Here is a 121896-nt window from a genome sequence, read left to right as displayed (position 1 = left end):
CCCAGGGTTGTTTCAGGATCAAAAGTGTTAATATTTGTAAAGCAAAAACTTGCTTCTTTCTGTTCTTTTCTCTCCATTAAAAAAAAAAAGGATGCCTCCATTACCCTCTTTTATTTGGCTACCCAATCCCCATCCACTCCACCCATACTGGAAACAAGAAAAACAAAGCCTGCGAACAGATATGAGGAATCATGTAAAACAAATTTCCACGTTGGCTGGTGACCTCTTTATTTTACAATTTAGGAAACTGAGGCAGCAAAGGTGACACAACAAGTCAGTGCCAGAGGACATTGAGGAGATTGCTGTTTAGATGCGAGTTGGACCCTCTGAGGTCTGAGGGATTTTATAATTCCTTGCTCCGCTTTGCCTAAACCCCTTTCCCATTTGGGGCCTCAGTTTCCCTCTGTAAAATGCTGCTGAGGAGAGATGAGCAGATCCCCAGGCTCGCTCTCTGGGACTCGGGTACAACGGAATATTTGCTGGCTTTACCGGAGGAAAGACTTTCTATGAGGTGGGGGGCCTTTGAGGGTTAGGGGCTGGGGTGGGGGGGGGAGTGGGCGGGTTGCAGTGATGGCCCGTGGCCGGCAGGAGGCGGCGTCGCACCGCTCCCGGGCCCCGGCCCAGCCCCAGCCCCAGCCCCAGCCCAGCCCAGCCCAGCCCACCGTAGCTCAGCCCTCCCCCGCGCGCGCTCGCTAGCTCCCTGGTTCCGTGCCTCCGCCCGCCCCGGACAATAACACCGCTCCTTCTCCTCCCCTCCCTCCCCTTCTCTCCGGCTGCGATGCCTCGGAGCCTCCGCCTGCCCCCGCCCCCGCGCCCCGCAGCCCGGACCAGCCCCGCGCCCCTGCGCTAGCCAGAGGGGAGTGAGGGCGCAGCGGGCGCGGGGGGCATCCCAGCCGCTAGGATCTCGGCTCTGGCTCCTCCCCGCCGCCCTCCACCTGGGCCCGGCCACCGCCCCCGCCCCGGGGGCCCAGCCCGCAGCCCCCGAGGCTGCTCCCCCTTCGCCCCACCCTCCCCCAGCCCCTCCCTGGCCGCTGCTGCCTCCTCCTCCTCCCCCTCCTCCTGCCAGCCTCAGACGCCCGGACTGCGGGAACCATGGAGTGAGTAGCCAGGGTCTGGGGGTGCTGGGGATCTGAAGGTCCGAAGGCTGGAGGATCTGGGCTTTGGGGGTCCAGGGCCTGGAGTGTCTTGGGGCGGGGGGTGGTGGTCCGAGGATCCGGTAGCCAGAGGTCTGCAACCAGGAGATCGGGCGCTTTGGGGCAGAGGGTCCAGGAACGAGGGGTCGGTCTGCAGTCTGAAGCTCCGGGCATGGGGGCCCCTCACTCTCACTCTCTCTCCCTCGGTGGTGAAAGGGCCTGCTATAATAACCTGTGTCTGCTTCTTGGGGCTGAGGCTGTCAGTGGCTAGCCCCACCCCTCGTCGGCTGCCCCCACTGAACCCCTGGGGCGGGGGGGATGAGGGCCTTCCAGAGCTTGGGCTGGAAGGCTTCCTGCAGGTGGTGGTGGGCCTGCCCTCGCGGTTACAGCCCTTGCTCCCGCCTATGCTCCTGGAAGATGCTGCTTAAAGGTGGGGAAAGGGATGGAGGGAGCTAGACTCTACTCTGGGCTACATCCTCCTTAATACTCAAGGGCAGGCCCTGTGGCCCGCCCGCCCCCCCCCCCCCCCCATCCCCCACCAGGCACAGGTGCTCTGAAAGACAGAGAAGCTAGACTGGCTGGTCTTTAGTGGCTCTTGGGGAAGGGGAGGCTTGGAGCTTTTGCAGTCTTAGGCCTTTAAAGCCATGATTTCTCACCACCACCCCCCTTTCTCAATCCCATCCTCATCCCCATCCCCATCCCCATCTCCAAATCCATCCTCATCCTTCCCCATTAAGCCATGGTCTTACTCCTCCCCATCCTTCCTGCTGGAGACTTGCTCCCTTCCTGAAAGCTCCCACCATAGAGTCAGGAGCCCCTCTCCCTTTTTCCTGCCTCACCAAAGTGCCACAGGCTAACACCTCCTCCCCTTCTTGGCCACCTACCCTGAGCCCTCCCCTAGCCCGGATTCCTCTCTGGAGTAAATGCTTGTTAATTCATGGCCAACCTCTTCCCCATCCTTCCTCATGGAGTGATGGCCACCTCCTCATCCCTGCTAAATAGAACTGTTGGCTAACTCCCTCCCTCATGCTTTTACTTAGAGCCGTGGGCTAATCCCTTCCTACTCTCCAACCCTCCCCACCCCAATCCCATTCTGTCAGTCAGCAGGAAGTGCCTACTATGTGCCAGGCACAGTGCTGAGTGTTGGGGAGTCAGAGAAAGACAAAAACACGGACCCTTCCCTCAGGGAGCTCCCATTCTAATGGGGGAAGACAACAAAAATAAGCATGTCCATACAAAATATATGGAGTGGGGGGCAGGGGGGTGTCAGGTCAGCTCCAAAGGAAGGCACTGGGGGAAGGAGTGGGAGACTGGCAAAAGTTCTCTTGTGGAAGGTGAGATTTGAATTGAGAGCTTGAGGGGTCCCTCAGGCTGGTTAGTGCAACTTTCACATTTTACAGAGAAAGAAACTGAGTCTGAGAGAAGTTCTGGCCTTTTCCCCGTAATGGGTTAGTTCTCTTTCCTTGGCTCCCTGCCTTAGTATTTTTCCAGTTTGGGGGGTGGGGAGAGTGGGTAGCCCTCCCCCCTATGAAGCCCCAGTGGAAAGGCTTGCTCTTGAGCTGGGGCATTACCCTGCTCAAGTGCCCCTGGATGGCTCTAGGAACTTTTAGCCCGAGGTGTGTGGTGCCTTGAGCTTCAAGGTTTTAAAAAGGTGCTTTGAGATCTCTGGTTAAACCATATTCCCATTCCCAGCAAACCTAAATTTGTGAGAGTGATGAGAGTAAAGTCCAGAAGTATGGGTTCTGCCTTGCCCTGCCCTTGAATTTTCCTGTGATCCTTTTCCAATTGGGGCCTCAGTTTCCCTCTTTGTAAAATGAGCTGGTTTATCTCCAAATTCTTTCCAGATCTGAATCAGTGATTCTAGGAGCCTCCCTCCTCTAGTCCTCTCACCCCATGACTGAGGAGGCCCCACCCTTGGCTTGGCCTGAAACTTGGCCCCTTTTGCTTTAGAAACTCCTGACAAGCAGACAAAGCCCTATCCCAGAGGGAACCCAGCCCTGAGTCTTGGGGCCCTGGAGGGAGAGAGCAGCCCAACCCAGTCTCTTCTCTTCCTCCCTTGTTTACCTCGGGGCTTGCTGCAAAAGTCAGCCAGCGGTCCCAATGTATGGCTGAGCTGAGACCTATAGAGAATTTGTTATAGAGCCCCTCTACACCCAGTCCCCAGCCCTTGGCTGGGATACAAATTTAATTCAGTATTTACCAAGTGACTGTATTTACATGCCAGCTGATGAGGTACAGATGCAGTCCCAACCCTGCCTGCTGGGAGCTTAGAGTCTAATAAGGGGGATTCCAAATGCACACAAGTTAAAATTGTAGTAGGGACAAAAGAGCCAGACAAAGAACCCCTGGGAAATTTGAAGAGGGGAGAATGCTTTCTGATGGAGGGCAGGCAGGGTGGCATCAGAGAAGCCTTCAAGGAGGAGGTGGCAGGTGGCATCTGAGCTGGGCATTGAAGGAAGAGAAAGATTTCAACAGGTGAAAAAAGGGGAGGGAGGATATTCCAAGCAAGGGGTCTGGATTTACCTGATTGAACAGAAACACCAGGGTAAAATGAAATCTGGGAGGCATCTGGTTTAGCCAGAACTTCACGTGTGAAGGAAAGCAATATATATATATATATATATATATTTTTTTTTAAAGGCCAGACAGGTAGATTGCTGGGGGAGTTTGAAGGGCGTTTACTGCTGTGCTGAGCAGTTTGGGTTTTGGCCTGGAAGCACTAGGGAGCCCTCGAAGATTTTGGTGTAAGATAATTGACATGCTCTAGGGAAGGGTATTTTGGTACTGGGTAAAGGATGGACTTGGAGAAGAGAGAGGCCAGCAAAGCTCCATTAAAAACCTAATTCTTTTTTTTTTGTTTGTTTCTTTGTTTTTTAGTGAGGCAATTGGGGTTAAGTGATTTGCCCAGGGTCACACAGCTAGTAAGTGTCAAGGGTCTGAGGCCGGATTTGAACTCAGGTACTCCTGAATCCAGGGCTGGTGCTTTAACCACTGCACCATCTAGCTGCCCCTAAAAACCTAATTCTTGTACATAGGGGACTCACCTTCCAGGGATGATGAGCCCATTTCAAGAAGGTGGGGATCACTACTGGCCAAGTTGCAGGGAATGTCGGGGTAGGGACCCTGGAAGGCTTCTTTGGGAGCATGACATTGGAGCAGAGTCTGGAGAATTCAGCTGGCAGAGGTGGGAGGAATATTGGGCATTTATTATAGGAGATAGAAACTCAGAAATGGGAACAGCTGGAGAGATGGGCTGGAGCTGTTCATTCATTCATTCATTCATTCATTCATTCATTCATTCATTCATTCATTCATTCATTCATTCAAGCATGCATTCATTCAAGCACAGCTCTGAGCATTTCCCATGACATGGAGCCCAAACGAAAACACTTCAGGATCCCATGGAGAAGCTAGCTCAGTAGTGCCAGGGGCACTATGGCTAGTTATTATTTGGGGAATTTGTAATAACATACTGATAATATTCATAATCCTATGGAAAGATATGGATAATATACTGATATCCATAATCTTATGGAAAGCATTTTGTAAACTTTAAAGTAAAATATGAAATATGTGGAAACATATTCAGAAATAGGTGAATATAAAAGCCAGTGTGGCCGAGTGGAATCTGAACTGACCTGGGGCCAAGAAGATGGGTGATCAAGTCCTGTCCCTGATATATACTGACTGGCTCTGTGACCCAAGGGGAGACCCTGAACCTCTCCATGCTTTGGATTGCTCTCCCTACAAGGTGCTAAACTTGCATTGTTAGAGGGTATTCCCTCTTCTGGGAGATCCTGTACCAATGAAATCCCAAGGCCAGTTTCTACCCCTCTATTCCTAAAGCTTTATATAAAGTTTAGCTATTTTATCTTTGGATGCTTTATACATCAATGAGCAAGCATTTATTGAGCATTTACTGTGTTAGGCACTAGGCATGCAAAAATAAAAGTGAAGAGCACCAGCCCTGGATTCAGGAGGATCTGAGTTCAAATCTGGCCTCAGACACTTTACACTTACTAGCTGTGTGACCCTAGGCAAGTCACTTAACCCCAATTGCCTCACCAAAAAAATAAAAAAAGTGAAACAGTTCCTGCCATGAATGGGCTTACATTCTAAAGGGTAGGTAACCATAGACATATAGGTACAAAGTAACCAAGGCTGGGGGAACCATTATGGACGGGGAATCGAATCGGGAAACTTGGGTTTTAAAATCTTTCCCTGACTTCCTTTGTAACACTGGGCAAGCCACCTGACCTTTTTGAGGGTCAGTTTTGTCACCTATAAAACAGGAATGTTTAGTCTTTAGGAAACAGTTGCTCCGCGTGCCCCCTCTCAATTCCAGTCCATTTTTGCCTTTCTTTGTATCATCAGTACTTAGCTCAGTTCTTGTCACATAATAGGCCCTTAATAAATGCTTGTTAACTTGCTTGGCTTCTTGGAACCCCTTAGCTCCCTTCAAGGTTTAACTTTTGCCACCTCCTACAAGAAGCCTTTTCTACACCCTGCAATTTATTAATGCCTCTGCTCTACATTCCACTGCTGTGAGTTCATTTTTTCTCCCTATCTACCTATATTTGCTTATCTGTGACCCATCCTAACAGTATGTAAGTTCCTTGAAGGCTGGTAGGATTTCACTCTTGTCTTTGTATGCTAAGCTCCTAGCACAGTGCCTGGCAAACTGTTGTTGCTTAAAATCTCTGATTGGTAGAGTGGAAGAGAGAGGAGTTGGGAGGGAAGTTGATTGGCTGTCTTCCCCTACCTGAAGTGAAAAAGGAATAATTAGTAACAGCCTTTTGAGTATGACTGTGTGTGTGTGTGTGTGTGTGTGTGTGTGTGTAGGTAGAACTAGGAATAATGTAGGGAGAGGTTACCAGGGGACAAGATTTTAGTCTGAAATAAGGAAGAACTTCTCTACACACTTATCTTGCAATGTTGTGTATTAAGAGTTATCTCTGTTGTCTTATCTTTCTACTAGACCTGCTTCTGGAGGACAGGGACTGTTTTTCTGTAATCTCATCCTGAGCTTTAACTTTTACTGAACTGCATAGAATCAAGGCAAATGAAAGCTTAAAAATCATCTGTCCAACCCAGGGATGCTGGGCTCTAGGAAAAGCCCTTTGAAGGCAGGGACTGTTTGGGTTTTTTTTTTTTTGTCTTTGTAATCCCTGTAATAACGTTAGCATTTAAATAGTTTTACAGAGCGCTTTATACACATTATCTCCTTTAATCTGGGGGAGGAAGGTACTATTGTTACCTCTATTTTACAGATGAAGAAACTGGGGCTACTGATTTGCTCAGGGCAACCCAGCTAGTGAGTCTGAGGTAATATCAGAACTCAGACCTTCCTGATTTCATGTCCAGTACTCTATTTACTGTGCCACCTAGCTGCCCATTTGTTGTATACTATCAGTTTTGTGTCCTATCCCATTTGGGGTTCCCTTGGCAAAGATACTAGAGTGGTTTGCCTTTTCTCCAGCTCATTTTACAGATGAAGAAACTGAGGCAAAGAGGGTTAAGTGACTTGTCCAGGGTCACATAGCTAGTAAGTGTCTGTGGCCATATCTGAACTCAGGAAAGTGAGTCTTATGACTTCAGGCCCGGCACTCTATCCACTGTGGCACCTTGATGTCCATTTGGAGCATAGCATCAGTAGTAGATGTTTAATCCGTACTTTTTCTGTTGTTGTTGTTGTTTTGTTTTGTTTTGGGGTTTTTTTTTTGTGGGGCAAATGGGGGTTAAGTGACTTGCCCAGGGTCACACAGCCAGTAAGTGTCAAGTGTCTGAGGCTGGATTTGAACTCAGGAACTCCTGAATCCAGGGCCCATGCTTTATCCACTGTGCCACCTAGCCGCCCCCTGTATTTTTTTTAATAAATAAAAGAGACTGGGGAAGATAGTAGCAGCTTCAGGTGGCTACCCCCAGGAGGCAGACACATGGGCCATAGAGAGGAACCTTGAGTCAAAGGGAACTCTGAGTTGTAGAATTTAGTGACCTCCTGTCAGGGAAGCTGCTCTGATCAGTCCAAGTCCACGTGCTAATTAATGAGATGCCGGATTGGAGAGAGTATGTATGTCCCCTCAGAAGTAAAAATACAAGGTGATTTGGAAAGGGATGGAAAAAGTCCCGGCATCTGAGGGCATCTGGAGCCAGGTTTCCTGTAGGTTGAGGTGTTTGAACCGAGTTTTGAAGGAAGTTTGGGGTTCTGAGAGTCCTGGGTGAGGAGAGAGTGCATATTCCAGGTATGGAAGACTGCTCATGCAGGGAGCTGGGAGCCGGAGGCTGCCCTCCTGTACAGAAATAGCAAAAAGACTGGTTTAGTGAAGGCCAGTTAATGTGTAACAGTCTGGGAAGGTCAGTGGGAGCCAGGGCATGGTAGGCTTTGAACACCAGACAGGGGAGTTCACATTTCACCTCAGAGGCAGGAGAGAGCTACAGAGCTTTTTGGGCAGGGGGTGATGGGGGCAGAGCTGTGCTTTGGGAGCATTGCTTATGGGGCTGTGCAGGGGAACAACTGGAGAGAGGGGTTGGAGACTGTAGGATTGGGAGGTGACTGCCATAGGCAGGCCAGGAGGTCCTGAGCTAGGATGGTGGCTGCTCGAGTGGAGAGAAGGGGGCATAGAATAGATCAGTCTGTGTCCCATTGGCCTGCCCCATAAGCACCTACTATGTGCCAGACATTGGGGCATACATAGCTAAATAAGATCCTACTGTGTGCCAGGCACTAGGCATACATAGCCAAAAAAAAGTAAAACAGTTCTTGCCTTCAGAGAATGTATGACAGCTTTAAGTGGCAGCATAGTGGGGAGGACAAAGTACATTCCTTGGTGGCAGGAAGTCTTGGGTTTAAATTTTATCTTCGACACTTACTAGATGGGCCTGGAGTCAGGTAGACCTGAGTTTAAATCCAGCCTCAGACACTTAATAGCTGTGTATCTCTGGGTAAGTCATTTAACCTTTATTTGCCTCAGTTTCCTCATCTATAAAGTGGAGATAATATTAGAACCTACCTTCCAGGGTAGCACTTAGCACAGTACCTTGGCATATAGTAAGCACTATATAAATGTTAGCTATTATTACTTAACTTCTGTTTGCCTCGATTTCCTTATATGTAAAACAGAGATATTAGAACCTACCTCCCAGGATTGTTGTGAAAAATCAAATGAGATCGTAACCATGAAGTGCTTAGCACAATGCCTGGCATTTAGCAAGTGCTATATAAATGTTAGCTATTATGGCTGCTACTGTTATTTACTGTGTGACCCTGGTCCAGTCACTTTCCCTCTCTGGGCCTCAGAGGTTCCTCATCTGTCAAAGGAGGAGGTTGGACCAGATGACCTCCGAGGCTCCTTACTATTAGATCTCAGACTCTGTGGTCCAGGGCCATACCAAATTTTCTCTCATCCCCTCCAGCATTAATTTTCTGTGATTTTATGTATTTCAAATTTTTTTTTTTAGTGAGGCAATTGGGGTTAAGTGACTTGCCCAGGGTCACACAGCTAGTAAGTGTTAAATGTCTGAGACCAGATTTGAACTCAGGTCCTCCTGACTCCAGGGCCAGTGCTCTATCCACTGCCACCACCTAGCTTCCCCTGATTTTATGTATTTCAATCAGCATTAAGATTCCTCAGGAACTCTTCTTCCTACCATCCCTCCTGCTTATCACAAGGCTAGTAGAAATAAGATGACACAGATAATTATGATACACAACATTACATAATAAATACATTGCTGAAGTTCAAAATGCTATGTGAGGTGCTAGGGGGAGGTTATTCAAGGTCCTGGAGAAAGTTATTATTTAAGCAGCAATCATGGAAGGCTTCCTGGTGGAGGTGACATTGGCCCATGATTTTAACAGCCAGGTTAGAGAGGGAAAAAAGGCTTTCTAAAGCACAGGAAACAGTTTGAGTAAAGGCTGAGAAGGACACAATGAAAAGAGTGGTGGAGAAAAATATGGGATAAGATTAGAAAGAAATTTTCAGTTATGTCTGACTCTGACCCCATTTGGGGTTTTCTTGGCAGAGATACTAGAGTTGGTTTAACCATTTCCTTCTCCAGCTCATTTGACAGATGAGGAAACTGAGGCAAACAGGGTGAAGTGACTTGCCCCCCGGGGGGTGGGGGGTGTCTCACATCTAGGAAGTGTCTGAAGCCGGATTTGAACTCAGAAAATGAGTCTTCTGACTTTAGGGCCCAGTGCTCTAGGCACTATGATACCACCTAGCTGCCCCATGGAAAAAAATATAGGGTGATCATCCTAACAGCTGACACTGATAGAGTGTTTTGAGATTTGTAAAGTACTTCCCCCACATCATCTATTTGGGGTCTTAGAACAAGTCAGATAGTCCACCAACTGTCTTATTTTACAGATGAAGAAGAAACTGAAGTGCAAGAAAGTAAGTTGATCTGTCTAAGGTTGCATATGTAGTAAGTGATAGGGTACTTTCCCCCCCTGGACCAAAGTACATTTACAGGAAGATGTCTCCAGGCTAATGATTGGTTGTAGAAGACCTTGAATGACAGGCAGTAGAGTTTATTTTTTGTTTTTTTTTGTTTTTGGTTGGCCAATGAGGGTTAAGTGACTTGCCCAAGGTCACACAGCTAGTAAGTGTCAAGTGTCTGAAGCCGGCTTTGAACTCAGGTCCTCCTGACTCCAGGGCCCGTGCTCTGGTGCTCTATCCACTGAGCCACCTAGCTGCCCCCTGGCAGTAGAGTTTAAATTGGCCTCCCGAGGCAACTGGGAGCCCTTAAAGATTCTGGAGGCAAAAAGACTGGATCTTTATTAGGTGATTCCTACGTTGCCCAGGTCCTGGACTGTGGAAAAATGAGGAGGAAGACACAGGACAGAGTGCCTGACATACAGTAGGGGCTTAATTAATGTTTATTGACTGAAGGACTGAGGTTCTAACCTGAGATAAATAGGACCATCCATCCAGGGCTGGAAAGAGCCTCACAGGCCATTAAGTCCAGCTCATTTTACCTGTGACTTAGACAAGTTCCTAGTCAGTAAGCATTGTAGGCGGGATATGAACCCACATCCTCTGGCTTCAGAAGCAGTGTGCTCTTTTCTCTGTACCAAGCTCTGTGACCTTGGACAGAACCTTTCCCTTTGGGTCTATTTCCTCACCTGTAATTAATTATCCAGTTGGGGTGGCTAGGTGGTGCTGTGGTGGCGCAGAATGTCAGCCTGGAGTCCAGAAGACTCCTTCCTGAGCTCAAATCCAGCCTCAGACACTTACTGGCTGTGTGATCCTGGTCAAGTCACTTCACCCTGTTTGCCTCAGTTTCCTCATCTGTCTGAAGAGCTGGAGAAGGAAATGGCTCCAGTATCTTTGTCAAGAAAACCCCAAATGGGGTCACGAAAAGTCAGACATGACTGAAAACAACCAAACACCACCAATTATCCAATTATAGGCTTTGGGCTGGGAGGCTCGGTGAGATGAAGGGTGGGGATTATTCTGGCTTCACTGTAGATGAATTTGGGCAAATCCCTGCCCCTTTCTGGGCCTTAAAAAGTTTCCTCGGGGCTTGTTTCTTCCAGGAAATCTTCCTAGAACTTATCCAGAGCCCCTGGCTCAGGGGCAGGGATAAACTTCAATTCTCCAAGCCTCTTGCTTTTGGGTCTTGTCTGCTAAATTAGTGTCTGGTGAATGAAATAGAGACCCCACCCCACCAGCCGTAGACCCTGCCCACTCCCAAGTCAAGACCATCTCCATCTGAACCTGGATTTAAATTCTGGCTCTACTAAGTAGGTATCAGGTGAACGATTGTCCCTTTCTGGGCCTTGGTTTCCAAGAGGGTTGAATAGCCCAGGCTTGGCCCCTCTGACAGTGAATCTGGTGAAGCCTTATGCACCTCTTCTCTGTTTTTTGTTTTTGTGGGGCAATGGGGGTTAAGAGACTTGCCCAGGGTCACACAGCTAGTAAGTGTCAAGTGTCTGAGGCCAGATTTGTACTCAGGTCCTCCTGAATCCAGGGCTGGTGCTTTAACCACTGCACCATCTAGCTGCCCCCTTCTCTGTTTTTAAGTACAGAAAATAAAATACCTAAGGTTACAAAAGAAACCAGTTAAATTGAAGCAGTCCACAGCCTCTGGGCTGCTAAGCCCTCCTCGGCTGAGGGCCTCCTAAGGTTTCAGGCCTTCCACAGCCATTAGTTCCCAACCCATATCAGGGCCACCAAAGGGAAATCCTTCTTGGAGGAAGTTCTCTGTAACAGTGGGAGTGGGCCACCTCCTCTTCTCTGGTTAGGGCTTTGGGCTCCTCAGCCTAGTGCAGGGCTCCTTTCTAGCAGACACCCCCTGCCCCATCCTGGCCTCCTTGGTCAGGTCTATCCCAGGTCCAGGCAGCTGTTTCCTCTCAATAATTAACATAGGAATGTGTCCAGATCCCCCCCCCCCTTCCCCCGTGCCCAGAGTCCTTTCCCCTCCTCTGCAGTGGTGGCCTCCCTAAGTGAGAGGGTGGCTCAGGGCCCGGCAGTCTCCAGTGAGGGGGGCTGGTCTGAGCCAGACCAACTCCTAGCTTAGTCTGGTCTGCTAGCCAGAAGAGCCCCTTCCCAGCCCCACCCACCCCCACCCAGTTTAGTGACCTTGGGCAAATTACACAACCTTTCTGGGCTGTTGTCTACTTGGAATCAGTGAGCCTGGCCCTCCCTCCGGGAGATTCCAGGGACTTGGGCAAAAATAATAGGATCAGAGAGATTTAAGAGCCTGAAGAGACCTTCAGAGTCAACAGTGTTTATCATCACCTACAATGTGCTAAGTGCTGGCCATAGAAAGGTAAAAACAACTCCCAATCAATCTAATGTGGGAAGATCACATACAGACAGGGACCTTAGAGATGATCTGCTGCAAGCCCCTCCTTTTACAGATGAGGAGATTCTTCACTAAAGACTAAGCTGGGTCTTCAGTGTGGTGGGATGAGCTGGAGTCATTCATTCATTCATTCATTCAATCATTCATTCATTCAGTCATTCAATAAACATTTATCAGGCTCCGCCCTCTGGCTAAGACCATGGGGAGCGGCCCAGGGTGCCCATCCCTGCCCCTTGGGACCCATCCTGCTAAGTTCTAGGGAGACTTCTCGGAGGAAGGTGAGCTTTGAAGAAATTGAGGCTCGCTCAGCTTGCAACAGGGACTTGGCCCCAAGTTCACCAGCCTTTTAGCCAAGACTCTGAGCCTCCTAGTCCAGGGTGGGTGGATTCAGGCCAGGGAGCTGATGGAGTGGCCTGAGTGGGGAGTGTAGCCTGCTGGGAGAAGAGGTTCTCCTCCACCTCCTTGGCTTTCTCTTTGCTGGGGGGGAGGGGACGTGGGCGGGGCTGGGTGGAGGCTGGGGGAGCAGCTGTGGGGCGGGTCCTGAGGCTAACCCATCCCCCCACCTTCTCTGTGGGCTGCTCCCTCTCCCCCACGCCTGGGTAATCGCCGTTGCCATGGTAATGGTGGTGTTGCCAGGGCACCCGCCTCCCAGTGGGGCCCCCGGATAAATCACTGATCAGCAGCTTCCCTGGGGATGGGCAGGGTGGAGAGCTGGGGGGCCTGGCAGGCTCTGAGGCTGGGGGTTGGAGTCTTGGGGGCAGACCTCTCTATGCCTGGCTGACTGGACTTCGGAGGCCTGGCCAGCTCTGAAGTTGTGGGCTAGATCCTGGGGCCCTGGCTGAACCCCAGCTTTGAGGCCATCATAAAGGCAGGAGCCCCTCACCTGGGGGCCTTTGCCTGGCCCACAGTCCCCACTTGCTCTAGTTCTGAGCTTAGCCATCAGCTTTTCTCAGCTTCTCGCTGCTCCTGCCAGTCTCTTTTACTTGACCCGTCACTGAGCAGCTAAGCCGAGAAACAGCTCATCCCTCCAAAGGAGTGTCTACTTGAAAGTCTGGTGAGGCCTGACCTTCTGGGGCGGTGGCTTCTCCAATCAGGGCAGGCTCAGCCCCTAAACAGCATCCTCCCTCCGGAGGCCTTGTTACATACACTTCTAGACTCAGAACTATAGAGCTGGGGGACCCATAGAACACAGGTCAGAGCTGGGAGGGCCCTTAGAACATGGAATGTCAGAGCTGGGAGGGCCCTTGGAACACAGTTTGTCAGAGCTACGAGGACCCTTAGAACAGAGAATGTCAGAGCTGGGAGGCCCTTTGGAACACAGGATGTCAGAGCTAGGAGGACCCTTAGAACCCAGAATGTCAAAGCTGAGAGGACCCTTAGGACACAGAATTTCAGAACTAGAGGTAGGGGTGACTTAGAACACTTAGAGAACAGAGAATGAAACATCTGGGAGGGGCCCTCAGTAAATAGACCATCAGATCTGGGTGGACCCTTAGAACCCTAGGGTGTGGGAGCTCAGAGGGCCCTTAGAACATGTAATGTCAGAGGCTTTTGACAGCATCTAGTCTAACCACATTTTTCACTGTCAGAACATCTCCCCTCACTTCCTTGGGGCTCCTCCTGACAGAGAACCTAGACCACTAAGGTAGATAATTGCTGCTGCTCATATTTCTAGCTCCTTCTGGCTTCAGGGGATTTGACTCACCCAAGGTCAAACATTAATTAAGTTAGGGGCAGAATCAAGATTGGAATCCAGGCCCCCTGGCTCCCAAGCTCGGATAGTTTCTGTGTCTGGGGCTTAGGTGTGGGGCACATAGTACTCATTCCCTTGCTGGTGACTCAGTGGATGGCTCTTGGTGACTCTGCTGGCCAGTTGGTGCCCCAGAGTTGACTGAGAGAAATTTGGGATAAAGTGGCATGGGGCTTCCCACTGGAGAGTACCAGTGGGTCAAAACAGGCGCCAAGAGTCCCTGGTATCTAGGCAGCTTTGGGCACTGACTGTCGAAGCAGCTAGGTTGGGTAGTGGTAGATAAAGTGCTGAACCTGGAATCTGGAAGACCCGAGTTTTAAAAAAATCTGGCCTCAGACACTAGCTGTGTGACCCTGGGGAAGTCACTTTACCTCTGCCTTAGTATTCTCAACTATAAAATGGGGTTAATAATAGCACCTCCCTCACAGGGTTGTTTTGAGGATCAAATGAAATGATATGTATAAGGTAGTTTAGCAAAGTGCTGGACATATAAGTGTTTTCCCTTATTCCCTTCACTGTTAGAACATCTCCCCTCACTTCCTTGGGGCTCCTCCTGACAGAGAACTTAGACCACTAAGGTAGATAATTGCTGCTGCTCATATTTCTAGCTCCTTCTGGTTTCAGGTTTTCTGCTCTGTTTTCCTTTCCGTGAAAGGGGCAGAGAATTTGGAGGATGCTTAAACAGGGCCGGCCAACTAGTCAGCTTCTAACTGTGTCCTTGGCCTTGTTGGGGGCATATGGGGAGACATAGTTATATTTACTTAGTTTAGCCAGGACAGGTTTCTGGTGTTTAAATAGGAACTTTTATTTGGAAATTGAAAGCTGTCAAAATACAGGACAGCGTTTGTAGGTTTCTGATGGGTGAGCAAATTGTTCAGAGATCTGGGGTTCAGAGGATTTGGGGATCATAGATTTAGAGCTGAGGGACCTTGACATGTCCTCTAACCTCCTCGATGGTCCTGGCTTTGCTTCTGATTTGATGCATGACTTTGAGCAAACCATTTCCCCTTTGTTTCCCACTTTTTAAAACAAGGGAGGTTGCATTTATTTGCTTTTTAAGGCCTTTATGAGGCCTTTAAAAAAAAGGCATTTATAAGGCCCTTCTGTGTCAAATGGGAATGATAATCTTTTTTTTTTTTTTTTGGTGAGGCAGTTGGGGTTAAGTGACTTGCCCAGGGTCACAAAGCTAGTAAGTGTCAAGTGTCTGAGGCTGGATTTGAACTCAGGTCCTCCTGACTCCAGGGCCAGTGCTCTGTCCACTGTACCACCTAGCTGCCCGAGGGAATGATAATCCTTGTGATATTCCCCACCCCACAGGATTAGTTGTTTGTGGGAACTGTTCTTTGCCAACTGGAAAGCAGGGTGTAAAAACTGGGGGCTTCAGGTTCCCAGCCTGGGCCTCTCCAGATTTAGGGGCCCCTGCCGGAGGCAAAAGAAGGGCAGATCACATGATCCAGGGCATCGGGTCCAAACGTCTCACTTTACAGTTGAGGAAATTGACCCACAGAAGAGAAGGGACTTGTCCAAGGTCATCATCATCCCATCATGTTTGGAGTAAAGCCAGAGACTGTAAAATGAGGAAGTTGGGTCAGATGACACCTTCCAGCTCTAAACAGATGATCCTGTGAAACCTAGACTTTCTGACACCCAGGTGTTGACCCCATGCCCTCTGACCCGGAATACTGCATTTTTCTCTTTTTTGGATTTACCACACTTAATCTAGAGTTCTCTTGTTCTAAGCAAAGGACTATCCCAGTGCTTTCTCCTCTCTGTCCCCTACCTGACTCCAGAGAGGTGCAAATTTAGGGCCAGATCTCTTCTTTGGAAGAGAAGCAATTGATAACCTCAGCCCCGGCTGTAATTTCAGCTCCAAGGGCACCAGGGGCAGGGAAAGGTGGGAGGTGGTGGTGATCATTCTGCTATGGGCTGGGGGGCAGGAATCAGGTGGTAGGGTAGTCCTGTCCTCTGTGCTGAGCTGGGCCCTAGGACGGGCTGTTTGGCCAGGATAGCCAGGAACCAGACACAACATGGGGAGGATTAGGGTCCCTGGCTCCTAACCAGAATCTCCCATCCCAACCACTCAGCATTTCCCCTGCTCATCAGAAAGGCCCTCCTGGGTGTGTTGCTGTTCTAAGCAGTCCTGGGCTTATTGGGGATTTGTGTCCGAGGATCTCAAAGCACTTCGCAGACAGAGGAATGCACCAGCTGGGGTGACTCGGTTCTATTTTATTGTGGGAAACAGAAGTATACCCCCCACCACCACTTATGTCAAACTTGGCTTAATAGCTGATGCTCCACGATCCTGTCCTAGGGACAAGAGGAAGGCTTATTGTGGGGAGGGAGGGTATTGGTAAAGACTGGAAATTCCTGCCAAAGCAATCTTGGACACCTTCCTGGAGGAGGTGGCATTTGAAGGGGGAAAGGGAAGCAAGTTGAGGGGGCAGCAGAGAAGAGAGGTCACCATGGGGAACCTGGCCTTTTTCTGCTGAGTGACAGGGACACCCTGGTCTGAAGGGAGGAGAGAGGACTCCTGCCTTTAGGGAGCCTCCCCTTTGGGAGAGGGTCACAGTCATGTCTTCAAGGAGTCCACTCAAGCCTGTCTATGACTTCATTCTACTTTCTTGTTTGTTTTTTTAACAGAGTTTCTGTAGAGACCACCTTCCAACAGGAAAGGCTGCAGGCCATTGCGGTGAGTGCCCTGATATCATTCCCTCTAATCCTATAAAGGCTTTAGTGAAGCTGGATTAAGCTTTTTTTTTGGGGGGGGGGTGTCACTGTGTCACTTGTGACCATAGTCATTTAATTTCCCTGGGCCTCAGTTTCCCCATCTGTAAAATGGGAGGAGGGGGTTTCAAATTGATGACCTCTAAGGTCCTTCTCTATCTATGATCCTTTAATTCTTTCTACTTCCCCCAGCCTCAGTTTTCTCATCTATGAAATGGGTTTTGACTTAATGGCCTGTGATGACCCTTCCAGCTCACCATTTAGGATCCCAAGATCCTTTGACTTCCCTGGGCCTTACTTACTTTTCTGTAAAATGTTGGATCTCCTCAAGGCCAACCCCTAGGGCTGGTGATGAGTTTCTCTCCGCATTTGGCTTCTAAGCTGATTCTTGGACAACAAATGACATGATCAGTTATTACCTGGTCCATACCCGAAGCCTTTCCAGCCTGGGGACAACCTGCCAGAGCTCTGGCTCCATTGGCAGAGGCCTCAGCAACGCAGGGTCACCTCTACACCACAGTGACGCATTGGCGGAGAGCTTCAGTGTTGCAATTATAGAGATAATTCAGTATTTTTCAGGATATCCGTGATTAAAGTTAATTAATAGTAATGAATCCTGTATTCATATACTGCTTTGCATTTTAGAAAACTTCCTCACGCATGGCCCCATTTAATCGCAGTGACACAAGACGTGGGTTGGCACAGTCGATAGCTGGCTAGCTTTGAGATCAGGAAGGGAGGGTTCAGGGCCTGTCCATGCCATATATCCAGGCTGTGTGACCCTGTAAAGTTCAGGCAAGCACTCTGAAACTATCAGTTGCAGAGAATGTGCATCCCTGTGTTAAGTGGGAGTTTTTATACTTGGAAATTTCCTATATGGATGAAATCACTGATGCATTTTTTAAAAAGGGCCCTTTCTATTTTTTAGTGAGGCAGTTGGGGTTAAGTGACTTGCCCAGGGTCACACAGCTAGTAAGTGTTAAGTGTCTGAGGCTGGATTTGAACTCAGGTCCTCCTGACTCCAGGGCCGGTGCTCTATCCACTGCGCCACCCAGCCGCCCCTAAAAAGGGCCCTTTCAATAGTTGGACAATGATTGTCATCCCCAACTGTACAACTTGGACAATAGTATATTTCAGGAACATTGGTTTGAATTCTGGTTGGGCCATCGCAGCTGTGTGACCTTGGATAAATCACCTCACCTCTGGCACGCACTTTCATCCCATGTTAAAATGATGGGTTTGGATTCAGTGATATCAGCTCTGAATCCTATGATAAATCTCCCTGCCCCTGGGGGTAGCTAGGTGGCACAGTGGATAGAGCACCAGCCCTGGATTCAGGAGGCGCTGAGTTCAAATCTGACCTCAGACACTTGACACTGACTAGCTGTGTGACCCTGGGCAAGTCACTTAACCCCAATTGCCTCACCCCCCCCCAAAAAAAAAGAGCCCCAGAATGGGACAGGCATTCATCCAAGGTCACACAGTGAAATAGTCGGACTAGATGAAGAGACCTAGAACCCTGGGCTCCTGACCCCAACCTTTTTCAAGTTGGCCACATGACATGATGACAATATACCATATCTTGTCTGTGAGTTGGCAGACCAGAGGGACAGTCTCAGTTTAAGCTTAGCGTGGGATATGATATCTCTTTCCTCCTTTGTACTCTTTAAAATGAGAGGATTGGACACTACTCCCTCCTCACCAAGAGGGGGTGGACATACTGAGGCACATTTTTTAGATCATGCCAATGTAGGAATTTGAATTTGCATATTGGTAATAAGAATTTCAGGTTTTCTTTTTTCTTTTTAATGGGAGTAGGAGTGGGAAGGAGATAAAATACATTTTTTTTTGCAAGTAAAAGTTAAATTTAAAATTTAAATGAAAAAAGAGGGTTGGAATGGTCTCTAAGGACTTATTGGCTCTGAGATTCCGAACCTTGCATAATGGGTGTGATTTAACTTAGAAGTTTAGAAATCTCAGGTTAAAAATTCATTGGTAGATAATGACACCTGCTGGTGGTGGGTGGTATTGCAACCTAGCTCTGTTAGCTATTATCCTAACCCAGAGCAAGGGCAGGAAAACCAAGCCCAGGGTCCCACCAAGTGAGGAATTATGAGATCCAAAGCATATGAGAAAATAGGTTGGTTGGAAGCCCTTTCCTGGGACTGATTTTTTTCTCCCTTCACATCTTCCCCCTAGGAGAAGAGAAAGAGGCAAACTGAAATTGAGAATAAACGGCGGCAATTGGAAGATGACCGGCGGCAGCTGCAGCATTTAAAGGTACCTGTCCCTACAGGTGACTATGCCCCAGCAACCTCCCCTTTCCTTTATATAGGAGCCAGAAGAAGAGGAGTGATTTCCTTAACATAGTCAATGGGAGATGGTCTCTGAGGCAGGAGACTAAGTAAGCTCCTCAACATAGCTCTAGCTCTGGGTTCAAACCCCAACTCTGCCATTTACCACCTGTAGATCACTTAACCTTTCTTTCTTTTTTTTTTTTTTTTAGTGAGGCAATTGGGGTTAAGTGACTTGCCCAGGGTCACACAGCTAGTAAGTGTCAAGTGTCTGAGGCCGGATTTGAACTCAGGTACTCCTGAATCCAGGGCTGGTGCTCTATCCACTGCGCCACCTAGCTGTCCCCACTTAACCTCTTTCTGCCTTAGTTTCCTCATCTGTAAAATGAGGGAGTTGGAGGGGCAACTAGGTGGTGAATTCAGGAGGACCTGAGTTTAAATCCAGCCTCAGACACACCCAACAACCTCTCTGTGCTCTGAGATTTATAAATTGCAGAGGAGGAATTGGCAAGGAGGAAGTACCTCATGGGGAACCCTTTACACCGTGAAATTGTGGGTTCAGCCCCTCTCCCTGTGATCCTGTGAGTTGCTCGATGTTCAGGCCTGAGTTTTGTGGTGGGGGAAATCACCCACTCCTGTCTGTCCTTCGCAGTCCAAGGCCCTTCGGGAGAGATGGCTGCTGGAGGGGGCTCCCTCCACCGATTCCCAGGAGGATGAGGTGATGAAGAAGCAGATGCAAGATGATGAACAGAAGGTCAAGCAGTTGGAGGATTCTATCCTGAGGTGGGGAGGCAGTGCTTCTTGCCTTGGTGGTGGTGGTGGGTGGTATGGAGGGCTTTGGCCTGACCCAGTAGCAGCCATAACTCAATCAGTAAGCATTTATTAAGCACCTACTATGTACTGCACTAGGCATGAGAATGCAAAGACAAAAATGAAACAGTCCCTGATCTCTGGGAGCTGATATTTGACTAGGGGAGACTACACAGACACAGACACACACACAGACACACACACACATAAAACAAACAGGTGGTCATTGGTCTGAATGGGGAGATAAGGCCTTTGCCTCATCTGAGCCGGAGATGAGGCTGAGTGGGGTGAGGGATAGAGCCTAGGCTGCTGGTGCCGGCAGGGGGAAGGGCATCTATCCGACTGAGAGGTGCTGGGAATGTAATCCCAGGGGGACCCCCCTGGCTCCTGGCCCATCCCACCATTAGCCAGTGGACTCTCTCTTCCCTCCACGGAAGCCAGAGACTGAGGCCAAGCCAGAAGCCCAGGGAGGGGGAGGGGATCAGAGAGAAGATTCCTGGCTAAGACAAAGCCTCGGTCCAGGCAGGGGGACATCCGGGCTGGAACCTCAGGATCCTATGCAGAGAAGGAGACAACCTCCCGCAGTTGTTCCCTCCCAGAACTCCAGGCTAAGGAATTATTGTGTCCAAGCCTCTCATTTTGCAGAAGAGGGAAACTGAGCTTCCATGGAGGGAAGAGACTGACAGAAGGCCATGCAGTGAATCAGGGCAGGGCCAAGGCTTGAACCCAAGGTCTCTCACTTTCAGAGACAGCACTCTCCTCTAAAGAGATATTTGTAACGCATTTGACATAGTGCTTGGCACAGTAAGGCTCCCAGCAGAAGGGGAAAATTGTGCAATGCCCCCTGTGACTCCAGAGAACCGCTAAACGAGGGGAGTGTGAAGGAGGCCCCTAGACACCCCCACAATCCCAGACCCCTTCACCTAGGTTTTTGTATCTCGACCAAGAGTCCTTCCCTGAGGGAGAACGTCTCTCCTGGGTCCAAGATGGGGCAGCACCCACCTGTTCCTTTTCCCTAGCTCTGTGATTGCTAGAATTGGCTGGGGGCTAGAGACCCTGTGCAGTTCTGCCCCTGGCTTTGGGAAGGGTGTGGTCACCTGGGGAGGCCGGGCCGAGTGACCTCTGGCTCAGCCCAGAAGGAAGCCACACCCTGTGGGCTCACCACCCCACCCGAGCCAGCTGTGTTTGGCTTGGGAGTGGGTGGGAAGGATTTGGGAAAGGGAGGGCTATTGAACAGTGGGAAAACCTGGGTCCTGTGAGTTATTCTTTCCAGAGATTTATTGTGCTTGGGAAGTGGGTGTCTCTGGTCTGGTTCCCCTGTCACTCTAGGAGAGAGAAAGGGTGTGGTCGTTGGCAGGTCTCAAAGCCCCCTGGAACTTACCTCTCTGCCTGATGTTCTCTTCCCTCTCCTCCCCTGCTCTCTCCCTCCTCCTAACACCCCCCCCCCCCACGTTTGTATCTTGAAAGAGACTCAGGTTAGGCACCACAAGACCTGTGTTCAAATCCAGACTCCAGCTGTGCGATCCTGGGGGAAAGTGCCACAGTTTCCTGGCTGTGACTTAGTTTCTGTATCTGTAAAATGAAGACTAGGTAATCTCTAAGCATCCACTCAGACCTTCAGTGACTAGTTATGTCAAAGGCAATTACCAAGGCGGCTAGGTGGCGCAGTGGTTAGAGCACCGGCTCTGGAGTCAGGAGGACCTGAGTTCAAATCCGGCCTCAGACACTTACTAGCTGTGTGACCCTGGGCAAGTCACTTAACCCCCATTGCCCCACAAAAAAAAAAGGCAATTCCCTGGATTTTGCTAACGAGCTGAGAGGCAGGTTATTACTCACAGATTGTCAGAGCTAGAGGCGTGCTTAGAGATCGTCAAATCCAAGACCTTCATTTTACAGATGAGGAAACAGGTTCTGAGAAGGGCAGGGAGCTGCCCAAAGGTGGGTCAGTGGCCGCGCTGTCTGACTTTACAGCCCTGGGATCTGTCCATTGGGCATCCCTGATACCCTGGGCCTCAGCAAAGGTTCCGTCCTCCCTTAGGTTGGAGACTGAGCTAGAGATCCTGGAGACGGGCGACTCAGTGCCAGCTACCAGGGAGAATGTGGTGGTGCCAGCCCAGGCCCCTGCCCCAAGCCCGGTGAAGGAGGAGAGGAAGGAGGAGAAGATTCTTAATTCCCAGAAGGTGAGGTCTCTGCAGCAAGGAGATGCCTGGAGGGTTGGAGACATTGGCCTCCTCAGGGGACCCCCCAGTGCCAGGGGGATGGAAGAGGAAGGAGGGCAGTGTCAATGGGGGAGGGCTTCCTGGAGGAGTGAACAACCCGGCTTCTGCATCCCTGCCCGGAGGCTCTTTTCGATCCCAGTGTCCCCTCCTCCCTCCCGGTGGTAGCTGCCGGATGCTGTCCACCCCAGGCAGTTTCCTCCCTAAGATGATTCCATTTGACCCCTGTCAGCCGGGCCAGGACACACCTGGCCTTCCTGGAACCAAAGCCAGAGTGTCCTGGACCCTCTGCTCTTCCTCTCTTCCCTGGTCTCCCATCTCTTCCCCTTGGGGCCCTGTTCCCAGGAGCCTGGTCCTACCCAACCCTTCCCAACTAACCCTACTCTTCCTGGTCCTCCTCTGCCTGATCCAGTGGGATCCAGAACATCAGGGCGCTAAGGGGCTTCGGAGATTGTCTAGTTTAGCCCCATTTTAGAGATGGAGAAAGAAGCTCAGTTAGGGCTTCTCCTAAGGTTATATTGAGTCGCTCCCACTCTCCCCTAGTGACCTCCCTCCCCTTCCCCCCAGTGTGCTGTGCTCTCCGAGAGTAAAAAAAAAATGTATATTGACACATTTTTATGTGTAGTCTGCAGTTTAAACATTTCTCTGTGACTTTCTTAAGTCTTGACAATAAAACAATAAACAAAGCCTTTGATTTGTGGCATTTGCCGATCTCTGAGATGTAAATGTTCACGTTGGAAATCTAGTAATTAGATCTCCAGATGCCCCTGGCTCCCTCTCATTTTTGCTTTTTCTGGCTAATGCTGGGGGACCTGGGGAGGTGGAGAGAAGGAAGTCTGGGTAATAGGGAAGGATACCAAAGCCCAGCCTGCCCTGGGAGAGTCTGGGGGACCAGGCCATGGAAACCTCATGGTGACCTTTCCCCCGTTTTCCCTTGCAGACCCCAGTGGCCTCACCCAGAGGTAAGTTTCTGGGGTCCTTGGGGCTGGGAGGGTTACTGTGAGATTGTGGGGGGGGGGGTTGATAAGTGGTGCCCTCTGGTGGTCAGATCTAGGACGCAGGGGAAGTTAGCCAGATGTTTCTCTACCCGGTTCCCCTGCAGAAGCTCAGAATAGCGAGTGGTTAAAACTAAAAGGATGTTTAGAGACCCTCCTTAAACCCTTCATTTTTCTTAGATGGAGAAGAGGCAAAGACCCAGGGAAGGAAAGTGAGAACTGAAGCGAAATTGATTCCTAGTCTCCCCAAATGCATTGCAATTCTGCGTCTCTTCTCTCCCCCAGTCTCCCCACAACCCCTGTTGCTTGTCTCCCTAAGAGAGTCAGTCTAGAATTCTCTTTTTTTTGTGTGTGTGAGGCAATTGGGGTTAAGTGACTTGCCCAGGGTCACACACAAGTGTTAAGTGTCTGAGGCCGGATTTGAACTCAGGTCTTCCTGAATCCAGGGCAGGTGCTCTATCCACTGCGCCACCTAGCTGCCCCGAGAGAGTCAGTGTAGATGGTGGAAAGAGCCCTGGCTGTGGGGACACCAAATCCAGGCTCTGTAAATTTGGGGCCCCGTCTGAAAATTGAGAATGTTGGATTGGACGATTCCTATGGACTCTTCCTGCTCTAAACCCTAAGATGATATTTTTCTGAGCAAGTTCCTTGTGTTTGGGTCTTAGTCTCTGTCTTTGACCTGGGGTTTTTCCTCTGGGGTATGCATCTTGGCCTCAGGGTTCTTGGGGCAGGGCTAGGTTCTGTGTGTTAATCACGTCTCCTGATTCTGCTTCTTCTTGAGCAGAGAAGAAGGTCACCAGCAGCCCCATGAAGATGGTGGAAGGCACTGAGATGATGAAGGCAGGTGGGTGATGACCCTCTTTCTCCCTTCTGCTCCCCCCCCCCCTGGAGAGCTTTGGGCCAGCCCCTGCTGCCAGGGAAGGGTCCATTGCCCTCTGGAACCACCTCCCTGGCTCACCCTCCATAGCCGCCCATGCCATTTGGCCAACTTTTAGTTATCTGGAAGTATGGATTAGCTCTACTGAAGATGACACACTAACTAACCTGCTATGGGCTAGTGAAAGCATCCCATGGTGGCAGGGCTAGGAGCAGTAGTGGGGAGGGGCTTAGGCTTGTAGATTATAGGTGATTTTTCATCATCTGGGATTAGTCAGGGCTGGGGGCTGCTGAGAGTTAGCTGTGGGCCTGGTCCAGAAATAAGTACTGGGTGGGAAGGACTTTGCTCTGAAAGCCTGGTCCAGAGTTCTCAGAGGGCTTCTCGGGTCATGCTACTTACTGCAACAGAACTTCTGCGCGGAGGCCTTCCCGGGCGCCTCTGCTCAGAGCCCTGGGTCTCTCCACATGGGACGCTCTGTCTGCCACCCCTCATGGGCTGGCCCGCCTGCTTTGGCTGCCCCTCAAACGCCACCGTCCCCTCCTTGGAGGAGCGGGCTCACTCGCATGATCGCCTTAACCCAACTCTGCCTCGCTGCTTCCAAGTCCCGAGTGCCTCCAGTTGTCTGGATCAGCCAATTTTCCCTCCTGCCTGTGGCACTATCACCCCTACAAGGCCCCAGCCCTGTCTGGCCTGGTCTCAGGGGAACCGGCTCATTCTTCCAACAGAGGGAAGGAACACTGAAGACGGCAGGGTGCAGGATGACTGAGTTTTGTGAACCCCCAGGTCCTGGAGTGACAGCAGACACTTGCAGGCAGGCTGAGGAGTACCTGTTAACACAGCATGCATCCTCTCCTAAGGCTGCTTGGTTCTGAACGAGGGAGAGCTGGAACCCAGATGGGGAGAATATGAGTTTGGAGGCCAGGCTAGGCTACACTGTGAGCCTTTTGTGTAGGAAACTCACCCAGCCAGGGCAGAAGAGTTACCTTGGGAAAGAGGGGAAGGGGAGACGAGGCCCCCGAGAGTCTCCATTGTTCCCCTCCCGAGTGGAGACTATGAACCATTCTGCATGACTTTGAGAATCCAAAAGGATATTAACAGGCCAGAAGAGTGGACCAGACCTATTGGAATAAAGATAAATCTTAGGTCCTATATCTGTGTTCAAAAGCAGAAAATAAGTTCCCAAGTGATTGGGGTAGGCATGGCTAGACACAGCAATTCATAGAATGTCAGGAGTTCTAGCGAGCTCCAGGTTCTTTGTGCAGCTGGAGTGTGGTGGGGTCCCCCAAAAGACCAGAACATGGGCAGGTGATGGCCAAGTTCTCCTCTTCCCTAGTCAGGCGACCAAGAGGCCGGGCTTTAGGTTTAGGGCTTTGTCTTAGCACCTCATTAGATTGTAAGCTCCCTGTGGGCAGAGACTGTCTTTTGCCTCTTAGTAAGTACAGTGCCTGGCACAAAGTAAGCGCCTAATAAATGTTAACTGATCAATCAATTGATTTGTTAGGAAGGAGATTGATAAGCAGACGAGGGTGATCCGGGTGATGAGGGAACATGTGCCGTAAGAGGGTTGGGGGAAGGAATTGGGAACTAATACCCTGAAGGAAAGAGACAAGGTGTGGACAGTGGGGAGAGAGGGTAGATGTTGGGTCATCTACTGTACACCCCTCACTCATATACGTCCTGTGATCTTAGTATTGAAAGGTGGAATGGAATTTAAAGATCATCAAGGGTAACCACCCTCATTTTACAGATGGAGAAATCGGGGTTCAGTAAGGGGAAGTGACCCGAGGTCACACAAGTTGGACTGTTAGGATTCGAACCCTGGTCTTCTGACTCCAAAGCCAGTCCTCAGTATGGTCTGTGTTGAAGAAGGGGCAGCGACTGGAAGGGAATTTGAAGGCCCAAACTGAGGGGGGGATTTGCCAGAGATCACCCAGATAAGCCAGGATTTGAAGCCTGGGCCTGTGACTCTTAGCTTCTTCCTGCAGTGGAGCCTTGCTCCTTGTGTGGTCACCGCACCTGCCTCTGCTTGGCTCCTTCCTCTTCGGCTTGCCTGCCTTGTTCCTTTGCTCGCACCTGCTTGGCCCAAGGTCGGGGCTGGGGCCTGGGATGCTCGTGTGGTAATTCCTGTCCCCCTTTGTGTCTCAGCCATGTACTCTGTGGAGATAACCGTGGAAAAGGATAGGGTGACTGGAGAGACCAAAGTTCTGTCCAGCACCACCCTGCCCCCTCAGGAGCCCTTTCTGCAGGGAGTGAAGGTGTATGAGGACGAGATGAAAGGTAGGCCCCCAGCCTCGCTTGGGGTGAGGCCCTGATGCTGCCTGACTGCCCCCGTGCTGGAGGAGTGATGATCGGGGCCCCTGGAGCCCCTCGAGGTGCCGAGGATCCCCTATACCCCCGAGGGTTCATCTTCTGCCTGCAGCCCCCGATGGCTTGGCTTGGCTCACAGTCTACAAAGGCTGCAGCTCGGGACACATAGCTGAAAGACGCTGGTGCCCTGGGAGACGCAATGGCCAAAGAATGTTAGAGCTAGAAGGAACCGAGAACACTGAGTCGATTAATCTCCTGTTTTACATTTGGTGGGAATCTGGGGCCCAGAGAGTGGAACAGCTTGGCCAAGGTCACTCGGCCTGTGGGCTCCCTTCTGATGTTTCTCCTTGATTCCTCCCGCCCCCCTCCTTCCACCATAGGGCCCTCTCACCGATAACCTGGACACTACTCCTGGGGGACTTCCGAGCCAGCCAAACTGGACCCGGGTTGCCTAGTGACAGAAAGGTGATCCATCTCCATGGCAGCCGTGGGCTGGCAGGATCCCTGACCCCACTCCAGCCTCTTGGAGCAGAGGTTTTGGCAGCCTGAGTGTGCCTTCTCCCTCCCAACCCTCACTACTCCCTCCCAGTGCCCTGGGCTCACCCTGACCCTGTGCCAACCCGGTGCCCAGATTGGATGGAGCACTGGTGCCACCCAGTGGTCAGAGCAGCAGCTCCTCCTCCCCGCCAGCTTGGCCCTGCCTGGTTTTCTATTCAGAGGAGGCTCAGGCTGGGGGCCCCCATTGGGATCTCACTCCCAGGCTGCTGATGTTTGCAGGAATTCAACACTCCCCATCCCCGAGCTGGGGAAAAAGCCGAGGGCCAGGCGCCAGGGAGGCTGGAATTCCAACCCCGCTGCTCTGCTGAACTGGCTGTGTGATTTTGGGGAGGTCACCTGCCCTCTCTGTACCTTCCTTATCTGTAGAAAGGGGGTGATTTACTGTCTTCCTTTTACCCCACCCCCTCAGGGACGTGGCCACAGAGAGTTGCGGCGAAAGTGAAAGTGGTTTTAAGTTCTGAGGTCAAAGTTCTCAAAGGATCCTTAGCTTCCAATCCACTGACCTTTGGGGCAGTCTTGGTCAGAGCCGAGGGGAGACAGGCGTTAGAATCAAAGCATGTCAGAGCCGCAAGGACCCTTGGGGTCAACTCTTTTTTTGACTCCCTCATTTTACAGTTGTGGAAACTGAGGCCTAGGGGAAAGATGGGACTTACACAAGGGTACCCCAAAAAAGGGAAGAGCCAGGATTATCCGAGTTAGGGTTTTGTCCACCACACATTTAGTCAAACCCTTCAGGATCCTCTCTATTACCTCGGGGTTACCCCTCTTGGTTACCACAGAAAGAAGAGAATCATTCATCCCCAGGTCTAAGTTCAAACCTCTTCAGCTTGTTACTGTTTACCATAGGAGGGAGAGAATCAATTCTCTCAGGTCTAAGGTCAAAGCTCTTGACCTCCACAAAGTGCCCGTTACTGATTACATGAAGAGGGAGAGATGCAATTCTGCATCCAAGCTGAGGCCTCTCCAGCCCCAAGGGACACCTTGTTACCGTAGGACCAGGTCAAGCCCCGGCTGCAGCAGCTCTGTTCAGGGCCCCCTTCCCAAGGCCACCCAGTCTCACAGTCTTGTCTCTCGTCTCTTTCCTTCCTTCTCGTCTCCTACAGTGGTCCATGCAGTGGACGCCACCGCAGAGAATGGTATTCACCAGTTGAGTTCGTCAGAGGTAGATGAGCTGATCCACAAAGCAGATGAGGTGACGCTGAGTGAAGTGACGGTGACGGCGGCCCCCGAGGCCCGGGGGACCCCTGAGGTGGCCAGGTCCACGCCCCGGCGGGAGATCACCGGGGTCCAGGCACAGCCAGGTGAGGCCTCGGGCACTGAGGCAAGCCAGGAGCAGCCGGTCACTATGATCTTCATGGGCTACCAGAATGTGGAGGATGAGGCCGAGACCAAGAAAGTCCTGGGCTTACAGGACACCATCAAGGCTGAGCTAGTTGTGATCGAGGACCCAGCCCCGCCCAATGGGAGTGCCCAGGAACCATCAGCCACTGCCGCCACCACCGCCCCAGACACCAAGGAAGAGAACCAACTTGGGGAGAAGGCCGGTCTCCAAACCCCGCCACTAGATGTCACAGCCAGCGCAGACAAAGACCTGGATATGAAGAAACAGCGTTGTCGATGTTGTTCTGTAATGTGAGGCCCCCCCAGGGCCTGTCATCCTCTGGCCCTGACATCGCCTTTGAGCCATCTCTGTGCCGTGCCCTTGCTGGCCATACTGCCGAGGCCCAGCGTCTTCACACACACCTCAGACAGACGATAGACACACACACATATACACACACACACACACACACACATGCACATGGACACACTCACGTGCACACCCCAGATTTAATTGACATGAAAATCTCTTTATGAAACAAATAAAATATACCCATACCTGTTTCCCCTGCAACCTCTAACGTGTTCTTAACACACCATACCCAGAAATAAACACACACACCCCGTGTACACACCAAACACTCAGACACACACAGATTGATGCCCAGTCACCCAGACACACTCAGAGAATGATGCACACTCTTCCAAAAACACATATACTATTTGGTCACACTGAGAAATATTGTCTGCAGGAACCCAGGACCAGATCACAACTCAACATAGATAAACACATGCACACACCACAGAAGCACTCCAGATACAGACAAGTGCATCCATACGGACACACGGACATTCAGATAGACAGAGACATCGATTCAGCGACACTTACTCAACCTAGCCGCGGTCCCCTATTTACTCATTTACAAACACACAGGTGTACTCTTGTTCTCCCCACCTTCTTAAACAAGGACGAGGACCGTGCGGTTTGTAAAGGGTTCACAACCCTGCCTTGCTGATGGAGCGCAGTAGCATGGGCAGTCCCTGCCTTCAGCCTGTGCCCGCGGGCGGGGGTGGGGGTGGGTGGCCTGCTGAAGGGGCCCGGGGCAGTCTCCTTTTCTATCCTGAAGTGTGGTCCGGTGGAACAAGGGCTGTGTTCAGAGCCCAGCTCTGCAACTTGTTCTCCATGTGACTTTGGGCAAGTCACTTCTCAGACTCAGTTTCCTTATCTGTAAAATGAGGGCGTTGGATAACATGGCCTTGAAGGTCCCTTCCGGCTCTAGATCTTTGGTCCTGTCCTTTGAAGAGGATGGATGGGTTCTCCCACCCGTCTTCTGGAGGTGAGGGCTTTGGCGGGATGCCATCAAGGCATTGAGCCAGATCTGAGCTTCCCCGCCCCCGCCCCGGGAAGCAGTCCCGTTGGGATTCTGCACCTCTGGCTCTGGCTGTGAATGAATTAAGGACTTCCTCTTGGGGGGGCGTTTCCTCCTGGGGTCCCCCGGCTCTCCCTGGGAGCTAGTTATTACTTGGTCCTGCTTGTTCTTGGTGACTCAGGGAGGGCTGTGAGAAAGCAGAACTTGCCTCCTTTCTGGGGGTTGAGGCAGGCATGTGTGGAAGGAGAACCGGAACTGGATTTATGAGACTGTGCGGCCGAGGCCTCAGCTCTGGAGTGGGAGGGCTGGGAGGGTTCTTCCCCAGACACACTCCTGGCACGGATGATGGGATTCGGTGCAGTGAAAACTGGGCTTCCTTCCCTTGCCTTGGTGGAAAGATTCCCAGAACCCTCGCTGTCTTGAGTTTTGCTTGGCAGACTTTTGCTCTTAGAATATAGGGACATTGTTGGAGATGCTGCTCTGATCCCTCAGACCCTCTTCAGGTACAGAGGCCAGGCCTAGAACCTGCTGGTGAGTCTAGACCAGGTACAGAGGCCATGTTTAGAACCTGCTGGTGAGTCTAGACCCAGGTACAGAGGCCAGGTCTAGAACCTGCTGGTGAGTCTAGATCTCCATGCGGGAGTTCCACTCCCCAAAGGGGACAAGACCCAGGCCTCCCAGGGCTAGGCTGTTGAGATGGTCAGTCTGGACCAAACCTGCCCTCCAATGCTGGCCTCCCCCTGGGACCAGATTAGGGTGAGCCAGATGTAGCTGGGATATGAGGTGGCAGGGGGCAGGGCCCTCTATGCCCACCTATGGGCAGCAGGTGCCCCTACAGAACCGCAGCAGTGGCCCTTGGAGACCTTGAAGCCCCTTCCTCTACAGAGGGAGAGCGGAGTTGCAGGAAGTTTGGGTGACTTCCCCACCAGAGGCACCCAACCCTACCCAAGGTAGACCCAAGGCTGTCCGTGGATGTGGCTGCCCCTAGCATGCTTCTTCCCAGCTGACTGCTCCCTTCCCCCCTTGATCCTCTGGGCCCTCTCCATTTGGTGCTTCTCTTCTTGGCTGAGCCAGGCCCGGGGTAGGAGGGGACTTCATTAGGAGCTGCGAAAGAGACTCACCTTTCCCCCTCCCATGCCATCTCCTATCTGCTCTGCTGGCTAATTTGGATTTGGTGGGGGACAAAAGGATGCACCCTAGCCCCTGGCCTAGGATGATCTAGAAAGACCCAAAGTCTTGGAGCTCAGCCCTTACTTCAAGGGGCAAGGGTTAGGCACACCCCAGATGTCATACCCAGGTCCAGTTGTAGGAGCTGGGCTCTTTGTGAGCCCCTCCCTCTGGAGTATCCTGACCTACTTCCCCCTCCCTGCTGAACCGAGGCCAGCTCCCACTGGACTTGATTCTAGGTCTGGGTTTGGTCTATGATGGGCAGTCCTGGCTGGCCTGTTGTCTTTCCTTTACTGGACCAGGGAGTTTGGGAACAAAGACTCCTGCTCTTGCCCAAGTCACCACCACCAGAAAGAGAGCGCCTTTCACATCCTTGACCCCAAGGTCCAAGAGTCCCTGGTTTTGTGAATTCTAAACGCTATAGACTAATGCGCTAGATGTCAGTATCCAGGAAAATTGTATTCTAGGGAGTTTGCAAGTATTTAGAAAGGGAAATAGATGATCACCAGGAACCAGAGTGAGTCCACCAAGATGAAGTCCTGCCCCTCTCAGCCTTTACCCACAGGGTTATTACTGGACTTGTAGGTCATGGAAGGTTTGAGGGCACCCTCACCCGCCCTGCTTTGGGCAGTCCTGACTGGTGTCCCCTGTGGTAGGAATAGGGGGAAGAGAAGGATTTCAATGCTAGTGATATTTTCCCTCCAAATATTAAATATGAAATTATGTGTGTACCTGGAATACTCACGTGGCAGTATGAAACTAGACATAATTTCCCCTTTCTTTTGATCTAATGTCTCCCTGACTGCTGCCACCCCCCAATTCTGGATGTATGCTAGGAATACCCCAGCCTCGATCCCCCAACTGCTCGGAGCCATCTCTTTAGGCCAAAGTTGTCTGTGGTAATGAGTTTGGGTGCCCTCTTCATACACATGCACATGTACACACACTCCTGTCCCCCGATCCCCCAATGTTGGCTTTGAATTCCCAAGACCTCTCCCCACCCCCAGCTCAGTGCTGTGAGCCAGACCCCTTGGGGCCTGGTGGGGGTGGGCTCCCTCCAGGCCAGCACGGCCAAGCAGGTCCCTGCCCTCAACCAGCACCCCCACAATGCCTTGCCATTACCCCCTTTTGGCCCAGAGACCGGAGCAGAGAGGGAAGGAGCTGACCTCTTCGCACCTCCTTCCTTTGCCTCAATTATTCTGTCTTTCCAGCCAGTTGTCCCCTTACCTAAGGTCTCCCCCAACTTTCTGCCCTTTGTGCCTCCCATAAGTGTCCTTCCTTCTCTCTATCCTCTTTCGGTGAAAAGACCCTTAGGAGTTACACTCGCTGTTTGTAACGACAAAACTACCCCACCAAAATCTCTCTTCTCCCTCCCCCTTCCCCTTTGGAGATGCAAATAAACAGTGTGAACAGCTTGCCCCTACCAGCTTCCCTGCTCTCTTTCTTGGGGAGGGTTCAAATCTGGAAGCTCTTCCTGGAGGAGGCAGCATCCCAGGCACCTGTTGTCTGGGGCCCCCAGGCTGGTGGGTGTGCCCATACAGAGCCCTACAAAGCCTGGGTGATTAAGCCATAAAAAGAGGTGGCTGGTGGCTATAGCTGCTGATGCAAGATCCGTGTGGCCCTTCAGGCTCCACTTCCCATATTCCCCCGGGATCCCAAAGGGAAGCTTGCTTGGGGCCACTTTGGTGGACCCACTTCTCCGAGTGGGAGCTGGGTACAGGCGTGGGGCTTCTAGAACATCTCCAGGCTGGGAAGACTCCCCCACAAGACAGGTGAGTCTAGGCCTGAGCCAGGAATTCCAGCCCCCCATTTTTCCTGCTCAAAGCAAAACCATGACCTTTATTTAGAAGGGCTGGGAATGGGGCCCAAGGTGAAGCTATGAGGGCCTGGGAGGCTTTGGGGTAGGGGGGGTGGTGGGCAGGTGAGGGATAGGGTCATGCCCGATTTTTCTTTGTTTTTTCCTGAGTTGGTCTTCAGTATTCGAGATAGGGGAACATTCTCCCTGAGGCTTTTCTGCCCCATCCTTGGGTATTTCTGGGCTCCAGATGGGAATCCCATCATCCTTCCTCCCCCTGCTCCTTCCTTGTAGCTCTCTTGCCCAGAATATGCTATCACCAGGTTGATGTGAGCAGAGGACCCCCTCAGTTCATGTTATGAAGAGGAAAGGGGGCAGGATTGGGTGAGGGCCAGGCTGGTGGAGAAGATCTGGGAGAAAACATTTCTTTTGTTTTTGTCCCCCCCCCCCCGCCCCCTCTCCGGGCAATGAGGGTTAAGTGACTTGCTCAGGGTCACACAGCTAGTAAGTGTCCAGTGTCTGAGGCTGGATTTGAATTCAGGTACTCCTGAATCCAGGGTCGGTGCTTTATCCACTGCGCCACCTAGCTGCCCCCGAGAAAACATTTCTGAGGATCCCCCTCAGCGGTGCCTCTTGGAGAAGCTATGATGGGAAAGAAGACAGCCAAACCAAAGGACTAGATCTAGCAGGCTTGGGGGCTGGGATAGGGCTAAGGACATCGGGGGAGGAACGAGGGAATCGTACAGAGATTAGGATTGCAGGGTCATAGATGGAGAGCTAGCGGGACCTTGGAGGTCAGCTAGTCCAGCCCCCTGCTCTTCCAGATAAGGAAACCTGTCCAGAGTGGTGAGGCGGGTGCTTGTTTGCAGAAGGGCTGGACAAGTCAATCTCTGAGATCCCTTCTTACTTTGGGATTCTAGGTATCCCTTTGGGAACCCATTCCCTTTATTCTGAATCTCCCCAGATTGTTTGGCCATTCCTCCAATCCTGCATCATTGGGATACTATGGGTGGGGTGAAGATCAAGATGGGGAAGGTGTTTGAGGAGGTAATACTGGATATAGGAAAGATCCCAGAGCGGGAAAGTCCTGATGAGATAAGATAATAACTGTGAAGTTCCCAGTACAGTGCCTGGTACTCGGTAAATGCCAGGAAAACGTTACCTATTAGTAGTACAATGTCAGATTTTAAATTACAATTTACAGAGTGACCTTGGCCAAGTCACTTCCCTTCCTCAAAACCTAAATTTCCCTTCTCTGTGAAATGAGGGTAACTATAGCTGCCCAGAAATCAAGGGAAACATTTAAATATGAAGAACCAGAATGGGGAGGGAGCAGACAGTTCCGGAGGGTTGGTCATGGAGAATGCACAAGGGGGTGTGCTTCTTGTACTTCTCATCCCTTCTCATCTGGGGATATTATTATTATGAAGAGACAATGAGAGAAGATGTGGAAAATAGACCCTGGATTCTTCTTTGTCCCCTTCCTCCAGACTGATCTCTGGGCCCTGGGTGCCCACTGGCCCTGACCTGATCTAGACCTAGCCCAAGCCGTTTCCCCACAATGTTGAGATACCCCCGTCCGTGGCAGGTACTCTGCACCACGACCAAGATCCAGGTAGGAGCCCCACTGTCCTGACCCCCACCCCGCCCCATCCCCACCCTACTTCTCACCAGACACCATCAATAAACTCCTTCCCTTCGGCTGCCCTCCACCCCCCACGCTCAGGCTGATTACTTGCTAAGGGAGTCTAGTCCCTTCCCCTCTCTGGACCCTTTTTATAAAAGAAGGATAATTACACATCCCCTGCCTCCTGCACAGGATGAGTGTGAGAATTAAGTTGGGTGTCAAAAAACTATAGAAAGTGGAAGCAGCCAAACCTACAGATGGGCCTGTTTGGTTTCTGGAAGGCAAACCCACCATTGGTTTCCTAAGAACACAGGATGTCAGAGCTGGGAGGGCCCTTGGAACCTGGAATAACAGAGCTGGGAGGGTCTCAAGATACATAATGTCAGAGCTGGGAAGGCCCTTAGAACACAGGATGTCAGAGCTGGGAGGGTCTCAGGATACATAATATCAGAGCTGGGAAGGCCCTTAGAACACAGGATGTCAGAGCTGGGAGGGCCCTTGGAACCTGGAATAACAGAGCTGGGAGGGTCTCAGGATACATAATGTCAGAGCTGGGAAGGCTCTTAGAACACAGGATGTCAGAGCTGGGAGGGTCTCAGAATATATAATGTCAGAGCTGGGAAGGCCCTTAGAACACAGGATGTCAGAGCTGGCAGGGCCCTTGGAACCTGGAATAACAGAGCTGGGAGGATCTCAAGATACATAATGTCAGAGCTGGGAAGGCCCTTAGAACACAGGATGTCAGAGCTGGGAGGGTCTCAGGATACATAATGTCAGAGCTGGGAAGGCCCTTAGAACACAGGATGTCAGAGCTGGGAGGGCCCTTGGAACCTGGAATAACAGAGCTGGGAGGGTCTCAGGATACATAATGTCAGAGCTGGGAAGGCCCTTGGAACACAGGATGTCAGAGCTGGGAGGGTCTCAGAATATATAATGTCAGAACTGGGAAGGCCCTTAGAACACAGGATGTCAGAGCTGGGAGGGTCTCAGAATATATAATGTCAGAGCTGGGAAGGCCCTTAGAACACAGGATGTCAGAGCTGGCAGGGCCCTTGGAACCTGGAATAACAGAGCTGGGAGGGTCTCAGGATACATAATGTCAGAGCTGGGAAGGCCCTTAGAACACAGGATATCAGAGCTGGGAGGGCCCTTGGAACCTGGAATAACAGAGCTGGGAGGGTCTTAGGATACATAATGTCAGAGCTGGGAAGGCCATGAGAACACAGGATGTCAGAGCTGGGAGGGCCCTCTGAGGCATCTCAAATCCAGCTTCCTTATTTTATAGGTGGGGAATATGAGACCAGGAAGAGGAGGAGCACAAAGAAGAATCACACCTTAGGGCAGGGCTGAGCCAGGAGTAGAACTCTCAGTTTTCTTTCTCCCACCCCCTCTGTTGGCCTTCAGGAATCTCCAAAGTCAATAACAGCTGGAGGCCCCATCTTCTGCATCCTCTTTTCCCAGTGGTCTAGGGGAGACCTACAGGAATCCAAATAAATGTCACAGACAGAGGGTTAGAGAGAAGATGGCTTTGACCTGGAAGGGAGGGGATCAAGTCCAGAGAGGTGGAGGCAGGTTCCTTGGATGGCTAGAGAGGCTTATCCTGGAAGGAACAAGTATCTGAGGAAATGCCCGTAGGAAAGGGATCAGACTTGTTCTGTCTGCCTTTATTGGACAGGATCCAAAACAATGCATGCAAAAGGAAACTGTAGGCTCCCCATAAGACAGAGCTTAGAAAGAATTTGAGCTATCCCGAAGGGCTGCCTCAGGTGGTAGTGAGTTCCCCATTGCTAGAGATCTTCAAGCAGAGGTTCAAGCAGAACCATTTGTCAGGGATTTAGAGGGAATTCTGGCACAGGGATGTAGGTTGGATTCCATAGTTGAGGATGCTCCTGGGTTTGTGATTCTGGGACTCACAAGACCCTGGATATCGGGGAGCTTTCAGGTCAGAATGCCTTTGGGTAAATCCCTTCTCTTTGGGCCCTCTACTTCCTCATCTATAAAATCAGGGTGTTGGACTCTATGATTTCTCAGATTCCTTCTAGCTCAGAATCTGTGATCCAGCGATTTCTAAGTACTTAGTCAGCTCCTGACAGGCTATGAATGAACCCTGTTCTTCAAGCCTGGAGTCAGGAGAGAGGATAAGATCACTTGGGGCCTATGGGGGCCAAGGGCTGACCCCACAGGGCCCCAGCCTCTGGGAAGCCTTGGCATTGGGCATTGTGCCCGCCCCAGCCTTTGAGTTCTGCCCACCTGAAGTGTGTGTGGGAGAGATATCATCTTTCTGGCCCCTCCTGCCCAATGGGACCTGGACTTTGTTTCAGGAGCCCCTGAGGGGGGCGGGGCAGGGGAACAGGGGAACAGGGGAACCAGGCTCCCAGGCCACACCTGCTCCCCTCCCTGGCAACCTGAGCAGCCTGGGCGGAGCCCAGGGAGGGAGCTTGGGGCTGGGCCAGGCTGGGAGTGGTCATTTGGTCATTTCTGGCCAGCGGTGTCTAGGGGAGCAGAGAGACCCAGCTCAGGGCCGGTGAGTTTCTGAAGGGAAGGAGCGGGGACCCCTGGAGTAATGGGGCTGTGGAGAGATAGAGGGGGTGGGGTGAGGGCATCTGAGGGTGAGATTGTTCGGTTGTCTTTGTGTGGTTAGTAGTACACGGATAATTGTCTTTGTGTGTTTCTGTAAAAGTGTGTGTGTGTGTGTGTGTGTGTGTGTGTGCACATCGATCCATCCCCATGGACCTAAAGGGGTTGGAATTCGTGATTGCTAAACGTCTTTTCCAGTTCTGAATTTCCTAATTCTGTGCATGGGCCTGTGTATATGTTGGTGTTTAAGTTTGAGCAGGTGTTTCTGACTGTTCGTTTGTGTGGGGGAGGGTGTATTTGGAGAGTGCATCTGCGTGAATGTATGTCTGAGGAGAAGATTGTATGGGGAGGGTGGAGAAGGAGAAGGAGAGTTTGTATGGGATTGTCCTTGTGTATATAAATGGGAGTTGTGACTCATAAGATCATAGATTTCAAGCTGGAAAGGATATTAGGGATTGTCTAGTCCAACCCTTTTAATTTTACAGTTGAAGAAATTAAGTCCCGGAGGGGGGAAGGGGTTTGTCTACAGAGTTAGTTAAGTACCGGATTTGGGGCTAGAACCCAAGTCATCTCATTCCAAATCCAGGGCTCCATCCACAGAGCCGTACTGTTCTGGCTGAGCATTTGTGCTGGTCGGGGCAAGATTTCCAAGTCTCTCCTCTGTCCCCTGCCCCCTTCCCCATCAGGCTGTCCTGGTTTCAGCTCTGAGGCCACAAACTCCCCTGTCCACTTTACACAGGGTGAAACATCCCAGAGTGGAGCAGGTTGCTTCAGGAAATGGGGTCCTCTTCACCGGTGGCCCTCAAGCAGACCCTGGATGGCTGTATAGTGGGTGGGCTGGTCCAGGAGGTCTCTGAGGATCCATCAGACTGTGGGATGTGCTGTGATAGGATACTGAATGTCTAGATGGGAAGAGATGTCTAGAACACAAAATATCACCACTGAGGGGGTGACCTTAGAACACTGAATGTCAGAGCTGGGAGGAAGCTTAAAACACAGGATGCAGAATGTCAGAGCTGGAAAGATCTCTCAGGACTTGTCAGAATGTGAAAAAGAAAAATGTTGAAGGGGCTGAAAAGAACCTTAGAACAACAACCAAAAAAACCCCAGTTTAAAAAAAAAATCTAAAAATGTTGAATGTTAGAACTGGAAAAACCTTAGAACAAAGAACACAGAATGTCAGGTTTGAAAGGGACCTTAAAGGTCATCTAGTAGGATTTGTCCATTTAAAGATGAAGAAACTGAGGCTTCCCTTTTACTGGGGGCCAGATGGGGTAAGGGGTTCTGGGAATTCCTCCTTGTCTTCTGGGCAGGGGCTTATCAGCATGGCCCAGCTGCTCGTAAATCCGTACTCATCCCCAGCATACCCTGCATGCCCCTTTCTTGGCCTCAGTCTTCACTAGTAAACATCCAGGCCTGTGAGTAGGATCCCTCCTTGGACTTGGTGAGGCGAGGAGAGTGGTCCATGAAATTTTGGCCAGGTATGTGACCCGCTGCTCACTCTGATTGAGCAGCAACCTCTGGTGGCTGGAATGATGTGTCCTTAAATGTCCTTGTCCTTGAGAAACCAGGCTGGGGTTGCCAACCTTTTTGTAGGCTTTAGCAAAAGGGAAAGGACGCAATGAGAGGACCCAAAGTCTTGTGGCATATAGACAGACAGAGAGACACACACACACAGAAAGAGAGAGACAGAGTCAAGACACAATCAGGGTGAGGTCTAAGGACTGTGGTCTGGGGTTGGGACTGAGGTCAGGGGTTTAGTGTGGCATTAAGGATCATAGGTTTTGGAGCTGAAGAGAAATGTACAGATTTTGTGGTACAACTCCTTCATTTTAAAGGGTTCCCCCCTTTTTTCCAGTTGGGGGAAGGGAATGAGAAGGAGAAAAATAAATGCTTGTTCATTAAAAAAATATTAATTTTTTAAGAAAGAGTAGACATAGGGGCAGCTAGGTAGTGTAGTAGATAGAGCACTGGCCCTGGAGTCAGGAGGACCTGAATTCAAATCCTACCTCAGTCACTTACTAGCTGTGTGACCCCAGACAAAAAAACCCTGAAACCAAACCAACCAAACCAACCAAACCAAAAAGAGTGCATATACGATCCCCTCATTTTAGAGAGGAGAAAACTGAGAGCCAATGAGGTTAAGGGGCTTTTCCAAGGTCATACAAGTGGAGTCAAAGACAGAATTCAAACCAGGTCCTCTGACTTCAAATCCATTTTCCTCTCTTTTCTCTCTTCTCAGCCCCCCTCCCCCAATAGTGTTCTTCTGTTTCTTTCTTTCTTCCTTCCTTCCTTCCTTCCTTCCTTCCTTCCTTCCTTTCTTTCTGAGGCAGTTGGGGTTAAGTGACTTGTCCAGGGTCACACAGCTAGTAAGTGTCAAGTGTCTGAGGCTGGATTTGAACTCAGGTCCTATTGACTCCAGGGCTGTTGCTCTCTATCCACTGCACCACTTAGCTGCCCCAAGAGCATCAGATTTGAAATCAGCTGACCTTGATTCCAATCCCAGCTGTGCAATCTTGGACAAGTCAATTAACCTCTCTGGGCCTCATTCTCTTCCCCTGAGGGGTCAGGGGTTTACCTGATAAACCTTCCTCTAAGTTCCCATCTGGCTTTCACTCTATGACTTCCTGGAAGAGGTAAAACTTAAACTGGGTTTGGGAGGGGAGGAGGACCAGGACTGACTGGGAAGACTTCAGAGGATGAATTCCAATTAGCCCCATCAGAGATCCAAGGTCATTTTGTTTCCAAGACAAGCCTGTGGGTGGATCTCTGGCATGCTTGTTTTCCCTGGTTCCAAGGTTCTGTCTTGGGGGAGAGGCAGAGAGGTGGGAGGGAGAGGGCACGGCTTTATGAAGCTTCTCTGGGTGGTGGCACTTGTTGGCATCCTGGTCTAGCTTCCCAAGAGACCTTTGACCCTTCCTGGATGGTGGCCAGTTTCAAGGGAGAGATAAGGAGGTGGAAATATGGCCCTTGGGTCATAAACTGGTCAAGAAGGCCCAGTTTCAGTAAGGGAGGACTTGGGGCAACTGGGCCTTGACCTATCTCTTAATGACCAGACCTTTCCTGAAGGGGAATGACTTGCCTCCTCAAAGGCCTTCAGACAGAGGCTGCAAAACCATTTGTTGGGAGTGTCCTAGTGGGGATTCCTTTGTTGTTGAGGATTGGACTAAAGGCTGCTGGGGAGTCTTTCTGTTTTCAAATTCTGGGATTCTGTCCCTTGCTGAATAGTCCTTTCCACAAAGAAGGTCAGTGTTCCACTCAGCTCCCTGAGGGCAAGGGCCAATTCCATCTGCCAGGCAGGGGCCGAGGACAAAGGAGGCATGAGTCCATCCACCAGTCAATCAACAAGCATTTATTAAATGACTGCTGCATAGTCCCTCCCTTCAGGGAGCTTACATGCTAATGGAGGGAGACAATGTATATACAACAGTATATGTAAGTATATACAGTATAACATATATGTGTGTATGTATGTATGTATATATAACATACATAGAATTAATACAATGGCGCCATTGGTAACTGGAGAGCACAGTGGATAGAGTGCTGGGCCTGGAGTAAGGAAGACCTGAATTCAAATCCAGCCCTAGACCTTTATTACTAGATGTATCACCATGGACAAGTCACTTAAACTTGTTTTCCTTAGTTTCCTCAAGTGTAAAGTGGGGATTGTAATAGCACCTACTCCCCCCCCTGCCCCCCCCCCGCTTGTTGTGAAGATCAAATGAGATAATATTTGTAAAGTGCTTAGCACAGTACCTGACATGTAGCAGGCACTTAATAATATTTGTTCCTTTCCTTTCCTTTCCTTTCCTTTCCTTTCCTTTCCTTTCCTTTCCTTTCCTTTCCTTTCCTTTCCTTTCCTTTCCTTTCCTTTCCTTTCCTTTCCTTTCCTTTCCTTTCCTTTCCTTTCCTTTCCTTTCCTTTCCTTTCCTTTCCTTTCCTTTCCTTTCCTTTCCTTTTCTTCCCCCCTTCCCCCCTTTCCCCCTTTTCCCCTTTCCCTCTTCCCCCCTTTTCCCCTTTTCCCCTTTCTCCCTTTCCCCTTTCCTTCCCTCACCTTCCTTCCTTCCTTCCTTCCTTCCTTCCTTCCTTCCTTCCTTCCTTCCTTCCTTCCTTCCTTCCTTCCTTCCTTCCTTCCTTCCTTCCTTCCTTCCTTCCTTCCTTCCTTCCTTCCTTCCTTCCTCCCTTCCTTCCTTCCTCCCTTCTTCCTTTCCTACCTCCTCTCTTCTAGACTAGGAAGAGGCTTCGCATTGAAGGTGAGAACTTGAACCAGGTCTTGAAATAAGTCAGAGATGCCAAGAGACAAAAGAGGGGAGGAAGAGCACTGGGGATAGCTAGTACAAGGTTAGGGATATGGGGTGTTGCATTCATTCATGGTATCCCCACTATCAATTTCATTTCTCAGACTCAGAAGTTCTTTCTTTTTAATAGTCTGACTCATGTAGCGATTCCTCCAGGAAATTTTTTCCTTATTACTCACCCTTTGGACTCTCTTTGCTTCACTGCAGACCTCTTTGGCCTCTGTAGGTGCTTTAACCCTGAACTTGACCCTGGATGATGGGAAGCTGGGTGTGGTTTTAGGAGAGCTTACTTAGAGCCAAAGCCTATGCTAGTATTTGAAAAAGACTATTTATTTATTTTTTTTTAATGGCAGTCACCATTACCTTATATAGGTTCATTAAGAATAAGTCATAGGGGCAGCTAGATGGCACAGTGGTTAAAGCACTGGCCCAGGATTCAGAAGTACCTGAGTTCAAATCTGGCCTCAGATACTTGACACTTACTAGCTGTATGACCCTGGGCAAGTCACTTAACCCTCATTGCCCTGCCAAAAAAACAAAACAAAAAAACCTGTGTGACCCTGGGCAAGTCACTTAACCCCCATTGCCTGGAAAAAAAAAAAAAGAATAAGTCATAGTAAGCAAAAGGCAGGTAGGTGGAGCCACAGTGCATAGAGTGCTGGGCCTGGAGTCAGGAAGACCTCAGACACTAGCTATGTGACCCTGGGCAAGTCATTTAACCTTGTTTGTCCCAGTTTCCTCATTTGTAAAATGAGCTGGAGAAGGAAATGGCAAACCCCTCCAGTATCTCTGCCCAAAAAACCCCAAATGGGGTTATGAAGAGTTGGACAAGACTGAACAATGACAACATAGTAAGCAAACCTTGTTTCCTTTTGTGAAGAAGAGGAAGGACACAAGCATTTATTAAGTGCCTGTTGTTTGCCATGGAGCATGCTAAGCGCTTTATAGGTATTATCTCATAATTCTAATCTGGTTACTAACTTGGTGGGTCAGGAAAATGCAGTAGACAAAATTGAGGCATTTGACAAACTCCCATGAGAATCTTGCATTAAAAGTAGAGAGATGTGAACTAGAAATTGACTAGGAGATGGCTTGGTAGATTCAGAGCTATGGAACTGGTTGGACCCAAATTATTTATTTATTTGTTTATTTTTGGTGAGGCAGTTGGGGTTAAGTGGCTTGCCCAGGGTCACACAGCCAGTGTCAAGTGTCTGAGGCCGGATTTGAACTCAGGTATTCCTGAATCCAAGACCAGTGCTTTATCCACTGTGCCACCTAGCTGCCCGGACCCAAATTATTAATGGACTAGTATGAATCTTATGGTATGTCTCTAGTGGAATGCCGCAAGTCTCTGGCTTGAGCTATGTGCTAGTCAAAATTTTTGGTCAATTAATTATATAATGGTCTAGATGGCATTTTTATCAAATTTGCAGAGACCAAAGGGATGGCTAATCTAATTGGAAGACTCAGTTGGAGGGGGCAGCTAGGTGGCACAATGGATAAGGCAACCAGTTCTGGATTCAGGGGGACCTGAGTTCAAATCCAGCCTCAGACACTTGACACTTCCTAGCTGTGTAACCCTGGGCAAGTCACTTAACCCTCATTGCCCTGTCCGCCCCCCCCCCCCAAAAGAAAAGACTCAGAATCTAATAAAGTCTCAACATCTTAGGCTGATGGGCCAAATCCAGTACAATGGACTTGAACAGAAATAAATATCAACTCCTATCTTTGGACTGAAAAAAAAAATCAGCTGTGGCTTTGGATAAGCTGGAAATAAAAGAGGCAGATTTCTAACCCTGCCTCCAATTGACAGATGGAGAAACTGAGACTCACTCTGGGGACTGACTTGTCAAAGGTCACACGGTGAGCTGGGCAGAGCTGGAATAGAATCTAGATCTTTTGGCTCCTGCCCTGTCTCTCAGCATCTTCAAGTCTCCTGCTCCTGCCTGGGAGGAGGAACAAAGAAAGAGGACGGGGACAGTTGTGTGAGGTCACTAACGATCTCCAACTAGAATTATTCATCCTTAGGACGTAAACTGAGACCCAGAGAAGGGTTTCTCTTCCCTATTCCACCACCTCAATTCTTTTTCCCTCTCTCCCAAGATTATTGTGAGGATTAAATGAAACAGACAGACAGACAGATGGGTATAAGGAGAGAGAGCAAGATTGAGAGAGGGAGACTTTAAACACTCAAACAGCTGTTACAGATGTGAGTTTTAGTTATTCTTATCTCTGCTTTCCTGCTCAAGGCTTCTCTGTCCATTGGTAAAATGGGGGAGGAGGGGGATAGATTTCCACTGGTACCCTCTGTGGATACAAATTAGCTAATTTTCACCCCCGGTAGGTGTAGAGAGCAGTAAGACAGAGTCATAATTGGGTTCTGGACAAAACTAGGGGTGAGGGGAGGGGTGTGTGTGTGTGTGTGTGTGTGTGTGTGTGTGTGTGTGTGTGAGAGAGAGAGAGAGAGAGAGAGAGAGAGAGAGAGAGAGAGAGAGAGAGAGAGAGAGAGAGAGAAAGAATAAAGTAGGGCTTACCTCTGTGACTCAAACAAGGTAATGTCCTACAGAGGCTCTGGGAGAGGACCAAGGCAAGGGAAGGGTCCCATGTGTATATGAGCTATATTCCTCCATTAAATGGTTCTAGCCCAAGGCTCTACCATTCAAGATAGAAAGGAAGAGAATTGAAAATCAAGAGACCTGAGTTCTAGTCCGGGTTCTCTCCTAAATTCTCTGTATGCCCTTGAGCTAATGACTCCTCATCTGTAGACCTGTCTCAACTTGTAGTCTGGGGATTTAAGGAGGTTTTGATTATTTTTTATGAGGAAAACAGTTGTTCAGTAAAGCCAGTCACCAATTGTGCCTCCAATAATGTCAAACAATCAATCAATCAATCAATAAGCATTTGTTAAGCACCAAGATATACACTGGATAAATTGGAGGTCCATTTCTAGGGAGAGCAGGAAATGATTTTTGCAGAAGCTGGGATTCTAGATGGAACTTGAAGGGAGTCAGGGAAGTCAGGGGTCAGAGATGAGAAGGGAGAGAGTTCTAAGAATGGGGGTTAGCCAGTGAAAACAGAGGTTTTGATTATTATTTTTTATCAAGATTCAGACAAACCTAATGCTTAAAGCATTAGATATGTTTTACCTCTGACTAGAGAAGGCTTAACACCTAACATGAGCTACCCAAGGGTGGGAGCAGGGTCAATGAGGGATACAGATATAGGCCCGGTGGTTACTGGAACCTCATGAAGGAGGAAGAAGGGGAAGAGGGATCAGTGATGACGTCGAAGAGACCGACCTTGGACTTGGTCCACATCTTCTAAAGGAGATAACACATGTAAAGCACTTTGCGGCTATGTAAATGCCAGCTGGCATTCTAACCTCATCATACCTTCTTTTTGTTGTTGTTGTTGGGGTTTTTTTGTTTTGTTTTGTTTTTTTGGCAGGGCAATGAGGGTTAAGTGACTTGCCCAGGGTCATACAGCTAGTAAGTGTCAAGTGTCTGAGGCCAGATTTGAACTCAGGTCCTCCTGAATCCAGGGCTGGGGCTTTATCCACTGCACCACCTAGCTGCCCCCACACCTTCTTTTTGACATGAAGAACATCTATATCCTTAGTCACTTCTCAGTGGGGAGGCATCATGGGACAGTAGAAAGAGCCCTAGGTTTGGGATTCATCGGACTGGGTTTCAAATCCTGTTTCTGCATTAGGGTTACCCCACCTATCTTTCCCTTAGTAGAAATGAGGAGGGTTTATTCAATTAAATCAAACTTCTACTTTGGGGTGTATGTTAATTTGAAAATTCTATGACTTCAAAATATCTTGTCATTTTCCCCAACTATAATGAACAGTAGAGTTCTCCTACCTTGTGCTTCAAATCGTAACCTATATGGGAAATCCGTGATATTGTAGGGTTTGAAAAACACAGGGATTTCAAGTTGAAACTCATTGGTGGCCAAAATATTTATTTTTGTTTAAGAGGGAAAAGATGCTTCTATATCTTTGAATGTTACTAAATAGGAGAGACCTTTTTAGTTCAGTACAAAGCATGCCATCGTTTGTGAGTTTATATCCAAAATATTTTTTAATATTTTGCCTGGATTTTTTATACTAATAAAGAATTCAGAACCATAAAAAAGAAAATGAGGAAGTTGGACCCTCCCAAGGCCCTTGAGGTCCCATGGTCCTGTTACTCATCTCTGAAGTCCCTAGGGAGTAGCCAGTGGTGCCCCTGGTTGAACAGGCAGGGAATGTGAATCTCCAATGTGAACATGGTGGGGCAGGAAGAAGGGTTATGTCTACGGGCAGAGACAGTGGCAGCTTGTGATTCTCACAGAGGGCCCCCCCAAAAAAAGGTTTTTTAAAAAATCTCATCCTGGGGGCAGCTAGGTGGCACGGTGGATAAAGCACTGGCCTTGGATTCAGGAGGACCTGAGTTCAAATCCAGCCTCAGACACTTGACACTTACTAGCTGTGTCACTTAACCCTCATTGCCCCACCAAAAAAAAACACCACAACCCCCCCCCCAAAAAAAACCCTCATCCTATACTCCTGCACAGCAGTCCCCTTAGGAATGCCTTATCCCTCTCCAAATTGTACTGAAGACTTATGAGTGGGTTGGGGAGGGGGGCAGTGAAAGTGGGAAGACTAGATCCAAGAAAGATACTGGCAACATTATAAAGGGTGAATTGGAATGAGGGACACACCTGTTAGTAGTGGGCCTGGTTCAGTCAATAAATATTTATGAAGCTCTTCACTAAACCCTAGAGATTCATAGAATGGCAAAAGAGAGCCCCGCCCCTCCACCCTTGGGGAGCTCATAATCTGGGGGGGGCGGGGAGGGGGTTTGAGAGGTGAAGGAGAGAGCCGATAAACCCCGTGGTTATGACTAGAGGAGGCTGGCTGAATCCCAGGGACAGAAGGAGCAAAATCGAAAGGAAGGACAGATTTAAGGGAAGAGATAAGGAGTGTATTGACTTGGAGGTAACTACAATCCATCCGAGGGGAAGTAGTGACTCTTGGAGATTTGAAACAGCAGGCCTGGAGCTCAGAGATGACATTAAGACCATGAGAGACTTTTATGTGAGAGGCCTAGACCTAAGGCTGAAAGGACCACGCCGTCCTGTCTTCTCCAGCAGATTGCTCCTTCTATCATCCCGAGTGACTGTCTCGCTAAGCTTCCGTTTCTCTCTTTATGTTGTGAAATCTCACCACAAGAAGGAAATAAATGTTTTTCCAGCTCCCTGATGGATTCATCATCCCACTCACAGCACTCAGAATCTTTTCCAGACCTTTTCATCCTTTCTCAAACCTCCCAGAGCAGCCTCCTCACCCTCCCCTCTCAGCTGCAGACCATACCTCATATTTCACTGAGAGGATTTGCCGAGAGTGTCCTCTCCTCCCTTCTTCCTCAGCTCACATGGCTCAGGGGTCTTCCCCTACTGCCTTCTCCTCCAACCCTGGATGCTCATGGAAAGTCAGCCAAGGCAAACTCCTTAAAATGCATAAATGATCTCATTCCATCCCATCTTCTCCAGCTGATTATACCCCTTAAAATAATCTGGAATCTGGAGTCAGGAAGATCTGAGTTCAAATCTAGCCTCAGACACTAGCTGTGTGACTCTTGGGCGAGTCACTTCACTTCTGTCTACCTTAACTTTCTCCTCTGTAAATGAGGATGATGATAATAGCACCAACCTACCAGGAATCAAATGAGATAGCAATGCAAATAGTAAGTGCATTTAAATGCTTAGGATCAAATGAGATCATGTTTGTAAAGCACTTAGCACAGTGCCTGGTATATAGTAAGTGGTATAGAGGGCAGCTAGGTGGCGCAGTGGATAGAGCACCGGCCCTGGATTCAGGAGAACCTGAGTTCAAATCCAACCTCAAGACACTTGACACTTACTAGCTGTGTGACCCTGGGCAAGTCACTTAACCCCCATTGCCCCGGAAAAAAAAAAAGGCTGTCTACACTAGCTCCTTTCTTCTCACTCTCTTGGCTCTATACAGTCTGGCTTCTGAACTCATTGTTTGACCCCAAGTGGCCTCTCTAAGGTTATTAATGATCTCTTAGTTGCCAAAGCCAATGGCCTTTTCTCAGTCTTCGCCGTTCTTCCCCTCTCTGCAGCCTTGGATGCTGTTTGGCATGATCTTGGACTTAATATTCTCTTCTCTCTAGGTTTCCCTGACACAGCTTTTTCCTGAGTCTCCACCCACCCATCTGCCCCCTCCTTGTCCATCTTCTTTTCTGCATCTTCATCTGGGTCATGCCCACTAACTGTGGCTATTTCCCAAGGCTCCATCTTGGGCTCTCTTCTTCCTCTATTACTATTTTGCTTGGTGATCTCATAATTCTCATAGATGCAGTTATCTTCTCTGTGTGGATGATTCTCAGATCTATTTAACTCGCTCTAACCTTTCTTCTTGGTGATGGCTAGGTGGTACAATAGAGTCAGGAAGACCTGTGTTCAAATTTGACCTTAGACACTTGCTGGCTGTGTGATCCTGGGTAAGTAACTTGACTCTGTTTGCCTGTTTCCTCATCTGTCAAATGAGCTAGAGAAGGAAATGTCGAACTACTCGGGTGTCTTTGCCAAGAAAACCCCAAATAGAGTCAGACACAACTGAGATAACTAAACAACAACAAAAACATGTCTATCCTTGCTTGATCCTTCCATCCCTGCTAACTATCATCCTATATCTCTTCTGCCCTTTGTGGCTAAACTCTTTGAAAAGGCCCTCTACAATAGGAGCCTCCACCTTACCTCCTCTCACTGTCTTCTTCTTTTTTTTTTATTAGTGAGGCAATTGGGGTTAAGTGACTTGCCCAGGGTCACACAGCTAGTAAGTGTTAAGTGTCTGAGGTAGCATTTGAACTCACGTACTCCTGACTCCAGGGCCGGTGTTCTATCCACTGCGCCACCTAGCTGCCCCCTCTCACTGTCTTCTTAACACCTTACAGTCTGGCTTCCGACCTCATCATCACTGAAACTGCTCTCTGAAGTTACTAATGATCTCTTACTTGCCCAGTCCAGTGGCCTTTTCACAGTCCTCATTCTCCTCCACCTCTCTGCAGCTTTTGACACTGTGGATTGCTCTCTCCTCTTTGATAATCTCTTCTCTCTAGGTTTTCAGGCCACAACCCCCCTCCTGGTTCTCCCCCTACCTATCTGACCATTCTGAATCAGTTTCCTTTGCTATATATCCTCCTCTGGATCATACTCTTTACCTAGACGTAGGTATACCTCAGGCTTCTGTCCCGGATTGTCCTTTTTTTCCTCTACACTACTTCACTTGGTGATCTCATCCGCTCCCATGGATTTAATGACCATTTCTGTGCTTGGGGGTTGTCAAATCTACCTTTCCTGCCCCAGTCTCTACTGACCTCCAGTCTCAAATCCCAGATTGCCTTTTTTTTTTTTAAGTTTCATTGCTTTCTCTTCTTCTTCTTCTTCTTCTTCTTCTTTTTTTAGTGAGGCAATTGGGGTTAAGTGACTTGCCCAGGGTCACACAGCTAGTAAGTGTTAAGTGTCTGAAGCTGGATTTGAACTCAGGTACTCCTGACTCCAGGGCTGGTGCTCAGATTGCCTTTCAAACATCTGGAACTGGATGTGTAGTAGACATCTCAAACTCAACAGATTCAAAACTGAACTCGGGGCAGCTAGGTGGCGCAGTGGATAGAGCACCAGCCTTGGATTCAGAAGGACCTGAGTTCAAATCCGGCCTCAGACACTTAACACTTACTAGCTGTGTGACCCTGGGCAAGTCACTTAACCCCAATTGCCTCACTAAAAAACAAACAAACAAACAAAAAACTGAACTCATCATTTTTCTCTCTAAGTGTCCGCCCCCCCCAGTCTTCACTGTTACTGTGTAAGAGCGCAATGCCATCTTCCCAGTCCCTCAGATTCACAATGTATGAATCATCCTGGTCTCCTCATTATCTTTCACCCCCCACCCCCATATTCAAGTTGTTGCCAAGACCTGTTGATTTTACCTTTGCAGCATCTCTTGAATATGCCCCCTTATCTTCTGTAACACTGCCCCCCCCCAGTGTAGATCCTCATCACTCCTGGATTATTGCAAGAGTCTCCTGGGGGGGGGGGAGTTGGGGTCCTACCTGCCTCAAGTCCCTTCCCAGCTCCAATCCACTGAGCCACTAAAGTGATTTTCCTAAAGCACAGGTTTGATCATATTATCACTCTACTTAGGAAACTCCCAAGGACTTCCTATTACCTACAGGGAACAAATACCACCTATCTCTCAGGGTTGTCTGGAAGATAAGTTGAGATCATGTTTATAAAGTGCTAGCAAACCTTCAAGTGCTACAGAAATTCTGGCTGTTGTTGGCCTGCAATGAGATAAGGAGGCAATAAATCTAGAACAGAAGGATTGATGAGCAGAAGTCGGGGCCCAGTCATGAATCTGGAGGAGATCAGAGCAATATATTTTTGTCTTTTCTCCAGCCCCTTTGAAATAGGAGTGGAGAAACTGGATTGTGGGTTACTGAGGTATAAGGATTCACAGGTGGGTTGTGGTGGGAAATGGAGGTGGAGAAAGAAAGTCACTGGAGGCCAAGAGGTTGAGTAATTAAGAGGTGGAGGGGCCGAGGAGTCAGCCATATGAATACTGAAAAACCTGGGGAGGGGAGTCACTGGTTGGGGTAGAGATCTTCAGCCAAGTGTTAGGATCATTGAAGATGTTGGGAGAATGGGCTGGAAGAGGTCCTTCTACCATTAGCAACAAAGCTTCATTCATTCATTCATTCATTCAATAAGCATTCATTAATCTGTAGCTGGCACTGTGTTATATAAATGCAAAACCAAAACCACCCTTGCCCTCTTGTTCAATTGGGGGAAAACAAGATGGACACAGATCCATATAAACAAAGCATATGCAAAGTAGTATCTGAGGGAGAGGCCCACCAGAGGACTCAAGCAATGGAGGGATCCATCTCGACTTCTGATAGGAAGGGACAGGAGTTATCTTTGGAGGGAGTGAGGGGTTCTATGAGGTGGAGGTGGGGAGGGAGAGCATTCCAGGCATGGGGAACAGGTAGGAAAAGGCATGGAGGTGGAATGGGAGTAGTGAACAGTGAACATTTGGCTGAACCATAGAACTACTGAATAAGCGAGAGAAAAGGCATTATTAAATGAATTGTGTCTAGTGCTGGGGATGCAAGTACAAAAGGGATGACTGTCCTTGTTCTCAAGAAGCTTACATTCTTTTCTTTTCTTTTTTTTTTTTTTTTTGCTGAGGCAATGAGGGTTAAGTGACTTGCCCAGGGTCACACAGCTAGTAAGTGTTTAAGTCCAGATTTGAACTCAGGTCCTCCTGACTCCAGGGCCAGTGCTCTATATACTGTGCCACCTAACTGCCCCTTAATAAATGCTTTTTGCTATGACTTGAGTTGGCTGGAGCCTCCCTCAATGGAGTGGATCACATGAGCACTGAACCTGGAAAGGAGGGGCTGTGGTAAGATTGTGAAGGGCTTTCAAAGCCAGATAGAGCCAGCCCTTTGTTATGTGGGGAATGAGAGGGAAGGAGAGCCAGGAGAACTTCTAGAGGGCAGTGGAAAGTGAATGAGGGGGTTTGATAAAAATGGATTAAATGGATTCAAAAAGTGGGAAGGTAGAGAGGTGGTCTGGGGGCAGTGGGGTCAAAGGAATTATGAGTCTGGGGGCAGCTAGGTGGCACACTGGATAAAGCACCTGCCCCTGGAATCAGGAGGATCTGAGTTCAAATTCGACCTCAGACACCTGACACTTACTAGCTGTGTGACCCTGGGCAAGTCACTTAACCCTCATTGCCCTGCCAAAACAAAATGAACAAAAGAAAGAAAGGAAGGAAGGAAGAAAGAGAGAGATCACACGACCTGGATTAGGTGCTAGAGGCCTGACTAGCTCTGATATCCTGTGGTCTAACGACCCTCCCAGGAATGACAGTCTGTGTTCTAAGGACCCCCCAGCTCTGCACTCTATGTTCTGAGGGCACTCTCAGCTCTGATATCCTGTGTTCTAAGGGCCATCCCAGCTGGGACATTCTATGTTCTAAGGTCCCTTCCAGTTCTGACATTCTGTGTTCTAAGGGACCTCCCAGTTCTGACATTCTGTGTTCTAAGGGACCTCCCAGTTCTGACATTCTGTGTTCTAAGGGACCTCCCACCTTTGACACCTGGTGTTCTAAGGTCTCTCTCAGCTCTGAGATTGCATGTTGGAAGGTTCCTCCCTGCTCCAATATTCCATGTTCTAAGGTGCCTCCCTGCTCAGACATTCTAGGTCCTAAGATATTCTCGTCTAGTAAAAAATACAAACTCATCTGTGTTCTCAAGGCCCTAGTAGCTCTGGCATTTTGTGGTTCTGTGAATGGGGTGGGTGTTTAAAAAGGCAAAAAGCAACCCCATATGTTATGTTCCTCTTCCTCTTCCTGTGGTCCCACAGAGAGCTCAGAGCTGCCCATCCATTCTAGACGAAGAGAGTCTGTGGACTGCTGCCCCAGAAGCCCCAGAAAGCACTAGACTTGAAAAGGGTCCCAGGACTTCTGGGGAACCAGTGGACACAAAAGCTCCTGACGAGATGGACCGAATCACCAGGTACCCCATCTTTAGCATCCCCCACTCGCCCAAGGTCAGTGGCCTGCCAACTGACCCGGACAGCTACTACACCTTTGACGTTGTTAAAGTGGAGTCACTGTCCCCAAACTGGGACAAGGACAGCCATGGAGTGAATGCTGGTGGCCAAAGCTTCAGGTTTAGGCCGGAGGAGACTTCAGGCCTGAGGGTGGTGACTGTCACTCAGGAAACCGTCCCCATGCCCCACCTGGTCAAGGAGTCGCAGCATATCCTGACTGAAAACCATAGTGTCAACCGGTGGACCCCTTCCTGGGAACGAAAGTCCCAGGCAGAGGTGGTGAAGACGGGGCCTACCTATAGCCTCCGAGCTTACCCAGAGGAGCGGCACCCTGGGAAGTTGTACTCTGGGGAGGAAGAGGAGGAGGAACTGCAACTGTACCGCCTGGGCCCTGGTGAAAACGCCTTTCCAAAGAGGAAGAAGGATCTAGAACGGGAGCGAGAGGCGGTCATCCGGGGCCAGGCAGTGAAGCGGAGCAGCACCGTGGCCACTCGCTGGAGTTCCCAAGAGGAGCTGGACAGGATCTACTCTGGCCAGGGGCCCTCCTCCATCTCCGCCTCTGATTCTGAGAATGTCGTAGATACTGACCAGATTAACTTCCTGGCTGCTCGGCAGCAGTTCATGAATTTGGAGAAGTTGACCACCAATTCCCAACCTCCTCAGAAGCCCACAGGAAGGACTGTGCAGACCATGAGAGTATCACCTGAAGGAGGCAGGGCTAATGTTGGCCAAAGCACCAGATCCTATGGGTCCAGTAGAGTTGGCCTGACCAACGGTTACACCGTCTCCATCAAGGCTCAGGGGAAGGAAGATGCTGAGGGAGCTAGACCTGGCTGGAGTGGTTTGGCCCTGACTTCCCATAGAAGCTCTATGAGCCAATTATCCTTTCCCTCTGTTGATGATGCTCAAGCCCAGGGCTTTGGGGAGGTGTCACCAGAATTGGTTCCCCCCGATGAGGGGCCAAAGGAGACACCCATTGAGAGAGAGATCCGGCGGGCTCAGGAGCGGGAGGCCGATCTTCGGCAGCAGCGGGGGCTGCAGCGATCGGGCAGCCGGGATGAGCTAGTAGAGGTCCCGTCCAGACCGCTGTTGTCCAAGGTAAACCTGATCTTTGCTCCCACCCCCAAGAAAGGGAAAGATACGGGGCGGCCATCATCCTTATACATTCAGAGAGAGATAGCCCTGGACACAAAGCGTGAGGCAGACCACCGACGGGAGGCTGCACGCTCCGATGTTGCCAGTAGAGCCTCCACACCAAACCAGATGGCTAAAGACTCAGAGCTCCCCAAAGGAGCCCCCAAGATGAGGCGAGCACAGAGCTCTGACTCCATCCTGAGTCTGACTTCTGACGCCCACCCAGTGGAGACCACCCTGGAAGGAAGGAAGATTAGTCGCATTCCCTTGGATGCCTACCAACCTTACCTGACCCCAGATGACACTAAGAAGGAATTCCAGTCCTATTTTTCCTACAAACCAGGCTCCTCGCTAGCTTCTGGGCACCACACTATGGGCTCCAGGCGGGAGGAAGGGGTGGCCATCCCTCCACCCTTCTCACAAAAGGCATCCTGGGGTGGGGAGCAGGTCAGGGAGAAGGCCTGGAAGTCACAAGCCTCCACCGTTCAGAGGCAGGAGCCATGGAGGTCCTCACCCCAAGAGTCCACTCACAAGGCTTGGGATGATCAAAAGCAGGGCCTGGTGCTTCGGGACTACTTCCACCTGCGGCCAATGAAGTTCAAGCTCACCTCCTCACCTGGGCAAGAGGAGGCCAGTGTTCACCAGCAGAAGCAAGTCTGGGAGTCCAAGGGCCATGTTGAAGAGGTGGCCATCCCCACAAAGCCCCACAGGTCCCAGTCCTCCAGCCTGCTGGACATGGAGATCCAGAGTGTCCTGCAACGGGAGAGGGAACTACAGGAAGAGCGGCGCAATGCCCTGTTCCCAGAAGTGTTCTCCCCTACTCCACAGCTGGACCAGTCATTTGAATGGGGAGCCCCCGACTCCAGGCATTCATCTGTGTCTTCAGGTGAGGAGCAGGCCTTGTTCCCAGGAAAGCCTTGGGCAGCAGTCCCCCCAGGCCTGAACCTTCCCCTTTTCTCCCTGCCTTTGCCTTTCCTCCCTAACGTATCCCCCCCTCCCTCCCCCCCCCCCGCATTCTGTCTCTCCTCTGTATTTCAGGCTACCCCCAGTTTCCTTCCCATTCTCTGCTTTCCTGAGTGCTGTGCTTTTCCCAGCTCACTTTTCACTGTTTTCTTCCAACTTCAAACACAGTGAGCTTCCTGAATCCAGGCCCCTTTTGTCTTGTGGTATCCTTGTCGTCAGGCTTGGAAGAGGAGATGTTTGGGCTGTGTGTGTGTGTGTGTGTGTGTGTGTGTGTGTGTGTGTGCATGCCCATGGAAACATGTGTGGGGGGAGGCAGCATCCCTGGCTTCTGTTAGGGGCCCTCTCATGTATAAGCTGTGGGAGCCCGGGTATGTTGCTGCCCCTCTCTCTGTTCTTCTTCTTCCCTTCTGAAAAATCAACCTTTCCTAGGTCTATGTTAGGAGAGCCTGTCTGAACCCAGGAAGGCAGCTGCTTCTCTTGTGCCTTTTTTTCTCCCCTCTGTAAAACCAGTTTCTCCTGGGACCGTTTAGGAGGGTTTGTGTAGAAGTAAAGGGGGTAAGTAAGACCAACTATGAATTTTCCTTTGGGTATTGTAGTGGATAGAGTCCTGGGCCTGGAGTCAGGAAGACTCATCTTTCTAAGTTCAAATCTGGCCTTAGACACTTAACACTTACTAGCTGTGTGACCCTGGGCAAGTCACTTAACCCCAATTGCCTCACTAAAAAAAAAAATAAAAAAATAGAGATAATAATAGTACCTGCCTCACAGAGTTGTTATGAAGGATCAAATGAGCTAATATTTGTAAACTGCCTGGCACATAATCAGAGCTTAATAAATCTTTGCTTGCTTGCTTCCTTCCTTCTTTCCTCCCTTCATTTCTTCCTTCTTTCCCTATCTCTTTCTTATTTTCTCTTCCCTTCCTTCCTTCTTTCCTCTCTTTCTTGCTTTTTCTATCTTTTTCTTTCCTTCCTTCTTTCTATATCTCTTTCTTGCTTTCTCCTTCCTTCCTTCGTTCCTTCCTTCCTTCGTTCCTTCCTTCCTTCCTTCTTCCCTCTCTCCCTCCCTCCTTTCCTCCCTCCTTTCATTCCTTCCTTTCTGTAGACTTGAAGGCAGGAAGCTGCCCTTACCTTTTAGGGTCTATTTGCTAAATGTGTGACCCTAGGCAAATCATTCCCCTTCTCCTAGACTCAGTTTTCTCACCTGTCAAATAGAATAAGACTTGTACCACTGGGTTGTTATAAAAGAGATGCTTTGTAAACCTTAAAATACTGTAGAAAGGGGGGGGCAGCTAGGTGGTGCAGTGGATAAAGCACTGGCCCTGGATTCAGGAGTACCTGAGTTCAAATCCAGCCTCAGATACTTGACACATACTAGCTGTGTGACCCTGGGCAAGTCACTTAACCCCCATAGCCGCCCCTCCCCCCAAATACTGCAGAAAGGTGAACTAGTATGTTATTTTGGCCTCATTTCCAGGGAATCAACTTGAGAGAGGTGTAGGGTGAAAGGGAAATAGGCCTACAGAGTACTTTGAGATCTTGGCTAATATAAGGTCCTTCTGCATGGCTATTGCAGGTATCACAGGGAGCTACACGGTATCTGAAACGCCCACCTTCTCCCCTGTCCGCTTGCACTCAGGCCTGGTGTGGAAGGTAACAGATCAGTCACCCAGACAAGAAGAATTTCCCTGGAAGATGAAGAGGGATACAGGGGTAAGTTGTAAGCAAGGAGAGGCTTCTCCCTACTTTACCTATCTGGCCTGGGAATTGCCTCCAGAGTTGTGACCACAAGACTTCTTTCCCAGAATGTCAGCATCTGTGCAGGAAGGAGTTGGGAGGGAAAGGCTCAGAGCTGGCGTTTCTTGCTGATCTGCCACCTGGCCATCCATCTGTTCATGCCCACGGGGATGGTTCCAGGGAGAAGAGAGTCTGGGTAAACCAAGAGTCCCCTGGGAGGTGGGGGACATTTCTCTGGGCCTGAAGTCTCTGTTTCTCTCTCTTACAGTATGCAGGCCTCGACATATCTGACACTGTCAACACAGAGGTAAGTTTCACTCAGCACAGATGGAGTACCTAGGCTGTAGGAGAAGGGAACACAGACCAAGGTGCTGCCTTGGGATGGAGTACCAAGATTCACCGGCCGACTTCCCTTTGATTTTGAGTACAGCTTTTCCAGTGACGGATCTTTGCCCCTTTTGTTCCTTCAATTAATCTCTTCCTCAGCTATCAGGGCCTCAGAGTCACAGTGAATCACAGTATCTAGGACCAGAGAGGATTCAAATTCATTGACCCTATCATTTTACAAAAGAAGAGGGATACTCATAGAGTGAGAAAGTAACTTGCTTAAGCAAGCAGTAGAATCAGGATTAGAACCCAGATCTTCTCAACCCCAAATCTAGTATTTTTCCAGCTACATCTTCATTATGGAAGGCAGTAAGAGGCCCAGTCTTCCCCATGGGAGGACCAATCAGACCACAGACTGAAGGAGGTGGCCTAGAATGGTAGAAGGATCCCTAAGCTGGGAACCAGGACACTAGGGTTTGAATTGTACCTCCTCCCACATCTCCTAACTCACTATGCAATAATCAACAAATTTCTGATCCTCTTTGTTTGTTTTCTGGGGCAATGTGGGTTAAGTGACTTGCCCAGGGTCACACAGCTAGTAAGTGTCAAGTGTCTGAAGCCAGATTTGAACTCAGGTCACTGAACCATCTAGCTGCCCACTGATCCTCTTTAATATGTGGGACTTAGACTAGGTCACTAAGGGCCTTTTGAACTCAACCATCCAAGAATCGATCCAGGATTGCAAATACACACAGAAACCTCCTACTCAGAAATGTTGGCTCCTTCTGTCCAGTATCTAGCACCGACCCCCTTCCCTTCCCTTCCCTGACTTGTGGAGAAGTTTACATTTTTGCCCTTATTATTCCTTTAGCCTGGGTTCAAAGTCTCCGAGGGAATGGGCTCAAGACCTCTATGTAACATAGTCCTTGCATTCAGCAGGCACCTAATAAATGTTTGCTGCAGTAGTGTTAGTATATTGTAGAAAGAACACAGGCCTCAGAATTGAGAGATCTGGGTTTGAGTCCTGAATCTGACACTTACTAGCTAGTAGTGTGACCTAGGCAAGTCATTTCCTGTCTTGAGCCAGTTCAATGATGCAATGATAAACTGCTGGACCTGGAGTCAGCAAGATGATCTGCAGGGCAGCTAGGTAGTGCAGTGAATAAAGCACCGGCCCTGGATTCAGGAGGATCTGAGTTCAAATCCGGCCTCAGACACTTGGCACTTACTAGCAGTGTGACCCTGGGCAAGTCACTTAACCCTCATTGCCCTGCAAAAAAAAAAAAAGGAAAAGGAAGATGATCTGAGTTCAAATCCAGCCTCAGACATTTACTAGTTATGTGACCCTGGGCAAGTCACTTAATCTCTGTTTCAGTTTCCTCAAATATAAAATGGAGATAATAGCAACATTTCCTTCACAGGGTTGTTGTAAAGGTATTTGTAAAGCACTTTGTACAGTGCCTGGTGTATAGAAGGTGCTGTATAAATCCTTACTCCTTTCCCTTGCCCCTTCTCCTGTTTCTACGATTCAGGTTTCTCCTCTGAAAGGGTTGGGAGGGGAAGGCAATCTAGAAACGGGAGCGATTGTTCTTATCAAACTGAAAACTTCACTAGCTACAAAGAGAGCATATCCTGGGACTGGACGATTTGAGTTAGAGTGGCCTTTGAAGTCAGGAAGAACTGGGTTCAAATCTGACCTCAGACACTTACCTCCCTATGTGACCTTGGATAAGTCACTTGACTTTTCTGTCCCTCATTTTGAGTAAAATGAGGAGGTTCGACTTGATTTGGCTCAGAGGTCCCATCCAGCTCTAAATGTATGATCTTATGAGATCATCCAGCCTCACCTTAATTTTAGATATATATATATATATATATATATATATATATTATCTGAGGCTGAGAGGGAGGAAGTATTATCTAATGTTATAAAAATGGTGTTAAGCAGTGGTCCAGGATTTGAACACACGTCTTCTGATTCAAAATCCAGTACTCTTTCTGAGGCGTTCCCCAGTCACTGAAATGGGAATTTAGGCAATCATTCCTTCAACAAGCATTTATGAAGTGCCTACTATGTGCCAGGTCTTGTGCTAGATTGGGGATTCCCTTCTCTCCACCCCCCCCCAAATGCTAACCTTCCCTCTCTCACTGACTCTCCTTGCAGATCGTAGAAGCCACAAGGGTCAGTCGACATAAGAACGCCATGGCTACTCGCTGGGAAGCCCAAATGTATGCCAGTGAGGATGAAGACTGAGCCCCCAAACCCAAGCCAGGCACACGCCAAGAATCAGCCAGTGGAGGGCTGGGGGGAGAATGGATCCAGGGCCTTCTCTCCCTCCCTTCCTATCCTAAGACACGATCCTGTCATCAGAAGTGGCTGACGGAGGGAGGAGAAGGCACGGACAGATCTTCCTCCTTGGAGACTTGCTTTTATATAATCAAAGAAGCTACAATCAGGCGCTGATAATATGGAGATATGTTTTGTATGACTACCCTTGGATAATCTATATCAAATTGCCTGCCTTCTCATGGAGTGGGGAGGGGAGGGAAGGTGAGAGAGAATTGGGAACTCAAAATTTAAAAAAATGATTGTTAAATGACTGCACATGTATGATCTGCATCAAAGTGCTTGCCTTTGGAAGGAGGGAGGAGGGGAGGGAGGGAATCTGGAGCTCGAAAATGATAAAAAAAAGTGTTAAAAATTGTTTTTACATGTAATTGAAAAAAAATAAAAACATTCTTTAAAAATGAATGTTAAAGGGGCAGCTAGATGGCGCAGTGGATAGAGCACCGGCGCTGGAGTCAGGAGGACCTGAGTTCAAATCTGGCCTCAGACACTTAACACTTACTAGCTATGTGACCCTGGGCAAGTCATTTAACCCCAATTGCCTCACCAAAAAAAAAAAAAAAGAATGTTAAAAATGGTTATTACATGTAATTGGAAATATATATACATATATATAATTTTTTTAAATCAGGTGCTGAAATCAGAAGGGACAAATCTACATGTACATGTGCATATACATATACATACATATATACATATGGGGCAGCTAGGTGGCACAGCAGATAGAGCACTGTCCTTGTAGTCAGGAGGATCTGAGTTCACATCTGACCTCAGATATTTAACACTTTACTAGTCACAACTTCAACTGCCTCAAATATCCAGGGCCATCTCCAGTCCTGATCTATATCTTGCCAGTAGATCTAGATGGCTCTAGAGGAGAGAGATTGGTGACTTTGCACAGCCCTCCCTCACTTAAATCCAATTCCCTGTGAGTCATGATATCACCTCCCGATGTCCCGGTCCTCTTTGAGAATGAAGGACAGAGGGGCAGCTAGGTGGCGCACCCACCCTGGAGTCAGGAGTACATGAGTTCAAATCCGGCCTCAGACACTTAACACTTACTAGCTGTGTGACCCTGGGCAAGTCACTTAACCCCAATTGCCTCAAAAAAAAAAGAGAAAAAAAAAAGAGAATGAAGGACAGAGAACCACATCTACATCTATATCTATACCTATACCTACATATACACCTACATACACACATATGCATATAAATACACATACACATGCATGCATACATATGTTTGTATATATTTATATATATACATATCTATAGATATATACACACACATAAAATTGCAGTTGAGGGTTTTTCCTCATTTTTTTAAGTTGAAGGAACAAAATTCCTGTTGATTTCCTCTTTGCACAAAGAATTGCCTAGAGTCCTTGGTTCCACTGGGTTCTAGTCTGGGCTGTACCACTGACTTGCTGTGTGACCTTGGGCAAATCTCTTCTGCTCTCTGATCTTTGGTTTCCTCATTTATAAAATGTAAATGTTATACTGAATACTCCCTATAGTCCTTCCCAGCTCTGAAATTCCATGTTCAAAAGTCCTTTCCAGCTCTCAAACTTTGTTCCAAGGGCCCTCCCAGCTCTGACATTCTATGTTCCAATGTCCTTCGTGGTCCTGGTGTTCAGTTATGAAGTTCCTTGTTCTAAGATTCTGAGGGCTATCTTAGCTCTGAAATTCCATGTTCTAAGGGCCCTCCTAACTCTGACATTCCATGTTCTAAGGGCCCTCCTAACTCTGATATTCCATGTTCTAAGGGCCCTCCTAACTCTGACATTCCATGTTCTAAGGACCTTCCTAACTCTGATATTCCAGGACCCTACCAGTGCCTTCATACATCTGTCCATAACTCTAGTCTAGAGCTAATGGGAAAAGGTGTTGTTGTTCATCCTTCGTTTTCAAAGAGGACCAATGACATCAGGAGGCAATGTCTTGACTTGTGCATGAATCAAATTCAAGCAAGGCAGAGTCGGGATCACTCAGGTATGTCGGGGTTACTTATGGAATCCTAGAATTGGAGTGCAGGAGGTGCTCACATACCATCCGACTCACCCCATACTGAAAAAGGAATCCTCCTTCTAATGTCTAAGACACATGGTTATCCAAATTCTACTAGGGGGATTCCCGCAGGGAAGGGGAACCTGCTGTGACTCACTCCATCTCCAGACAGCTCTGATTGTTCTTACAGCCAACCTCAGGTGGCTTCTCTGCAATTTCTCTCCAGTGCTCCTGGTTCTGCCCCCAGGGGCCAAACGGAACAAACCGGAGCTCTCTTCTACTTACTTGGCAGCCCTTTGGATGTTGAAAAATAGCTACGCCATCCATCCCCATGCCCCAATCTTTTCTCTAGGCCGCCCATCCTCAGTGACTCCAACCAATCTTTCTGCACAGCATGTGGTCTCCAGTCACTTGAGCTGTCCTGGTCACTCTTCTGTATGTGTTGGCCAATGTCCTTCCTAAATGTAGTGGCCACAATTGAGCTTGGTACTCCACATATTAGTCCAATCAGGGGAGAGGACAGTTGGGACTATGCTGTTCTAAACATTATGTTCCACAGACTACAAGCTTCTTGAGGGTAGGGATCATTTTATTTTTGTCTGTTTTATCCACAGTGCCTGGCACATAGTAGGTGCTTAATAAATGCTTGTTGGGGGCAGCTAGGTGGCACAGTGGATAAAGCACTGGCCCTGGATTCAGGAGGACTTGAGTTCAAATCCAGTCTCAGACACTTTACACTTACTAGCTGTGTGACCCTGGGCAAGTCACTTGACCCTCATTGCCCCGCCAAAAAAAAAAAAATGCTTGTTGATTTGAATTAGTTCGTCTTGAGGAACATTTTTTTTTCTCAGAAGGTCAGAATCCTCCCATTAAACTCCCCTTGAATGGGGGTGGGCCAAATATAGGAAAGATCTGAATTCAACAAATATTTATAAAGATAGCATAGAATCACATACTTAGAGTTCTGAGGTCATCCAATCAAACCCCATACTTTTTTTGTTGTTGTTTTTTTGTTTTTGTTTTTGTTTTTTTTGTGGAGCAATGAGGGTTAAGTGACTTGCCCAGGGTCACACAGCTAGTAAGTTTCAAGTGTCTGAGGCAGGATTTGAACTCAGGTACTCCTGAATCCAGGGTCGGTGCTTTATCCACTGCACCACCTAGCTGCCCCCTAAACCCCATACTTTTTATTGTTGAGGAAACAGACCCAGAGGCTCGATGCCTTCGCCAACATCACATAGATACTAAGTAGTAGAAGCTGGATTTGAACTCAGTCCCTCTGACTCCAAATCCAGCATTCTTTCTACTATAGTGTCTAGTCTAGGGAGACACACTCAGTATGTGGCAGAGACTGGAAGGATCTGAATGCTGGTCTTCTTGATTCCAAAGCTGGCTGGCTGTCTACTACTCTGTGTGGCTGTAGATACAAAGTCTATCCTGGGTCATTTCAAAGGAAGAAAGACTGGGGCAATCATGGAAGACTTTATATAGGAGATAGCACCCAAGTTGTGCTTTTAATGAAGCTAGGGACAGCTAGGCAGTGCAGTAGATAGAGTGCAGGGCCTGGAGTCAGGAAGACTCTTCTTCCTGAGTTCAAATCTGGCCTCAGACACTTACTAGCTGTGTGATCCTGGGCAAGTCACTTAACCCTGTTTGCCTCAGTTTCCTCATCTGTAAAATGAGCTGGAGAAGGGAATGGCAAATCCACTCCAGTATCTCTGCCAAGAAAACCCTAAATCAGGTCACAGAGAGGCAGACATGACTGGAAAATGATTTAACAAGAACAAGGCTTTCTACCAGGGAGAAGTGAGAAGGTGGTATATTCCAGACATTGTGGGGGATCAAAGGGGATGGGGAGAAACCTGTGTAATGGGACACAGTTGGGAGATGGCATGGGAACAGCTAGCAGGCCATTTTGATGTGAGGAGAGAGTTCATGAAATAAGTCTGGAAAGTTACTTTGGGATGAGGGGAATCATAGATCTAGGTCAGGAAGAGAGCTCAACGCCCATCTCGTCCAGTCCCTTCATTTTATTTATTTATTTATTTATTTATTTAATTTTTTTTTTTGGTGAGGCAATTGGGGTTAAGTGACTTGCCCAGGGTCACACAGCTAGTAAGTGGTAAGTGTCTGAGGCCGGATTTGAACTCAGGTCCTCCTGACTCCAGGCCAGTACTCTATCTACTATGCCACCTAGCTGCCCCCAATCCCTTCGTTTTATAGAAAACTGAGTAGGTAAAGCCCACGTTATGGTGGGCTTTAAACGCCAGGCTGAGGAGTCTATATTTTATCCAAAAGGCCGAATGGGAAGCCTCCAAAGATTTTTAACAGCTTTAATTTGGTTGAAGGAAGGAGACATAGCCCTTACACTCTGTCTGCCTGGCTTGGGAGGAGACACAGTTACAAATCATCCTTTGGATGTCTCCGACCAAAACAGACAAGACAGAGGCCAGGCCAGGACACAGACTGTGGGACTGCTTGGGGCCTGGTCCCTTTAGAGTGAGTGAGATCAAAGGCAAGGGACTGGAACAGGGCACCGGCATTGTTCCCAGGGAAAACAGACCGGCATTGTTCAGGATTTTCCAACAGTAGTGGAAATGGGGGCTGCTGCTTTGTCTCTTAGCAGGAAACTGCCCGCACCGGATAATGGTTGGAGGAGGCCTCTTACCTGGGCAATGGAAAGAACTTGGAGTTAGGAGACTGGAGTTCTTGAACTACCTCTGTCACTGATTCCCTGTGGGGGCTGAAATAGTCCCTTCTACTCCCTGGTCCTCAGTTTCCCCCTCTATAAAACAAGGGGGTTGCATCAGATGATCTCTAAGAGCCCTCCCAGCTCTGACATTCTGGTTCTAGGGGTGCTCCCATCTTTGACATTCTGGGTTCTAAGGGCCTTCCCAGCTCTGAAATTCTGGGTTCTAGGAGTCCTCCCATCTCTGACATTCTGGGTTCTAAGCCCTTCCAGCTCTGACATTCCCTGTTTTAAGGACCTCCCGGCCCTGAAATTCTGGGTCTAGGGGCCCTCCCATCTCTGACATCCTGGGTTCTAAGGACCCTCCCAGCTCTGACATTTCCTGTTCTAAGGGACTCCCAGCATTGACAAGCTGGGATTCTAATAACCCTCCTTGGTGGGAAAGGCAGGCAAGGGTTTGAGACTAGAATTTATTTAGGTTAGAACAAATGTGACCTTGGGAAGCACACAGGGGTCTCTCTCATCCTCACATGTGCTCATTCCTTCTACAGACCAAATACTGTCCTTTTTAAAAGAAAAAAGATAAACTAAAACGATCGCCCCTTCCTTTGGAGATGTTATGTCTGTCATGGGTACTTCGCCATTTATTCTTGGAATGTTCCAGGCTGGGGGCTGGGTAGGAAAAAGAAGGGAGAAGACATGTTCCTGGTTGATATTCTGGTCCTAGCCCCTCCCGGGAGCTGAAGAGGGAAGACACGGCCTTCCCCCTGCCCAGAAGGTCGTGGCTAGCTAGAGGGAATTCTGGCAAAGACCCATGAGGACAGGCTCCCTGGAGAAGGTGAACTTTGTATAAGATTTTTAAGGCTAAATGCACGCCATCTGGTTTTCAAAGTCACTATTTAAAAGGTGGGAGCAGTGTGGTGGTGCAGCAGATAGAGCACTAGTCCTGGAGTCAGGTGGACCTGAGTTCAAATCCGACCTCAGATACTTACTAGTTGTGTGACCTTGGGCAAGTCACGTAACCCTGATTGCCTCCCCATCCCTCATACCGCCCCCCCCCCAAAAAAAAATAAAAAGTGCCTTTCACTTGGGCCTTATTGCTGGGTTTTTCCCATCCAAGCAAGCAGGGTTATTGTCGGATGATATGCAATTTAAAACCGACTCCTAACTGCTGCCTCCCCTTAGGATCTCAGGGCTAGTGTCCCAAGCCAAAACAGTTTCTTGTGCTGCCCCCTTGTGGCCATCTCAGTTCAACAATGAAGTTCAATAATGCACTTTGTCCAATTGAACAATGAGGTGCCCCCTCTAAAAGGGACTGGATGCAAAGACAGAAATGAGAAGTAACCCCTGTTCTCAAGAAACTTACTTCCTACTAGATATGATCCCCACCTACCCACCTTCTATGGGAGGGAGAGCAGGATCACAGTGCTAGAGCTCCAAGGGACCCCTGAGGCATTCTAGCGCAATCCCCACCCCTTTTTTTTTTTTTTTTACAAATGAGGAAACTGAGGCCCAGTGACTTGCCCAAGGTCACTTAAGCAGTGAGCATCAAAGGTGAGATTTGAACCCAAATCCTCTGACTCCACGATTGGGGCTTTTCCCACTCACTGGGACCAAGTGTCCTCATCAATAAATGCAAGAGTTGGTTTCAATGGCCCCTGATACCCCTTCCTGCTCTATACCTATGTTCTTGTTAGCCCTTTCTGAGTCTCCTCTCTAGAATTAGTTGCCTGATACACTGAGAGGTTTACTGAATGCTCAGTCACACAACTACATGGGGAATAAAATGCTTTAAATATTTGAGTGCCTGCTCCCTGCCAGTGCCCGCTTATCAGGGTAGTCACCTTTCTGAGCTATTTCATTCTTTGCATTTGTCCATAGTGTTAGCATACAGTAGGAACTTAATAAATGCTTACTGGTTGGTTGATTGATTTCTATCTTGGTTACTCCTTGTGCTCATCATCATCTGATCTCACCCACATCCCATCTGATCTGATGGCCCCAGGAAAGAGGCTGTGAGGCCTCACATTATTCTCATCATTTTACAGATTCAGAAACAGAAGGTCCTAGAGCCTTGCCTTGGGAAGTCAACCAGCTAGTAAATGTGGGGACTTGAATACAGGTCTCCTGACCCCGCCCATTCAACATTTTCCCCCCAAATCCTATCTGTACAACTGTCTTCTTCCTAACAAGTTGATGGATCTCCGAAGCTACTGCCGAGGAATGTTTCTGAGTGGGGGCTGGGATGCCAGCGTATCGTGTGGGCGCCCCTCCCCAGATGGGCGGGCAGCCCTATCTCAGATTTGGCATTAATTAAACCCTTATAACGATCAGAGCTGCTGCAGAAGCAGCTTGCAAAATGCCTCCTTCTGGCTCTGGCGAATGACTCCGAAGAGTCTCATCTCTCCCCTCTCCCTCTCCCTCTCTCTCTCTCTCTCTCTCTCTCTCTCTCTCTCTCTCTCTCTCTCTCTCTCTCTCTCTCTCTCTCTCTCTCTCTCTCTCTCTCTCTCTCTCCTGGCAGTCAGGGCCTTGCTGGGAGCTATTTAAGGAATTTTGACAGAATACAAGGAGCCCCCATGTGATAAGCTCCAAAATAGACCTTCGAAGGCTGGGGCGTCAGCAGGGTGGAGGAGACAGGAGCGGCCCTCCTTAGAAACAGAATGCAAAGAAGTGAGCCTGATTGTGGGGGTCCCACTGAGGAGGAGGCTGGGCATCAAAGGCACACCAGCTCCCACCAAGGGTTGTGCCAGCTGGAGTCCTTGGCTCTGGGTCCTTCTATTCAGTTCAGTTCAGTAAACATTTGCCACATGGCTGCTCTGTGTGAGGCTTTGGCCTAGGCACTGGGGGCAAAAGGACCAAAAAAAAAAAAGTCCTTTCCCTCAGGGAGTTTCTATTTTACTGGGTGAAAAGAATATATGTGCACAGATAAGTGTCGCAGTATGTATGTTGCTATAAAATATAAAGTCATTTCAAAAATGAGAAAATGCTCAAAACTGGGAGGTGGCGGGTGGGACAGGAGCAGGAAATCAGGAAAGCCCTCTTGTTAGAGATGACGTCTCTGAGGCTCATGGATTTAGACCTAGAAAAGACCTTAGAAGCCAGACAGATTAATGGACTTGTCTAAGGTCACACAACCAGTAACTATTAGAGAGGACTTTTTAACCCAGGTATTCCTAAGTCTAACATCCTATCCATAAAGTTATGCTTTATCTTCCTTAGCTGTGGTTTGGAAAAAGCTGGGAATTCCAAAGTGGCATAATAGATAGAGTGCCAGGCCTGGAGGCAGGAAGACCAGAATTCAAATCTGGCCTCAGACACTTACTAGCTGTGTGACCCTGAGCAAGTCATTTAACCCTGTTTACCTCAGTTTCCTTATCTGTCAAATGAGCTGGAAAAGGAAATGGCAAACCATTACAGTATCTCTGCCAAGAAAACCCCAAATGCAGTTATGAAGAGTTGGACATGACTGAAAATGACTAAACAACAACAAAAAGAGGAATTCTATTGGACAAAGGCAAAGAAGGAGTACATTCTAGGCATGGAATCCAGCTATGTAAAGGGACAGAGATGGAATGTCATGTATGCAAGCCAGGTTTAATGGAATGAAGAGTACAGGAAGGGGAGACTAATATGAAATGTCTGGAAAGGAAAATGGGAGTGTACAGTGGTGGTGACTGAGGATTTGGCATTTTATTTTAGAAGCAAAGGGAAGCCAGTAGACATTTTTGAGGAACAGTGTGATCAGATCTTTGGGAGCTATTTGAAGAATGGGATGGAAAGACCATTTAGGAGACTATTGTCCACATAAGAGGTGCTGATGGTCTAAGCTAGGGTAGAGGCCATGTTAAAAGAAAGACAAGGGGCAGCTAGGTGGTGCAGTGGATAGAGCACCGGCCTTGGAGTCAGTAGGACCTGAGTTAAAATCTGGCCTCAGACACTTAACACTTACTAGCTGTGTGACCCTGGGCAAGTCACTTAACCCCAATTGCCTCACTAGAAAGAAAGAAAGAAAGAAAGAAAGAAAGAAAGAAAGAAAGAAAGAAAGAAAGAAAGAAAGAAAGAAAGAAAGAAAGAAAGAAAGAAAGAGGGGCAGCTAGATGGCGCAGTGGTTAAAGCACCGGCCCTGGATTCAGGAGTACCTGAGTTCAAATCCGGCCTCAGACACTTGACACTTACTAGCTGTGTGACTCTGGGCAAGTCACTTAACCCCCATTGCCTAAAAAAAAAAAAAAAGAAAGAAAGAAAGAAAGAAAGACAAGACTGAGAGGGATGTTTTGGAGGTAGAAACTATGAGACCTGGCAAATAATATGAGGGTGAGGGTGATGGAAGAGTCAGTGATGACTACATGATTGTGAATTGGGGTGCCTGACAAGATGGTGGTACTCAACAGAAATAAGGAAATTTGAAGGAAGGATAGATTGGGGAGAGAAAATATTATGAGTTCTGTTTTTAACATGTTTGAGATGTTTATAGCATACATGTGTAGATATTCAATAAGCAGCTGAAAATGTGAGACTACAATTCAGAGGAGAGATTAGGCTTCTCTACTTCAAAATCAATCTCTCTCTCTCTCTCTCTCTCTCTCTCTCTCTCTCTCTCTATCTCTCTATCTTTCCACACATCCATACATCCATCCACTGATCAGAGACAATATTTGTTTTTTTAATTGTAATAGTATTTCCCCTAATTACATGTAAAGATAGTTTTCAACAGTCAATTTTGTAAGATTTTGAGTTCCAAATTTTTCTACCTCCCTACTTTCCCTCTTCCCTCCCCAAGACAGCAACCAATCTGATATAGGTTATATAAGCACAATCATGTTAAACATATTTCCACATTAATCATGTTGTGAAAGAAGAATCAAAACAAATGGAAAAACCTTAAGAAAACAACAACAATAAATAAAGTGAAAATAGTATGCTTTGATCTGCATTCAGATTTCATAGTTTATTTTTTTCTGGATGTGGAGAGCATTTTCCATCATGAGCCATGAATCATCTTGGATCACTGTATTGCTGAGAATATTGCTGTTACTGTGTACAATGTTTTCCTTGTTCTGCTCATTTCACTTTGCATCAGTTTATACAACTCTTTCTAAGTTTTTCTGAAATCTGCCTGCTCATCATTTCTTATAGCACAATACTATTCCATTACATTCATATACTACAACTTGTTTAGCCATTCCCTAATCCATAGGTATCCCCTCAATTTCCAATTCTTTGCCACTATGAAAAAGCAGCTATAAATATGTTTGTACATGTGGGTCCTTTTCCCTTTTTTTATGATCTCTTTGGGATACAAATCTATCAGTGGTATTGCTGGATCAAAGGGTATGCAGTTTTATAGCCCTTTGGGCATAGTTCCAAATTGCCGTCCAGAATGGTTAGATCATTTCACCAACAGTGTATTAGTGTACCAATTTTCCCACATCTTCTCCAACATTAATCATTTTCCTTTTTTGTAGGGACCTCTTTTCAAGCTGACATCAGTCTATCAAAGACTATTCTTTGGGACTGGTAATTTAAGCAATTTGAGTACTATACCATCATCTAACCCACATCTTTCTCTCTTTTTTTCCCCACAAGAAAAGCAAACACTTAACACTAGACAAACAACACACAACCTATATGTACCTTTGGACAACTCCCCAAACTTCTCTATTAAGTCCTTAAAATGGAGTTGTAGATCTTCTGTTTGGATAGAGGAAGTTTCCATACCTGAAGTCTCCTGACACATCATACATCCTTCCTGGATGTATGAATGAAAGTATGGAGGTTCATAGATCTTAAATTTCTTGCCTGTGATCTTTATAATAAGAAGTATGGAGGTGGGATTAGAATTCAGGTTTTCCTGACTGCAAGTCTGACACTCTGTCATCTACCCCATGGTGCCTCTCAGATGACAGTCATTTATTTGTTCTGGAAAAAATATAAACATTGAACAATCTAAGAAGGTCATTGCAAATTTCCCCTGCTCTCCTGCTTGAATAAGCAGCTCAGTCTTTTGTCATTCTTGTTAGTAGGTCCCCAGAAGAACTCCTGGGGCGAATTGCTTTGGGGAATATTGACCTACTAAAGTTGTCACTTTCCTTCTCACCACTTTAATACCTTCTCACCTCATTAGCACCTTCTCACCTCATTAGCATTTTTCAGTCCTTTTCTTTCCCAGTTTTTCTAATTCCCTTCCTGGTCTTATCAAATTGCTTTCCCTTCCTCTCCTCAAGCACTGGAAGGTGCCACTCTCTAAGAGAGAAATCTCCTTTCCTTCTTTGCTGGACTCTACAAAAGATGTCTGTGAGACAGGTTCTGTCTCTCTCTTTGTCTCTCTGTGTCTCTGTCTCTGTCTGTCTGTCTGTCTCTCTCAAGGTACCCCTCACCAAGGGGCAAGTCTGCTTTCTCCACCAATTTCTGACCAAGTTGTCTGGTCCTTTGAAATGAAATGGACTTTCGCATGCCTGAAAGGAGCACACTATTTACAACTTGTAAATGAGAAGGCATCCTTATATCTCATTAACCTGTCCCTAAATCATATAAATATAGTCACTAAGGTCCAAAAGGAGTAAAACCTTACACTTCATTGTATCTATTACCAGCCTTTTACATACTATAATTTCAAATGGATTGGAAGGGGAACTCGATTAATCAGGAACTCCGAATATAAGGCAGCTAGGTGGCTCAGTGGACAGATAGCTGGTCTTGGAGTCAAGAAGATCTGAGTTCAAATGTGACTTCAGACACCAGCTGGTGACCTTGGGCAAGTCACTTTAATCCCTGTTTGTCTCAATTTCTTCAACTGTAAAATGGAAGTAATAATAATAGTCCCTACCTCTTATTTCAAAGGAGACATTATTTGTAAAATGCTTAGTATATGCTTGGTACATAGTAGGCACTTTATAAACGCTTTCTAATATGCCTGTCGCTTTATTGCTTTCTCCCACCAAAATCCAGAAGTAGGGCATACTTGGTCCCACATGCAAAATTAGAAATTGAGAAAGAACTGGGCTGGAAGGCAGGAGATGTGGGATCTTGTCCCAAGTCTGCCATTGATTCATATTCACTGATTTAAAATTTCCTTTTGTCACTCCGGACCTTAGTTTCCTTCTGTGTAAAGGGAGGGAGAAAGGGAATAAATATTTATGTAGCACCTATTCTAAATAGACACAGTGCTAAGTACTTTAAACATATTTTCATTTGATCCTCACGACAACTCTGTGGGGTGGGTGCTATTATTATCCCCATTTTACAGTTGAGGAAACTGAGGCAAGCAAAGGTTAAGTGATTTTCCCCCAGGACCACATAGCTAGTTAAGTATCTAAGGCTGGATTTGAACTCAGGTCTTTCTGTTTCAGAATTCGACAGTGATCTAAGGGTATGGGAATTACTATATATTGCCGTAACCATTGTGTTTATTGTTTGTGGTCATTTCAAATACTTAAAGCTATATGGCTCTGGAGTCCTCATTCCCCACTTTTGGCATTATTTGGAGGGTTTTTGGTTTTTTTTTGGTCTTTTGTTTGTTTGTTTTTTGGAGTTATTGTGTCAGGAGCTCCCAGTGCTTACTGCCTTTTCCCCATTCCCCACTTTTGGGAAATCTACTGTCAGCTGACCAACCTCATCCATGAGATTTCAGGCTGCTTATTTCTTAGGGACCACATGATTTATTTAAAAATATGTAGGACACAGACTCTGGACTCACTCCCCTATTCCACAGTTATACTAGCAAGTTCGTTTCCCAGAATAATAATAGCTAACAAAATAACAGTAACCAGCATTTATATAGCATTGTTAAAGGATTCATTGATAGGTGCTGCTGACAATCATACTTATCAAAGTGCAGAAATATGTAAACACTGATTTATTTTGTACTCAGAGTGTAGACCCCTGGTATACAAAAATCAGTGAATCCTGAGCAGTCATTTTCAGCAACCTTACAAAGGTCTTAGTTACATAGGCAGTTTGGGCATAATGAAATTTTACAGAAGGCAAAGGGGAAGGTAAAGATTTACACATCAAACAACAGAGTAGAAGGGGAAGAAAGGTAAAATAATAAACTGGTCAGTAAACACTAGGGATAAACCTGGAATTTGCAGAATAACCATTAACACCAGAGATCTAGCTAGTTATGTGACATGCTCATCTTTTGGGGGGAGGGCGGGGCAATGAGGGTTAAGTGACTTGCCCAGAGTCACACAAGCTAGTAAGTGTTAAGTGTCTGGATTTGAACTCAGGTCCTCCTGACTCCAGGGCCAGCGCTCTATCCACTGTGCCACCTAGCTGCCTCCACTTGCTCATCTTAAGTAAATAGAAGTAATAAAGCTGAGCCAGAAATTCTCTTATCACTATCCAGTTTATCACCAAAGCTAAAGTTGAGATCTCAGCTCAATTCTCCAGGCTCTAGCCAGAGACGGTTCCTGCCAGAAATTCTCTTATCGTAGTATTTTAAGGTTTGCAAAGTGCTTTACAAATAGTCAATAAACATTTATTAAGCATCTACTAAGTAGTATTATCTCATATGTCTACTACTCCCCTCAGAGATTGAGAGGGTAACTGAGGGGCTGAAAAAGGGTATTCTCCAGTAGTGTTGTTCATGAGACCCCACCCAGGGTGTTCCGCCAATATTATTTGACCAGCTAACATTTTCCCCAATATCAATTGATTAGCATCACTCGGCTTTATATATATATGTGTGTGTGTGTGTGTGTATATATATATATATATATATATATATATATATATATTTACTGGGAAGGTATAGCCAGAACCAAAATACAACAACCTCCCAAACTGGAAGATGGCTCTCACCAGTCAATCCCAGGGAGAGTGCACTCAAATGTAAAAGGGCTGCTACAAAAAATTGCCTGGTCTCAAGAATCTTTTTTTCCTTTCAAGGAGTCCCCAACAAGTTCACTTCTGGGTTTGTCATAGCCAGTGGACAGTCACTCTCTCGCTTGCAGGACATGGTGTCTTAGCTGGGTTGATTCACTACTGCCCCGTATCAAGCTGTTTGCTACTCAGGGATACCTCCTCATAGGACTCTATTACTGCAACTGGTTTTGTTTACTGAAGGTACTGTTTAACTCTTCCAAACTTTTGTTGTTGTTGTTGTTTTTGTTTTTGTTTTTGCAGGGCAACAAGGGTTAAGTGACTTGCCCAGGGTCACACAGCTAGTTAAGTGTCTGAGGCTGGATTTGAATTCAGGTCCTCCTGAATCCAAGGCCAGGGTTTTATCCACTGTGCCACCTAGCTGCCCCCTCTTCCAAACTTTTGAGGCTCACAAGGTCATAACCCAGTCCATTTCTTTTCTTTTCTTTTTTTTTTTTTTTGGTGAGGTAATTGGGGTTAAGTGACTTGCCCTGGGTCACACAGCTAGTAAGTGTCAAGTGTCTGAGGTCGGATTTGAAATCAGGTCCTCCTGAATCCAGGATCAGTGCTCTATCCACTGCACCACCTAGTTGCCCCTCCCAGTCCATTTCTTATCCAATACTCATTCCCCCAAGATCAGGCAAGCATAAAAGAAATAGAAAAATGGAGGCACCATGGTGAGGGGATGGGGCTCCTGCATATAGCAGCTCACAGTAGTTCTTGCCTTGTGCACATCCAGGCAAGAGTGTTTTTTTGTTTGAGACTCTTGTGTGCATACACAGTTCTGGCTCTGCAGTCCATAAAAGGCTTTTTGTAATCACACAGTAAGCCAACAGGAAACAATTAGAGGATACTTTGACACACACTGAAGTAGGGAGGGATGACCTCCTCCATTACACATTTCTAGAAGCCTCTAAATGGATATTAGGCATGCTGTAAGGGTTAGGCCCTCAATGGTACCCCTCCCCCCCTAGGTAATTATAAAGTAAAAATTCAAAGCACTCCTCTCCTTTGGGACACTTTGCTGGTTTGTGTCCCCCCTCCTTAATGCATCCCAAAGTCCCTCACAGGCTTGCAGGCCCTGAGAAAGACCAAAGAACGTATTACATGCTTGGAACCACAGGAACTGGCTTTTCAAATGATGGAGAAATAGGAAGGAAGTACTAGAGGTTGATAATTGTCTCCCAGCTGATCTCACCAGCTACTAAGATTTCATTCAGGGGGCAGCTAGGTAGTGCAGTGGGTAAATCACCGACCCTGAATTCAGGAGGACTTGAGTTCAAATCTGGCCTCAGACACTTGACACTTACTAGCTGTGTGACCTTGGGCAAGTCACTTAACCTTCATTGCCCTGCCAAAAAAAATACATTTCATTTAATTCAATAAACTTTTATTAAGCACCTACTCTGTTGCAAGCAGGGGCAGCTATGGCACAGTGGATAGAGTGCTAGGCCTGGAGTTAGGAAGACTCATCTTCCTGGGTTCAAATCTGGCCTCAGATACTTACTAGCTGTGTGACCTTGGGCAAGTCTCTCTCTCTTTTTTAAATAGTATTTTATTTTCATTTTTTTCCAATTACGTGTAAAGATAGTTTTTAACATTCGTTTTTGTAAGATTTTGAATTTCAAATTTTTCTCCTCCCTCCCTTCTGTCCCCCCTCCCAAAGCCAGCAAGCAATCTGATATAGGTTATACATTACAATCATGTTAAACATATTTCCACATTAGTTATGTTGTGAGAAAAAAATCAGAACAAAAGAAGAAAAACACGAGAAAGAAGAAACAAACAAACAAAAAACAACAACAAAAATTGAAAATAGTCTGCTTCTATCTGCATTGAGACTCCATAGTTCTTTTTCAGGATGTGGAGAACATTTTTCATTATGAGTCTTTTGGCATTGTCTTGGATCATTGTATTGCTGAGAAGAGCTAAATCTATCACAGTTGATCATCACACGATGTTGCTGTTACTGTGTACAGTGTTCTCTTGGTTCTGCTCATTTTAATCAGCATCAATTCATGTAAGTCTTTCCAGGTTTTTCTGAAATCTGCCTGGGCAAGTCTCTTAATGTAGTAACTTTTTTTTTTTTTTTGCGGGGCAATGACAGTTAAGTGACTTGCCCAGGGTCACACAGCTAGTAAGTGTTAAGTGTCTGAGGCTGGATTTGAACTCAGGTCCTCCTGAACCCAAGGCCAGTGCTCTATCCACTGCGCCACCTAGCTGCCCTGGGGAATCCCATTTACCTCAGTTTCCTCATCTGTCAAATGAGCTAAAAAGAGAACTAAATGGCAAACCCCTCCAGTATCTTTGCTAAGAAAACCCTAAATGGAGTCACAAAGAGCTGGACATAACTGAAATGACTGAACAGCAAAAATGAAAATGTTTCATGTTGACGTTTTCCCAAAAGTGAACAGTAGGGTGTACAACTCCCTGCCACCCAGGCACTAAGTGCACAATATGAGTGCCATGTATGCAATAGCCTTTATTTCTTCCACCACAGAAAATGCCTAAGGTGTATAGGACCCCCCACCCCCAGATGGCCCCAGACAGCATGATTCACTCAAGTAGGGCATTAGATACATTCAGATGCCCTTCCGGAGGTAAAGAACCTCTGTGGGACTGCTGAACAAATACTTCACATCGCGGCAGCTAGGTGGCGCAGTGGATAGAGCACCAGCCCTGGATTCAGGAGGACCTGAGTTCAAATTTTACCTCAGACACAACACTTACTAGCTGTATGACCCTGGGCAAGTCACTTAACCCCAATTGCCTCACCAAAAAACAAAAACAAAAAACAAGCAACAACAAAAAACAACAACAAATACTTCACATCTATCTCCAACTGCCACCATCTGAACAGCTCACAGAAATGTCATGGAGGGTTAGCAAGGTCAAGAGATCCTGGTCTCTCTTGGCCTGACTTGAAACCTTTCATCTGTGGGACGGTTCTCTTCCTTCTGAATAGGACACATTATTGAAGACTTCTCTCCCCGAGAGGCCGGTATCAGACTCTTCCTCTAAAAATTGGAAACTCTTGAATTCAGGGTTATCCATCAAGTTAATCAGGTTATATCAGAGCGCTGGGCCTAGAGTCAGAAAGACTCGTTTTTCCTGAGTGCAAATCTAGCCTCAGACACTTACTATCTGTGTGACTCTAGGAAAGTCACTTTACCCTGTTTGCCTCAGTTTCCTCATCTGTCAAATGAGGAGGAGAAGAAAATAGCAAACCACTCCAGTATTTCTGCCAAGAAAACCCCAAATTGGGTCACAGAGTCAGACATGACTGAAATGACTAAACAGCAATTAGTCCAGGCAATGTGCTAAGTGCTGGGGATACCAAAAAATCAAACAAAACAGTCCCTGACTTCAAGGAGCTTACACCTCCTTACAGCTGCCAGTCCACTCTCTTTACAATCTTTTTTTTTTTTTTTTTGCGGGGCAATGGGGGTTAAGTGACTTGCCCAGGGTCATACAACTAGTTAAGTGTCAAGGGTCTGAGGCCGGATTTGAACTCAGGTCCTCCTGAATCCAGGACCCATGCTTTATCCACTGCACCACCTAGCCGCCCCCTGCCAGTCCACTCTCACTCACTGGCCCGTCTCACCCCTACAACACCTTGGGCTCATCTCTGTCTTTGTAGAAGCTGATGCAACTCGAGCTTCATCAACCAAAGCTGAGATTTCGTTGGTTCAGTGGAAGCCATAGTCACAAACAAGCGGCCAACAGCGGCTTCTTGGCTCGCTAGAGGCTCACTCTCTCTTGTTCTCTGCTCCTGGCATCATCGAATGGAAGGGAAAGGCAAGCTGCTAGTCTCCCTCTCAAAACAAAGCAACGAAAAATAGAAAAGGGGGAAAAGGGGAAAGTTCAAGTTATGTGACCAGTCATCTAGATTTGTCCATGCCCCAAGTATGTGCTTGGGCAGTCATATTTTCAATATGTCATTTACCCAATTCCCCAGTAGAAGATTCCAGGGGCCCAGGAATTTCCCAGAGATGAGATGAGATTTATGTTAGCAACCCCCTAAATGCTGATCAAAGCCATGTGCTTTAATGCATGCTTAATAGAAATGCTTGTAGTGTATGCTACCTGTACGCTTAATACATATGCATGAGTCAATTAATGGAGATATAGCAGGTGGTGCAACCAATAAAAGGGGCCAGTAGGATGGTTCCCTGCCTAGTGAGCCAGCATCTGATTAAATAAATTTATGCCAAACCCTTAGTTAGAAACCAGTGTTCCCACCTACTCAAGGGGTGGAGCTAAAGGGAGAGAGGCAGCCAACTCTCTGAGTGAAAGTTACTCGACAGCACCCTCTGGTGTTGAAAAATTTTAGCCTTATTCTCGAATGCCCAAAGAGCTTCATGGTGCCTTAATATTGATAGGAAAATTGAGACCCAGAGAGGGGAAAGGACTCACTTAGGATTAGCTTAGCCAGTGAGGCAGTCACCCTGTAAAGCCAGGACTGCAATCCAGGTGTCCTGATTCCCACTTGCAAGGGGAAATGAACAACCCAGGGCTTTGTAAATTTTGCCCCATTTACCTTTTTTCTTCCTTTTTTTTAGTGAGCCAATTGGGGTTAAGTGACTTGCCCAGGGTCACATAGCTAGTAAGTGTTAAGTGTCTGAGGCCAGATTTGAACTCAGGTACTCCTGACTCCAGGGCCCGTGCTCTATCCACTGCGCCATCTAGCTGCCCCTACCTTTTTCTTCCTTAAATGGAAGAATTTGAAAATTCTCATTCTTGTTTCTGGAGTGTGTGAGGGGGAAGCCCTGGGGTATCTGGACAAGACCCGAGAGTGTTGGCAGAAGGATAGAAGGGTCCTCCTGAATCCAGGGCCAGTTCTTTATCCACTGCACCACCTAGCTGCCCCTCTCCTGACATTCCTGATCAGAGACCTATCAGCAAAGCCCCAGTATGGCCTGAATAATCTTGGGGACTCAACTAACTGAAAAAGAATTACCCAAGACCCTCAGCATAGCAGAATCCATTGCTTCTGGGTGTCCAGGAAGGAAGAAGACAGGTCAGACTCAGCTCCTTAGAGGATTTCTTCCTCTTAGCTGACACCTTCAGTCTTTCCTGGAAACCCCCCAAAGCTGTAAGCTGGGAGGTTTGGGCAACAAAATGGTAGTGCCTGAAACCAGGCTCACTCTCTGCCTTTAGGGCTCTGAGAGGAGTCCAAATAGAGTCTTTTCTCTCAGGGTACCAACCTGGTAGAGGTATTACTAGATTGGAGTGTATGCATGGTTTTATAGTCCTTTGGCCATGGTTTCAAATTGCTCTACAGAATGTTTAAATCAGTTTACAACTGATTTATTAATGTCTCATTTCCCCCATATCCCCCACAACATTTGTCATTTTTATCTGCTGTCCTATTATCCAATCCGATAGGTATGAGGTAGTACCCAGAATTGTTTTGACCTGAATTTCTCCAACTGATAGATGAACAAAAGACATGAAGTTTTCAGATGAAATAATCAAAGCTACCTATAGCCATGTGAAAAAAAAATCCTCTAACACACTATTTTTTTTTAGTGAGGCAATTGGGGTCAAGTGACTTGCCCAGGGTCACACAGCTAGTAAGTGTTAAGTGTCTGAGGCCAGATTTTAACTCAGGTAGTCCTGACTCCAGGGCCAGTGCTCTATCCACTGCACCACCTAGCTGTCCCCTTTGACTCACTATTTATTGGAGAAATTTAATTCTTTCTTATTGATGAGAACCAGGTATAGAACAATAATTCTCCTCCCCATTTCCTACACATTTGAAAGGAGGAAATTATTATTAAGGTACACCAAGAGACCATCAGCTTTTCAATTTAATTCAAAGTAAATTCCTAATGAACTCTAAGGGCAGATTGAACCATACTCCCCTCCCCCCTTTATTTCTTTATCTTATTTTAAAATTTAATTTTCTTTATTTTTCTTATTTGTGTGCATGTTTTCTTTTGCAACATAGATAATATGGAAATATGTATTGCATACTTTCACCTGTATGATCAGTATCAAATTGCTTGCCTTTCAAATGGGTGGGGGAGCAGCAGAAGGGAAGGGGAGAATTTGGAACTCAAAATTTTAAAAATGAACATTCAAACATTTTCTTTACCTGTAATTGGAAAACATTTAACAAAATAAATTAAGATATATTTTAAAATATTTGGTGCCTATTTGGTGTGAGGCCACAACTTGCTGCTGAGGCAAGAAAGACAAACATGGAGCCCTCCCTACCTTGAAGGAGCATACATTATGAGGAGTGTGTATACACATAAGCAGATACAGTATGGTTTGAGTAGAGGAGACCAGTAACAGCCAGAGTCTTCAAGAATGGCTTGATTTAGGAGGCAATACTTGAACTGAGCCTGGAAAGAAATGAGTGATCTTAAGGGCAGAGATGAGGAAATTAGTGCATTCCAGTCATGCCTGGCCAAAGGCCTGGAAACAGGAGACGGAATGTCAAATTCCTGGAACAGCTAGTAAGTTAGTTTGGCTGAAACAGGGAGAGGATGAAGGGGAATAGTATGTGATAGATTTGGGAAGCTAGGTCAGAGCCAGATTGTGATAGACTTCAAATACCAAGCTGTGATTCAGTTTATCTAGGGGAAGTGGGGAGCCACTAATGATTTTTCATCAGGAAAATGACATGGTCAGACTTGAGTTTTAGGAATATTAAGCTGGTTATATAGGGAGGACGGAGTGGAAAGGGAGAGACTAGAAGTAGGGAGACCAATTAGAAGGCTATTGGAATAGGGGGCAGCTAGGTAGTGTAGTGGACAGAGCACTGGCCCTGGAGTCAAAAGGACCTGAGTTCAAATTTGGCTTCAGGCACTTACTAGCTTTGTGATCCTGGGCAAGTCACATGACACTGATTGCCTCCGAAATAAAACAAACAAACAAACAAAAAAGAAAGTTACTGGAACAACCCAGATGAGAGCTGAGAAGTAGCTTTGTAAGTATAGAGAGGAGAGCAGATGTGTGGAGGGAGAAATGACAAGACTTGGAGGTTGGTGGGCTGTGAGGAGTATCAGAGAGGTAGGGGTTGAGAATAGCTTCAAGGCTGCAAGTCTTGGGTGTCTGGAACTGGGACGCAATCTTTTTATGCATCATTTTGTCAGTCTGGTGAGGCCATTCTCAGAAGAATATTTTGAAATGCATAAAATAAAATACATAGAATTACAAAGGAAGCCAATGAGATTGAAATACAGTTAAGAAAATATACTCAAAAGCAAGTTCTTAGACATCAGGTTAAGAATTCCTGGTCTAAGCACAGGCTAGGGGAGTGTAGAACATGCCTCTCCTTAAATCATACCACCTGGGACCCCGTGAAGCTTGGGACAGTGTGCCCTGGAAGCAGTGCCCCACTTTAAAAAGGAGTTAAAAATCAAGAAATAGGCTGGCAAAATGAGCAGACAGAAAAAAAAATGTGGACACTAGAAAGTTTCTTTGGTGGCAAGGAAGATCGAAATACACCCTCAGAAGAAGATATCAAAGTTGGGGGCAGCTAGGTGGCACAGTGGATAAAGCACTGGCCCTGGAGTCAGGAGTACCTGAGTTCAAATCTGGCCTCAGACTCTTGATGCTTCCTGGCTGTGTGACCCTGGGCAAGTCAGTTAACCCTCATTGCCCTGCCAAAAAGAAGAAGAAGAAGAAAAGTCAAAGTTCCTACATCTAAAGCTTCCAAGAAAAATATGAGTTGGTCCCAGGCTATGGAAGTGCTCAAAAAGGACTTTGAACATAAGGTAAGAGAAGTAGAGGAAAAAATGAGGGTGATGCAGGATGGTTATGGGAAAAAAAAAAGTCAACAGCAAGAATTCCTGGTCAGATAGGATAGTAGTGCCCTTGCCAGAAAAGGGGAAGTCTGAATGGGTTTAGGAAAGAAGCCTTATTTTTCACAAGCTGAGTTTGATGTCAATGGGGACATTGAAGTGGAGAGATATGGAAGTCAGATCAGAGTTCAGGGGCAAGATTAGGGCCAGATATATAGATTTGGAAGTTATTTGCATAGAAATGATAAATGAACCCTGGGGGCAGATGTGGCCACCAAGAGTATAGAGTGGAAAGAAAGGGGTCCAAGATGAAGTCTTGAGGGATATCTATATTTAGCTGATAGGAAAGAGATGAGCAAAGGAGTCTCCAGCAAAGGCAACTACGAAGTGGGCAAAGGAATAAGAGGAGAGCCAAGAGAGAGCAAGAAGTGCTGTTGTTATATGTCCTTAATTCTTGAAGAGGACCATGACATCATGACTTGCAGTGAATTGGATTTAAATGGGGGAGGCTGTGCAGTCATCAATCTCACTCTCTCCTCCAGAGCCACTTCAGTCCAATGACAAGACAGATATCAAGTCTACTAGAGGTGACCCTGGATATTTGAGGCAACAGGGGTTAAGTGACTTGCCCAAGGTCACACAGGTAGTAGGTGTCTGAGGTGAGATTTGTTCAAACTTCAAGGCTCTATTCACTGCATCATCTAGCTGCCCCATAGCAAGAGGTGCAATGGAAGGTAAAGAGAAGGAGGGAATGACTAACAAACGCTAAAAACTGCAAAGAGTTCAAGTAAAATGATGTCTAACCCAGACTTCCTACTAGGTCTCTGAAAGAAACAACTGCTTTTTTTCCCCCTTTTTTTCTTTTTTTGGTGGGGCAATGAGGGTTAAGTGACTTGCCCAGGGTCACACAGCTAGTGTCAAGTGTCCGAGGCCGGATTTGAACTCAGGTCCTCCTGAATCCAGGGCCGGTGCTTTATCCAATGTGCCACCTAGTTGCTCCTCATTACTTTATTTTTTTAAAGCTGGGACAATTTACTTTTTGTCCTGCGAGGTTTTCATTTTTGATTTCTTGAAATATAGCTCTGAAAAGACAGGCTTTGAAAAGACTACTGGGGGGGGGGGTGGCAGTGGCTAGGTGGCTCAGTGGATAAAGCACCGGTCCTGGATTCAGGAGTACCTGAGTTCAAATCCGGCCTCAGACACTTAACACGTACTAGCTGTGTGACCCTGTGCAAGTCACTTAACCCCCATTGCCCCACCAAAAAAAAAAAAAAAAGACTACTGTGTTTTAAATGGAGCTACTTGACTTCACCTTAAAACCCAAATCACTCTGGCTTATGTTGAATGGCTGACAACAGCCCCAACCCAAGTCTCTGTGCCTCATTGCTTAGGTTTCAGAACCTTAGAGTGAGTGTAAATAGCAATTGTTTTCTATTCCAGCCAGAAATTTTTGAGGGTCTTCCCCTCCCAGATTGATATCTTTGTGATGATATCTTTGTCTCAGCTCTTTTTTAAAATTTAAAATTAAAAAAAATTTTTTTAAATGTATTTAGAATTTTCCCCAAGTTACATGTAAAAAAAAAAAACCCTTTTTTCACATTGATTTTTTTAAAACTTTGTGTTCCAAATCTTCTTCCTCCCTCCCTAAGAAATCGAGCAATTCAATATAAATTATTTTGTCTCAGCTCCTACCCAGCCCTTAATCATTGAATTGACAAACTGAGACCTGGGAAAGACCTTAATTTAGGAAGGCTTAAATCCTAGGCCATCACCAGTCATTTTGACCTGGACTTCAATGACTCTGGAGGAGAGAGTGAGGCTGATGACTTTGTGCACCAAATTAAGATGCTACCTTCTTGCTATCATTGGTCCACCACCACTACCCTCACCACCACAAACAACAACAAACAAAGAAGAGATATGGGAACATATAGTACCTCTTGCTCTTTTACAGAGGTAGGGGTCCATTGCACATATACACATGTTACCAGATTGTTTTTTAACATGTTGATTGGTTTTGCAGAATTCTTTTTCCATCTTTTTTTTTTTTAAATTAAAGAGAGAATGGCTCTCTGAAAGAGAAAAAATGTAGGTGATCTAAAAACAAAATATATTGTGAGGAAATGGGTAATGGTCTCCTCTCAATTACGGTATAACTGTGGCCATTCAAATTACACTTCTCCGGACCTGTTTGAAGACAAGGGTCTCAGTCCTCCTTCCCTCCCCTCTGGCAAACAGATCACATGGTTCAAGTAGCCCTGAGCTGGTCTCAATGAGGTCCTCTTCTGGGCTGTGTCCATATAAAGGAAGATTGGAGAAATGTCCTTGTGTCATCTCCCCCAGTGGCTGAGAATAATTATGGAAATTAGGGTTAAGAATACTGCGTTCCAGGGGCAGCTAGGTAGCACAGTGGATAGAGCACTGGCCCTGGAGTCAGGAGTACCTGAGTTCAAATCTGGCCTCAGACACTTAACACTTACTAGCTGTGTGACCCTGGGCAAGTCACTTAACCCCAATTGCCTCACTAAAAAAAAAAAAAAAAGAATACTGCGTTCTAGTTAGCTAGTTTTCCCCCTATAGATTGTAACTCTTAATTAATCCTGCCAGTGATGAACAAGGGGAGGATCTGTTTATCTTTAGGGACTATGGATTAAAAAGGGACCTTCAAGCACTCACTCTCTTCACTTGTGCTTGCCGGCTGTAGCACTCATTTGCAAGTGTCCATTTTCTTGGGAATGAAATGAGGGCTGCTTGGTGGTGAAGTGGATAAGCATCAGCCCTGGATTCAGGAGGACCTGAGTTTAAATCCATCCTCAGACACTTGACACTAGCTGTGTGACCCTGGGCTTAACCCTAATTGCCTCACCAAAATAAATGAATAAATATCTAGATAAATAGATAAAAAGATAAATAAATAGATGAATAAATGAATGAAATAAAATAAAAAGAATTTGAACTCCTTGAGGACAGTGGCTATCTTTTGTCTCTGTGTAACTAGTTCTTAGCACAGTGCCTGGCACACAGTAAGCACCTAATAAATTGATTGATTTAGAGGCTACAAACTGCAGATCCAGTTTGCTGTCTAGCCACCAAGTCATGGCCAACTGTGAGGCTATTTTATCATCCCCATTTTACAGATGAGGATACTAAAGCTCAGAAAGGTTAAATAGTTCACCAATTAACTAACAGATATAGTCAATCATTAACTTTCACAGGGGTAATATTCTTAGAAAACAGCTCAAACATCAAGCAAATGTTGATACATCAAACCTATGGGAAATAGGGAGTTAGGTTCCAGTGATCACCAGAAACTATAATCTTTCACTAGAGATTGCTGAAAATACACTTTTCTGCACACAATTCTTTATTTTAAAAAAGCATTCATTCTGATAATACGCATTTTTCCTAACACAGTCACCATGAAATAAAGTATAACATTCAATACACAGAATAAAACTGGTAACATGCAAAACATTTTTTCTCCTGGTAATTCCCTAGAATTCTGTGACCTTTTGTGCTCACATCTCAATAAAATTTCAGACAATATTCACTTTTCATAACCCATGAAATCTTCAGGACCATAAATACTGTATAGCAAATAACATCCCTAAAACGAAAACATTTCCAAACCTGGATCTTATCTCCCATTGTGTCAGATGGTGGTATGAGGGCTGTATACATACTATACTGCTGTAAACCTTGGCTCTACCTCTGAAAACCAAGGGAGAGGTTGCTGGGACCTTAGTTGCTGTTATCAGAAGATGGAGACTCTTGAGATCTCAATATCATCTCCAACACTGTCCTTTATGACTGGTCAATGGCATTGGAGATTTCGAAGAACACACCAGCTTGAAATAATCCCTTAGTAATTTTTGTGTGCCATTAATTGTCACAGGGAAAATGGGTGATGGGGATCCTTAGGTATTCCTCTGTAAAGAATTACACTCTTGGACTTCCTGGGCAGAGCCAAGATGGCAGAGGAAAGGCAGAGAGCTCCCGAACTCATGACACAATCGCTCCAAAAAACATCCAGGGGCAGCTAGGTGGTGCAGTACATAGAGCACTGGCCCTGGAGTCAGAAGTACCTGAGTTCAAATCCAGCCTCAGATGATCGACACTTACTAGTTGTGTGACCCTGGGCAAGTCACTTAACCCCAATTGCCTCACAAAAAAAAAAAAAAGAGTGCTTTTGGGGGGCAGCTAGGTGGCACAGTAGATAGAGCACTGGCCCTGGAGTCAGGAGGACCTGAGTTCAAATCCAGCCTCAGACGCTTAACAATTACTAGTTGTGTGACCCTGGGCTAGTCACTTAACCCCAATTGCCTCACCAAAAACCAAACCAAAACAAAACATCCAAATAACGCCATAGGAAAATGCCCAGAGCAGCAAAACTCACAGAAGAATGTGCTGAAATCATCTTCTAACCAAGAACGGCTTGGAAGGTCAGAAGGAGGGAGCTGCTGTGCTGATACAGGAGTGGAGCCCAACCCCACAGTCACCCTGACACAGATCCAGTCCCAGAAAGGCCTCACCAAAAAAGCAGACCCCCAGAGACTCTGAATCAGCTGAAGCACCAGTGTCGTCTGGAACTAAGCTCATAGTCTGGTGAGTGGGCTAAGCTCTGGGCAGGAGGGAGACTACAGGGGTCTATGCTGGTGCTAATGCAGAACTTGGATTTTACACCCCTACTGAGAACCAAGTGGTAGCCTCGAGTAGAAGTGGCCCAGGTGGGGGAGGGGCACAGGCTCCTCCGAGCTAACAACCACAACACACAAAGCTGGTTGATTAGCAAGTTGGTCTGGGGTCATCTAAGGACCAGGGAACAGGCCAGGTGAGTGAAAAACCTGATTCTCCTTAAGTCATACCATCTGGGACTTCTTAAGCTTGGGATACTGCAGCCTGGAAACAGTGCCCCACTTTAAGGAGCTAAAAGTCTAGTAAAAGAAAGGCAAGATGAGCTGACAGAGAAAGGTGAGGACCATAGAAAGTTTCTTCAGTAACAAGGAAGACTAAGAGGCACCCTCAGAGGAAGATGTCAACATCAGGGCCCCTATATCTAAAGCTTCCAAGAAAAATACAAATTGGTCTCAGGCCATAGAAGTGCTCAAAAAGGACTTTGAAGATAAAGTTAGAGAGGTAAAGGAAAAAATGGAAAGAGAAATGAGGGTGATGCAGGAAAGACATGAGAAAAAAGTCAACAGCTTGAAAAGTCAAATTAGCCAAATGGAAAAGGAAGTACAAAAGCTCTCTGATGAAAATAATTGCCTAAGAATTAGGATCAAACAAGTGGAAGCCAGTGACATTATGAGAAACCAAGACACAATAAAGCAAATCCAAATGAATAAAAAAATAGAGGGCAATGTGAAATATCTTCTGTGAAAAACTACAGACCTGGAAAATAGGTCCAGGAGAGATAATTTGAAAATTATTGGTCTACCTGAAAACCATGATCAAGGAAAGAGCTTAGACACCATCTTCCAAGATATTCTCAGGGAAAAATGCCCTGAAATTCTAGAAGAAACTGAAACAGAAATTGAAAGAATCCACCAATCACTTCTAGAAAGAGATCCCAAAAGGAAAACTCCTAAGAATATTATAGCCAAATTCCAGAGCTCTCAGGTCAAGGAGAAAATATTGCAAGCTGCCAAAAAGAAAGAATTCAAGTACTGTGGAGCCCCAGTCAGGATAGCACAAGATCTAGCAGCTTCTACATTACAGGACCGGAGGGCATGGAATATGATATTCCAAAGGGTAAAGGAAATGGGATTACAACCAAGAATCACCTACCCAGCAAAACTCAGCATTATCTTTCAGCAGAAAAAAATGGGACTTTAATGAAAAAGAAGACTTTCAGATATTTGTGATGAAAAGACCTGAACTGAATGGCATATTTGACTTTCAAATACAAGACCCTAGAGAACCATAAAAAATTGGAGTTGGGGGACATACCTGGGGTCGTACAGTGGGTGACTGTCTTGTGTCTGAGGCTGGGTTTTGACTGGGATACCCCTAGGCCCAGGGGTGATGCTTTGTCCACTGTGTTACTTAGCTAGGTGATGACATCTTTAGGGTTAAATTGAGGGGTGAAGGGAATTCACTGGGGGAGGGGGAAGGGCAGAAGTGAAATCCTACATGAAAGTAACAAGAAAAGGCTTATGGAGTTGGGGAAGAGATGGGAGAGAAGCAGGGCAGTAAATGCTTTAATGCATCAGAAAAGGCTCAAAGACCTTAAACTCATCAGAGCTGCCTCAAGGAGGAACTAACAGACACACCCAACTGGATGTATTAATCTGGGCAGTAAATGAGCCTAACACTCATCAGAATTGGCTCAAAGACCTCAATCTCATTAGAATTGGCTCAAGGAGGGAATAACATACACTCTCAATTGGGTGGAGTAATCTCTCTAACCCTGCAGGAAAATAGGAGGGGAAGGGGATAAAGAGAGAGGGGCAAAAGAAAGAAGGACAGAGTGGGGGAGGGGACAGACAGAAGCAAATCCCTTTTGAAGAGTGATAGGATGAAAGAAGATGGATAATAGAATAAATATCATGGGGAAGGGAGTAGGATGGAAGGGAAACAGTTAACAATAGTAATCATGAAAAAGAAAATTATACAAAAAATATTTATAGCAACTCTTGGTGGAGGCTAAGAATTGAGAATCAAGGGAATGTCCATCAATTGAGGAATGATGGAAAAAGCTGTGTTATATGATTGTAGTGGAATGGTCTTGTGCTACAGGAAATGACAAACAGGATGATCCCAGAAAAACCTGGAAAGACTAATGAACATCGATGCATAGTGGAGTGGAGCTGGGAGGACATTGTGCGTAGTGACAGCAGTATTGTTCAGTGAGCGATTGTGAATGACAACTACTCTCAGCAGTGCAATGATCCAAGACAATCCCAAGGAACTAATGAGGAAGCTTACTAGGCACCCCTATAGAAAGAACTGATAAAAAGAACACTTGTGGATTGTACATATATAACCTGATTGCAATCTTGTGGAGGGGGGAGGAAAGGGAGGGAGGGAGGGAGAAAAAATTAGAACTCTAAATCTTATGAAAATGAATGTTGAAAACTACCCTTACATGTAACTGGAAAATAAAATAAATGTTTGTTGCTGAAAAAAAAATAAAGAATTACACTCTCAAACACAGTCCAATTAGAATTAAAATGTTCTTTTATTTGGACTACAGGGAAAGTGACCAAGAGGGAAGTCAAAGACTTAGCCTAAAGGAGAGGAGATGCCTTAGAGATATGTTCCGCTCAGAACAGAAGAACTGCCAAAGCTTTTATAGAGGATAGATGGGGTGACCACCTGACAATGGAAAGTTCCTTTTGGGAGTTGGGTGGGGCAAGATTCCTGAGAATCTGGAGCGGTCCTGACTTCCAGAATTATCTCTTTCCCCAGCTTGGTTCAAGTAGTAGCCTCACCTAATGGACTTCCCAGTTATAGAATTTTATCTCCCCTTACTTCTTTTTTTTTTTTTTGAGGCAATTGGGGTTAAGTGACTTGCCCAGGGTCACACGGCTAGTAAGTGTCAAGTGTCTGAAGATGTATTTGAACTCAGGTCCTCCTGAATCTAGGGCCAGTGCTTTATCCACTGAGCCACCTAGCTACCCCCTGCAAACCTTAAGTTTTAAAGGTAAACAATGAAAATATGCAACAAATGCATGGTGAATTCTTTACTCTGCAACAGTAGGCTGAAGAAGACCAGTAGGATATCCTTGTATGATACCAGCCCCTCCACAATTTGCACACAGCACACATCTCATTTTTTCCCTCTACTGATCATAATTGTGGGGGTTTTTTTGTTTTGTTTTTGTTTTTGTTTTGTTTAGTCAGGCAATTGGGGTTAAGTGACTTGCCCAGGGTCACACAGCTAGTAAGTGTTAAGTGTCTGAGGCCGGATTTGAACTCAGGTACTCCTGACTCCAGGGCCAGTGCTCTATCCACTGTGCCACCTAGCTGCCCTCGAGCATAATTGTGAATGTGCCAACTGGAAAGTGAAAATGGAACTACTAATTAAATCATGAGAAGGCTTGAAGTCTCAAATGTTGAGGATTGACTGTACCAGGAATGGGATTTGAACCCAGAACTTCCTAACTCCAAGTCTGCTGCCTCTTTATAACTAGTAGAGCTGGAAAGAATTATAGGTGGTATCGGGTCCAACAACTTCCATTTTACAGTTGAGAAAACTGAGGTAGAGAGAGGTTAAGTGACTTGCTCAGGTCACCCAGGAAGTAAGCTACCGGGTTGGGGTTTGAACTCTGGTCACATAACTCCAAGTTGGGCCCTTTTCCTACCGCACTAACCACGCCGGGGATTACTCTTCAGCCTCAGGTTTATATAGATGATCTCATTCTATGAATCTATTCCTTCATGGAAGAAGGATTCGGCTTTCTCTGGTTGGTTCCAGAGCACACAACTCGGAATGGTATGGAGAAGAATCACAGGGGAATTTCAGCTTAATAAAAGAAAAACCCTTCCTAACAATGAAAGTTGTACAAAAGTGGAATGGTCTGCATTTAGTCTCTTAGATCTTTAAACAGAGGCATTATGATCTCATGTGTGGGATTTCATCATGGGATTCCTGTTCTGGGTCGGATTGGATAATCTCTTGGGTTTTCCGGTTCTGGGATTTTATGGTAGCTGCTCATGCTCCTTCCAATAGGAAAAAACCCCGGGGCGGCTAGGTGGCGCAGTGGATAGAGCACCGGCCCTGGAGTCAGGAGTACCTGAGTTCAAATCCGGCCTCAGACACTTAACACTTACTAGCTGTGTGACCCTGGGCAAGTCACTTAGCCCCAATTGCCTCACTAAAAAAAAAAAAAAAAAGCCCAACTCAACTGATGCTTCAGGTCCGCCAGAGGGCGCTCCAATGCTGATAATCTCTAGGCTGGACCGATTACAGCGACTATAAAATAATTTTTTGGTAGTTTGATTGGTATGACACTGGATAAATAAATTAAGTACAATTTAAATTTTTATTATATGGGTTCAGCCTATTCATGAGCAATTGATATTTTTCCAGTTGTTTAGATCAATCTGAATTTGTATGAAAAGTGTTTTGCAATTGTGCCCATACAGTTCCTGGGTTTGTTTTGTCAGGTAGACTCACAGGTATTGTATATTGTCTACAATTATTTTAAATGGAATTTCTCTTGCTGCTGGGCTTTGTTGGTAATATATAGAAATGCTGATGATTTATATGGGTTTATTTTATATCCTGCAACTTTGCTAAAGTTAAGTATTTCAACTAGTTTTTTGTTTGTTTGTTTGGTGGGGCAATGAGTGTTAAGTGACTTTCCCAGAGTCACACAGCTAGTAAGTTCAAATCCAACCTCAGATACTTGACACTTACTAGCTATGTGACCCTGGGCAAGTCACTTGAGCCTCATTGCCCTGCAAACAAAAAACAAAAACAACAACAAAAAGAAATGTCTTTCTTAATGTTAATGCCAAATTTGTTTGCCATGCTGCTCCTATTTCTGTCCTTTGGGCCCTATGGTAATAGATGTAATCCTTTCCATATAACTATCTTTGAAATACTTGAAGACAGTTTTTTTCTTTTCTTTTCTTTTTTTTCGTGGGGCAGTGAGGGTTAAGTGACTTGCCCAAGGTCACACAGCTAGTAACTGTCAAGTGTCTTGAGGCCTGACTTGAACTCAGGTCCTCCTAAATCCAGGGCTGGTGCTTTATCCACTGTGCCACCTAGCTGCCCCTTTGAAGACAGTTTTTATTCCCTTCCCCCAGTTCCTACAATCTATCCTTATGTATCAAGGCAAGGCAATAAGCATTAATTGGTTACCTGGCGGGATACAAAGGAAGGTAAAAACAACTCTGTCCTCCAGAAACTTATGATCTAATGGGTTAGATAACATGCAAACAAATATACACAAACGAGATATAGATCAGATAAAACAGAGGGAATCTCAGAGGGAAAGGGCAAGAGGATTGAGGCAAACCTCCAAAGACTTCTTGCAGAAGGTAGGATTTTAACTAAGAATTAAAAGAAGGGGGCAGCTAGGTGGCACAGTGGATAGAGCACCGGCCTTGGATTGAGGAGGACCTGAGTTCAAATCCTGCCTCAGACACTTGAAACTTACTAGCTGTGTGACCCTGGGCAAGTCACTTAACCCCAATTGTCTCACCAAAAAAAAGAAGAAGAAGAATTAAAAGAAGCCGGGGAAACCAAGAGAGAGATGAGTAGCAAGAGAATTCTAGCTATGGAGGACAGCTGGTGAAAACTCCTTGTGTCAGAAGAAAATTACACATAATAATAATAGCTAACTTTTATATATCACCTACTCTATGTCAGACACTATACTTGGCACTTTGCAATTGTTATCTCAATTCATCCTTACAACAACCCTAGAAGGTAGGTGCTGTTATTCTCCTCACTTTACAGATGAGGAAACTGAGTAAGACAGATGTTAAGTGACTTGCTGACTGAGGTTTTCTTGACTCTTAACTGTCTGAGGCCATATTTGAGTCTTCCTGACTCATTTAAAAAAAGAAACCACACCAACTAATTCTAGCCATTTTTCAGATAACTCGCCAAAGTCAATTGATAAATCTAAAGAAATCCCAAGGCCAGGACAAGAGACTCACCCATTATTGTCTGGTTATTTCACAGCAAATCTTGCAAAACCTCTAGGAGGCCTGATCTAGTAGGAAGACAATGAGCTTTGTTTGTTACAGGCAAGGTTAGTTTCTGTGGGAACGGGGGATGCTTTCTGCCCTTTGATTCTGCCTGGGAGATTGCACCCCTGCTAGATAGCACTTGTCTGTACCATGGTCTGCAACTGTTTCCAAACATTCCAAGAATCTCCAAGAACTGAAGCAAGAGTTAATGAAAGCCCAGCACACATGATGAGACTCATTATCTGAGGACTTTCTGAAACCTTTGTAGCCTCTCCCTACTTCTCCAGACCAATAGGGTTGGATTGGAATTATAAAAACATAGATGAAGGCAGCTAGGTGGCACAGTGGATAAAACACCAGCCCTGGATTCAGGAGAACCTGAGTTCAAATTCGACCTCAGACACTTGACACTTACTACCTGTGTGACCCTGGGCAAGTTACTTAACCCCTCATTGACCCTCAAAAAACAAACAAATGAATGAATGAATGAATGAATGAATGAATGAATGAATGAATGAAATAAAAAACAGATGACAAGGACTTATGAAAAATGCAATCCATCTACGGAGAAAGAATTCATGGTATCTGAATACAGATGGAAGTATATTTTGTTGTTGTTGTTCCTTTTTCTAAAGTTTTTTTTTGTCTGCTATGTTTTGCATGATTCCACATGTATAACACTGAATTGCTAGAGTTCTTAAGGGGGGATGGGGGAAGGAAGACAATTTAGAACTCAAAGTTTTAAAAATCGATGTTACAATTTGTTTTTACATGTAAGGTGGGGAAATATTCTAAATAAATAAATAAATGAAAAGAAGGGGGCTTAGGGCATAAGACACCAGACTCTTTGGTCTGTATGGGAAACTGAGGTACAGAGTAGACAAGACATTTACCTAAGATCAATTCATGTCAGATTTGTCATTTTTGTTAAAATGCCCCAAACTTCAGATATTTGTCACAAGTTTATGAGGAAATCTCAATATCTTTCAAACTCTTCATAAAATATATTAAGACTAAGATGCGCAACGGCTTAGGCAGTGAAAGCACCTGCCAAGTCGGAAGGAGTGCCTGAGCCGCGCTGCCCCCGCCCCGCTCCCGCCGGGACCGTCGTAGCCGCTGGCGCCCCTGACCCGCCGTAACCGTGTGTGACCGCAAGGCCGTAATCAAAAATACAGACATGTCGGAGGAGACGCAGCAGGACTCTGTGGAGTGTGCCACCCAGGCCCTGGAGAAGTATAACATAGAGAAGGACATAGCAGCCCATATCAAGAAGGAGTTTGGGGGCAGCTAGGTGGAGCAGTGGATAAAGCACCAGCCCTGGATTCAGGAGGACCTGAGTTCAAATCCGACCCCAGACACTTGACACTAGCTGTGTGACCCTGGGCAAGTCACTTAACCCTCATTGCCTGCAAAAGGAAAAAAAAAAGAAAAAAAAAAGGAGTTTGACAAGAAGTATAACCCCACCTGGCACTGCATTGTGGGGAGGAACTTTGGCAGCTACGTGATGCATGAGACGAAGCACTTCATCTACTTCTACCTGGGCCAGGTTGCCATTCTGCTTTTCAAGTCTGGTTAGAGCAAGGCCTGTGCCTCCTGCCCCAGAGCCATCCACATCATAAGGACTGCAGCCTAAATTCCAATACCAGAGACTGAACTATCTTCAGCATCGCCATGGGAACACCTCGAGCTTTAAGCCTTTATCGTATTGTTGTACAAGGCATCCTATGTACTAGTTTGTTGTGGTTATAAAACAATTAGCAAAAAAATATATATGTGTATATATGTGTGTATATGTATGTATATATATGTATATATACATACATATATACATATATACACACATATATAAAGACTAGACTGAAGTTTCATCCATAAACGTGTAATCAGGGGCAGCTGAGTTGGTGCAGTGGATAAAGCACCAGCCCTGGATTCAGGAGGACCTGAGTTCAAATCCAACCTCAGACACTTGCCACTTACTAGCTGTGTGACCCTGGGCAAGTCACTTAACCCTTATTGCCTCACTCAAAAAAATATAAATAAATAAACATGTAATCAAATTTATAAGAAAAATGTATAATCAAAAGCTGAAAGGAAAGCTATCTGAATTCAGAAATATAGATCTAGAAGTTTAGCACTGGAGAGAGAAGCCAAGTCCCTTCCCCTTTTGAGGCCAGAGGTTTCCTCATCTATAAAATTAAGGGCTGGAGTCAATGGTTTCTCTCACATTCTGTGTCATAGAAGCCCTTACACAAGTTGTGATGATAAATGTTGGACAATTAGCTCCCTGAAAAAACTGTACAGTTGGTGCACTTTTAAGTCAATTGGCATTATTAACATTTTATCAATGACTTTCTTGAAATCTAGACAATCAATAAAACAAAAAACAAACCCTGATTTGTAGTATTTGCTGATTTCCAATGTGTATTTTTTATCACTTTTTTTTTTTTTTTAGTGAGGCAATTAGGGTTAAGTGACTTGCCCAGGGTCACACAGCTAGTAAGTGTTATGTGTCTGAGGCCAGATTTGAACTCAGGTACTCCTGACTCCAGGGCCGGTGCTCTATCCACTGCGCCACCTAGCTGCCCCCAATGTGTATTTTTTAAATCATAAAAGTATTTGATTATTTCCAGTTACATGTAAAGATAGTTTTCAACATTTGTTTTCATAAGATTTTGAGTTCCAAATTTTTCTCTCTCCCTCCCTTCCCTCCCCCCCAAGACAGAAAGCAATCTGATATAGGTTATATCTGTACAATCACATTAAACATTTCTGCATTAGTCATGTTGTGAAAAAAGAATCAGAACAAAAGGGAAAACCCTCAAAAAAGAAAAAAACACACACACACAGTAGAATCCAGTTATTTTTTCTGGATATGGAGAGCTTTTTCATTCCAGTGTGTATTTAACAAAGGGCTCTAGAGAGAGGTTCAAACTGGTTCCCGTATCCTCTTGCTCTCAAATAACATGAAGGTCCTAGGTCCATTTTAGGAGATTTCTCACTTCTTTGGTTCATTCCCCTACCCACACAAATTTGGGAACATCATCATCATCTGATATCGCCCAGTATACTTTCACCAAGTTCTTTTTTTTTTGGGGGGGGGGGAAGACGCAATGGGGATTAAGTGACTTGCCCAGCTAGTAAGTGTTAAGTGTCTGAGGCTGCATTTGAACTCAGGTCCTTCTGAATCCAGGGCCAGTGCTCTATCCACTGTACCACCTAGCTGCCCCATCAAGTTCTCAAACTCATGGTTGACAAAGCTCAAGGAATGAACCAGTTTATTTACAGGTCAGGGAAAACCAATGGACTCATATCAGAGCTCATGGAAAACAGGAACCCCTATCTGCCAGTAATAATACTAAACAGTCATAGGCAATGTTATGCACTCTATATTGCAGGAGTGGAATCTCCCAGGCAGTATCTAAGGGCAGAAAGTATTCCAATTCCCACAGAGACTGACCTTGCCTGTAATAAACAAAACTCATTGTCTCCAGTCACACTGGGTAACCCAGAAGTTTCCCAGGATTTGTTGTAAATGATAACAGCTAGCATTTGTATAGAGCTTTAAGGCTTTTTATATGTATTATTTCATTTATGTGTGTTATTTCTTTTTTTCTTTTATTTCTTTATTTGGGGGGGGGGGTGAGGCAATTAGGGTTAAGTGACTTGCCCAGGGTCACACAGCTAGTAAGTGTCAAGGGTCTGAGGCCTGATTTGAACTCAGGTCCTCCTGAATCCAGGGCTGGTGCTCTATCCGCTGCACCACCCAGCTGTCCCTGTATTATTTCTTTATAAGTATTATTTCACTCGATCTTCCCAATAACTCTGTTGGGGAGGTATTGTTATTATCCCAATTTTACAGGTGAGGTAGATGAAGCTGGGAGAGATTCAGTTTGACTTGCCTAGGGTTGAACAGCTACTTAGTCTCTAAGACACATTTCTAGCTCCGATCTTCCTGACCCCAGCTCTCACACTCTCCCCACTACACCACCTAGTTGCCACATGAGTAACCAAACAGTAACTGGTAAGTCACATGCCTTAACCAGTCTTAGAATTTCTGCAAGTTTAAGAGGCAGCTAGGTGCCCTGGAGTCAGGAGGACCTGAGTTCAAATCCAGCCTCAGACACTTGACACTTAGTAGTTGTGTGACCCTGGGCAAGTCACTTAACCCCAATTGCCTCACCAGGAAAAAAAAAAAAAAGAATTTCTGTAAGTTTGGACCCTGGATTTATTTAGCAAGTGACATGAAAACAGTCATGAGATGTTTTTTAAACAGTTAAGCAGATACACCAAAGAGGCCAAAGATAGAAATAAAAGGCCCATATCCCCACCCCACCCCCAAATAAATATTCATAGCAGCACTAAGAAAGCACAGTTAGCACCCATCAGGGGAATACCTAAATAAAATGCTGCACATGAAGCTAATATGAAGCTAATGGAATATTACAGTGGATTCCCAGAGGCCTGGGTAGTTTCAACCACTTTTAGGCTGGATTTCTAGCAGGTGTTTGTTTCCTCTAGTGGCCCCTCGAAAAGTGGCTCTTCCTGGGGCTTTTTGTGGGTCCAGCAGATGGTACTCCAAGGTTACTCATTGTCACCTCTTCCTACATTGGTTTCTCCCCCACCCCCCCCTCCTCTTGGCTATTGTTCTGTCTGGGTACTGTCCTGCCTGCTCCTCTCCACAAATGGCTCCTGACATTGACTGCTGCAGGGCTCAGCTGGGAAGGACCCAGCTGGGAAGGTCCCAGTAGTGAAATTCTTCAGGGAAAGGCCGTCTCCTGGCTGAGTGTGTGTGTGTGTGTGTGTGTGTGTGTGTTTGGGAAGGGGGGGGTAGGGAATACTCAGGGCTCTCTTGGGTGACTGTTGTCTTCTCTGTATTAAGCTCGAGTGCAAACATCTCATTCTGGATTTCTCCCTTGTGCTATATAGTTCTGCTATCTCTTAGAATACAACAGATAGAGTACTTGACTTAGAGCCAGCAAGACCTCAGTTCAAATTAAGCTTATTAGCTATATGACCCTGGGCAAGTCACTTGATTATTCTAAGCCTCAGTTTCCTTATGGAAAAGGAGTTAATAATGACTACCTTGGGAGGCACATTGAGTTCCCTGTTCCCTTGAGTCACAAGAAGGGGCCCAGGACAGCTTGAGGTCATGTACCTAACCCCCTCCCCTACTTTTCTCTCCCTTCCCTTAACATCCTCTGCCTCCCCCACTCTTCTTCTCCTTTACACCCTCCTCTCCCCTGACCAATCCCCAAGGATCCTGCAACTGTGTGTGTGTGTGGGGGGGGGTCTAAGGGAGGGGTAAAAGTCTACTCAGCTGATTGATACATTTAGAAGACATATGCAATGGGTAACACCTGGGGACCTCTTACCTCTAGGAAAAGGGAGGGGAAAAACGTAAGCTAAACCATAAGAGAACAAGATATTTGTGGTCTGAGACACATGCTCTGAGAATGTTGCACTTACTATAGTCTTGCTCTCTGTGGAAATGCATCTAGTCTCAACACTCAGAGGACAAGATACTTGTAGCATGATCCACGGTATTTATTAATATTTCAGCTGCCTTGGACTCTCTCAAAAAAAATCTGGTTTGAGAAAACCTGAACTGAGGCAGCTAGGTGGCACGGTGGATAAAGCTCTGGTCCTGGATTCAGGAGTACCTAAGTTCAAATCCAGCCTCAGACACTTAATACAAGCTGTGCGACCCTGGGCAAGTCACTTAACCCTCATTGCCTCACCAAAAAGAAAAGAAAACTTAAGGGACTATATAAATGCCAGCTATTTTTATTATTATTACCTTTTTTTGCCCTCATGGTTGCAAGGCCAGTGCACAAGGACACACGATCCCCTCATTGTCTAACTCAGTCAACAAGTATTCATTAAGCCAGGCATTGCACTAAGGACTGGAGAGAAAAAGAAAGGCAAGACAATCCCTTTCTTCAATGAATTCACAGTCTAATGGGAGAGACAACATGCAAACAATTACGTCCAAGCAAGTTACTGACCCGTTAAATGAGAAGTAATCTTGAAGGAAGGCCTTAGTGATTAAGGCAGATGGGGAAAGGCTTCTTTCAGGAGGTGAAATTTTAGCTGAGACTTAAAGGAAGTCAAGGAAGCCAGATATGAGGAACAAGAGAATTCTGGTAATGAGGAACAAACTGTCTGGAGTTAGTAGATGGAGGGAGATAGTGCGAGGAAAAGCAAAGAGGGCCAGTGTCATGGAATGGACATGGGAGGTGGGAAAGGTGTAAGAAGATCGGATAGGTAGAAGTGTGCCAGACTATGAAGGACTTTAAAAGCCAAACAAAAGGGGCAGCTAGGTGGCGCAGTGGATAGAGCACTGGCCCTGGAGTCAGGAATACCTGAGTTCAAATTTGACCTCAGACACTTAACACTTACTAGCTGTGTGACCCTGGGCAAGTCACTTAACCCCAATTCCCTCACTAAAAAACAAAACAAAAGCCAAACAAAGGATCTGAGCTCTGATCCTGGAGGTCACAGAGAACCTCTGGAGTTTGTGGAGTTGGGGTGAGGAAGAAGATGGACCAGAGTGGGGAGAGACTTGAGGAGGGCAGAACCCCCAGCAAGCTATTGCAGTAGCCCAGGTGTAAGGTGATGAGGGTCTGCACCAGGGTGGTGGCACCATAAGAGGAGAGAAGTGGGGGGAGGATATAGAAGAGATTTCTCAAAGGAAAAATCAACAATACTTAGTGACAGACTGGATATGGGGGTGGTGGAGAGTGAGGATTTCAGGATGACAACTAGATTGTGAGCCTAGGGGACTAGGAAGATGGTGGGACCCTGTCCCCTTGATATGCCCCCTGTCCAAGCTAGTTCACCTTCTCTGGGGGCCAAAGCTTGGCCATTCCAGAGTGTTCAGTTGTCTTATTTTCCTTTTCCATTTATGTCATTATCTTTGCATATATCGTTTTTCTTTGTTTACTTCTGAGTTTGTATCAGTTTGTATAAGTCATCTCATACTTCTTCAGATTCCTCAGATTCATTTCATACAGTAAAACTCCACTATGTTCCTGTGCCACAACTTATTTTTAGGGAAAGAAAATGAGTTTGATCTGGGGCATGTTGAGTTTAAAGGTGTCTACAGGACACCAGGTTGGAGATATGAAATAGGTGTGGCCAGTAGCATAGCCAGTGGTCAGGAACACACTGCCCTTCTCATGTTTAATCTGGTAATCCCAGGGTGGGTCAGACTGATTCCATGGTCCTGCCTGTCTGTCTACTCTGCCCGACATCTTGGTGTTAGGTGCCCACACTAGCACTTCCTAAGGGGCTAGAGGGTTAGCAGAGGCCTTTAATTCTCCAAACTCAAATTGTACCTTCGTGTCTAAAGTCCTTCGGGGCTGAGCTAGGTGGAGTTATTGAAATTATGGAGAGCCGCTTCCCTCAATATCAAGGGTAGGGGGAGTGACTAGAGGAAGACTAGGAGAGAAAAAGATTTTATGTTCCTGCTGCAGTTCTTAGGGATCTCCCTACTCTGAAAGTATGTGTTCTAAGGACTCACCAGCTCTGAAATCCTATGTTCTGGGGGCTTTTACAGATCAGACAGTCTATGTTATAAGGGCCCTTCCAGTCCTGACAGTCTAGGGTCCTCCAAACCCTGAAATTCTAGGTTCTAGGGGCCTTCCCTGCTCTGCCATCCTGTGTTCTAAGGGCCCTCCCAGCTCTGCCATCCTGTGTTCTAAGGGCCCTCCCTGTTCTGACATCTGTGTTCTAAGGGCCCTCCTTGCTCTGACATTCAGTGGTCTAAGGGCCCTCCCTCTCTTATCTTTTAAGCACCTTCCCTTTTCTGACATCCTATTTTCTGAGAAACTTCCTAACTTCAAGTTTGTAGTCTCCAATCTGAGAGTGTGGCTTCCTCCTTGCACATTTCTAAGCCTTGGGGTTCCTCTAAATCTGCAGTCCAGTAGAGCAGAGGAGTCCTGGCTCTCTCCCATTTTATCTCCTTTTGAACCATGTGGGTTGACATGCTGGAAAGAACTGCTGGCTAATTATGGAGCTGACAAACCCACTGATGACTAGCAGCTGTGGCTGAGGAGTCTCTGTTCCCTGCCAGGACCTGGGTCTTTTAGACTGAGAACCAGAGGCCCTGTTGGGAGGCTAAAGTTGCTGTACTCCCTGGAATGAAGTCCCAGTTGGCTAGGACAGTGAGGGGACCTTTGCTTCCTATGGTGTATACATCAGGGTTATTTTTCTTTTGCTGATGAACTCTGCTGCTATTCATAATTCATTTTTCCAAAGCACTCTAAAGCCTCTTACCCACTTGATCTCCACTGATGTTCAGACTATCCCAGTAAAGGAGATTGGGTGGGTATTATCATTGCCATTTTAAAGACGAAGACCATGAGAGACCTACCTTGCCCTGACATAATCCATGACCCAAACCATTATTTTCTGATTCCAAATCAAGGATGTTTTCCAGTACAACACCCTGCTTCCCTCTCTCAGGGAGCATCTCAAATGTAATAATAGCAACTAGAGAGACAGCATGGAGGAAAGGTTGAAATCCCCAACTACTGGGACCCAGAGAAAGTAGATTAATATGTCAATGGCTGGAACAAATCTCTAAGACTATACAGTGCAGGTCATCCCACCTGCACTGGGAGAAGTGAATCTCCTCCTGGGGGTTCCTTACACTGATGAAACCATAAATCTAGAAACTTCCCCTCCAAAAATCAAACAAACAACTTTTCTATACAAATCTTTCTATTCTACAAACATTTATATAATGTTCTTTACATGCATCCATTCATTTGATCTGCATGTTTAAATTACAAGAGGTAGGGGCAGCTAGGTGGCACAATGGATAAAGCACCAGCCCTGAAATCAGGAAGACCTGAGTTCAAGTCCGGCCTCGGACACTTGATACTTGCTAGCTGTGTGACCCTGGGCAAGTCACTTAACCCTTATTGCTCCACACACAAAAAAAAAATTATAAGAAGTTAGTGGATAGTGGACAAATCAGAAAGAGTTGGGTTCAAATCTTTCTTCCCACCCATACTGTCTGTAAGTCACTTAAATTTGCTGTAACTGAAACACGCACTTTTCCCTCAGTGTGCTCAGCCAAAAAAATTCTGAATTATGTAACAATTGGGCCAATAGTCTACTTGAAATTTTTTCCTACTAAAAAGTTTTTTCAAATAAAATTGTCAGGGCAAAAGACAAACAGTGTGGGGCAACTAGGTGGCGAAGTGGATAAAGCACCACCCTTGGAGTCAGGAGGACCTGAGTTCAAATCCAGCCTCAGACACTTGACACTTACTAGCTGTGTGACACTGGGCAAGTCACTTAACTCCAATTGCTTCACCAAAAAAAAGAAAAAAAAAGATAAACAGAGAGATGCTCCAATGACGTTCAGGTGCATTGTGCCTGTAGCATTAGTTTAGGTTTGCAAGAAGCCTTTTAAGTTAACTGTGAAAGTATTTTTGACTCCCTGAGGGAGTCCCAGAAACTAGAAGCCTTTAAAGATCAATGCACAAAACATTTTTCTCAAAACACTTGCATCAGACTTTCAGTCAGTCAACACACATTTATTTTTTATTTATTTTATTTTTTTTGCAGGGCAATAGGGGTTAAGTGACTTACCCACGGTCACACAGCTAGCAAGTGTCAAGTGTCTGAGGCCGGATTTGAACTCAAGTACTCCTGAATCCAGGGCCAGTGCTTTATCCACTGCACCACCTAGCTGCCCCCTCAACACACATTTATTAAAAGATTACTACATACCAAGTACTATGCTAAGCACTAGGGACCCACAGACAATTATGTGTCTATACATTCAATTAATTAGGTGACTTTAGGCAAGCTCCTTCCCCTCTCTGAGACTCAGTTTACTCATTTATGTGTAACCTAGGGCGGTCTAGCAATGCCCAGTTTATGTAATATGGAACAAGGGGGCTGGATTAGGGGGTATCTATAGCCCCTTCCACATGCTGACGTTCTGTGTTCTAAGGCCCCCCCAGCTCTGACATTCTATGTTCTAAGGCCCCCCCAACTCTGACATTTTATGTTCTAAGCCCCTCCCCAGCTCCAACATTCTATGTTCTAAGCCCCCCCCAGCTCTGACATTCTATGTTCTAAGGCCCCCCCCCAGCTCTGACATTCTATGTTCTAAGGCCCCCCCCAGCTCTGACATTCTATGTTCTAAGGTCCCCCCCAGCTCTGACATTCTATGTTCTAAGGCCCCCCCCAGCTCTGACATTCTATGTTCTAAGGCCCCCCCCAGCTCTGACATTCTATGTTCTAAGGTCCCCCCAGCTCTGACATTCTATGTTCTAAGGCACCCCCAGCTCTGACACTCTGTTTTAAAGTCCCTTCTCAGTTCTGACAACCTGTGTTCTAAGGGGCTTTTTTTTTTTTTGTGGGGCAATGAGGGTTAAGTGACTTGCCTCAGGGTAACACAGCTAGTGAGTGTTAAGTGTCTGAGGTCAGAGTTGAACTCAGGTCCTCCTGAATCCAGGGCTGGTGCTTTATCCACTTCACCACCTAACTGCCCCCCATACTGGAAGTTCTTAACCATTGTTGAGTCATGGACCTCTCTGGCAGTTTGTTGAAGATTATGGACCCCTTCTCAGAATCATGTTTCTGATAGAAATGAATAATGGAAGGAAATGCCAAAATTTAGTGAGAGATGACTGAAAATAAAGCTGTAATTTATTTCCCCCAAAAGTTCATGAGTCTCCAAAATCTATCCCTGGGCTGCTTGTGGATTGATGGAGCCCAGGTCAAGAACTCCTACTTCAGAGAATCCCAGTGGGCCACCATAAACCCACAAATTCCTGTTTAAGCAGGTTGGGGTTCTTTCCCCTCTCACTTCTTTCTTTTTTTTTTGCAGGGCAATGAAAGTTAAGTGACTTGCCCAGGGTCACACAGCTAATATGTGTCAAGTGTCTGAGGCTGAATTTGAACTCAGGTACTTCTGAATCCAGATCTGGTGCTTTATCCACTGTGCCACCCAGCTGCCCTTCTCACTTCTTTCTTATCCAATATAATAACCTCAATTCTAATTGTTGCAGATCCTGAAATGTCTTTTCCTGCTAACTCTGTGTTGTTCTCAAAATTTCCTGGTTCAATTTCTTTCAAAATGGAGCTCAGGAAATATTTTACTCTGGCAGCAGATCAACCGGAAAGTGTTGTGTGACATAAAATTAATTCTGAAAGCACAGAATACTGGCCTCTCATAATCATAAATACTAAACTGTTAGAATCATAACGTCTCTTTAAGAATTTGTCGTTATTACAATATTTTTCTTTGTCATATTACCTTCATTTCCTAATGTATCCCTTTCCTCTCCCCTCTCCAGTGAGCCATTCCTTGTAACAAAAATTTTAAAGGGGTAGAAGGAAAAAAAAGCAATTCAACAAAGCCAACTAGTGTCTTTATCCATCCAACAGTAAAAGTAATATTACACACCCATAGTCTCCCATTTCTGCAAAGAAGAGAAAGGTATTTTTTCTCAACTCTTCTCCAAGGTCAAACTGGTCTTGTGGTCTTCTTGTTGTTGTTTGGTTGTCTGATGCTTCATGACCCCATTTGGGGTTTTCTTGGCAAAGATATAGGAATAGTTTGTCATGTCCTTTGGCTTATTTTAAAGAGATGAGGAGACTGAGGCAAACAAGGTTAAGTGACTTGCTTAGGGTCACACAGCTAGTAAGTATCTGAGGCCAGATTTGAACTCAGGAAGATGAGTTTTCCTGACTTCAGGAGCCCAGTGCTCTATCCTAGCAAGGCTGCTCCCATAAAAAATCATACCATCTCAGCAATAAAGATACATCTCCCAGGATTCTTTTGGATTTTGGGGGGGTAGGGGAGATAGGAGTTTCTTATTAGGTAGTGTGAGCAAAGAAATCTTAAGTCTCTCAATCCTTAGAAATTAAGTGAGATCAACATTGTGTGTTGATTTAGATGTGTGATGGACTAGATTCTTCTCACCAATGCAACGGTACAGGAGAGTTCCAGGGGACTCATGATGGAAGCGGATCTTCAAATCCAGAAAAAAAAAAAAAAAGAACTGTGGAGTATAGATGCTGATTGAACCATACTATTTCTTTTTGTTTTTGGTGCTAATGTTTTTCTATTTTGAGGTTTTTCATCATTGCTCTGATTTTTCTCTTATAACATGACTAATGTAGAAATATGTTTAATGTTATTATATATATATAAAACTTATATCAGATTACTTGCCGTTTAGGGGAGGGGGGAGGGAGGGGAGGGAGGGAGAAAAATATGAAATTGGAAAGCTTGTATAAACAAATGTTGAGAATTATCTTTACATGTAACTGGAAAAAAATAAAATACTTTCATCAGAAAAAAAAATTAAGTGAGAGAACTTTGAGAAGGAGAAAGGGCTTTGGAGGTAAAGGTTGCAAGGGGCCTCTGAACTCTTCTAGACAGAGAGGGGAAAGGAAAAAACAACCAACAACAGCATTCCTTTATGGTAGTAGCTCAAGGAGTCCATGAACTTGGATGAGAAAAAAAATCACATCTATATTTTGACAGAATTGGTTTTCTCTTTAACCCCTTGAATTGCATTTCATTTTTAACCCCTTTAGCCATTTAACAACATGATTGCAGGGACTTCCCCAGACTCCCACCGGGGCTCAGGACACAAACAAAAATTAAGAACTCTCATTTTATGTAGAGAAACAGATGTCTAATTGATGTTTCAACATCTGCTTTACCAGAAATGAAAACAGAAAAGACCTCTGTGAAACAGAAACCGCCTGGCCCCGGCTCCTTCAACACTGTTTGGCCTCCTAAAGGGATCAAAAGGAATGTGAGCTCAGAGGCCAGGCAGTCTCACAGACAGAGGGAGCAAGGCAAGTCGGGCTTTTGGTGCGTAGAAATTCCATTGGTGGTTACCTTTGAACCGATGTTTTCTAGTAAAAATAGCCAGTTTTCTCTTCCACTTGGGCCTTCCTCAGATGCTTCTTCGTGGCACAGAGGTGCCAATGCAAATGCCAGCAAATTCCTAGCAAGTGAGAAAGGTTTCCAATATGGATGGATAGGCGCAGTTAGGTGGTGCAGTAAAGCACCGGCCCTGGAGTCAGGAGGACCTGAGTTCAAATCCAGCCTCAGACACTTGACACTTACTAGCTGTGTGACCCTGGGCAAGTCACTTAACTTCCATTGCCCTGCCAAAAAAACAACCCCCAAAAACAAAAAACAAAACAATATGGATGGATACACCCCTTTGTCTTAAGACTGGCCAACCTTGGGGGGCAGCTAGGTGGTGCAATGGATACGGCACTGGCACTGAATTCAGGAAGATCTGAGCTCAAATCTGGCCTCCGACACATGACACTAGCTGTGTGACCCTGGGCAAGTCACTTAACCCTCATTGCCTCGCCAAAAAAAAAAAAAGAAAAAGACTGGCCAACCTAAGGTATAGCCAGAAAATTGGCCTGAGGAGGATGCATTTTTCAGCCTCTCATCACTCACAAAGACTCCATCAGCGAGTCCACAGGCAGGTAGTAAGTACACACTCCAACGAAAAAACATAGATTCTTGGAATAATCCTAAGGACAAACATCCTAGCCATTTTTTTTTCAGAAGACCTAATTTCTGTATTCCTCTTCCTTAGGAGAAGGGTAGGGGAACAGGTGACTTGACACTGTACAAACATGCCCCCTTGCTCATGATTGACTTGATTGGCTTTCAAAATCAGCTGATCAATTGAGGCTGACCTCTTTGGGGTCCTCTCTGCTGGAAATTCTGTTAAATGAAGCTCCCAAGTTAAAGAATTTATATTCTACTTTGGATTTTACCATTTCCAAAATGCATTTCACATATATTTTACTTCTTTTAAAAAACATATATGGGGGCAGCTAGGTGGTGCAGTGGATAAAGCACCGGCCCTAGATTCAGGAGGACCTGAGTTCAAATCCAGCCTCAGACACTTGACACTTACTAGCTGCATGACCCTGGGCAAGTCACTTAACCCTCATTGCCCCACAAAAAACAAAAAACAAACAAACAAAAAAGTACATATACTTCATTTCCCCCAATTACACAATAAAACAATTTGAAACATTTTTTTTTAAAGTTTTGAGTTCTAAATTTTATCCTTCCTTGCCTCCTTTCCCAACTCCCTGCCTGAGATGGTAAGCAATCAGATATGTTATAAATGTGAAATTCATATACATTTTCTGATGTAATGAGATATAACGCACTTTTCCAAGTAAAATTTGTTTTTTAATATTAAAATAATTGTTTCATAAACAATTCTTGAAAGGGATTGATTTACCATTAAAAATAGTCCTTACTGATATTTCTTTTTAAATTATTTTTTAATAAATGGTACTAAAAGACTTAAAAATGGAAATTTTTTAAAAGGGGAGATGCTTTCTAGGTGTGTGATGTTGAACAAGTCACTTAACCCTTTGAGCCTCAACTCCTCATTGGTGAAATGAGGGCATTAGATTAGATGGCCTCTGAAGTCCCTTTCATTTCTAAATCTGGGCATAAAACTGCCCTTCCCCAAACAAGCCTCTAGCATCAAGAAAGAGGGTGAGAAAGGAGGAGGAGGAGGGGGAAGAGGGGGAAGAAAAGGAGGAGGAAGAGGAAGAAGAGGAGGAGGAAGAAGAAGAAGAAGAAGAAGAAGAAGAAGAAGAAGAAGAAGAAGAAGAAGAAGAAGAAGAAGAAGTAGAAGAAAAACTATTGCCTCTATTCTTCTCAGACACATCTTTTTTTGGGGGGGGGCAGGGCAATGAGGGTTAAGTGACTTGCCCAGGGTCACACAGCTAGTAAGTGTCAAGTGTCTAAGGCCATTTTTGAACTCAGTTCCCCCTGAATCCAAGGCCAGTGTTCTATCCACTGCACTACCTAGCTGCCCCAGGCACAGCTTTTTTAAATATGGGAATACATTAGTATCTTTGTCACTCTGTTCTTTCTCGTGATAGACAACTATATTATTGTAGCTTTATCTCTGTTTCAATTCACAGTCTGAAATAAGACCTTGTAAAGGTTTGTTACTTTGTCACACTTGTCTCTTCTCTTGTACACAAGTTAGTGCACAAAATAGCCTGTGAGAGTGCATAGATAGTTATGTCCTTCAAGGACGATCCTAAACTCACTGGGAAGTGGGAAACCTGTGGGAACCCACTGGAGCTTGTACTCTGCCCAGATTTTTGGTGTGGGAATCACTGGACAGTTTTTAGGGACTGATCTAGTTTTTGTCATGTTCTTATTTTAATAGTTTTAATTTTCCATAAAGTTCAGTTATAGAATTGTCCATTCATGTAACCATGGGAAGCAGTGTGCTCCTGGGGAAAGGACACTGACTGGCTCAGGACTGAGAGGTTGTTGTTGTTCAGTTATTTCAGTCTTATCTGACTTTCTGTGACCCTATTTAGGGTTTTCTTGGCAAAGCTACTGGAGTGGTTTGCCATTTCCTTCTCCAGTTCTTTTTTTTTTTTTTTTGGTATCCTATTTATTATTATTTTTTTTTTGGTGAGGCAATTGGGGTTAAGTGACTTGCCCAGGGTCACACAGCTAGTAAGTGTCAAGTGTCTGAGGCCAGATTTGAACTCAGGTACTTCTGACTCCAGGGCCAGTGCTCTATCCACTGCACCACCTAGCTGCCCCTCCATTTCATTTTACAGATGAGGAAACTGAGGCAAACAGGGATAAGGGTCACACAGATAGTAATTGTCTGTGGATGGATTTGAACTCAGGAAGATGAGTCTTCCTGACTTTAGGCCTGGAGCTCTGTGCACTTTGGTGTCCCCTAGCTGCCCTGGAGTCAGAGGATCTGGGTTCAAATATTGCTTCTGATGATTGCTAATTGTAACTGTTGGTTATGAACTTACAATTATTCATCAAAACTTGTAATCAGACACTTCATAAAAGCTAGTCAATTAGCATAATTGATTAAACTCCTGTTATATATCTGTAAGTTACTTAACTTCCCTGGGCCCCAGTTTTTTTCATCTATAAGAAAGATGAGGGGCAGCTAGGTGGCGCAGTGGATAGAGCACCGGCCCTAGAGTCAGGAGGACCTGAGTTCAAATTCAGCCTCAGACACTTGACACTTTACTAGCTGTGTGACCCTGGACAAGTCACTTAATCCTCATTGCCCTGCCCCCCCCAAAACAAACAAACAAACAAAAAAAAACAATACAAGGGGGATAAGATTCAGGCCCATGGCCAGCCAGGTTGGGGATATGTCAAAGGACCAAGAACTCTATCATCACCTTCCTGGGGCTGCCTCTCTGGTTCTTCCCCTGGGTACTGTATGGTACCTGGAATCTACCTGGAATGACTTCAGAAGAGAAATGTGCCAGTACAAGCCATTGGTGTGGTCTCTGCATGTCCAGTAAGCAACCTCTTAATGCCTTCCACTCAATGAAATTAGCTCCCTAAGGACAGGGCATGGTTGTTGGGATTTTTTTGTCTTTTATTATTCTCAATGCCCACCTTAACATGTTTGTTAGTCTCTGAAATAAATAGCAGAGAAAGTGTTGATTGGCCCTGCTTGGAGGAAATTCCTAACAGGTACCTCCCATGATTGATAAAATTGGTTCACAAGTCAAGAAGATAAAAAAATTTTTTTGCTCCAGATAACTATTAATAATTAATAAATTATTTTTATTGATAATGCTAATTATTAATAAGATAAAGTCTAAATTATTGTTAATTTATTAAGTGTGGATATTTTAATATTAATAACAATGCAGATGAATAATAAATTATAATCAATAATTGTTTTATTATAAATCATAATCACAATATTTCTATTATAGTGCATTATAACATATAACATTTATGATAAATATTTGTATAAATATTGATAAGTTATAATTCATAATAATTCATCAGGTGACACAGTAGTAGATAGAGCACCAGGCCCGAAGTCAGGAAGACCAGAGTTCAAATCCAGCCTCAGACATTTACTAGCTGTGTTGACCCCTTGGGCAACTTGATTAATTTGTTTTGCCTCAGTTTCTTCATCTGTAAAATGAGGCTAATAATAACACCTATCTCCCTCGGTTGTTGTGAGGACCAAATGTGATAATAATTATAAAGCACTTAATACAATGCCTGGAACATAGTAGTACTGTATAAATGTTAATTATGATTCTTGTTGTTATTATTATTTATTACAAACATGATATATAACAATCTTTCTTTTTAATTTAATTAATTTAATAATGAATAATAAGAGAAATGCAAAGTAAAATATCTTTTGTTTCACCTTGAACCCAGTAAATTTTTTTTTAATCTTTTTATTTTGTTTTGTGGAGCAATGGGGGTTAAGTGACTTGCCCAGAGTCACACAGCTAGTAAGTGTCAAGTGTCTGAGGCCGGATTTGAACTCAGGTACTCCTGAATCCAGGGCCGGTGCTTTATCCACTGCGCCACCAAGCCGCCCCTGAACCCAGTAAATTTTTTAATCATCATTATTTTATTATAACTACTACTACTATTTTTCTAACATTCATTTTTTTTAAGTTTTGAGTTCCAAATTCTATCCTCCCTCCCCACCCCAGACAGTAAGCAACCAGATCTAGATTATACATATACAATCATGTAAAAGATTTCCATATTAGTCATTTTGTGCAAGAAAACTAGAACAAAAAAAAAAGAAAGTGAAAAATAGTCTGTTTTGGACTATATTCAGCCAACATCAGTTCTTTCTCTGGAGGCAGATGTCATTTTTCATCATGAGTCCTTTGGGATTATTTTGGATCATTGTACTGCTAAGAATAGCTAAGTCATTCACAGTTCTTCAATGAACAATAATGCTGTTACTGTGTACGATGTTCTCCTTATTCTGTTCACTTCATTATACATGAGTTCATGTAAGTCTTTCAAGGTTTTTTTCAAATCATCCTGCTTATCATTTCTTATAGCACAATAATATTCCATTACAATCATATATATACCACAACCTGTTCAGTCATTCCCCAAATAATGGGAATCCCTTTGATTTCCAATTCTTAGCTACCACAAAAGAACTGCTATAAATATTTTTGTAGAATTAGGTTCTTTTCCTTTTTAAAAAAAATTTCTTTGGGATATAGAACTAGTAGTGCAATTATAGGATCAAGGGGTATATACATTTTTTTTTTTTTTTGGTGAGGCAATTGGGGTTAAGTGTGACCCAGGGTCACACAGCTAGTACATGTGTAAAGTGTCTGAGGCCAGATTTGAACTCAGGTCCTCCTGAATCCAGGGCCGGTACTCTATCCACTGCATCACCTAGCTGCCGCTATATATTTTTATATACATTTAGGCATAATTCCAAATTGTTCTCCAGACTGGCTGGATCAGTTCACAACTCCTCCAACAGTGTAGTGTCCCAGTTTTCCAACATCCCCTCCAACATTTATCATTTTCCTTCTGTGTCATGTTAGCCAGTCTGTGAGGTGGTACCTCAGAATTGTTTTAATTTGCATTTCTTAAATCAATTAATAGTGATTTAGAGCATTTTTTCATATGACTGTAGATAACTTTGATTTCTTGGTCTGAAAACTGTTCATATCCTTTGACCATTTATCAGTTGGGGAATGACTTATATTCTTATAAATTTGACTCCGTTTTCTATATAATTGAGAAATGAGGCCTCTGTGAGAGATATTTGCTGTAAAAGTTTTTGCTTAGTTTTCTACTTTCTAATTTTGGTTGTACTGGGTTTTTGTGCAAAAACTTTTTAATTTTAAAAAATCAAAATTATTCATTTCTGTCCTCTATATCTTATTTGGTCCTAAATCATACTCTGACAGGTAAACTATTCCATTTGCTTATGGTATGACCTTTTATGTCTAAATCATATACCCATTTTGACCTTTTCTTGGTATACAGAGTAAGATATTGGTCCACACCTAGTTATTGCCATACCCTTTTCCAGTTTTCCCAGCAATTTTTGTCAAATAATGAGTTTTTGTCCCAAAAGCTTAGATCTTTGGGTTTATCAAACACTAAGTTACTATGGCCATTTACTACGATTTATTATAGGCCTAATCTTTCCCACTGATCCACCACTGTATTTCATAGCCAGTAACAGGTTGTTTTGATCATTATTGCTTTATAAAACAGTTTAAGATCTGGTATGGTTTAGGCCACCTTCCTTCACATTTTTTTTTTAACGATTCCTTGATATTTTTGACGTTTTGTCCTTCCGAATGAATTTTGTTATTATTTTTTCCAGCTCTATAAAATAAAATTTTGGTAGTTTGATTGGTATGGCACTGAATAAGTAGATTAATTTAGGTAGAGTTTTTATATTTATTATATTGGCTACAATTCAGTAAATTTTTTTTCTTTTTTTTTCTTTTTTGGTGAGGCAATTGCGGTTAAGTGACTTGCCCAGGGTTACACAGCTTACTAGTAAGCATCAAGTTTCTGAGACTGGATTTGAACTCACATCGTCCTGAATCCAGGGCCAGTGCTTTATCCACTGAGCCCCCTAGCTGCCCCAATTCAGTACATTTTCAAAGATGACAAAAGAAGACAATAGTCAATGCTGGAGAGATTGTACAAAGATACTGTTATGCTATTGGCTGAGCTGTTAATTGGTCCAACCAATCCAGAAAAAAACTTTGCTTTCAAAAAGTGCCTAAAGTGAAAATATGTTTAACATGATTGCAACGTATAACCTATATAAGATCACTTCGCTAACTTCAGGAGCAGGTAGGGAAGGGAGGGAGGGAGAAAAATTTGGAACTCAAAATCTTACAAAAATGAATGTTGAGGTGCAGCTAGGTGGCACAGTGAATAGAGCACTGGCCCTGGATTCAGGAGGACCTGAGTTCAAATCTAGCCTCAGACACTTGACACTTACTAGCTGTGTGACCCTGGGCAAGTCACTTAACCTTCATTGCCCCACCTCCCCCCAAAAAAAGAATGTTGAAAACTATCTTTACATGTAATTGGGAAAAAATTAAAATACAATACTTTTAAAAATTAAAAAGTGCTTAAGATGTTTATAGACTCTTAAACCCAGAGATGCCACTGCTGTCATAGACACCAAGAAAATCAAAGACAGAAAGATGCCATATATATCAAAATGTTTATAGAAGCACTTTTTTGGGGGGGCAGGGAGTAACAAAATAGATATTCATTGATTGGAGTAATGGTTAAACAAATTGTGGTCCACGTAACAGAATATTGCTCAACAGTAATTTTTCTTATGACTGCATGTTATTAAGCTGTAGGAAGAGAAGCATAGGAATATGTATATTAACTGATCCAGAATGACATAAACAGAACCAGGGAAAGAGCATCCTCAACAACTACAGCAATGTAAATGGAAAGAATTAAAATGAAATGAAATAGGGGGCAGCTAGATGGCGCAGTGGATAGAGCACCAGCCCTGGAGTCAAGAGGACCTGAGTTCAAATGCGGTCTCAGACACTTAATACTTACTGGCTGTGTGACCCTGGGCAAGTCACTTAACCCCAATTGCCTCACAAAAAAAAAGAAAAGAAAAATGAAACGAAATATTGCATAAATAGAATGCTCATACTTAGTTCTGAAGAAGGGAGAAACAATGCACCCCTTTTAGGGAAGTACGTGTGAACAATTGCTCTACTGTCAGCTTCCCTGATGTACTGATTAGTTTTGCCTACTCTCTCCCTCTCCCTCTTCCTCTCCCTTTCCTCCCTCTCCTCCTTCTCCCTCCTCTCCCCTTCTTTCTCTCTCTCTCTCATCCTTTGGTAAAAGGGATGGCTTTCTGAAGAGGGAAAGCAGAGGTTATAGATTGATTAATGGAGAATTGAAGATAAAGTAAGAACAAAAGACATCAATACAAATTGCAAAAAAAAAAAGTCAATTTTTTGGGGGGGTGGCGGGGGCAAAAGTTTGTCCAGTTTAATTGAATTCTTGACTCTCCCAGACAGGATCCAAGCTACCCGCTGGGTTGTTTGTCAGTGTCAGTACACAAGGCAGGAGGTCAGCTACCCAGACCTGCATTTGGTTTGAAGTAGTTTATAGGGGCTGTTTATGGCCCTGTAAGAAATCCTGGTTTCCAATGGGTTCTGCTTTAGGGGCTAAATGTTGACCTTTTCGGATAACTGGGGCAATCTCTCAGTGGAGGATTATTCTGCTTTGCCCAAGAAGTCAAAGCTAAGACCAATGGGAGAAGAGTTATAGGGCGGCAGATTTCAGTTTAATATAAGGAAGAATTTCCTAACAAACCAAGTTGTACCACAATCCATTCATTCATTCATTCAGCAAACATTCATTTTTACCTAGTGTACTGTCAGGCAGTGGGGGAGATGGAAATTTTAGATGAGACATAGTCTCTGCCCTCAGAGAACTTATAGTTTATATCTAGTTGAGGTAGAAGTTGTATCATAGAAAGTTATAATGCAAAAATATTATCTGAGAAGGGCATTCGGTTTGTAGATCTGCGTGTGTGTTAATGTAACCATCAGTCTATCAATCTGTGCCTAATACATAGTAGGTGCTTAATAAATATTTATCGCCTAACTATCTATCTACATATAATCTACTCTATCAAATCTCTTTCAACTCAATTCTATCCTTCCCTCAGCTGCCAAAGTGATCTTCCTTAGGCACAGGGCTAACTATGTGATCAAAAAAGGCCAGTGGTTCCCTGTTATCTCTAGTGCCTAGAATGCTCTGCCCCCTGACTCCTGACTCTTGGTTTTCCTGGTTTCCTTCAAGACTCAGCTCAGATCCACCTTCTGCAAGAGACTATCTTGGGGGCAGCTAGATGGCGCAGTGGATAGAGCACTGGCCCTGGAGTCAGGAATACCTGAGTTCAAATCTGGCCTCAGACATTTAACACTTACTAGCTGTGTGACCTTGGGCAAGTCACTTAACCCCAATTGCCTCACAAAAAAAAAAAAAGAGAGAGACTATCCTGTTCCTTTCCCTTCCTGCCCCACCCCTCCAAGATTGCCCTCCATGTTCTTTTTTTCTTTCTTCTTTTTTTTTGGGGGGGGGGGCAGGGCAACGAGGGTTAAGTGACTTGCACAGGGTCACACAGCTAGTAAGTGTCAAGTATCTGAGCCAGGATTTGAACTCAGGTCCTCCTGAATCCAGGGCCGGTGCTTTATCCACTGTACCACCTAGGTGCCCCTCTTCATTTTCACTGTACATCTCTTCATCTCTCCTATGTACATAGTGTTCTGCATGTCGTATGAGATCCTGGAGGGAAGGGGCTGATTTTGCCTTTTTTTTTAAGCCAGTGCTTTGCACATAAGTACTTTTTGATTGATTCATTGATATGTGTACATGTTGTTTCCCCTACAGAATGTAAGCTTCTTGAGGGACAGCCAGGGACTGCTTAATTCTTTGTCTTGGTTATTCCCAGTGTCTAGCACAGTGCTTGGCACATAGTAGGTCCTCGACAGATGTTTGTTGATTAGAGAGCTGCAAACTGAACAGCCATTGGGCAATCAATCCTCTCCTGCTGAGGAGCAGCCTACCTCAGGAGGGCGAGAGCTCTCTATCACTAGAGTGGCAGAACAAAGATGGTGGCAGGGATGCTTGTCAGGCATGCCATGGAAAGGATTTGTACATGAGGTGGGGGAAATATTGGACTGGAGAGATCCCTTCTTGCCCTGAAATTTCATGATTCCATCTCCGTAGCTCATTTTCATCTCTGCCTTCCTAGGTTCTGGGGCCTTCTCACTGTGACAAACACCTGTCAGGTATATTAAGCTGAGGAGCCGGGGAGCTGTAACTTGGGCCTGAATTCATGCATGATCCCTGGGGGCAGGGACTTCATCTCTCACCTGTCAGACTGCCTGGATCCCAGGCTCACAATGAAATGCTAGCTGATCACCTCTGGGCACTGGTTCAGCAGTTCTCTTCACTACCATCCTGCCCCCACCCTCACTCCTAATTCCTCTTTCTCTGCTTCTCCTGTGGCGTTGTTACCTGTGTCAGAGGTAGAAAGTACCCGAGTCCCTAAAAAAAGAATGTTACAATTTGAAGAGACCTTGGATTGCAGAACAGCTCAGTTGAAGGGACCCTTGGAACATCTGATTCAACCCCTTATTTACAGATATGGAACAGGAGGCACAAAAAGTGGTTGGGTTGGGAGGGTGCGAACTCTTAGCCATATCTCTTTGCGATGATAGCCTGAATTTCCCAGTGAGGTCAGAAAGACAAGTTGGATCCTGGCATACCTGGCCTCTGGGGCTGACTCATCTGACCTTGTACTTTTCCTACCACAATGCAGGTCTTGGATTTTTCCCTTTTGGGGGAGTGGGAGTCGTGAGAGTAGAATTGAAAACGTCTAAAATGCAGGAGAATGGGGCAGCTAGGTGGTACAGTGGATAGAGCACTGGCCCCGGATTCAGGAGGACCTGAGTTCAAATCTGACCTTAGACACTTGACATTTACTAGTTGTGTGGCCCTGGGCAAGTTGCTTAACCCCCATTGCCCTGAAAAAATAAAAAATATATATACTACTAAAATGCAGGAGAAACTCTTCGAGGGACTCAAAAGCCAGGGGTTCTTCCTCCCTGGCCCGCTTCTTCTATACACTTAACTCCAGTCTATTTTCAGCCCCAGTGCATTGTTTGCATTCCACACTCAAGAAAGAACATTTATTTATGCAAACGACCACCCATTTCTTGTCTGTCTCCAGGAGGGCAAAGAAAGCACAAGCACTTTTTTCTGACCATTTTCCTTCTGTATTTCCAGACTTTTTTTAAAAACCAGACACAGTTTCACAGTAAGAAGTCTGAATAATTCAATCACTTCCTGAGGCCTTAAGCAGAGTATCATTAGAGTAGGTTGTATAGTGGAAAGAACACCAGGCTGGGAAGGAGACCTAGATTTGTGTGCTATGTCTGACATGAATTTGTTGTGTGACTTTACCCAAGTCATTTCCCTTCTGTTCCTTCATCTCTAAAATGACCAGAGTTGGGGCAGGTAGGTGGTGCAGTCAGTAAAGCACCTGCCCTGAATTCAGGAGGTCCCAAGTTCAAATCCAGCCTCAGACACTTGACACTTACTAGCTGTGTGACCCTGGGCAAGTCACTTAACCCTCATTGCCCCACCAAAAAAAGAAAAAAAAAAGAAAATGACTGGAGTTCATGGTTTCTATGGTCCTTTCCCAGAACTTTCTCTATTCTAAGGGCCCTCTCAACTCTGCCATCCTGTCTGTGTTCTAAGGGCCCTCTCAGCTCTGCCATCCTGTGTTCTAAGGGCCCTCCCAGCTCTGACCTTCTGTGTGCTGAGGTCTTTCCCAGCCCTGACGTGCTATTCTCCAAGGTCCCTTCTAGCTCTGACATTCTTTGTTTCAAAGGGAAATTTTTACCAAAAAGAGTAAAAAGGAGGAAAGAAAGGAAGGAAGGAAGAAAAAAAGCAAGCAAGAAAGGGAGGAAAGAAAGAAGGAAGACAGAAAGAGAGGGAGGGAGGGAGGAAGGAAGGAAGGAAGGAAGGAAGGAAGGAAGGAAGGAAGGAAGGAAGGAAGGAAGGGAGGGAGGGAGGGAGGGAGGGAGGGAGGGAGAGAGAGAGAGAGAGAGAGAGAGAGAGAGAGAGAGAGAGAGAGAGAGAGAGAGAGAGAGAAAGAAAGAAAGAAAAGAAAAGAAAAGAAAAGAAAAGAAAAGAAAAGAAAAGAAAAGAAAAGAAAAGAAAAGAAAAGAAAGAAAGACAGACAGACTATTTAAATTCCCCATGCCTGTGACTTTGGGGTGGCTTAGGTCATGACTGTGTTTTTCCACTGTCAAGTGGTTATTCTGGTAGGGATGACCTTTAGCAGACAGGAAGTTATAGAAGCAACTAGCATGAGGAGCTGCTTCAGGTGGACTGACTACTTATTTCTACCTCATCTGGTCAGAGAGAACCATAGGGCCACAGAACAGAAAAGGCATCAAGGGGAAGGCATGCCCAGCAGCCAGACAGAGTGGATCAGAACATGGCGGGTCGCTGGGGCTCATCATCATTTTAACAAATATTAGCAACCCCTGTTGAGGGCCTGTAACATCTCAGGCATTGAATAGGAGATACAGAGCAAATCTCCCTCTTATTTGTTAACCAGTGGTTCTCTACCTGGGGTCTGTGACCTTGTGCATGTACAAATGTGCATACATATACACGGGTGCACACATGTACACAACTCACCATATACATATGTAGGCACATGTTTGCGTGTATACATATGTACACATGTATGCACTTATGCATTAGAATATGTACATAGGCACCTATATGATATATATACATCTAGACATGAACTCGTATGACTGTGTGGATGTGTGTTGCATTATGTCTGTGTGTATATGTATACACACATATAATATTTACATACCTGTATTTCCTATTTTAATATAATTTATTTTCTTTGTAATGATAGAGACTTAATTTTACACATTTCACAACACAATTCTGAGAAGTCCATTGACAGGCTTCCCCAACCTGACCTCCTGCCACTGGGCGCCAAGATCTAGACAAGGTTAAGAGCCCCCTGCCAGCAGTGGTCTTGCGATGGCATTTAGGATAGAATCAAAGTAAACAGAAACATCAGGAGAAGAGAAACAAATCCTGTTTGTGAAATATAATTGGCATCTGATTTTATTTTCTTCCTTTCTTCCTTCAAATCCCTTTTCCAGTCATTTTGTCACAGAAAGGAAGCCAAGCTGCTAATGGCATGAGATCGGTTAGAAAACTTAGAAAGCAGAGTGAAACAGTAGGAAAAAGCACTTCACTCTGAGGCAGGAGAACCCATTATAGTATTTTCTATTGACCCAGTGAGACCTGAGGCAATTCCCTTCCCTATCTCCAAAATGACTGGAGGTGAACTGGATGATCTTTAAGGCTTCTCCCAGATCTGACATCCCTTGTTCTAAGGGCCCTCCCAGCTCTGACATCCTGGGTCCTAAGGGCCCACTCAGTTCTGACATTCTATGGTTCTAAATTTAGAACCTCTGCCTTTTTCTTCCAGAGTTAGGTGGCAGGGGACCTTGGGCAGACTTAATAGGTCTCAAGTTTACAAGGCTCTTTTCCTTTCTTTTTCCTCTGTATTCCCCTCCACCTTTTGGTATTACCTCTGCTAGTTGCCATCCATGAGCCTCACCAAATATTGCCTAAAATGAGAAAAGCTGGAAGATGCCATTTAAATAGGTGTGCTCACATGTAAGCTGGGCCTCCTCTTGCTTTCTCTGACTGAAATGATGGGCCTACCATGACCTGGCCATGTGTTGAGGGGAAAGCTATCCCCCAAACTACCATCACTTGCCTTGGACCACACTGTGGGTGGGTGGCCAAGTCCAGAACAGAGCCCATCTGTGTAGACACCCAGTCCCCACATGCTCTCCCTACGTTCCCTACTTACAATGGGAACTGTTCATTCTATTTGAGTCAATGGAAAGTCTTCCTGGACACCATCTCACTTCTGTTCATGAATAAGTCATTGGAGAGGATGAATAATTCAGTGATAATCCACCCAGCATGTGGCACATTTGCACTGAAAAGAGGCAGGATTCCTATCCTTTGTAGACCTCCTTAATCGCATTAGAAACAGTGATGACAAGCCAGGGAAATAGAACCCTATGCCTTTCTGGAGCTATAATATACAGATGGTGAGGCTGGAGAAGATAAAAATGGATGAATTTCCATTTCAAGGAGTTTGGGGGAGATGTGGTACTATTTTCTACAGAATCTATCTTAGCATGGTCTAGAGTCCAGCCCTGAGTCCTGGCAGACCCTGATGCCCATTCCAAACACAAGATTCTACAGCTTGAGATGCTCTGGAGTTGGCAGATTTGTAGCTGGTCATTTCATTTTGTGACACCCACTTCCCACCAAAACGTGTTTCCATTGTTGTTTTTGGGGTTTTTTTTGGTGAGGCAATTGGGGTTAAGTGACTTGCCCAGGGTCACACAGCTAGTAAGTGTCAAGTGTCTGAGGCTGGATTTGACCTTAGGTACTCCTGACTCCAAGGCCGGTGCTCTATCCACTGCGCCACCTAGCTGCCCCCATTGTTGTAATAATAATGATGGTGGTGGTGGTGATGGCAGTAATGGCTATGATGATAATATAGACTCCTGGTTAGGAGGAAATATCTCCTTTGTTAGTTTCTGTATCACCTGCTCCTAGTATGGGCCCCGGCATGTAGTAGGTCCTTAATGAATGCTTGCTGATTGATTAGTAATAGCTAATGCTTATGTAGCACATTTTTGCTTTGCGAAATGCTTTATGTATATTATTTCTTTGGAAAGGTAGAATTCTAGTATTTGAGATTTTAGGCTGGGGGCAACTACGTGGCGCAATGGATAAAGCACCGGACCTGGATTTAGGAGTACCTGAGTTCAAATCCAGCCTCAGACACTTGAGACTTACTAGCTGTGTGACCCGAGCAAATCACTTAACCCTCATTGCCCTGCAAAAAAAAAAAAAAAAGAGAGAGAGAGAGAGAATAAATAAATGCATAAATACATAAATAAATGAATAGAGATTTTAGGCTGGCAAGGAACTTGGAACAGGGCTGTGTGGGGCAGGGGAAGTCTTATTGAGAAGATCATAGGCCGAGCTGGAAGAGATCTTAGAGGTCATTTAGCCCAACTCCCTAATTTGACAGATGAGGAAACTAAGATCCAGAAAGGAGATATGACTCGCCCAGGTTCACACAGCCAGGAATCAGCAGAGCTGGGATTTGAATTTGGGTCCCTCGACTCCAAATCCAGAAAAGTTTGCACTATACCAATGCCATCGTTACCAGTTCAGGGGTCAGAATTTATCAGCTATTCCTCGATGGCATTTAAATACATTTTCTTATTCAATTTGCATAATAACCCTACGAGACATGTAGTGCAAGTATGATGTCCATTTTGCAGATGGAGAAACTGAATGGCAGAGAGGTGAAAGGATTGAGTTCTGGTCATATAGCTAGTGAATGGGTAGAGTTAGCCTTGAACCTAGGTCTCCTAACTTCAGGGAAAATATTTCCTGCTCTGTTTCAGATAGCTTTTCATAATCCTTGGGCTGGCCATGATGAAACATGAGTCCGTGCTTCTTTTGGTCCACACATTCACAGACTGAAAATATTACAGTGCCCTACCAGCTTGGGTGTTAGAAACCAACTCAGGTTCATTTTTTTTTTCCAGTTGAATTAGCCACAGTACAACCAATGTCATCTGTTCTCCATTTGGAGAATTTGTTGTTGTTTAGTCACCTTCAGTCACATCCACATTCTTCCTGACACCATTAGGAGTGTTCTTGGCAGAGATACTGGAATGGTTTGTCATCTCCTTCTCCAGCTCATTTTTTAAAAAAATTTTTTTTAGTGAGGCAATTGGGGTTAAGTGACTTGCCCAGGGTCACACAGCTAGTTAAGTGTTAAGTGTCTGAGGTTGGATTTGAACTCAGGTACTCCCGACTCCAAGGCCAGTGCTCTATCCACTGCGCCACCTAGCTGCCCTTCCAGCTCATTTTACAGATGAGGAAACTGAGGTAAACAGGGTAAAATGACTTGCCCAGGGTCACACAGATAGGAATCATCTGAGGTCAGATTTAAACTCAGGAAGATGAGTCTCCAGACCCATCCCTCCACGTAGCTCCACGTAGCTGCCCAGGTTTGGGGAACAGAAGTTTATAAAACTGTCAGGTAACATATAGCCAGCCATTCAGCCACACCAGCTCTGATGACGAGGCCTCAGGCAAGCAGGAGTTGTATGTATGTACTGTCTGCACAAGTGGAGGCAGATGGACCTTGGGAAACCAAGGATGAGGATCATAAAGGGGTGGTCAGCCTACAAGGTTGTGGAGTTGAAAAGAAGAGCATTTACAGACCAGCAAACCAAGCCAGACTGAATACCCAGGAATAGGCTAACTGCATCTAGGCAAAGAAAAGTGTCCAGAGCAGCTGGGTGTCAGACAAGCCAAAGAAACCCGATTAAGGGAGACCCTGAGCTGGAAATCAGCAGTTGTTTCCCTTTCTGCTTCCCAAAGGAAATTTTGCCCTAAGAGTTATATAATAGAAGTAGCTAGGTGGCTCAGTGGATAGAGCCTTGGGCCTGGAGTCAGGAGGATCTGAATTCAAATCCAGCCTCAGACATTTACTAGCTATTTGACCCTGGACAAGTCACTTAAACACTGTCTGCCTCAGTTTCCTCAGCTCTAAAGCGAGGATAATGATAACACCTACCTCCCTGGGTTGCTGTGAGGATCAAATGAGATAATAAGGGTCTAGCACAGTCCCTGGTACACGGACAGTATATAAATGCAAGTTTATTATTAATATTACTATCATTACTGTTACTATTTATTTAATATTACTATCATTACTGTTACTATTATTATTATTATAGCTGAAAGATACATCAGAAGTCAGCCTGGTCAACCCCCTCCATTTTACAAATGAGAAAACTAAGGCCTGGATAGGTGACCTGATTTGCCCAAGACCACACAGGTCAGGAATTAAAACAGACACAGAGAATCATTGCTGGGCCTCTGTCTGAAGGTCTTTTCCAGCTTGGATCGAGATACAAGGGAAGGTAAGCAACATGTGAGAGGCAAGGATATACTAAATAATTAATGAAAACCTGTGAAACCGATGGGTTGAATTTTAACAGACAGGCTGGAGGTCTGGATTCAGGGAAGTATGTTTGCAAGGAGACATTTTCTCCTTAATTTTTGTATTCCCTGGGGAATTAATGAATATAACTGGTACATTGTGGATGCTTGGAAAAAGGCCGGCCGATTGATCAATGGAATTCTCTAGGGCTCTCTAACCAGAAGAGCTGACATCTGAAGGAGACCCAGGTGATCCACAGAGCTCTTTTTGTCTCTAAAGACTATGCTTTAAGAATAAGAAAATAATAACCACACATTCACAACACTCAGAAAACCATTGTTAGGGATATTTTGAAAGGAGACATAGATTCGTTAAAGAAATGTGGGCTGACCAGAGCTTGAAACCCCAGAGGCCCATGCATCAGCTAAGTTGGGTTATTCTCTGTTCCCCAAACATAAATAATTTGTACTTTCTAGTCATTACAACTGCTCAGCCTGCTCCTGGACACCTGTTCTTCAAGCCCCAACTTGACTGGCCCCACCCTCTCTGAAACTTTCCCTGATAACCCCACCCAGAAAGGATTTCTCCCCTCTCTGATCTCTCAGCATTTGGCCAACACCGTAGTTCAAGCCCTCATCTCCTCCACCTAGGAATATTGTAATAGTCTTTCATTTTGTTTTAATTTGTGGCTAGCCTTTATTTTTATATAATTTCCATTTCTCAGTGTATTACTCTCCCTCCCACTCCCCTTTTCAGGGAGCCATCCCTTATTTTAAAAAATGTAAAAGGAGAGGAAAAATAGTTCAGCAAAATTAACTATCTGTACATATAATTGGGGGAAAAATACTATTAAGTGAAAAATATATATATATATATTTTTTTAGTGAGGCAACTGGGGTTAAGTGACTTGCCCAGGATCACACAGCTAGTAAGTGTTAAGTGTCTGAGGCCGGATTTGAACTCAGGTACTCCTGACTCCAGGGCCGGTGCTCTATCCACTGCACCACCTAGCTGCCCTGTGAAAAATAAATTTTAAGAAATAAAATGCATGTTTTAAAAAGCAAAGAAAAGGGGCGGCTAGGTGGCGCAATGGATAAAGCACTGGCCCTGGATTCAGGAGTTCCTGAGTTCAAATCTGGCCTCAGACATTTGACACTTACTGGCTGTGTGACCCTGGGCAAGTCACTTAACCCCCATTGCCCCACAAAAAAAAAGAAAAAGAAAAAGAAAAAAAAAAGCAAAGAAAAAATTAGCCAACATAGAAATAGTCTAAAATTATATGAAAAAAATTTTTTTAAATTTTTTAGTGAGGCAATTGGGGTTAAGTGACTTGCCCAGGGTCACACAGCTAGTAAGTGTTAAGTGTCCAAGGCCAGATTTGAACTCAGGTACTCCTGACTCCAGGGCCGGTGCTCTATCCACTGCGCCACCTAGCTGCTCCAAAAAAAATTTTTTTTTTTAAACTTATATGTAGTGTTCTACCCTTATGGTCCTGGACATCTATACAAAGACTACATGGGTTGGGGCAGATAGGTGGCACAGTGGATAGAGCACAGAGCCTAGAGTCAGGAGGATCTGAGTTCAAATCTAGTCCCAGACAGATACTTGCTGTGTGACCCTGGATGAGTCACTTAACCCTGGTTGCTTAGAAAAGAAAAAAAAAAAAAGACCTTATGAGGAGATGCCTTTTCACATATCTTCTTTGGGGACAAGCCTGGACCTTACCATGTCACAGCATCCAGTTTCATTTTGTTATTGTTCTTTCTGTTCACATTGTTGTAATCACTGTACATAGTATTCTCTTATGTTGCCTACTTCACTTTGGACTAACCCGTGTCTTCCCATGTTTCTCTCTATTTATCATTTCTTTATCCTGGAGCTCAGTAAAATTCCATTACATCCAATCGCCACAACTTGTTTAGCCATTCCCCAATCAATGGAGATCTATTTTATTTCTAGTTCTTTGTGATTCCCCCCCCCCCAAAGAAAATGCTGCTATATTTTTATGTTTATTGGGCTTTCTATTTTATTTTTCCTCTTCTCTTTGACCTCCTTAGAGTGCATGACGTCCAGTAGAATCCTTGAGCCAAACAGGTTTGGCCATTTTAGTCCTTTTCTTCACTTGATTCTGTAGTTACTTTTCAGAATGGTCCAGCCGATTCACAGCTCCACCAATAGTTCATCAGTGTGCCAATCTGTTCCAAACTCCACCAGCACTGCCCATTTCCATCTTTAGTTCTTTTGTCAATTTGTTGGGTGTGTCACGAAATATCAGAGTTGTTTTGATTTGCATTTCTCTAATTATTGCTTATTTGGAGCATGCACGAATGGGGTTGTTAATGGTTTATAATTCTTTTGAGAATTGTTTATTCATCTCCTTTGACCATTTATATACTGAGGAATGGCTTTGTTTCCTATATATTTGTTAGTTGTCTACATATCTTGATTATCAAACCCTTATCAGAGATATAGATATAAAGATTTTTTTTCCTGGTTGACCACATTCTTCTCATCCTAGTCTCATCATTAATTTTATTCACAGAACAAAAATTACATAGTTTACCTTTTGTAATTACCTCTATTCCATGATAAGTTAAGAATTCACCTCTTAGCCATCATTGGGAAAGATATCATGTGCTTCTCCTCTAATTTTTTTTTTTTGATGAGGCAATTGGGGTTAAGTGACTTGCCCAGGGTCATACAGCTAAAGTA

At 45.7% G+C, this 121896-nt stretch overlaps 2 protein-coding genes and 1 pseudogene across 4 annotated transcripts; all 3 read left to right on the top strand.

The window, feature by feature from the left end:
- Positions 1 to 675: 675 nt before the first annotated feature.
- Positions 676 to 31756, top strand: PALM (paralemmin). 3 transcript variants are annotated; one of them, XM_043975176.1, is made up of 9 exons: positions 676 to 1097; positions 16336 to 16384; positions 18619 to 18699; positions 19366 to 19496; positions 21562 to 21703; positions 22680 to 22701; positions 23519 to 23578; positions 25757 to 25888; positions 27580 to 31756. In XM_043975176.1, the coding sequence occupies exons 1-9, from the start codon at positions 1093 to 1095 to the stop codon at positions 28110 to 28112; spliced, it is 1155 nt and encodes a 384-aa protein (XP_043831111.1). In that variant the 5' UTR covers positions 676 to 1092; the 3' UTR covers positions 28113 to 31756. The 3 variants fall into 3 exon arrangements, with proteins under 3 accessions (XP_043831111.1, XP_043831112.1, XP_043831113.1); XM_043975178.1 differs by lacking the exon at positions 676 to 1097 and adding an exon at positions 1485 to 1563; XM_043975177.1 differs by lacking the exon at positions 25757 to 25888.
- A 993-nt stretch (positions 31757 to 32749) lies between these two features.
- LOC122735526 (mitotic spindle positioning) lies at positions 32750 to 57970 on the top strand. The gene is made up of 5 exons (XM_043977129.1): positions 32750 to 33743; positions 51077 to 53285; positions 54935 to 55071; positions 55364 to 55402; positions 57587 to 57970. The coding sequence occupies exons 1-5, from the start codon at positions 33690 to 33692 to the stop codon at positions 57674 to 57676; spliced, it is 2529 nt and encodes an 842-aa protein (XP_043833064.1). The 5' UTR covers positions 32750 to 33689; the 3' UTR covers positions 57677 to 57970.
- Positions 57971 to 90746: 32776 nt separating this feature from the next.
- On the top strand, positions 90747 to 91304 carry LOC122744759 (annotated as a pseudogene).
- Positions 91305 to 121896: the final 30592 nt, after the last annotated feature.

Source organism: Dromiciops gliroides, chromosome 1 (genome assembly GCF_019393635.1).
Source record: "Dromiciops gliroides isolate mDroGli1 chromosome 1, mDroGli1.pri, whole genome shotgun sequence".
NCBI lineage: Eukaryota > Metazoa > Chordata > Mammalia > Microbiotheria > Microbiotheriidae > Dromiciops > Dromiciops gliroides.
The sequence above is the reverse complement of the archived record's forward strand: the minus strand, read 5'-3'. Positions and strand labels throughout refer to the sequence as shown.

What these genes read in the sequence shown, in the direction of transcription:
- PALM (XM_043975176.1), top strand. An exon ending in GGCAGCTGCAGCATTTAAAG is followed by an intron (nt 18,700 to 19,365) that starts GTACCTGTCCCT and finishes TGTCCTTCGCAG; the next exon opens with TCCAAGGCCCTTCGGGAGAG. An exon ending in TTGGAGGATTCTATCCTGAG is followed by an intron (nt 19,497 to 21,561) that starts GTGGGGAGGCAG and finishes GTCCTCCCTTAG; the next exon opens with GTTGGAGACTGAGCTAGAGA.
- LOC122735526 (XM_043977129.1), top strand. Translation starts at nt 33,690, where the DNA reads ATGTTGAGATACCCCCGTCCGTGGCAGGTACTCTGCACCACGACCAAG. An exon ending in GCACCACGACCAAGATCCAG is followed by an intron (nt 33,744 to 51,076) that starts GTAGGAGCCCCA and finishes GTGGTCCCACAG; the next exon opens with AGAGCTCAGAGCTGCCCATC. An exon ending in AGATGAAGAGGGATACAGGG is followed by an intron (nt 55,072 to 55,363) that starts GTAAGTTGTAAG and finishes TCTCTCTTACAG; the next exon opens with TATGCAGGCCTCGACATATC.